This window comes from Papilio xuthus, unplaced genomic scaffold (genome assembly GCF_000836235.2).
Source record: "Papilio xuthus unplaced genomic scaffold, Pxut_1.1 DF825017.1, whole genome shotgun sequence".
Classification (NCBI taxonomy): Eukaryota; Metazoa; Arthropoda; class Insecta; order Lepidoptera; family Papilionidae; genus Papilio; species Papilio xuthus.
Genome location: NW_013533632.1, coordinates 5,460,318 through 5,599,594, shown reverse-complemented (window position 1 = coordinate 5,599,594; position 139,277 = coordinate 5,460,318). Strand labels below are relative to the sequence as shown.

Below are 139,277 nucleotides of genomic sequence, written 5' to 3'. Positions count from 1 at the left end.
ATTGTGTATGTAGTATTAACAACCTTTTTTGTATTACGGGAATTTCTTCTCACAGTATTACACAACACTCTTGAAGTGGAAAAAATATTTGTTCTTAATACATTGTAATTCCGCATTTGTTTTTTTTAAGTGCTTTTTTTAATAATATTAGTGCTTATATCATACTTGTTCCCTAGACTATGTTTATTATTATTAATATGAATTATTTGTCATGTAACTAATATATGTACAGGGTATAAATTTGAACCGGTATAGATTTAATTAAATGTTCTATTCAGTGTATGTTAAAGAAGTAATAAACTTGAACCTGATTGGATATTTGTAGTTGATAAAACTCTTAGTTTATTTAAGATATTTGTGGTAGGTTAATTTAAACAGAAAAGAATTGTGGTTTTATTATAAACATGAGATTACACTGCTGTAATATTTTTATTATAACAGTTGCCTGTTTTTATAAGACAGTTTTGAAAATATTTTTTTTAAATTAGTTTTTCGGCAGTAAACAAGATAGTCTGATAAATACTTTTTTGGAATAACGCAAAAAATTAGTTTGTCTAAAATTTATACCCTGTATATGTGCCTATACCAATTATATATTGGCAAAATTTCACATGATAATTTTTATTCATACTGTAATTTAGGTTTAAATCTAATGACCAGAATTTTTCTCTTTTGCATTTTTGTAATACAATATATTAATAATTGATAGAGGTAATTGTTTATTTTAAAACAAAGAATTGCGCATTGAAACATGCAGTTAATGTGTTAAGACAACTTTAAAGTTCTTGCATATTCCCAAATGAATGGGAGTAAAATGGATAGTTACTAAAATTCCATTATCTGTCAATTTTCTAATGATACAAAATTTTGATTTCCAAATATTTGTTGATATTAATTATTATGGAGTTTTCCGAAATTTTTCCATTACTATAATTTTATAAATAAGAACACGGTTTGAGTAGTTTCAATTAATTAAAATAGAAATAAAAACTTATAATTAATTTTCTACTAAAATGTACCTTAGAATTTTTATATTCCGTCTTAAGGATAATAAAGGATAATAGATGACGATGAAATTTATTTGCTTATTAATTGGAATATTTTTAATTTATGAATATGTATTGGATTTTTTTTTCATAATTTTGTTTTTAATTAGATTTAGGTGTATATTGATGTATTGGAATTTATAATAATGTATTGGATTTCTTCATCATTTGGTTTGTAATTAGATTATGTTTATATTGATGTAATAAATATAAGTCAAATATTTAAGTTTTTTTTTTCATTGTATGACCTATATCAAATCCTAAATGTATAGTGCAACAAGATATTTTAGCCTGTAAGAGGCGCTGCTATCGCGGTTAGTTCTCAAAGAACCTACCTTAGGATCTTGAATATGAACTATTGAAAGGGGGCGCTAGCGAGCTATCGTAATTTAGTTTGATGTACGACCCCCGTCATCTCCCCTAGACAAAGTGTATTCGCCCCAAAGCGATTCCACAACGAACAACAAAAATGTATGTATATAACTGAATAAATTAGTCTAGGGGGTGTGTGTGTGACGTAATGAGACATCTGCAACCCTGCAATGACCTTTATTCCTACGTCCTCGATTCCACCTTTTCCCTTTTTTTAGCCTCGAATTGGCCTACGGCACCCCATACATAAGCAATGGCTGCTGCTAACTCAACCACATTTAAACATCCCCCTTCATGTTTCTAGCAGATGTTCAGAAATGTAACATTATAGAGTAATGCAAATTACATTCAAACTCTTTGGATTGTCTTAAAATTGGGTAAAGTATCGTTTGACAATTTAATTTCGTTTTAATTGGCTTTAATGTACTTATAGATTTTCAGAAAAACGATCCTATCTTGTTCACGAGCCGGTAAGGTTATGACAATTTTGACGGAATGAATTTTTTAGTGTTTTTATCAGTTTTAAACCCTCTTTTTAATTATTAGTTAATAAATTATCAAACTTAAATTGTGAACGAAGTTTTTTAGGTGTGCAATAAAAAAAATTTCAAGTTATAATGAGTGACAGATTAAAGTTAACAAAAGGTCAATATTTAGTTGTATTTTATGTTGTATAAATTTATAATGTAAATTTCTATTATGAATTATCCTCTTATCTCTTATGAGTGAAGCGTATTCACAAAGAATAAAATGGTGTACTCTTGAAAATGCACGTATGACACCACACTGACGCATTCCTTCTTGATATGGCGGATGATCGTTAGGCCCATGTACATATCACAAATATCGATAGTCAAACTCCATGTGCTACGAAATCTTTCATTATCATTTCGAACGCGTATTCTTTCGCGTATATCTTCTGAACGATGTCACAAGGATCAATGTTTTCATTTGTTGATGCTCGTTCTTGAAATCATGGAAAATGGCAATATCATAGCTTTGTTTGTTAATTAAATATGTTTTTATTACTTTCTTTTAATTTTTAAATTCTTAATATTGAACAGATAAACACCACAAAAGTACCAGCAGCTTAGCTGGTGTATTATTGGATGGATCCCTTTCAGAAAGAAAGTTACTTGTTAAAGGTAAAACTTTTTAAATTTTATACTAGTATTTATTTCATGATATCTTTATTACATAAGCCACACAGAAATGTAATAACATAAAATTTATGCTAATATCATACTACGTTTACGGTTTATTGAACTATTTACATAGTTCGTTAAAATACTAAGTTCTGCGCGTAAATAAGAACAGAAATTATGTATTAAATCTATAACTTTCAGCAACAAATCATGAAGATAAATTTCAATTTGCGGAAACCCGATGCACAGAATTACAAGAAAAACTCTCAGATCTAATTAATAATTCCAAAAGACGTAAAAACTTGAAAAAAAGAAGGTGAGAATATGTTACATTTTGTTAAAATATTGTCACATTTATATTATATTAGCTGTCGTCCATGACTCCGTCAGCGCGGAGTTAAAAAAAAATTACAATTAGTAAATTGGAAAAAGAGGAAGATTGGTCTTTCAGAATCTCACTTCTTAGTTTATACTTCCACTCCAGGCTTGATTTATTATTACGTGCTCTACTACCAGTATTAAATATGTATTGGAATATTTCTTACTCATAAATATTGTATTACTTCTGTAGTGCAACTGGACTCAACACTATGGGAAAGATGTCAGAGTTCAACTCAGATTATGTAACAATAAGAAAAAAGAATCCCAAAAGTAAGTTTATTTGCTTAGTTTGACCTTGGGGCTACCATACACGGACTGATTAAATCAGTAACAAGCGGTCGAAGGGGTCTTCCGCCGTTATACATACCTAATAACATTGATCCATCTATGATTTAAACTTTCTCATTTATATTTAAAAGTATGTAAGATTACCACTAGAAGTAGTTTCGATTCATATTTCTTTAATTTCTTAATTATTGTAGGACAATGTAAGGAAGAAACGTTTTGTGAATGGGACAATGAATTTGCTCAAACAGGCAATAACGTGTAAGTATCATAGAGAAATCAAATGGTTTTTAATTAATAATTTGGTATTAATTTTTAGCTATAATTCTAATACTTTTAATAATGTTTTTGTTTTCTAGCTCAACTGGTATGAACCCTGTAGGAAAGACGTCCGAAGGCAATGCAGATTATGTAACTATAAAGAAAAAGAATCCAAAAAGTAAGTTTATTCTTTACTAACTGTCGCCCGCGACTCCGTCCGTGCGGTATTAAAAAAACGTATTTAGTAGTCTATATGTTCTTCCAGACTATGTTCTACATCTATGCCAAATTTCAGCGAGATCCATGCAGCCGTTCTGGAGATACCATCAAACAATCATCCATCTGTCCATCCATCCAAACATTCGCATTAATAATATTAGTAAGATTTATAACTAATACAAGAGATAATAAATATACGTGTTGACAAGTGTTGCGTATAATATATACGTATTTTACGTTACGATGCACTTTGTTATTATAGGACAATGTAAGGAAGAAACAACTTATTGCGAGTGGGATAACGACTTTGCACAAACAGGCAATAATATGTAAGTATATTTAGTTAACCTCAAAGCTGTCACGTGGTCGTTTTGTTTGGTAGTACTTTCATGCGGCATCAATCGATGACAGGACATGTATGAATTTCCCCCAGAAATAACATATAGAATTTTAATCTATTTCATAGGTCACCGGTACACGAAGCCAATGGCGTGAGAGGCGATGGAGAAAGTAAGATAATTTCCATGAAATATGAATAAAACGTGTTGCGCTTACTTATTAGTACGTAGTAAAGGTCTCATCGCTTAATTCTGGCACCAAAATCCCCGTATAAAACATATTGTTAACTGTGTTTCCTCAAAGATAATAATACGGTTGACGCTTGTTTTACTTATTTAGCAATCGTGGTCTCAGAAAGTTTGATAAAATATCTGAAAATTTACTATTGCAGACCATGCATCCAAATCATCGCGTCATAGCGTGACTTATAAGACAAGAAGACGCCCTAGTACGTATCATTGTTATAATTATATTTATTTGTCTCTTTACCCGACCAACACGAGGACTTTTAATATAAATTAAAAAAGGTACTCATCGGTCCAATGATATGTAAAGAGACGCAACCATTGAGCATATTTAAAGAGATAATAACTGGGTTCTGCTATTAAAGACACAGCCGAATACTGTCATTTATTTTCAAATACCATCACCTTATCGATAATATATGAATATTTTTACTAACTATTGGACATCGCAGTTTCTTAAAATTATATTATAATAATAGTAAGAAGGTACGAGTAGGAATGGTTTTGCCTTTGTTCTTTTTTATGCCTGTTTTGTTATGCAATATCAAGGTGATGTGACTGAAAATCCAAAACGGCCTGTAGTGGAACTGTTCAATATAAATCGCAGCGAGTCTTCCGGTGACACTTGGCAAGAAAATTATGCTGGTTCTCAAAGGAAACATAGTGGCGGTGGTAACCAAAAATATATATTACATACACCGATCTATGACTGGTATCAATACTGATATGTCAAAAGAGAACCTTTCTTATTGTTCTTAATACGACTGAGATATTTGTATAAATTCATTAAAATTTACGATTATTTTGTTTTATAGGTGTTGCTACTGCAGATCTATTGAAATCTAGTCGTAATTAAAAAGTAAAGTCAATCAGGTCGATAAATTGGTGTTACTTCTATACCTAAGATTTCGAAGAATCATTTTACATATAATATTTGTTTAAATATTTTTTGTCCACGTTTTATAGACTCAGAGAAACAGTTGTTTTCCGTTAGCTAATATTTAAGATGTTTATTCATTTATTTCAGGTTACGCTGTCGTGCGAGGAACCGCACCTGCTCCTGTTGCTGAAAGTTATACCGAAAGTGGAGACGAATCTAAAAGGGTGGGTGATTATTTCCTTATGGAAATTTACCTATGCGTTGATTTATTTACAATTTGGTAACCTATCTTAAGTAGTTGGTAAAGCAGTTGGTAGAGCTTAATCCAATATTTTTTTGCTATTCTATGAATATTGCTTAACCGAGCTTGAGTTGGATATGTACACCTATTTATTTTAAAATCATTGGTATAATGAAAAGACAGTCGAAACAGAATTATCTTATTCTAATGAACCAATGGACATTAGTCAAAAGCGTACATTGTACAACGTCGGTCTTTCTTAGCAGTTGCTAAGAATATAACTAATTTCATTTTATATAGAGCAAAAAAATAAGAAAAGTGATGAAGTTTATGGTGCGGCGGCGCTACGAGTTACCGACGGTGTCGTCTCGGTCTAAGCAAAGGAGCACTAAGGCATATGAACCCAGCACAAATAAAGCGCACATACCTTTCGTGACATCCAAGTCGGCAACGCCGTCGCATAATGTGGGCCTAAACATTCAACAGGTATAGTGCCATCCAAACTTTATAACGGCTCGCAACCTCATACATAACGCTGTGAAGAACAAAATTTCAAGGCAAAACTCTGCAGATGCTTACATCAACTAGCGATGGACACACGTGGCACCCAACATGCATGAACGTCCAACTAAAAATCCGTCATAAAGTTTGAATCTTACGCATGTAGATTCACACTGATGACGGTACTCGTATGTACCGACGAAATGCCACGACAGTGAAACTCTACGGTTATAAAGTCTACATGTCATTGTAATTCTGCTCTTCCATGGAAAGCTTATTTTTTTAGAATAATTTAAAACGGTCGTTACCAGGCAAACTAGTATTTATTTTACTAGATACTAATAATTTTCATACACTACTATTTTTTATAGGTTTTGCATGGCCTCAAAATTAATCAACCAATATCAGAAATTCCATCCACAATGGCTCATCATATGGGTAATTAACTTTATTTGTTTTAAAAAGGTCTTATGGTTAAATTTATCAGATATCACATTTTTTTAATGTTGTCCAGTGTGTAAACAAAATTTACATGTTTTATTGCATACTTAAATATTAATTTTGTTTACGGTGGTTTGCGACGGATACCAAAACCTATGTTACTATTACTGGTTAGTTAAATAGCAGAATAATATAAATTATTTTCCTGTTTCAGGCCTCCGTCATTGCACTAGCGATGCCGGTGTCAAGGATGAGGTAAATTGGTGGAATTAAAAAGATTGAATTAGGTCTATAAAACTATGAGTTATGGGGTTCATTATTTTTTCTATTATATGTAAATATGTAAACTTTATTTAGGTTCAGGTAAAAGAATTAAATATGCTGAAGCTCGGAAAAATAACCGTGACGCTGCCGAAATATAAATCAATGTCATTCGATCAGCTGTTGAGATTGTATGAATCTAATAATGTTATCGTTGGAAAATTTCTAAAAACTGCCAGTTGCCGGAAACGCAGACCTTCCCTGAAGAGGTATGTATTGATATATCCGGAGAAAAGAGTTACATCTTAAGTATCTGGAGAAATGTGACTATTTTCATCAGATGGATCGATTTAATATTTTCATACTTTCATTAAGATCATGACCTATTTCAAGCGTTACTTTATTTGAAATAGTATACATAAATAAAAAAACCAACAAAATTAAAAGTTTATGAACGAAGAATCTTATATTTTTTGCATCTTTATCTTTGTCATAATAGTCATGATTGAATAAATATTTTAATTATTATCCAGAATCAACCCCTCGAAAGCTCTTACTTTTAAATGTCACACGGAGGACAGCGACGATCTAATTGACCAGCAATCCTTCAGCAGCAGGCCGCCGCGCTGAAATTATTCTCTTTGATTCCTTTTGAAAATTAACAGTTTTATTTTGCATGTAATAAATGATGTATAAGAAGAAATGATGACAATGTATAATGCTGATTTTAATCATTAACAACTTCTTTTGTTTATTAAAAAAAAACGTAAATTTGCAAATAAATGACCGCATTACTGTTGAAAATGTCTTTTCTTAGATGTTAACATTCCTTTCCGTAAAACTTCATTTTTCTTTATTAGTAGAAAAATCGGTTAAGTCAAGGAAGGCGAAATGAAACTTCATTTATTAATTTTAATCCATCAAGACAACATGTAATTGATAATTTTATAGTAATAATGAATTAGTATACTAATAAATTTATTCTAATCGTAAGGGTCCATCGGTTCCGAAATGTAAGATGTAATATTTAATGAATTTATAAATATATAGGAGAATTAAAGACCTTAATTTGCCTTCATTTTACTTCGTATGATTACAATGTATGCAATATTTCCCTTGATATAGTTGTTTTATTCATACTATGAAATTCTTTAGTACACATTGATGTACGTACGGAATCTCGTATGCGTCCTCAACACTCATAGTTGTTCCAAAAGCGTAGTGCTAATATACCATGACCCTATGGACCCTTAAGTATTAACACTAAGCATCATGGTTAAAAGTTAAAATTCACTACACATTATTACAAATATCTAAAATTTTTAGCACGAATGAGTTAACCCCTTGGGTACATTTGACGTCTGAGACACGTCATTCACTTTTTTCCCTTAAGAGCGGATGACGTGTCTAAGACGTCAAACCAAAAATTAAACTTAAAATATTTTAGAAATAAATACATACATAAAATGCATTAAGATGCCTTTAAATACTACTCCGAGCGAACAAAAATTATCTCCGTTCCACATGCAAATATTTTCTCAAATAAATCCGTACCCAAGTGGTTAAAATAGAAATAGCATTTTTGTGTTTTACACATTTTAAAATCTAAAACAATAAGACACAATACGAAACATACCTAAAAATTGCAAATCAAATCAATTATAGGCTGCTCTTAGGATAATATGTACAATTCTAAAATTGTTAGGAAAGGTTTCCACTGGCAGATTGGCTATATATTTTTGTCCAGTTGTTTCAGCAGTGGAAACCCACGGATGTATTTAAACATGGGGTTCTATTGGGTACTCTATTATTATTAAAACAATGGCATTTAACTTGCCGTTTTTAGCTTTTAACAAGGTACCGAATATATCTTGCTAAAGTCTAGGAGATAAAACTGTGTAATTTTATCTACGCTTTTATTATGATTGTAGACTGAAAAAATTATCTTATCTTTCATCGTTTTTGTACAGTTCTTACGACATTTGAAACTCACAGTGAGACAGATAATATTCAAATATCAACATATGAAATACACATATTAAAAAGAATTAATTAATATTATACATTGATTCTAACTTGAGATAAGATATATGGGCATTCCCCTTTTCTATCTCTAACCTAAACTCCAGAAGCAGGATATGGCTTATATATTTTTTTTATTTGGAAACAAATAGGAAAAGCTTTTTACTATTATAAAAGACAATAGACTGCCATCTAATATAAATGACAAAGTATCAAGCTACAATCTTTCTATAATTTTAAATCTTAACGGTGAGTAATTAATTTATTTTTGATAATTAATTAATATTTTAAAATTATGTACATAGATAATTAATAATTATGATCTTTTTAATAAATTGATATTGAATTAAAATAATTAAACTATGAAAGATTTTAATTATTAAACTTTGGATACTAATAAGGTGTTGTTGAGTTAGTATCCATTTGTGGTTGAGTGGTTAATTGGCATTGAGTAATCTTTTGTTTCTGAGTTGTTATCCAATGTTGTATTTAGTTCCGGGTATCGGTGGAGGAGGGTAGATTCTCGCCATCGGGCTTGTGCCTGGCGTGGAGATAGGGGTCCTGCAAAGCGGGCCAGTCGGCCGGGGCCCACTCCGACGTCGACACCTCTGCCGGCCGCTCCGTCGGCTCCCCCTTGCTGCACTCCAACGGCAGCGGCTTTGGTGTTTCAATCCTATTCCAGATATGTACTCAAATAAATTTCTTCTTTTAGCTTGCATAAATATCTAAGTTATGCGTGAGTTATTAGATATTGGGTGTAAAAACTTTTTATATTATTTTATAACGAACCATTACAAAGTCTCTTTCCTATACCTACATATTTAATCGATCAGCTACGAAAAGAATACATATTCCGAGAAATCACTAAATTGTAGGTTTGTAGATAGAAAATACCTCACGCGTTCGGGCGATTGCATCGCGTCGTTGGTGCTCGATATCTCCAAGTCTTCAGTATAGCTCATGTGCAGCTTTTCTCCATCGTTTCGCTGATCTTTATCTAAAATAAAAAAAAAACAACACGTGGGCTACTTCAAAAGAAAGAAAGCAAGTAGAAGACAATATACAAAAGGTTACCTAGTCACAACCAATAATAGTTATATAAATTCAACGTCGTTTTTTCGGAAAAATATCTTCTAATAAACAAAAAAAAAAAGAAGTAGACTATCTGTGGAATTCGAAAGGTACATTTTACGATAACGTGATTTTAATTTACATGTTTTAGCATACCATCGACATTGATAGCGGCTTCGGGCCAACCGAGGGAGTCGCCCTCAACGTCGACAGGCTCATCCTCAGCATCATAACGCGGCTCCCGGGGCCGTTCTTCACGCCGCTCCTCCTCTAGCTCGTAGCCGAGCATGCTCTCCACCGTGTGGTGCCGCTTGCGTGTACGTAGCTTCAGACGACGCTGACGGTTTGCGCGGATACGCTGATATGTCTAAACATGGTATGCTATGATAAGAATTGGGAGCATTCAGGACATTTTATTTGTCCATTATAATGGACGAATTCATCTCAATGGAACTCGAAGCAGCTATACATTTTTTAATTTCTAAAGTATGTTGAACTCCTACCTCCCAGCGAGCATCTTCATCCTGATGATGTAATGAATGGGTAGAGGGCACAGCCGCATCCCTCGGGAGAGCACTTAAGCTGTACAGGTGCTGCAGCTCTTGCAAGAAGTGAGCCTGCGCGACCCCAGGTCCCAGCCGCGCGCCGCAAACACCGCAAGACGTCTTCCGCTCACCATCAGCTGTTCATACACAATGCTTCCTTAAGCTAAATCACTTAATCTTGACCTGGCAGTCCTGCTTTGAGTACATCATAGGTAGAATTGTTCAAGTAATAGAATATATAGTTGTAGCTATATAAAGCTAGCAAAACAGTGTCATATGTTTTGTAGAGATGACGGGGATGGTCAGCATTATTGACTTACGGGAAAAGAAGTCGTGTGAGTCAGTGCACGGTGTACTGGCGGGAGGCTCGTCGTCCTTGGAGGGGCGCGGAGAGGCAGAGGCGGCGGAGCCGGGCGAGCTCGTGTCATCGCGTGCCACATAGCTGTGCCGGTACAGCGGCGGAGTGCCAGTCTCGTCGCGAACATTCTGATATACGAACCCATATATAAATATCAAATTTATCAACTTCATTACCGATTCGGTCATCAGTTGAATCTTGAAATGTTATTATCAGTGCATTTAAGTTTAGTTAAAATGGATAAAAGAAATAATTTTTAGTAATCTACCAAAGCTAAAAGATTAAATCCTAAAAACTTATTTCGCACTGTCTGCTTTTATATTTTATGTTGAATATACCCTTAGAGCTTGTCCGACGGTATGTCCTAGGGCGTACTGTTCGCCCAGATGTCTTGCAAATGCCTTGCCCGGATATAAGGGATGAAAGGCAGCGCCGATGGGCCTGAAGGCGCCACAACCGAAGCTCTGCAGAGCTGGGTGCAGGAACTGAGGCGCCATGTGGTGCAGGAAACCCTCCATGACTGAATTCTATAAACATCTTTTACGATTATCGCTATTCGTTATAGATACTGAGTAAAATTACGCACAGCCACATAGATATAAGAAATTTCAATTTGATTTAAAAATCGAATAGTTTCTCATCAAGTATTTGTATAACAGTCTCATTCGGATGTATATTAATTACATTATTATAGAAAAATGTGTCGGATTTGCTAGAAAAAAAGAATTTGTTCTAATTTAAAGAAACAACTAAATAAATGACCGTCTGGAATCTAATAACAATTGTTGAGCTTGAAGCAAATTCTGTAGTCTACTTGAATATAGGTTTGTATGGGTTGTACATCGCAACATTAAAATACAATAGTCGTTGTATAAGCCCATTAAAAAGAAATATTAACGACCTCATAAACAACTTTTAAGCGGCTGCCGTATTGATAGTTTCGTGGAAAGTAATCATTCAGGTTTTACAAAAGAAACAAACAAATAGTCGGGAATTACGTCTGTTGAAAGCGATCAAACCGCACACACAAGAATGCTTATAAAATTGTTTATTTTGAAAACAATTGTATTACGCCTCCGCATTTAACTAAAAAGCGAGTGACCACACTTGGGTGGGTAGAGGCTACAAATTAATGGGACCATTTGTCCAACAAATAATTGCTATTGATTTGAGTATGAAAGTTGAGTGCTAATTGACATGATCTGGTAATCAACAATATTATATGCATGCATACATTGGTTATTTTTCTTTAAAAACGTCGATAATTTTTATTTCCTAAGCCAGATTTTGTCTATCAAGATAAGGAAGTACTTGTAACATATCAGATAAATAGGCCTTAAAATGTTGGGATGGGATAAAATATTTCAGAGGACTGAAAATATTTATTACTTTTATATGCCTCATTATTTTACCCCACGACCAAGTGACAACAATTGTGTAAATAGGATTCTGTATATGCGGTGTTGGTGTACAGTGTAATTGGTTTAAGGTGAAAATCTTCAATTAACACTATTGTAGACTTGAGCTAATGTTGACGGTGGGTTCACTGCAATCAGTGCAGTCCGGTACAGGCGCCTCCTGATCGGCGTCAGCTCGTTTGAATTTCCAATTAGTCTTGATGTCCAATGTATAATGGTTCGAATGGCGTTGTTGTCGTAATCAATCGGGGAAGTAAACAGAAGCCATCTCCTTTGTGCGGAGGCGCGTTAGAACGTTAGATCGTCGTCAATGCAAACACAACGACCACATTGCACTGCCAATACGCACAAGTTACTTTGTAGTCAAAAGGCCGTACTGTTCGTCTCACTGCCAGTATTTCTTTGATGCAGTACCAGCCTTGATTAGACGGGCTTGATTACTTAATCCAATGGTGCGTACTTCAATGTATTACTTAAACGAATATGTTTAGTAACGAAATGGTAAATGAAAGAGATATGTGTAAGTTGTAACAAGTGATAAACAGTGGGTTTAATGTTATGATAAGTGGATCAGTAGCAAGGAGTTCCGGGTGCGAGCAGTTGGCACTCGTTACTGGCGGCTATCCGGTCTATTGTTGTTGCGCCGAAACTAAACAATTGGGAAAAGAATAGTACGCCCGGGGCCGGCGATAAATACACGCTCTAAAGTAAACGTTATGAAGTGATACATATGGTGGCACTCGCACGGAGGCCTTTAACTATTTTCGAAGTCTTGTTTACAGTATACAGTTTCAGATTTTAATACGAGAGATATCTTCAATATAATGTTTAGTTCTTGTCATACTTATCATCAGTTTCTACCGCTTTATCATTTTTCCTTTTTTTTCTTTTAAATTATAAGAGAGAAAAAGAGAGAAGAAAAATAATAAGAGAATGTTTTAACATTTGTTTTATGCATGTTTTTCTACAGTGAAAATCTTGGACGGTGAGAGAGAGAGGTGTCACGATCGCGGTTTGTTTCATAGAATGATATAAAAGAAATAATTATATCACATCTATACTACAAAAAAAATTTTTTTGACGTTGACCGGGGGGCTCTAGTGAGCTGTCGTAATTTAGTTTTACTTATGCCGTACGGGTCAGATTACTTTGGGGGTCTACACATGTATTAAGTTCTATGTAGTTAGTAAAGAACTTTTTATTTCGTAATTAAAATGTGTTAATCATACAAAAGCTAATTCTCACTCTTATTGTCAATAAAGCGTATGTAATTTAGGTAACTAATAAGTATAAGTAGCTTGTAAAAGGCCAATAAGTGGGTAATAAAAAGGAAACCAGCCGCGGTTGAACGAAATACAACGAGGCCTGATTTATGCGCGATAGGAATTCGACCCTCTTTTCAATAAGTGCTCCGATAAGAATCATTGCCTATCGTTCTTTTATACATCTCTTTAATACCCGTAGATATTTTTATTTTAAATGAAAAAAAAAACCATCAAATAATTGATAAATATTACTTAATTATAAGGCATATCCGGAAAAGTCGTGTGAAAAAATTATGGATTTAAAACACACTCATTTCCATAGGTACTTCACACTTGTGTGTGCGCTAAATGGCTTCAAAGATTTTTTTTTATTATTAAAAAAATGTCTATTTGTATTTCTTTAACCTCCTGTATTATGATATTATCCAACCATTTTTCTTGATTATTTATTTTTAATTTTTTTGACCTTTGTAATTTGTAACTTTTAATTCATCAATCAGTTTTGTAATAACACAAAGCGATTGATATATTTCAACGTAAAGGTATTACTTATCCGTAGATTTGAAACAGACAAAGCAATGAAATTGTTGCGGTCATTTTGTCGCTTAACGAAGCGATCCGTACGTTAGTGCTTAGCCATGTTCCCTTTGTGGAAAATACCATTAATTTACAATAGCATAGGAAGCTATCAAAACAGCAAAGGCTAGGGTATTACAAGCAATCGCAATCTATTTGTCAGAGGCCAATGTAAATTGGTCGGTCGGTGGGTGAAATAATAGGATATATTGCTGTACAAACACAACCTACGGTCAATTCTATGATTTATCATTAAAATTCGAGATGTAAAAAATAGATATGGTAAAAGTCGGAAAAGGTATGTTTATTTCATGCTTTTAGCACAATTTAATTCATGAATCTCAATTTTAAAATACTTCAAATACACGGTATTTGTCAATATATGTACAGCCGATTACAGTTATGTTTTTGAGAAGATTATTTAATGTATACCTTTGTAAATTATCTTCTTAAAAACACTACTCGCTGCTACATTACTTTTTTTTAATTATGTAGTATAATTTATACTTTATATAACTTTCATCATCATCATAATCAGCCTAAATTCATCCACTGCTGAACGTAGGCCTCCCCCATCGATTGCCACAATGCCCGCTCCTGTGCCGCACGAAGCCTTGACCAGGTCATCGGTCCATCGTGCGGGAGGCCTACCTACGCTGCGTCGACCCGTCCTCTCTACTCTACTAGGACTTTTCGGCACCATTCGCCGTCCGTTCTGTGGCCAATGTGGCCAACTTTACAATTCAATAATTGTTCTTTCCACTTCATTACACTTCATCCCGCGTTTCACTTTGAGTCATGGAATTTGGCACCCCACGATTTCTTTTATATTTTCCCCACAGTATTTAAAAATAATCTCGTTCATTTTGAAAAAATATGCAATTTAATATAATCTCGCACATTTTGAAAAATTAAAAAAAAAATAAAAATAGTATAAATTTTTCAAATACTGGCATTTTTTATTAAGTGATTAATTATTTCAATATATGATTAAGCGAGCAATCGAGACAAGCTTATACCGACTTTAAATAAAGCAGTCTTCTACGTTTGTTTTTTTAATATATCATAAGGTGGCAAACGAGCGAGCGGCAACCTAAAATCGCAGAAATAGCGAAGTGACCGTTGCCCATAGACATATGCAATGCATGCAATGCAATGCAATGCAAATGCATTGCATTTCTGTGAGACTTGCCAATCCATACATTTACAATTCTTTTTTATAATATCCGCTGGTCCTGGTTTTCATAACTATTATAATTTAATAAATAACGGATTAAACGACGTAAAATATAATCGAAGCTTCAATTCGCAGAGCATATTTGTTTCAATAATATGTTCAAACGATTACCATTTATTGATAAATCAAATAAACGATCCCTGCCATGTTTAACTCGGTATCTAGCATCTTCCCGAACCTGAAAATAATTTTGTAAATAATTGTTAAAATAATATAGGTTTTCTTCGAATTAATTCCACTTGTGTCGGTCACTCTGTATTTTTATTGTATTTTATTTATGTTAAAACTTAATATTGAGTTATCTTCAAAGTAATAGAAAACTGTAATATTAAATGAAATCATAAAATAACGTGTTTATTTTAACACATGATAATTCGTGATATGATTATTTATGTCTTTATTTATGCACAATTTTTTAGTGGTTTCTATGTTTAATTTTTTGTTATGCAATAAATTTATTTATATTAATATTTAATGAATCTTATATAATTTCTAAGATTTTTTCCTATTGAAGAAAATTCCTTTGATTAAAATAATTACTTTTTATGTTTTTAAATCACGCTGTTCTCATTCCCACAAAATACAGAAAATGTCTCTAAAAATGTAAAAACTAATAGTACTCCAATAAAAAATGGTTTTCTTAAATTGGTACTAAATTTTTTAATTATAATTTTTTAAGACTTGCAATATTATTACGAAAAAAAAACGTTCCGCACTAAGAGATTATTTAAGAAATCCAAATGCGTGTTTTTTTCTCGTGAAGAAAAACTCATGATGTGAAAAAAAATTACGACAGATTTTGTAATTTAAGCAATCCTTATACAATACTATTTAAAATCCCTAAATTATACTATATTTTTGGCTGCATGGATTAACTGTTAATTATGGATAATCGTAGATAAATTAATAAGTGTAAATTAAATTACAGCTTTTATAACTTGTTTTTTACACGAAAAAAAAAGAAAATAGAAATAAGAATTATATATTAAATAAACTCGAGTGTCTCCTTGAAATAATTGTTCTTTTAATTCAATATTATTTTTTTTTAATTTATATTTTCATTTTAGTCATAATAAAAAATTGTTTAATTTTATAATTAAATTAAAAATAGGAAAATAGTATATTTTAGAACAAATTAATATTTGTTGCGGTCGTATCAGATAATATTTCATTATTTTAATTAATTAAAAAAATCTTTTTTTTTTCAAATATTAACTTTATAACTTAAAATAGAAAATTTTCCTCATACGATTTTTTTATGAATTTGATACTAAAATTGTACTTACATGATTGTTCGGGTGGCACGGAAAAACTACACGAGCGCGCACTTGGTCACTAAACAATAGTGCACTTTCCGCGACGTTCAGGGAGCGACTGAGGAGATTTTCTGACTTGCGCTTCGGCACTCTGGGCGGACACACTTCTGACACGCCCATCACGAAATAGCAATAAAAATCATACAATGTCCTAAACTCTTTTAACTTTTTTATTTTTATATCAAGTATAAAATTCTTTAAAAGTGAATAAGCATTTGATAAGCCAAGGCATTTTACTTATTGAACTGTACATTCATACTATTTTGTTTCAATTACTAATTTAGTATTTTTACAAATACGAATGTCGACACGATGGATGGACATTAGTTAGAAGATATCCCCAGAACGGCTTAACGAGTCTCCATAAATTAGACATGCATATAGAACCTAGTCTGGAAGGCATAGACCACTAAGTTTTTTTTTAAATACGCGCAGTCGAAGTCGCAGGCAAAAAAAGATAGTATATTATAAATGCGAATGTTTAGATGGATGAATGGATGGATGTTTGTTAGGTATCTCTCAGGACGGCTTAACAGATCTTAATTAAATTTGGCAAAGAAAAAAAAAATAAGAAAAAGTTTGAAATAAAATATAAGTCACGTACTAAGTTTTTCAACGAATTGGTCGGTCGGTCGCTTAAGCGTTTTTTATTGTGTTATTAAAAAAGTGCATACTGGTTTATTAATTTCTTGACAATAGCAAAAATGAATAAAAAAATTCTTCTTATAGCTGGATTTTTCCCTATAACACTTTTAATGATTAAAGATATTTACATGTCTAAAACACTTCAGTACCTGTAAAACTTTAATCAATTTTGATTTATAGGTCTTACCGGGTTGGTATTAAAATTAAAAAGCTTAAAAAAATACGTAACGTAAATGACCAAACGCTTACCTAATTTCAGCACCTTAAAGAGTTTATTCAAAAACTTGGGGACGTGATAATTAATAACAGAAATAATTCAAATTATAAAATGCATCAAAAATGATTATTATCATAGTTGAGAATATACCTTTTAAAATGTATATCAAGTATTTGTTACCAATGACCTCACACTCTTGTTAGTTCATTAATCATATTGACATGTCTTGAATACGTCTAACTAATCTGTGCTCCGTAGTCCTCCTTATAACGTAATCATTTATAGTCGGAGCACTAAGGGTGGGTAATAAAAATGAGAAATTATTTTTAATAATACTGTTGGGCGAAGGGTGCGCTTGGCTGACAGCGACAATATTTGGGAACGTTAATACCCGCTCTTATTACCGCGAATTCTTCACTGGAAACTATCCTCCAATAATAATAGTCCCCCGCAACTTTATGACCTACACTAAGTTTATGACGCTAACACAGAGACTCACAAAGATATACCTTCAATAAATATACCGTTACTGTTTGTTTTAGCCAAAATGTATTCTTTAATATGAAACAAATATTATACACATATTAATTAAAAGTAGAAAATTATAATTACAATCGTGTGATAAAAAATGAAATTTTCCTTAAAAAGATGTCGCCAGGAACATTACTAATCTGGTCTAAAAACTGTACTAATTTTCCAAAATGAACAACCAATTATTACAGACTACATATAACGAAATGTGTTTTACATCCGTAATATAATAACTGTCTTCCGCGAATCCATCTGCGTGGAATTAAAAAAAAACTGAATTAATAATCTATGTGTTCTTCCAGGCTATGTTCTACATTTATACCAAATTTAAGCAAGATCTATGCAGACATTCTGGAAATACCTTGTAACAAACATCCATCCATCCAAACTTACGCATTTATAATATTAGTAAGATTGCACTAGAATATTATAGGTACTTATGTAAAATTCTAAAATGTTGCAACAATAATAGTCAAATAAGGTACAGTATATTACTACGTACTTGAGAAGGTGTAAATGCAAATCAATTACTTGGTCAATACAATTACGGTCTAGGTTAGTAAGCTCCGGAAACTTAATAATGCATCACTTACGGCTAGTGAATATAACAAGGCGAGAGCGTAGGGCTAACGAGATAATGTAAACCGCAACAGAGCGATGCGGCCGCGTTAATTGAGAATCACTACGTCGTAAGTAGCCAATAATGAGGGCTTTAACAGTCTGTGAACTTAAGCCGCTAGGTGCGTGCTTACTTGAGTGTTTGCGGTTACACTCAGATTCGAGATTTGACTGTAATTGCAAGGGAATGCAAACTGAAACACAATGGGCGATGTCACCGCTACGTTATTTCTGTAGGACATATTTTCCGGGGGAGGACAAAAAGGTAAACTGGTGACGAGGCTCGGAATGCGTTGTGATTATGAAACGCCATTTGTCAAGTTTTTATTGGGCTCTGTGGAGGAGAGGCTTTTGTTGTCGCCCTCAGACTGAACTGCGCCCTACCCTCGTCTCACTGACGTTAATTCATAATTTTTATAACTTGTTAACATTTTGCGGATTATTTGCGGCGGACAAGGGATAGCCGTTTAATTAAATTCTATCTTGTCTTTTGTGTTTAATAACTTACTTTGATAAGTATTTTTTAAACTTTGTGCAATACTAATATTATATATTTCATAAATATTAGCGTCTATTTATTAAAAGGCTGAAGAAAGTTGATATTAAAAAACAGTACAATAATGATAAAAAAACTTAGAAGGCAACGCCATTTTAAAATAATTCTTATAACAATATCAATATCTTACAAACTTAATTCTCATATAACAAATGCATTTACATTAAAAACATTGTTTCTAATTTCAAGCAAGCATTTTAAAAAATTTAAATCAATTAACAAAGAAAAAACTCCTTGTCGCCGCTTTTAATATCAATTACGAAGAAATTATTGTTTTTTTGAAGGTGTTTTTAATGAAAGTGTTTTGTCTGTTGAAATGAAATGTTTAATAATTTTAATGATATTTGAAGCAAAACGCAACACAAGTTGTAAAAGCTAATAACTGGAATATGCACAGGCCTATTGATCGGGGGCTTCAATCAAGAGGAGCGTTTGTCGCAATGTAATATTAAATGGTTTGGGCGCACATGAAAGTGGGCCCGCGGCCGAGGCAGTCGGTTCGAGTTCCGCCGGTGCAGCCATATTTGCCGCTTCGTCGGTCAAAGCGATGCACTCGACGGGAAGCCGACACACTTTAATTTCCCTTTAGCCCCAATATTTGGGATCACGCATCAAGATACATAAGAAACAAAAGCAGTTGAGTATATTTTCATTTAGAATATTGAGAATCGTTTTGATGAATATGATAGATTATGGAATCTTCATAATCTGGAAGCATTTTTTCTCATTTCGATGACTGAATACTACACAAACTTTAAGCAGCAACTGTTTTCTGTAAGAGTAGACTTTGATGAAATCTAACTTTTCGCGTACCCTTTTTGATGTTGGTCGTTTCATTTATTAATTTGCAAGTAAAAATCTATTAACCTGAATCTAGTAAAAGATTTTTTGAACTAGAAAACCTCGCGGTTAGCAAACCGTCAGCAACAATCTGAACAATAGGGTAAGCTTAGAACAAAAATTTATAAAAAATATATTTACATATATAGTGATACTTAAATAAAAGTAGTAAGAAAATACCATTTTATCTATACTTTTTATTTAAAACTTTAAATACCATACTGGAAATGAAAATATTATCCGTTTGGTGTGTATGATGCAACTGCGACTTAAGTATTGCTCGCAAATGTTCACGTAGACACTGTTTAGTACAAACATATATGCAATAAAAGCATTGCGGTTGTAATGGTTCAGAGGAAAAGCGGGAAATTATGGGCGTGGCGTGAGAAAGGCGGCGATTTTTCTCTTTGACTCCGCCCAGTGGAAAATATTGATGGAACCGCCCCTGCGCCATTAATGCAGACATCTCGCTGAAAAAGTTGGATTTTTTTTTATTTGTTACAGACATACATTAGTTGGTATATGTGACGTTAAAACTGTAGCATCCACTTTCGCATTACAACTGTGATTTTTTTTGACAAGTTATGTATTGTTAATTAGTATTTATAATGTTTCTATGTTTATAATAAAATACTCGGTTACCTCAATCTCAATGTAGGCCAGGAGTTTAATCCGAGACTAAGGATTTTCATTCAACAAAGTGCACGACATTATCAACTACTTAAAAGTTAAATTCAGTTTTTGACTTCAAAAACTTATAGCATTTTTTTAATGAATCATGTGTTTTATTATTTTGGCCCTCTCCCTCTCTATCCTATTCCTTGTCCGTTGTTGAATTTCTTTACATTACCTAGCTTTGGATAACCATACTAGCGTTTAGACAGTATTAAAGCCTAAAAATTCTGCACAGACTATTCTACACACAGAGAGGAAATATACATTTTACAGACTTAAAAAATTGTAGTCTACCTCAGCATTGTGAGAGAAGTCAGATATTCACTGTAAGTAAAAAGAAAAACCATTTTGTGGACTGTATCTTGATATTTATTTTAAACAAAAAAAGAATTATAATTTATAACGTTAGTAGAGTGAATCGTATAGTAGAGTTTATGTATAGACGTAACCACATTTGACTTATCTTTGCTTGTCCCATCCGATATATGTTGATGGAAGTTGCTGACACATGTCACTTCAGATGTCTCAGACGCTGGAAACTGAGGAATGTATCCATCAATATCTGTTACATTTCATAGCAGTTGTAAAAAGTTAACATACCTATTTTTTAATATAGTATAGCATATATATAGCAGACATTTTTTATGACACTGTCCTTTTAAATTCATTTTTGCCGTTTTAAGGGTCTTTCTGAAACTTGATTGAATCTTTGTCTGTCTTATGGTGCAATGAAAATCCCGATAAATATGATTCAGAAAAAAAGAAAAATTGTTAGTGTATCGTTCACCTTATATTATCTGTATAACATGACATTATGGTACGGGAGCTAGCAACGTTTTAAAAGTAAGAATTTCAGGTTAGCTGATTTTGCTATATGTCCTTCATGCTCTTTAGGTTAGAGTCTAGGCTATCTGGCTGGCGGTAGCGATTGCGTTCATTAGTGCGTATCCTATCTGTCCAGGTAATAATCCTAAATTTTAAAACCATTTTAAGACACTATGTGCCATACGCGATTTTCTAAATGTTATACCCGAATACATTGAACATAATAGATACGTCATAAAAATATATGTACAAATATTAACAAACAAAGCGATAAAATTCTTGAGTTATCATCTAAACAAAGGGATATATTTCCACCCCGATACCACTATTAACTCGTGTTAGGGATTTTTTCTGTCAACCGTTGATATGTAAATTCCACTGGTATCAAAAGGTTCGGAAAATGTTTTATATGATCGTTGTTATTTATTTTCTCTGGTGAGCCGTAAAATATCGCTGCATGGAAATGCGGGGGCTTTGCTTCTTACTATACTTTGACAAGATGACAGTTATAAGATCGCCCTCGTGTGAGGGTTATGAACGAAATAAGCATTATTCCAAGGTGTCCTGTTACTTTTTATATTTTTCAATCGTGATATGTGAGAATGATATTTTAACATTGTCGTAAAAATTGAAATACTCAAATAATAAAACTGTTTTCTGTTTTCATTTAGGCATATACATGAACATGAACGTAAGTTTACACTTCAATGAAAACACTTTTGTAAAGACATTGTTCTATGTGTTTCTTTCAAAGAATGCCACAGCGGAAAGTCATGGTAACAATGATGTTAGATTTGAATATATATTTTTTTATTTTACTGTTTTATTCGATATGTAATAATTGTGCTTGATAGTTTCACCTGCGACTCTGTAGATTATAAGATAAAGAAATGTTTCTAATCCGACTAGTCACTTTTGAAATTTTTAAAGATTATTTTAAAAAAAAAACTAATTCTTATGTCTCTGCGTTTTTTCAGACTATGGTCTACATCAATGCCGAATTTCAACGAAATCAATGCAGCCGTTCTAGAGATACCTTCAAAATAAACATTCATCCATTCATCCAAATATTCGCATTTATAATATTAGTAGGAAGGAAGAAGTAAGATTGTGCCTCATGGTTTCTTCACCTGCTACATTGTAGATTGTAGAATAAAGGAATTTTTCCAATCATACCGGCTACTTTTCAATCTACTAAACATTATATTGTTATGTTACATAGCGTGTAAAATATATCGAGATACGGCATGTGGAAATTCATTTGTATAAATAAAAGTCTTTTGTATCTCGTGTTATGCCCGATGTAATAACTGTAGAGGAATGCACAAAACCCTCGGCTCGGGCTTATTTTCTTTGCCCGCTCGCGCGTGTAATCACATGCAGACTCAAATGAAAATCTTTTATCTTTGTACAACATTTCTTACTAAAGTACGTATATGAACCATGTTATGTATTCAACGTGCTTAATAAAATACATACAAAACAAAAAAGAAACACATGTTAAATTCATAAAGACGTCATTTGTTTATGTAACCGTAAGAAATGAAAATTATTTTTTACATTCAACCAGCAGTTGCCCGGGACTTTGTTCACGCAGAATTAAACATATCTCAGTTCTTCCAGACTATGTTCTACATCTATAGCAAGATGTTTGTAAGTTGTTTTTTAAATCATTCCTAAAAAAAATAGAATTCTTTTTATCCATAAAATTCCACAACATCACGTAAATTTGGACATAATCTGATAACACGACGCATCTTCAGTGACATATGCTAACTTCTCAATTTTCGATGCGAATATGCACCGTTCCAACAAACGTTAAAGTTCATTTTTGTACAGCACATTGTATGTTTACACACGTATGAATTGCACATTTAGTGGCGAGGGTGCGAAAACTTGTTGTTATCTCGAACGAGGCCAATTTCGGCAAATGGATACTAAGTCCTAACTCTCCTATCTCTTTTCGCGGCGTTCTTTTAAAATATCGACATGCGAAGTATCGGTCGGACGTGTGAGCCGACACGCAATTTGGGAAGGATTTGCTTTATTGCCGCTGGGTTAAGTCGATGTTACAGCGCGAGATCGTATGGGACCTTAAAACATGATATTCGTTCACTTTAACGGCTGTCGTAATCAAGTGTAATGTTCACCTTAAGTGGTAAAACTGTTATAAAGGCATATGAAGGGACAGTAATTTTGATTGAGAACCCTACTCTATGACAATATGTACCTATTTTGACTATGAGAGTGATTAATTATTGTACTAAGGAGAAGAACGAAAAGGACGGCAACATGAGATGTGCGTACTACAATTAAATTAAAAACACGTTTAAGTATTATATTATCAAATGTGTTGGAGATTTGTGCCTGTTTACTTCTTAATCGCATTACGTTTGGATTTATCCACACTTAACGTTAAAATCATGTTGGTTTATTTTTGTACAGTATCAATGGTATAATTAAATTCTTTTGGTATATTTTGACACGGTGTTAGTGATAAAGAGGGTGGGTAGATGGCGTCACCGGACCGCGCTTGCCGCCTCGCCGGCCTTCCCTTTGAGTGCAAGCCATGCGAGAAGTCATCCACTTATCAGCGCGATCTATTGCCGACATTTTTCCCGTTTTTCCCCGACTCCTCGCCTCGCCGAACTGTACCCGTAACGTGACATAATTGAATCAGCCAGCTTCGCGACACGCTTCCGCTCTGGGATTGTTTCAAATTAATCACGACGTAAGCAAACATTTATGCTTATTGAATTAGAATCTTATATGGCATGCAGTAGACCAGTCTGAACGCTCCTTATATCTTTTGCTACAATTAAGATAAAATCTACTTACTCAGATGAAGGCGTGTATACTTCGTCGTGTTGAAAATCTGTGTTTAGAAGAGTTCGAAATAAGGTCATCGACTGAATAATTCAATGGTAGAAATTAATCATTTATTTGAAAAAAAAAAGTTTAAACATCAAACATTATTTTGTCGACAATCTAGGGGAAAAAAGAGAAGAGATGGTTAAGACATAAGTATTAATTTGCCATTTACCATTTAACAAAGTGACAGTGGGCTGCATGTTTGTTATATAACTAACTGTGGCTTTAACTAGCTTGTGAAAGAGAGCGTAATTCCCTACATACACAGAAGAGACGGCAAAGCTTTGTAAAATAAAATAAACTTCACAAGCAAGCGCTCTGTCTGTAATTACCAACGTACAAGTGCTATCAAATAAAAACACAGTCTCATCGGTAAAGGTTTTGAGGCGCTCGTTTCACGCCAACTGTAATTCTATTTGAAGTGAGACTCAAAGAGATGTTGACTGCTTCCCCTCAGTCCGTATCCCATATAAAGAATAAGGTTTTTCACCCCTCCTCTGCCTATACGTATTTAGCTCGGTGAAATCGGTATTTGACTTTGTAGTATACAATTATTTCGAATGGTAATTGTTAAATATTTTGAGTTTTTATCATAATTTATGTGGTTTTTTTTAATCATTATGACCTATAAAAAATAGAATATACGATCTAAAGTGATAGTTACGCAGTCTAGGTGTTTGTTTTTTGTTAATTTATTTAAATTCTAGATTTGAATGAATAAAAAAATAAATATTTAACATTGAAATGAGAGGACAAGGTGTGTTGGATCAGTTTTACTAGTGTGGAATAAATTAAAGTAATTTGTAGAACAAGTGCGGTGGGTGCGTCGGATGCAGTTTGCGGTGTGCCGTGCAGCGCGGTGGCACGGTGCGGCGCGGGGCGACACAGTGCGACGCGTTTTGCTCGGCTTTTTGCAGCCGCGGCCGCCCTGTCACCGACGACAGCCGCTACTGACCGCGTCTATAGTGAGGTTATCATCTACAACAAAATTAAAATTAATTTTATAAAACTTTACAAAACTATTGCCATTATAACAACTTTTAATTTAAATAATCCAATTTGTAAGATTAAACGATTAATTGGTTTATTTAAGTTCTTAGTTGTAGTTTTACAAACAAATTTTTTTAAAACCTTAGTAACAAAGTTTATGACTTAAACTGTGGACTGATTCAGTACTGAGCTGATGGACACTGAACATGTCCATCAGCTCAGGTCGTTTCTTGAATTAGAAAACATCATGGGGTAGCAGGGGATCACATTGATATCTTAATAATAATGCTTCATGCAAATTATCGATATTTGATTTCGTCGTCGAGCCTAGCTCTGGGCGTGACGACGTGTTTTGTGCGGACGCCACGTGATGGCGTAATTAGTGCGTGACCGCCGGCCGGCGTCACGTCGGCACTCGACACGTCGCCCGCCTATTTACAACTCTGACATTGTAATTTTAACCGTATCTGTGTGCAAATTGCCTGTGCACATATACATAATACTGTAGTTGACGTAAATGATACTTATTTTACACCGACCCTCGAATAAATACGTGCGATAGTACATTTATATGTATGTATAAGATGAAAAAGTTTCAGTTTCGTTACGAGCAATCAATCCGCGGTAAATTATATAAAAAATACATTTCAAGCTTGAGCTGACTGCAAGATGGTTTCTTTATTAGTTTTCCCGAAGGCACCCGCGCCCGGATCGCTGGGGACGTGTGAAAAAATCTCGCTCCGGATTAAGCTCCCGTTTATCGAGCTCCGAAGCGGACTTATTGCTGTAATACAATCTCTGTTATGTCGCGCTTGGATTATCCGTATCACCGTGTTTTACTGGAAAATGTTACCGTTGAATCGCGTCGCACCAGACATGTTGCATGTTACTTTGTGACAATTTTTGTTTGAATAACATTTTATATATTCTGGATTAATAAGACAATCCCATTTTTTAGATATTATGAATATAAAATGATTAAAGTAATAAGAATATCCTTAGCCATTATTCACAAAAGATACTTATTAGAAAGAAATACAAAACCGAAGAAGAAGTTTGCTTGAATTAAATCACTTAGCGATTATTCATTATGTACTTTTTTATAATTCTATAACTACGATATTTTTATTTTTAAAGATGATATTACGTTATTTATTGAATAAAATTAATAACATAAAATGAAATAATGTAACAGGGTGACTAAACGTCTGGTCGTATCTATCGTTTGAAATCTACGCAAATTGAAAACGCCATTATCGAGTGTAAGCAATTTGAACGCAGCTGGTGCGGGCTACGGCGCTACGCCGCTACGAGCCGCGACCGCTACGGTTAAACTCAAAGCCCTATAATATGTACCCGCAGTACGATTGTTTTGTTTTTCTAACTTTTGAAATTAATTAATTTTCAAATTGTTATCTATCTGATACGAAATAAAAATACTATGGACGTTTTAAGTTGTCTGAATTTTGATAACAGAGCAGAGGCACAATGAAATAGGTATGATTTGCAAAATAAAATGTTTAATTAAAAACGTTTGCTCATATATTTATACTTTTCAAGAAGAGAATTAAAATATATCATAATTTTGCACATAAAAATACTAAAAACAGAATACATGAGGAACATTTAGAAGTCGTTAGGGTGCGAATCTCGTAAATAAGTGAGCTGTTGACGAGCGAAGCGTGTAAAGAATCGAAAACTATATTCGTGGTGGTTATTCCATAAAAATGTTGTGTTGAAAATAATATTTCTGGGAAATGTTTCAATAATTCACAAAATGGTTATCCGTATATTAATTATCTTTTTTTTACTATGCGTTATTTTTTTATGAATAGTTACTATTATTTATATACTATAAGTTCGCAGAATGTCTATTTAAAATGTTAAAACTATTTTGTAATTTATGATTCATATTTGACCCTATTTACCGCGTTTTAATACGAGCGAGGCTAAGAGTGATTAATGACCAAGGGTTGCACGATGCAATGCATACTTGTTTGGTTCAGTTTCATTGACTAAATTATTTAATTTTGAAATGGTAACTATATTTTGACTCCTTTAGCCTCGCATTTTATATTGCGTTGCATAATGAATTCTTAGAATGGAATGAAAATACTGGCATACAATTTTTTTCAAATTTTATAGTAAGAACTATAAATTTGTGAGCGAATAGTGAAGTTAACTCTATTTTAGTTCAATTACTGCTGAGGACAGTTACAGTAACTATTATATTCTTGTTAGGTTTCTATTATCAATCTTCACTATTAAATTTTTATTTAATTTGGTTTTACGTTTCTATTAAATCCTTATCTTCTTTTAATATACGTGTTATGTTAAAAGGTGACACAAGATCAGTGGCCGGAAGGCGCGCGTGCCGCTGCTAATATCCAGCTAACATCTGTAAAACGACCAGATTGACTTAATGGTGTTTCCAAAGTTTCGCGGAGAGAAAATTTTAGTTCGCCGCGGGAGCAACTAACGTCGGCGGGGTACGGACGGACAGATTAGTAACAGCTGTCAGTCGCGCGAATATGTTATTTATTGACGACGTGAACGTAAGAAATTTCGGTAGAATTTTGAAGGAAGGGTAAATAGAAAATTTTTAGCGTACCGAAAATATGTTGATCATATTGTCCCTTAATATTAGCAGTGAGGTATCATAGCTTTTGTTCTAGATTTCTCAAACTAAAACAAATTTCTATTTTCAAAAGTTATTTTCTTCTTCTTCTTTTGCCTCTCCGTTCCTGGAGGTTGGATGTGGTTTTACAGACAAACAAAAATAATTTTTATAATATGGTAATTAATAAATTATTATTGTTCCGATATCCATCATTGAAATAAGCCTTCTCCATGTAAAATTGAAAACGTTGCAATGCTAGTAACGGCATTAGCTGGTGGCACAACCGCACCTGTCAGAATATTAGATCGGCGACATTAATCAGTGGCCCCGCTTCCCCCCACCATGTGTCCTGCACCCCGCCAACCCCTGCCCCGTCGCCCGTCGGCGCGCTCTACGAACAATCAAAAAGCCCATTCTAGAGCAAAGTCGCGGTTTACCATCGTTTTCATCCCCGATCTCCGGCCGTAGACTACATCCGGAGTGAAGCCATTCGAACACAACGATTGTCCTATATCAAAATCATGTGTTGTGTGACCTATTGCCTTTTAAAAAAATCGATAATAGATTTTTATACACTAAAATAAATGGTCATATTTTAAGACTCGTTACGAATTTAACAACATTAAGCGATTTATGATCGAAGTAACATTTGAATATAAAATTTTCTTGGAGCTCAACATGAAAGAGGTTCGATCGTCTGTCCGTTTATTACGGCCGTTAAAGGTTGAAAGAATTTTGCAAACGGACTTATGGAAGGCGTAACGTAATATAAGGCGTATGTTATTTTGTGGGGTCGAAACTTATTCATCCCGCAAATCCGCTCATGTATGAACCAAATCCTGCCCGGTCACCGCTGATTGCATTGTCATGTGTAGCGGACCTTGTTTTGCCACGTCGAAGTGTGCCCTTTCGATTTGATTTTAAGTGCTACAATTGATTGGCATTTATGGGAGTTACGCGTAAAGCCCAGGTCGTATCGGTTTGTAAAACATGAGAGTCAACGTGATTGGAATGTTTTATTTGACCCTCAGAACATATGAGACCGATATGATGTATGTTTTTTCCTTTTGACATCAAATTTATCGACCTATCGCAGTTGTAATAAGTGAAATTAGTGACCATCGTCTATGATTGTTGGTAACAAGACCGAGATATATAATTTCTTATACTTAGGTTTGAAAGTGTTAGTCACTTTGGAATAAACAATTCTGCACTATAAATGTACCTAATGAACTAAATTATGTTCCTCTGCTGATTGAGATAAGGACTGTGAATATAAGATCATCACCATCGAATTTCAATACAAAGTTTTTTTTGCTTGCTCCATTAAAACAAAGTGCCAAAGTGCTCCAAAGTTATAGTGAAAAAATTCTCATTAATAGTAAAATTAGTGGAACGTAAATATTACATTAAGCTTTGTTATTTTCTATACGAGCTCGTTAGTTTCGAAGTTGTAATATTTTTCTCGATCACGTATGTATCTCACAGCGCGGTGACAAACTTTCATAATAACGCGACGGCTCGTCACGCGCCTCGGAAGATGTCGCTTTTGTCCCCGCGATGTAGACACATATGTTACCTGCCCATTATATTAATAACATTATGTTATTTATACATTTAATATGTCGTGGTATGAATGACATGTTTTGTAAAATGTAAAAATTGATTTAAAAACTCTACACCACAACTAGGTTTAAAAAAAATCCTTGACTAATTTATTTCGTTTTCAAATATATGAGTATAATATCAATTTACTATTTTACGTATACTATATCTAAAAGTATTTGGAAAAAGGTTTCTAATTTTCAATGACATTACGTAAAGCTTATGAATAAATACAGTTAAATATGGGTATTGTGCAAAAATAGTTTTTAACTAGCTAACAATATAAATTAATAGCTTAGATAAATGTATATAAAAAGGGTGATTCAAAATAATACAAGAGGAGAGTTTTAAGTGTTGTGGACATGTTAACCCCATTATCAGGCGGTTGGCTTAACCGGCAGTTAAGCTCCGTCGACAGAGGCCCGATTTATGCCGACACAAACGTAATTAGTCGATTCTCATCCGATCGCTTATTGAACATTGCTATGTTAACAATTCTAGTTTATAACTATTTATTCGACGTATTTTCGTTTCTTTACATATATTTTAACACTCAAGTATATTTGATACTATTTTTTGTTTCTATAATATCACTAACTTGCATGTAAATTGTTTAAAATTTTTCTTAAGTTAAGCTTAAAAAGTTTTTTTCTTACTTTCATCTTATTTGTGGTAAGTTGATTATCAGTTGGAACTTATTCCTAAATATTTGAGGAAGGTAAATACGCTGCTAATATATACGCGTAAGCATTTAAACCGCGACAAAATCCAAGCGACTACGTTTTAGCCGCGCTAATCCCCCGATCCGCGAAAGCCATGCATTACACGCCTCTTTATTACATTAATTTAAATGTTTGCCCGCCGGATTCCCGCTCATCCTCTCTCTCCCTTTAGCGCAATAAATAAATTCAAATATGCCTTTATATCGGTGCATATTACATCGAGACATGACACTATTAAATAGTAACTACTTTTAATACCAACAGTTAACAAATAGTTAAGTATTATTACCAACAGTGATACATATTGCTTTACTTTATATGTGCGAAATGGCGTTGAATACTAAAGTAAACATTACGGATAAATACTTGAACTTGGAAAAAAAACTTGTCGCCATGGTGTTACACAGTAAAGAAGGGTCCAGTTAAGTAAGTTTATACTTAATCTTCCATAGCGGTCAACGTTGCATTGAATTTTGCTCCTTGTGGAGCAAAATGTTGTGAATTTAATTAATAAAATCATACAAGCATGTTTATAAATAATATCGCTGTCCGTAACTACATACGTAGCACGCTACGCAGATCGTAGATATCTACGGATCCGAAGAAGTTGTAGTTACATTCACAGAACCAGCATTATTAATCTAATTTAATTGCTTTTCATTTTATTTAATGTTATTCTTCATTGAGCCGTATGGTACAATTTTACACATCGTAGTATTGAGTAATTATGTAACAAGGCATTATCATATCAGCGATAGTACCCGCAGGAGGCTGTAAACGCGACTCATTACCTGACCCGGCTTTAAGGGGATTAGTATGTCAACGCACCTGGATTCGAAACAACAAACGGGCGTAATTATTCACGTTGAGCCGTGCGAATGCAAACGAAAATATTTACTAGATTCAGGACGATAAGTTATTGCTCTATAATCCGATAAACGGATATCGCTAGCTTGAAAATTGTGTTATCGTCGCTGTAAAGCGTTCACAAGTCGTCGCTTTACGAGGGCAGGCGCCGGGGGCATGCAAACATAAAAATTCTCTATCGGGACTAATAGGAGCGAAACAAATAAAAGGATACGTAAATAGAAGCGCCGGATAAATTCCAGTGGGGCTGGAGTGCGCGTAAATCCGCGCGATTTGTATCTGTGACAGGGGTGTGCGGGCTGCCCAACCCCTCCCTCACCTACCTACCCCCTGCTGGCCCCCGTCGTCACCATCGCCGGCCGTCTGCCTGCACACACTTTTAACAATTAATTTAAAGGCCAATATTACGCTTTATAATAGTCTAATTACCGCTTTTAAAGAAGTAAACTACACTAAGGATCACTGAACAGCTCTGCTAGAAAATAATATAAGTGTAAAAGTGACGTCAAGTATTAAGATTATGTTATAATATTTACTACCTTTACTTAAGATCTTAATATCCAGTAATCTAAACCTAAATATTTGCGAAAAAAAAGTAAAAATTCGATAAACTTTTCATTTAACAATTGAAAAACTAAAAAAATACATATAGATTAAGAATTCTTATTTATAATGTTGGTACTCGACGTAGGTATTTCCAAATCGGCGAGGCTCAGGTCACGTTTATGCAAATGATATTAAATTAGAAACGCTTTATAACAACTGTGGCGGCGCGGCTCCTGTAAAGAGGTGCAATTACACCAATCAAATTGAAATTTTAGATCACTAATTGCACCCGACATGTTTTACGACCCCAGGCTTGTCGAGACTACAGTTATATTTAAGTAGAATTGGAGGGACGGTTGATGTTCAATATTAAATTTCTATCTGTTTGTACTGGTAATAAATGAAAGAATTTTCGTAACAAGTTACTTGAATTCTAACTTATAACTGTTAATGTTTCAAATGTGCCTGGTGGTTAATATGTAGAAACTTTTTTGAACTTGTTAGAGTTGTACTTCACAGATATTTGTACTTTCAGCATTATTACTTAATATGAAGTAATCAAACGAATTATCCTTATTAACACTTATTCAATAGAACTGTGCAATTCAATAAGTGTTATTAAGTCTATTGCGAAATTTTTAAATGAATCTCCACACATCTGTGCAAAAAAAGACATGCAATTGTAATGAAGAGTGAACTGATATATCACTAGACAGCAAAAGTAGTTGACATTAAATTAATTACTTACTACTTCTGCGATTCATGTCCAAACACAGTGTACCCTATTCAATTAAGCGTCCGTTTATAGTGTTTTTACTATTACTTATATAGTTAAATCAATACATTATGATAAATGACTCCGTGATGGGCGGTATCGATGCTGTGTAAATCATTGGTATACATTGTAGGGCAAGCGAGGGCATCAATAGTGCGGTTCGGGGCGCTAAGCCGGCCCGCAGAACGCACCTGTGACCGCACCGCGAGGGATTTGCTCCACAACTTAACACTCCTGTACCTCCCCGCCACCACACCCCGACTCACTCCCCGCAGTCACCTACAATCCTCCCCCGACAATAGCTTTCTTGATACTTAAATCTTATTGTCAGCGGATGATTGATATTTTTTATCATAATTTGTTTTCTGTGGTTGTAATTGTTTGCTTTATAATAATAAATTATGTTCATGAATACGACAATATTCTTAAACTTTCTTTACTAAAGAGCATTCCTTAATAATTAAAGTTGTCATGTCATGTTATCGCATATCACAAATCGCTTTAAGGAGATTTCAAAAGTGCTACATGTTTTAAGAAGTTACCATCTTAATTGTATTTCAGCAAGAATAGCATAACTAAAGACACAATTAAAAATGCGCTAAGACGCCAAGGGCAAAAAATAAGCGGTCAAAATGTTAAAACAATCAGAGTTCACCCTTGGCAGAAAGTTTGGGAAATTAAAAAGTATTGTGAGCATGGAAACAAAAGGGAACCAGCTCGAATCTCGGCGATTGTCTCGACGAGCAAGCAGCAATTTAAAAGCCAAATAAGCGTCGTAAAGTAGCATTTTTCTTAAAGGAGTCGCACCTCGAAACTACGTTAAAATGATTTAACTCCCCCCAGATAACGGTCCTGTGGTGTTATTGAGCCTGCCGGGCCGCCGGGTCGCGCCCGCCCGGCTAATAAACGCTTATCAACGCCCTTATTATCACACCCTTAACATCGCTTTAATGTCTTGCTCTTGAACAAAACATATTTAATCGCATTTTTTCCCCGGCTCGCCGGCGGCAGGAACTTTTTAAATTTCATAAAAATGTCTAGCGACGGCGGTAACGGCTTTGTCGCGCAAATTTTGGAGCTACTACCAAAAGTTAAGTGTAATATTTTATATTGTGTGTTACTTTAAATTAGAATAAATAATAAGATTACACAACATTTTAAAAAGTTACTTGTAATTGCAATTGATTGATAAAGTTTTTGATTGTTTGATAATTATTAATAAGGTTCGAACAATGGTGGTCCCAATCAGTATAAGAGTTTTTTCTTAATTAATATTGGAAATATCACAATAAAAAGTTTATTTTGATTATGTTATTAAATAATATTGTGTTAAATCAACGATGTCCCACGAAGGGCAAAGGCGTGTTACCGCCGGCACAGCTTTTCTATGGCCATGATCGGCAACCGCCCTGATCTTTTAAGCCCAACTTTACTGTTGCCGCGCGACACTAAATTATAATATAACACATCGTAAATTTCGCAAACTATCCGTTGTTGACAAGCCAGACTTAAGGACCATCGCATGAAACTTTATTAAGTGTACCCGAAGTGGAAAACCTAACAAGAAATACGTAACACTAAAACTTGTTAATGTTATTTTTATTTATTTATCTTTATCTATACAGTTAATGAAATTGGAGTGTTTGAGTGAAATATTATAGATAAAACATATTTTGTGTATGCGTGATGCTTTACTAATCACGAAAATTATTTTTTTAAATTTCCGTTTGTCTGTTAGTGTTCGCCTATCTGTCTGTCCGCAAATCAATGTTTGTCTCGCGTAATCTCCGTAACAGATGGAAGGTACCATAGTTCTGTGGAGATACTAAGACTACCTTTTTCAATTATTCTACGCTATGGCCATGGGCGACCGCTAGCATTAGTAATAAAAAATGGCGACCTTATATTAAAATTTAAAACTTACTAATCGAATAATAGAAAAAAATTTGGAACACTAAACTTGTGTAAACAGTCTAGTTTTAATTTTAAAATCGAATATGGAATCTTGTAACAAGTAAACATCCTAACTACCGAGTTAAGGCACCATATTGTTGTGTCTTGAAATTGTATGTTACGCACAAAATGGAAATGTTTCGTGACAAGTTACTTACATATCTATTTGATGAATGGATCACCGATGCAGCAATATATTTGAGAATTATAACCTCAGGTGCACACGTTGGATTTGTCAAGTGTTCTTTTGAACGAATCTCCCCCTATGTTTGAACTCAAAATTAAGTGTCTGAAGCCAAACAGTATCGTTACGGATAAAAAAATATAAAAAGGGTGTCGACGACGAAGTGTCTGCTCTCTCATAATATCCGAGGCAGCGGCGAAAGAACGAAATTGAATATTAAATGAAATAATTTATGCCATATTTATCATTTTGCAAATGAACAAGTCTCACCTTAATGAAAACGTTGAATTTATTTTTTTTAACATCTCTATACTCTAACGATACAGTTTGTTTGGAGCTTTGTAACAAAAAGTAGAATATTAAAAAAGGATGGCTTACGATATTAATTTCTTAAACAGCAAGCATTATAATAATGATTATAGTCGTTAGAATTATTTTAATGAATTTATAACCTTATTTTAGTAAACTTTAACCAACAATATAGATGTTATATTGGAAAATATCGATATAAATACCTTAAAATTTATATTTCCCTCTTGCTATATGAAAACATCTAGGATATACTTACCTCATTTTTTAATTTACGTACCTTTTGAACCGTATGAACATAGAGATTGTTTCTACTTTAGTAATATAGAGGTGCTATGTATACGGGTTTCGCATCTTGCGGTAAGGCTGTGTGCACATTAGCGGACCGGCAGGCCGTAAATCACGGGGGATCAGGCGCTGGCTATCAGTGACGCAGACCGGCGTCAAATGTAAGCAATTATACGTCGCTGCGACCATCTGAGTTACTACTCACGGATCACGTTACGAGGGTTAACGTTGAAAATCATTTGACCACAACCTAACACATGTTCAACGTTAATTCCTAATCATAAGTGCATAAATTTTACAATATTTTGTAATACAACATTTATATTACATTTTTACAAGCGGATTAGTAACATTTATTCACTACTACATTACTAATGTAATGTTCAAAACGCGTAGTAACTTTGTAATTGACATATTAAGTCTAAAACATGTAAAAGTAGTGTTTAATGTCATATAACTGGAAAGAAATCCTACATATTTCATAGATCATTCTATTAACGACTTAGAGCGCAATATAGTATTATTCATAATCAGCTCACTATACGTTCCCACCGAGGGCCTCGGAGCCTACCCTAAGTTAAGGGTGATTAGGCCATAGTCAATCACGCTGGCCAAGTGCGGGGTGGTTGACTCCACACATATCTTTCAATTTCTTTACAGATATGTGCAGGTTGCATCACGATGTTTTACTTCACCATAAGAACGTCGGATAAATGTACATATGTAAATCGGAAATGGAAAAACACATTGATACATGGCGGGATTCGAACCCAGGACCTGCAGATTGCAAGTCAAGTGCTTGACCTCTGAACCACCGACGCTCTTATTAGTATTATTAGAACGCGAATAATATGCATTACCTTACAAAAGTAATAATTAGAGTTGGAAGATGTTCAAGTTATTTTAATTACTAAATTAAACATATAAAAAGTCAAGGATGTATGCATGTCTTTGTTCTATCTTTAACAGTATTGTTTGTTTTTGTAACAATATGTTTCTTTCAAACGAGAATGCCGTGCCGTCGGTTGTAAAGAATGTCGTTAGCAATTTAGCTGTTTGCTTAATGTTTAGTGGAAATAGATTCAAAAATGAAACGGAACAGTGAACAGGTAAAGGTGGCGCGGTGTGGGGGGAGGAGGGATCTTCGTTAAGGTTTAATTAAATCGTCCTCGGCGGCCTCTCGTGCTTTAATTCCACCGTTATTAACGCTGTTAAAAAGTAAGTAGCCAGAACATAGAAATACATAGAGCTTTTGATAAATTTTATTACTATTTCATTTTAATAAAAAGCCACATTAGAACCGAAAGTAAAATGTTTGTGTTTTATTATTCTCATGTCGAATTAAGTAAAATAAATACTATAACCAGAAATTGGTTTCAGTTATTCAATCAATTTTGTGTTTGAATGTTATGATATATTATAATATTTGTCTATCTTGTGAGAATTATATATGAGTACCCGCTTTGATTTTTGATGTTGATGTTGCGTTTTACAGCTATTTTTGGAAATTAAAGTAAATTAATATAATGACTACTCTATGCAGCTTTTAGCGGAAGACGATTGCAAGTGGCCGCGGCGTTTCCGCAGAGAAACATTCGCGATAAGGCGCTTACTGAGCCTTCGTAGCCTCGTCTTATTCTCACAAAACAGTTTGGATTTTAATATTACACTCAAGTGTTGTTCCCAAAGACGTCCCTCGCTAAGTACTAATTTGTCTAAACTTAAAACGCTTTAAACGTTTCTACATTTCTGTAGGGGTTTTCATTAATTTCCTTGATATCTTTTCGACGTCGCTAAGCTTATTGATGTTATTGTAATTATGTATTATACTACAATTAGTTTTTTTAAGTACACTTTATGACTAAAAATCTTAGTTTTAATGACATACCACTAGTATTGTTTTTGTTATATTCCTTGAAAATAAACATTCGTTCAATAAATTATATTTCGTCATCATGATCTCTTTGGACGCTATCCTTTTTATTTAGATTTAATTTTAACTGAATTTACTACTAGACAGGAATTGAACATAGCTGCAATGGTTTATCTTGAAGCTAAATTGTTTGTAATTAATACATCGGAAATCTACACATGGAATATTCGATACTCCAATATATGTGTATCCGGTGTATTCGAAATTTCTAATAGCTTAAAATGGCTGGATTTTGTAATTAAAGCTGTCTATATTAATAGTTAATATGTACAGATATTGATATTTAATATATTTATCTACTATATCAGTCTTAACGCCTTGGACACGTTATAAAGTAATATGAATGGATATACACCAAGCTTTTTAATAGGCTACGTCTTTTAAGTTACAATGTCTCAAATATTATAGGTACCTACTAACCTAACAGACACTCTAAGAGTCAGACCCTGATTCTGGCAGTGTGTAACGCAATAACTTTATTATTTATACGTTGACTAACTGTCGCCCGTCTGCGCGTATTTAAAAAATAAAACTTGCTTAGTAGCCTATGTGTTCTTTCAAACTATGTTCTACCTCTATGTCAAATTTCAGCTAGGTCCATGAAGCCATTTTGGAGATAATATCCATTCATCCCAACATTCGCATGTATAATATTAGCAAGTTTGTTTTATAACGATACATATTAGTGTCTGTCCGGACGTGATGTAATATAACAGCGCAGAGAGCAGGCCCTCGCAGCTCACCCTATTTGTAAACATGTTACATATACATAACATTATGTTTGACCCTTCAATGATCAATGATTCATATGCAGACGTCATAAGAGTCAGTACCTTTGCGTATTTTAACCAACTAAAATAGAAACTAGCAAGAAGGATAGGCGTGGGTTACCGCTGTCGAAACATCTAGGCTAATCTTTTTTTAACGGTAATGAAAAGCACGAAAATAATGAACGACGAGGACGATGATAATGCTTATGTAATTTGTTGTTTTCACCGCTAAACGGCGCTATTAAATAATCCAACATAATTGACAGGCTCGATCAAGACATTCAACACACATCTCAAATATGGACATATACATACACTCTACAAGGCGTATGTATTATATGTTATAATATCACATTTGGCGAACATGTTTGACAAAAAGTTTGATCGCTTACAGTTGTGGTCTACAATAAACCACAACAATTTTAGTTGAAATATTGGTAGGTGTTCAGTTCAGTGGATGCTAGATTTCTCAAGAAAAAAAAACTAGACAGTAAATTTAAACAGTTCGCTGTTTAATCTGTGAGCAAATCATTTTTTTCGATGGCAATTATTTATGACATGAAGTGTCAAACGTCAATAGAACTGTAATTCTGTCAATATTGCGTGGTTGGTTTGATGACTGATGTAATAGTGAATACTAGACAGCGGCATGTTGATACATAATGTTTAATACCGGATTAATCGTAATTAATATTTCAAGACATGTAAGAGGTAGAATCATGTCTAATATCGGATAAAAATACTTTGTATAAGTTTTCCCTGTTGAATTTGTGCCGTGAACTTAAGTGCAATGGGTTCGTGAATTCCTTTAATTAAACACGCAGTTTAGAAAATATATAAACATTACGATAACTATGGCAGGAGCCACACTACCCGAAAGAGTAGCTCAAATATATTATACTTATGGTTTGTTCTGTTCATCTTATCCTGTTACTGCGATAACAATCGCCATCTCCGTTGTTTTATTGTGTTGGTAGGTATCTTTTATTGTAGTTTAATAAAGATATATTGTCCTTGACTAGTCAGTTGTATATGCTATTCTGTTTACAGCTATCCATTACTGAATGTGCCTTTACCGGGGAACATACCCACTGTGATCAATATACCTTTACATGACAATACTGAAAACCCAACTAACTGCCACACTAAAAATTGTCACTATGCAGGTGAGAAAATATGATAATTCTAAATTGTAAATGTGATAAAATAATAAAGTTCATAGGCCCCAGAATGAGCATTGAGGGATTGTTTACTCAGAGAAATCTTCACTTTGGTTGTCTGCCAATACTTTTGAATACACAGTAAACAATAAATTCATAGCAGTGTTTTCTATTTGTTTTTCAACTTTATCTTTATCATGTTATTTCTTTGCTTTAATCCATAAGATTATTGTGCTAATTTGAAGGCTTTTTTTTAGATATTTTGGAGATTGGCCATATTCATAATGAGACGCAAAAACTACCATATATATGGGCCAAAGAGAAACCATTATTCTATGTACAACAAATTATACTAAAAATAGGCAAGTTAACATTATAATTATTACATAATGACTATATACAGTGATTATTTTGGTATTATAGTGAAATCTGGTGAACTTTTTCTTTCTCACCTTAAAAAACCTGAGTAATATAAAATAATATTTAGATTATATAAATAGTAAAAGCTGCAGAATGCTGTATTTTACCTTATCCAATTTTAGTACTTAGTACTGACTCTTATAAAAGGCTTAAACAATAATCATTTATTTGGGATTATTATCAGTTTGAGCTGTAATATGCAAACTTTAAACCATAGACAAATAACAGTTGAAATATATATTTGTTATACAATTGTTATGCAAAATTTCTTGAATGAAATATAAGCATTATTGATTTTAGGTGTCTCACCTTGGAATAGTAATTTAAGAATGTGGGATGCATTCAGAGGTCCACTGCAAGAGGTGTTTCGTTTATTAGAAACAATTCGCAATCACGAGGATGTTGAAACGTAAGTATTCATAATATCAAAAAGTAATAGATTATGTAGCTAGAGTTATTAAAACATGTTGAAGTTTTTAGATAAAATTTAAGTAACTGAAAATTTATAGTGCATGTAATATAGATTGTTTCTTTTGAGGTTATTTATAATTTTAAACTTATTAAAAATGGCAACATTCTTTTATAGTTTTTAATTAGTTTATAATGTGTCACAAAAAATTTAAAGTATTTATAATTAATTAATTTTGCAATTTAATTGTAAGGGCTTGTTGCGTAATTTAATAGTTTTTTTTAAATCTAGCACAGTTTATATTACTATAGTTGAACTTAATTGTAGATATTATAAAAGATATGAAACTAATGTTGCAGCTTAAGCGAGATATTTATAATAGATTTTTTTAATTCTAGATTTAAAATAACTATAGCTCAGTATTTTTTATCTGATTGGTTATTCATTTATTCCCGTCTCTGATGTCTAATTTTCTCTACTATCACAACAATGAAAGCGACAATTTTTTTTACTTGATTGCAATATTAGCTTCGCAAAAGCAATTTTTTTTTTGTTTTTGTATTTTTTTTATGTATGTAATTACGCCTGAGTAATCCTTTGCTGTGCTGTATAAATATAGCGAATGTTATTTAAAGTGTCCCTAAAGATAATTCTCAGTGTTAGTTCATGTATGTTGTTTAGTTAATCTATTAGCTATGTTTATTATGTGTTACCTTATTCCATTTATTTAACTAAAGATTGGTAGTGCTTCCTGCATGCATTTAACAGTTTTTATTTAACTATTGCTATTGCATTTGCCTTATATACGTCAGATATTTTTATTATTTTCATTATTCAATGTCTATAATGCACGATATTTGCCATAATTTTCCATACCTAAACTATTTAATCATATCAAACATTCTATACCTAGATTTTGGATTAATTATTTAAACTGTTTTATTACCGATATTGTAATTTTCAGCTTTTTAATATAATATTGTATACATGTGTTAATTTCACAGCAAAGGTTCTCTGTTACAACATTGCTATCAAATTGAGGGGATAAAACGACGCGAGAGCAAAGCGAGCATTGAACGAGTAATGCCTGAGTACAGTTGTTTGTTACTATCACCTGCGAACTTGTGGCAACAAAATCTACAAACTTTTTCCCTTGATGCTAATATAATCAACACCATTTATAATTATCAGGTATGTTTACAATTTTTTTATTCTCTTTTTGTCTAGATTGTATCCTATATTGTATTGGGGTCAGCTTTCCTAATTAGTCTGTTTCGCTTCGCACCATCCTTAAAATCATCTTAGACATGGCATTCACCCATATCTTTGAGCACTACACTATACACTATTCACCTTGTTGGGTCTGCCATTAAATAAACCATACCAATTTAGATTATTCTCCTGCATCTTGTCGGAGTTGTTTATAGTGAGCAACATAGAAAACTCGACTCTTTGACTTCATAGTCGTAGGTAGGTTTAATAAGTGCTACAAAAATGTATTCTCATTTGTATCTTGAACAACAAAAAACATGGTAATAATATCTGTATTTCGTATTGCACAAGGTCTTGACGCATGTGTTTTTGCAGCATAAACTTCACACCATTAGCATTATTAGTATTATGACGGTTTGCAGATGAAAGAAAAAAATACGTGTTCATGGTCAAATATTGTTATTTATTTATGAAATTATTTAAATTTATACATTAAGGAATGGTAAATAAAAGTAATGTTCTTGTCGTTTTTATTTTATATATTGTGATTTTAAATATGGTATAAAAGATAAACACAAATACAACATACAGTTTTATGAGTAATTTTTTTTATTCAAGATAAAAAAAAATCAATTACTTTCAATTAAGTTTCATTGTGTTATTCTTGAGAAGCAAACAGATATATTTATTTTTAAATACATGGTGATTAATTGTTCTTATGTCCAATAATGATTTTATGTTTGAAGTTTATTCATTTTATTCAACAGAGTCTGCAAAAAGGTAAAGCATCGATTGCGGAAATGGCTTTTGGTATGCAACTCCGTGATACCGGTGTTAAACGATATCCTTTGAGAACACGGCCACGTGTATTGCAGTACGCTGTTACAATATTCTATCAAGAAGCTAATGAAAGGTCAGTCTAATGATTGAAATTTTCCATACATTAATAAAGTACTAGGACTTTATATGTAACTAACAAGAGTGATGCACCAACCCGAAGTGAACCTCTAAAAGTCTCCACATTTTTAGATCCCGTACCATCACGACCAAGTCCTCAATTTGGAGCTTCATTGGGACTTTTCCGTGGACTAGTATATGATAACTAATTTTGAAATAATCATAATAATTTGTGGGGTCTATTTTTAATTATTTTTTGCATATTTTTCTCAAGTATAAGATAAGGATATTTGTATAACAATAATATATTTGACAAATCTATCAAAAAATAACAAATGGTGCCATGAAAAGTTATCATTTCGATAGAAGTAAATAGAAAAAAATTTAACGATATATATTATTTATTAAAGCATTCAAAGGTGATTGCAGACACAAACTTATTATAATTTTAAATAAAAACGCTCCCGCGAGGTTCCTTCTCCATCTACTGTACGGCGGCGGAATAAATAAGTCATGTTTATATTATACTGTTTTTATTCCAGGTTTATCAATTCGCTGATTCATAAACTCAAAGAATTATATCCATTGTATCAAGATTCAGCGCCGATAAGTGGCAATGAAGTAACAATAATATATTATCCTGGACAATTCAATTACCGAGAACCTATACCATTATTGATAACATTTTTCGGATTATTTCTTTATGTGTATTTCTCAGTGAGGAAAATAGAATTTATCAGATCAAAGTTTGGCTTGGCCGCTTGCGCTGTTGTAACTGTAGCCGGTAGCCTATCCATGTCTATAGGTATTTGCTTCTATTTTGGATTTTCATTGAGTCTACAAGGCAAAGAAATCTTCCCATATTTAGTGATTATCGTTGGCCTAGAGAATATTCTTGTTCTAACAAAAAGTGTGACGTCAACCGACTCGCGGCTGGATGTTAAAATTCGACTCGCACAAGGTCTCAGTAAAGAAGGCTGGTCGATCACTAAAAATTTACTCACAGAAATAACAATACTCACAGTCAGCTTCTTCACTTTCGTACCATTTATACAAGAGTTTTCTATATTTATGATTGTTAGTTTAATATCTGATTATTTCGTACAAATGGTGTTCTTCGCGACGATACTAGGTATAGATGTTCGACGAATGGAATATTTCCCGGACAGAAATAACAAATTACATTTAAAGGAATACTTTAATACTAATAACGCACTCAATTGGCGATTCAATGATAGTTATAAAGAAGAGAATATTACGCCGCAGAAGATGAGAAAGTCCAAATCTCATCCGAGGTTAAATGGATTAGCGCATAATACTCCGACCGATGTTGTTGCGAAACGTAATTCAAACGCGAGCGCACACGACAACAGAGTGCCAAAAAGAATACGTCTTGTTAACATGTGGGCTCGGACAAGATTCTTCCAACGCGCTTTCATGGTTTGGATGTTAGTTTGGATATCAATGATTGTATATAATTCTGGTATAGTAGATTATTTTATAACAACAGAAAAAGACAATGACAGTGCAAGACATGATTATGAAAGAAATAAAGCGAAACAGGCCGTTTATATGACATACAATGACAGTGAACGACAACCTTTGGTATTCTCTACTATCATAGACAAAGAAGAAGTTGGTAAAACCATAGATACAAATGATACGATCTTTTTGAAGCATTCACCACATTCTCGACCCTGGTCTAGGTAAGTTTGAACACTATTTTCGTTCTAATTTTCCGTATCTTAATAATAAAATATTACTCCATCTTTAGTAACGAAAAACCTCATATGTTCAGTTTGAACTGAACATTCGCACAGTAAAACTTATCTGTTGAGACTAAACTGACAACTGTAGAGTTTAACTGGCGATATAATCTGAAAGTGCGTAGGCACAAGAAACATTAGTTTTCTGTACAGTTCGACTGTTCAGTAAAAACTGAAAATGTGTAATTGGTTTAAAAATACATATGAAGAATAATAAATATTGTAAGTCAATAAAATACGTAAATTTTAAGCATTTGAAATTGAAAATAAAAGATGTTATCCTCTTTTTTTGGTTAACATAACCGTTAGCAAATTATTGTAGCATTGAAAAAGTAACACAGGTCCTAACCTTGACACTTGTATACAGTGAGAGAAAAAAATTGCACACGTGTGTTTCACGACAGTGTTATCTTGTATATTATCTAAAATACTTTGGATCATAACATAACAATTCACTCACTGATATTGTTGGCCACTTAGCGTTTATCAATTCGATGATTCAGTGTCGTCTGTAGGAAGTCTTTACTGATGATACATACGTTTTCATTTCATTCACAATGATGTACAAATTTGTAAATTATCGTTTAACTTATTCATAATTCAGTAGTTTGGATTCCGATTCACTTCCGTAGTTTTTATTAAAGTATCATTGCTTTTTTTTTTGTTCCAAAAATTAAGTGTTTTTTTGGTACTTATAAGTAGCTTAATCACAATTTAACTGAATGGATTATTGTGTTGTTATTTTACGAGAACAACTTGTTACGTATAAATTAGAAATAACAGATTAACATAAACATAAATGGTAGTAATTTTACAACTTTGGTACATAGTTTTAATGTCTTTGTTAATTACTTTTTTGTTAGAGATAAGACGGCAAGATACTGTCATTATATGAAATATATTTCCGGTGTTTTATTATCAACATATTTTTTACTTTAGTAAATAGTAATATTGTCACATATTCGTGATGTTGAGTTAATTACCTGTAGAATATATTAAGGATTAATATTTAATTAATTTAAAAACTATTTCCCTTAGTCTGACTTAATATCGTTAGCAAACCATTCTAATCGTATTTTTTTTTCAGGCTATCTCCATCGCATTGGTCAGCCATACTTTCGAATTACAATGAGACAGTGGCGGGAAGGTACGCGGTTATCCTGCCTCCAACACTGCTGAGCCATCGAGTGAGCCCCGAATTGGCAGCGGGGCTTCGCCATCCAGATGAGAAGGAGCCCCCGCCACTCCGATGGCAAGCTTTAGCCGCCGCGTTAGATCCTATCGATATATTACCAGGTACCAGTTATATCATACTAGCTTGCACACCCGACTCCGTTCACGCGGAATTAAAAAAAAACAATAACTACCCTGTGTGTTCAACATTTGTGCCAAATGTAATTAAAATCCGTTCCGCGGTTCCGGAGATACCTTCAAAGAAACATCCATCCATCCAAACATTTGCGTTTATAATATTAGTTTAGATTACTGTAGGTTTGTATTAAAAGAAACTGTTGTCTTTGTTTTGTCAAATATTATTGTCTTAAATTATTCAATCGAATAATCGCTGTCTCTGAGTGAAGATTTCTCAGATTCATTTAGTTCCTAATCATAAATATAGAAGAACCTTAATTATTATTAATTTTTTAAGTATTATTTTCAATTTTTCAAAGATTTCGAGCTAGCGGAAACTAAAAGTCAATCGCACCAATGGGGAAAGGCGACAGATTTGCCCATATATCCTACAACGCCTATGGAAATCTTACTCCTAGCGATACTGTGTACAATCAGCGTCGCTGTGATAGCTTACATGATGGTGGTGTTATACAGGTATATATTTTAATACATAACAACATAACTCACACCTGTCACCCAATAGGGTAGGCAGAGACCACGGACTTTTTTTTGGCATAGTTCTGACACCTCTCTCGCTTCTTCTACGTTCATACATGCAAATAATAGTTAATTATTATTCATTTGTAATTCAAAATTTCTCAATTAAGCTTTTTTTTACGTATAATTCTGTTACTTTAACAATCACTTTGTCTTTATATTAAGTAATTGCAAATAAATTTCTAGATGTGTATGTTCCCGGCATTACGCTGAATGGAGAGCTTCTTGGAACGAGGATGAGGAGTACAGGAAGATTATTGCTAAACAACCGGCTGTTCAGGTATAAAATCATATATTATGTCCTTTCAAATATAACTTAAAGAGATGTCACACGGCGTAATGGCACCGTGGCTGTGCATTTTTGGTATAGACTGTTGTCTAACAGTATTGAATACTAGCTGCAGCCCGCGACTCAGTCCGCGCGGAACAAAAAAACTTAATAAGTAGACGTGTGCTAAATTTCGTTGCGGAGTTAACTTCAAACAAACATTCATCCATTCAAACATTCGCATTTATAATATTAACTAATAATTAAGAGAAAAAAAAATATAATATTAATAAGAATTAGGCCTACAGCGTTAATTTTACATATTTTATCAGTTAGATATAGTAATGTCTCCACCGAAACAATGGAAAATCTGTTGAAATATTTTTTTTTTAGTTAATTACTTGTAACGTTTTTTTTAGTTGGTAATGGAAGCGGTTCCTCTAGTGGTTGCTGGGCACAGTCAAGAAGTGGAATGCTTGGTGACAGATGGTGATACCATCGTCAGCTCTTGTCTGCAAAGCAACATCAAGGTGTGGGACTCACATAATGGCGAAATCATCACTAACATCGACCGCAATGCGTACGTACCTTGAAACATGTTGCACAACAATCCTAGCTTAGTATAACATGGGTAGTATTGTTAAAATTAAAATGACTTGATAATTAGTACTTAGTAACTAGATAGTTGACATTTTTTTTAAATGAATGTACGCATTTTTTTTGTACCAACTTAACGGATTGATATGTCATTTACAGATTTTTCAAATTACAAAAGGAACTACATGAAAAGACAAATCCAAAAAAAATCACAACGAGTGATGCTTCTTACGATATTTTAGAAGGTATTTTTAATATCATTTTTATTACATTTAGTGGAACAACCACGCTGAACTATTATGCGTTTATTGACATTACATAATTCTTTGAATTCTTCTAAGATATGTGCAGGTTGCATCACGATTTTTACGTAAAAAATTCAACAATGGGACAAAAACATCAGTATACAGCGAGGATCGAACCCAGGGCCTGAAGATTACAAATACAGTATCAAACCACAGCGCTACTCATGCTTAGTTAATTAATCTTTATTAACTAGCTGTCGCCTTCGACTTTCCGCTCGGAAAAAAAACTTTAATTGTAGGCTATGTGTTCTTCTAGTCTATGTCTACATCTATGCCAAATGTCAGCCTTTCTGGAGATATCTTCTAATAAAAATCCATCCATGAATCCATTCGTATTTATAATATTATAGATAAATTATAAATTATATTTGTATTAAATTGTAATGATTAATTCCAGTTTCTACGAAGCCTGATAACATAGCGCCGAAAAATATTGATGTAAGTTTGATGTTAATAATGGCGCTCGCAATACCTGCTTCTCTTCACTGTCATGTTTGCTGTTAGTACATCAATATCTTGTCCATCGCTTTTAACACTTATAAACAATCGCGGATTATCCATAAAGCAGGACACAACGCACAATACTAAAACCCTTTATCCATTATACAAAAAGCCGCATGCGACTTCAATTATATATAGCTATCGCTTGTTTTATTACTAATAGCTACCACGACTGTCGTATGAAATAGCTGTCACACGCGGCTAATCGCTAGATGGAAAAAGGGTTTAAAAGACGCATGAATTTAGATTTGAAGAAAGGGGTGTTCTTTTTTGTAATTGAAAAGTCTGCGTTGGGTAATCCGCTACTATTTATAAAAATCAACTACTATGCATGTCATTAGGAATATTATAAACCATCGCTAATTGTTAATTTAACAAACAATTTTAGTTAATAGAAACCTATCCCTGTATATCTGTTATTTTCCATCTAAATATTTTTTTCCTATCATTTTTCCATAAAGCATCAAGGAATGCACACTTATATTATTTTCCTATTCCTATGTTTTTTCATCATCAAGAAATTTATTCTATCTAGCATTTTTTGTTACTATTTTTTATGTTTTGCTAAAACCAATAAATCTATTATATTTTGAAGATGACTAAATATCTGTATAAATATGCTTTAATGTAGTAATTCTTTGGTTTTCAGAATTTTCCTCGTCTTAAAGGAGGTTTAAGTAATCATCTAAGTGGACTACGATTCCGGGCTACGAGTGGAGAGTCGCCTACGCATATTTCACCTGCAGAGACAACTAAATATAACTTCGCTAAATGCTACAAGTAATGCAATATTCTTATAATAAAAATAATTTTAACACGTTATATTAAAAAAAATTGATAGGAAAATTCCATACAAAAATACGAGTGTTCCAATAATAGGCAACTAATCGCACTTTATTCTCACTCACTCTACTCAATCAAACAAATATGTTATTAAAAACATAAATTCCTTCAAGGTTGGACAAGTTAAAACATTGTAATTTGCTTTTCTTAATAATATTATAAATACACCAACATCTCAAGAAGCTCTCGCTGCACATTTGGATTAAGGGCCCAATACAAAAGGCAGTTATCCTAGAAACCGCGCGCATCGTGAGAAGGTTCCTGTCTCTGCAGCCCTGACCACTGGTTGTTTGAGTCATGGGATTCCGCATCCGGTGGTGTTCTCTTTTTAATATAATATGTTTTGTATATATATTTTTTTGGGTATGAAATGTACTATATTAATGATAAATAAATGTATATCGTATCCTCATTATAATTACGAATGTTTAGATGAATCGATGGATGTATGGATACTTGTTGGAAGGTATCTCCAATATGGATGCATCGATATCTCTGAAATTTGGCATAGATGCAGTACATAGTCTGGAAGAACACACAGACTACTAATTATTATTTTTTTTCAGAGATCTCTACCACAATCGTCGGAGGGAATATTGCGAGACGAAAGAAAACGTCAATACGAACAATTTAAGTGTGAACAAAAGTGACTTGAGTGTTACAGATAGTGAAGTGAATGAAATAAACAATGAAAATATTTTTGTTTTCAATTCAAGTGCTGAAAGTGCAAATAATTTAAGGAACAGGCATGAAAATAAAATGAACAGACGAACTAGTAGTGATGGGGGTCCAATGCCCGAAGACGATTGTAAAAGCAAAGCGTTCAGTGAATCTCCGGTGTGGTGTATTGACTTTTGTAATGACCTCATTATATTAGGCTGTGCGGATGGACGGCTCGAGTTCTGGGAAGCCAGTTCTGGAAAATTAATGGTAAGAAGATTTTCATAATCCAGCTTGATACCTTTACGCGTTTTTGAGAAAAAGGGTCATGATAGACAGACAGATGGACAACAAAGTGATCCTTTAAGGGTTCTGTTTTTTCAACATCGGTATATTATTCCTTCATTTTCTTATAGAATTAGGTTTCTTATATATCAATTATATGTTAAAAAACAGAATACTTCTACATTAATCCAGTTATTTGTGCAATACAGTGAAAGAATTAAATTAGCTTCTCAATTTGGATTGAGTCATACAGTAAACTATCACCATAAAAGCTATATATTACAAGTTTATCAGATCGGTTAAGAGTGGCACAACTAGCATGGATATTTCTATCAGAAATTATGTAAAACCTATATATAGGCATAAAGAGATTTGACGGTTATTTGTTGAATTTAGTGTATATGGTGCGGGTCGGAGAGTAAGAGTGGATGGGGGGGCGTGACGCATGTGCGTGCGCTAAGTGGCGGTCGGCGGGTGTGCGCCGCCTCCCTTAGCGGTCATCTGACACTACTGCGACTTGATGCTTACAATGCAGCATCTGGTGCACACGTTGATTGGAGATTCAGTACCGCTTATAGAAGAAGTAAGTTTATATTTATGTGATAACTAGCTGTCACCCGCGACACCGTCCACGCGGAATTAAAAACTAAATGAGTAGGCTGTGTTCTTCCAGAGTATGTTCTACATCTGTGCCAAATTTCATCAAGTCCCGTTGAGCCAATTCGGAGATATCTTTAAACAAACATCCATCCACCCAAACATTCGCATTTCTATTATGTTATCATATGTATTCCAGCTCACAAACGCACCGGATCAGCAGATTCGATGCGCAGCACCCGTTGCACTGACTACGATGATGGCCGCCCACGCATGAGTTTCTCATACGAATCTGACTACAGTGATGGCGAAGGTATAGAGTTAATTAATACTTTTTAATTTGACAGTTATTATTGTTAAACATAGAGCCTAACGGATTACTTGACAATCAGGAGCAGCACAAATAGCAATACTTGTGCTGCCCCTGTTGTATTAATCGTTTAGGCTATGTGCTTACATGAATAGATAAATACGCGCGGAAAACATTACTCTTCAGAATTAGTCAGATAATAAGTTATTTCTTTTGAAAGTTATAACTAAGCATAAAGCTTATGATAGGTTATTTTTACTAGCGAAGATTGTTTTTTTGTTTAATAGAAGTGGTGTGTGTACGTATTGCACACTGCAGGCCGCATCAGCAGCCAGTTACCGAGATGCATTCTGAAGGCGGTCGCATACTGACCGGGGCACAAGATCATGTCGTAAAGGTGAGATAAAAACAAAAGTTTATAACTTCAACACTAAATGCATTAGCTTAGATGGATTGATGTTTGTTACTACTACTACGTATGTCTAGAACAGCTAAACGGATCTTGTTTTATGTAGAACAAGTCTAGAGGGCAGTTAGGGTACTAATTAAGTTTTTTTTGGATTCCAGGTGTTTGCTAGTTCTGAACTGAGTCTACTGTTCACGTTGCACGGCCACTGTGGACCTATAACAAGTTGTTTTATAGACCACGCCACGCCGACTATTGCCGGTAGTGGCTCACAAGACGGACTGTTATGCGTATGGGATTTACATACAGGTTAGTATTTATTATACCCAAAATAAGTTATCTTCAATTCAGTTTATATGGTCAACTTTATGGTGTATTTCACCAGTTTCCATTGTCGAAACATTCATTTGAAACTGGGTTGTTTTCCCACTAATGTCAAAAATAACTATTATTCGTAGTCAAATATTTATATTTATGTTATGTTATTAACTATTTACACATTTTACTGGCTGATTGATTTTTTATTGTCTATGGATTTATTTTGGAACATTTCAGTTTTATTATTTTAGTATTTTGGTGTTACGAACATGTCTGTTTTCAATAAGACTTTGATTACATCCTTATAAAGTTAAAATTGCTTTGATACGTTTGTGATAATTTCTAATTTCTATTATTCGACCATACATATGTGTGTTGATGTTAATCTTTATACTGTGTACATTGCGGGTTTTCTTAATTTACTAACTGTGTGTATTGTACGTAGGTGCGTGCTTGTACAGTATGCAGGCGCACGACGGCGCGGTGACGTCACTCGCGTACACCGCATCGTACGTGGTGTCAGCAGGCGCAGACGAACGTCTCTGTATATGGGATAGGTTTCAAGGTCACATGCTTAATTCCATACATATCGTAAGTTATGATTTTAATACTTTCTAGTTATATAAAATACGTGTTAATTGTGAAATGGAGAAAACTATTTTTAATATTACTTTATTCTATGGAGCGCATAGAAGAATTGCGCTTTTTATTTGATAAGTCTGTGTGTCAGAGCTCAAATTATACTGCCCTTCCCCTTTCCAATATTATCGTGAAGGAAGAGAATGATAATTAATTTCGCTGGGGAGGGGAATTATAGGAAAGAAAATGTCCTCTTTATGTATTTCCTCATTTTTAACTATCTGCTCATTCCTATGCGGTCACTTTAATATTGTAACAAAATTACCAGTCGCGGGCTTAGATACTTTCTGGTATAAAATTCTTGTTTTAAAATCAATGCACTATGTTGCCAGGGTCTGAATTACATGAGTCGCATGTTACCACTGACTCACACACTACTAGTGATGGGTGACCGCAGCGGACTCACTGTTTACGACCTAAGCAGCGGAGATGTTATCAGAAGGGTATTATTAGGTAAGATAAATTACTTTATATGGACAAATGAATTTTAAATTTGATTAAAAATATTTCAAATAAAAATGGTAATGCTGTAAAAATGTTTCGAAATCGAATATATGACTTACGGTTGATTTCTGAGCCCAATATCTCTGTATAAAATATACCGTTATTTGTTTGTAATGACAAAACAGAGATAACAATATGTTTTAATACGGCCTCAGAAACCCCTGGTTAGTGTACATATTTGATAATGGAGCACTTTATACAATATTTTTCTACACAACTTTATTTATTGTGAAATAGTTTACATTCCTATTAATATGTATATTTATTTTAAGGACAAAGCGATGGCTGCATATTTGTACGACAAATATTGCCGCTCAAGGACGCCATAGTGTGTGACTACGCGAACCAATTGCGAATAGTTCGCTTCCCTCTCGTCTCTAAGTTGTCTAACACGAAGAACGAATGATACAATTAAAGGTCAACGTTTATTAGAACTACCCGGCAACAAATCCACGCTTGCTTTATCTATAGTTTGCACAATCACCTATTGCGAGGTATTGACTTATTCAACACGAGATCGCCTTATTTATGTACCGGGAAATTGCTGTCAGTTGGGTCTAATGAGCGATAACCTTAAAAGGTAATTTTTAACTATTGATATTAAAATTTTAAATCTTTCTTAGCTAGAAGCTAAAAATTCCTGGTACTAAAAAGTGCTTTATTGAAATTTATGTACAAATAAACTTAAAGAATTCTATGAGTCTATAGATGTTCAAATTATCATATTTTATATATGAAACATGTAATATTATAACATCACAGTTATTTAATAACTAATTTCAAATTATCTAACGTGATGTCACAAGTTGTTTGTAAATTAAGAGAATATTTTTATAATGTATTCGCGTTTTGATATCTGTTCTCGATATCATTGGTATTTATTCTAGCAACGACTTGTTAGAAGTGTTTTTTATTGTTACCAATCTCATACATAAATCATTGAAAAAGTTGGTGAACGACAAACGCAGGTTTCAATACTATAGACAATTAAGATTATCTGGCCCAGTGAGAGGGCGCTGCTATCGCGGTTAGTGCTGTCAAAAAATATGTTAAACCTTCATGGCCATATGATGGCATTTAACAATAAAACATAACATGACATTTAGTACGAAACGAACCATGTGACAATTTTTGACATTTGATAGGGGCGCTAGTGTGCTATCGTAATTTATTTTTATGCCCACCGTGTCAGATTTCTTTGTTGGTCTATAAATACCTAAAATGTAGTGTAAATTAACTTTTCCAACATTTGGAATTTCCAAAGTCGTCCATTTTAATACTTGTGATCTTCCATAAAAGGCTTAAAAATCTTCCATTGATAATTTTTTATCCTGTAATGGAAATGATTAATTCCTGTAGGTCTATGTTAGCCCTGCAATCACCTAGCTTGTAGTAATCACTTAAACACACGGGTATACGGAAGCAGTTTTCTTTCAAACGCTTATAACGTTACCGAACGATCGTTAACGTCATCCAATTTGCTTAGACATTGTATGCAGTCGGTAAATTGCATATCAAATGACTTCTGTTAGATTTCAACACTTTGTATCGTTATAATAATTTTTAAAAACTGTCGAAAGTAAAACACGTCACTAAGGAAAGAATATATATGTAATTTATTGATTCTAAAATTGCCTAGGCAAATTACAAACAAACGGCATTCACGATCGGTCGGTGACATCATATTTTACATTACAATGTAATATCTACTTTTGCATCACAAGAGGAAAAGGTGTGCTTTACCAAATAGCAATTAAGTACGAAGAAGTTTGACAAATAACTCGCAAAAACTATTTATAACTAACTTATATATATTTCTCTTTTTTTTAAGTGTTTACATGAAATCAGGGATATAAAATCAAAATAAATGCTTATATTGAATTTTAAAAATGTACTTTTTAAGGCAGCTATGGCAAACATAAAACGCTCAACGCATTTATTATCAATTTCCGTATAAATTTTCATATTTAGAGATTAAAAAAGTTTAAAATATAAAAGCCTCAGTTTGAAAGGAATTATCGAAAATCAATCGACACCAGTTTAGGTTTTATATCCCTGAAAATTATGTGTCACCTAGGTTCGTGATAATATAAGATAAAGTGTTGTAATCTATCAAACTTATTTATTTTATTCGTAAAAAGTATTACGTGTGCTAACATACCTTGTTTTAAATATATATTCATAGATAAATACCCTATAGATACGTAATACGGAGCATAAAAATTAAGAAAAAAAAGTGTCCGGATTCCTTTTATGGGGGTTAATACCACAATGTTGCCATGTCACGTCAAACTTGTATGAAACACTCCATCTATAGTTTATTTATCTATGGTATCCCAGCTACATTTCTATAAATTTATACTCACTATGCCACTTATGTTTCATGTTCAATTAAAATTTATATAATTGTGAGTTTTCACTTTAGAATCAATTGTGTAAATGTATATTCATCTCTATCTTTTTATAGAGTGTGAGAAGAGTTATGTTTATACATGATTTTCGACAGTGTAAACCCACGTTTATATTTTGATTTGTAATTACATCAATGATTGTAATATTTTTGGTTCCTATACTGACTACAATTTATTTCGCTTAAAATGTAAAAACCCTGTATAAAATATGTTCAAATAAAAACGGCTAGTCTATGGCACGTACTTCATGAGGAGTCGGCACCTACTGGTTTCGAACTTCGGGAATCTTTATTTATGCCGTTTTTGTATTCAGCTAAAATTAATGTCTGCCGAAAAATAATTTATTTTAAATATTTATATCGTTAACATTTACTAAATGTACATTAAAAATTATATTTAAAGGGTTAAATTAATTTTCATAGTATGTTAACCTGTTGTTCTGAAAATATTTCATATTAAATATTTTATGTAAATTTTATATAACATATTAAAATTGGCAACCGGCGACCATTACATTACGACAAAGCGTTATTTTTTCGTTTAGTAATAAAAGTAGCTATTTATTTTAATAGTTATGTAACCAATTGTCCTTTTATGTATTTTTTCACACATCCATTCCTATAACCTTTCAGATTCCGATTTAACACCTTTGTAAATATTTACATACTTTTTAATAAATGTTTTGTTAAAAATTTGATTTTTATTGTTGTTCCAAATCGATGTCTTTATGATGTACAATTTATGGAATAATAAAAAAAACTTAATTCCCTATACTTATATTTATATCATTTATCCAAATTAAATTAAAACAAATAGAAATGTCAATTGTCATCTTAATGCAAAAAGTTATGGAGGGGGGGGGATAAATGAGACAATTAAATTTAATTCAAATATCAAAAAGAATATATTTCAAAACATCCGTAACACAATAAATGTAAACCGAATAGTCAACCCACATTTAACTTTAATAGACAATTATAAAAATTACATTTTCAATATAATATATATTTGAGGCTTATTGGACCCGAAAATAACTTATCACATACGATAGATAAAATATAGGAATGTACAGTGTGAATTTACGTATCTTTGACAAAGCGTTGAATTAACAAAAAATAAAGTCATAATTTTAAGGTCACGTCACTGTTTTCTTATAACATAATCTAATTAAAAAAGTAATTTTAACAGTAGTCGCTGGAAAAACGACTAAATAACATTTTCTTCGATAATTAATTGAAAGACGTCACAAACGAACAATTAAAGTTATTACAGTTTAAAAATTAAAATCCATTCCTACATGTCAAACATTGACTTATTATATTATGTTATGAAATGATTACATAGGAACAACCACAGACCATTAAATATAAATCTAAAGATATCGCAGCATATTAAAAAAATCATAAAAGCAATTAATTAAAACATTACTATGGCCTAATCACCCTTAACTTAGGGTAGGCTCCGAGCCCCTCGATGGGGACTTATAGTGAGCTGATGATGATGATGATTTTTTTTATATGTGAAATGATAAATAAATGAATTCATGTGTAAAATCAAAAGAAGTATAATAATTAAAAATAAATCCGTAAACTATGTTGCAATATTAAAAGTTTAGTTGTTGTATGTAGAAGCGGATACATTTCCTCCATGGCCGGTCCAGTTTGTATGTACGAAGTCGCCTGGTTTGGTGAGCAGTTCATATGTATGGGCGCCAAAATAGTCACGTTGTGCCTGTAATAACCATACAGAATAAATATTAAATAATAGCCTTTTCAGGAGAAAACAGTTGATTATTATAGCCAGGCTATTTAGACCAAGATGGATGGATGGATGGATGGATGCATGGAAAGTATCTCTAGAACGGCTAGATGGATCTCGTTGAAATTTAACATCAATGTAGATCATACTCTGGAAGAACACGTAGGCTACTATTTAAGATTTTTTTTATTTCCGCTCGGACGAAGCCGCGAGCAAATGTTATGCAATATTTTGATTATTTTATAAATCAAATTGTCTCATAATAATTTTCAATTCAGTAGGAATCGGGTTATAAATAAAATTACCTGCAAGAGATTAGCGGGCAATACATCAGAGCTGTATCCATCATAAAATGCCAGAGCCGCGGAGAAAGTAGGTGAGGGTACACCGGACAGCGCAGCTTGCGCTACCACACGCCGCAGTGACATTTGAGAGTTGGAGACTTGCTTAGAGAAATATGGATCCAACAATAAGTTTGTTAATGCTGGGTTCTTGGTGTATGCTTCCTGTGTACAAAATATGTTTGTTAATTAACTAAATCTATTTTACCTCGGGTTTTAGTCTATTTAAAAAAGATAGAGGTTATAAATTACTCTAAATTTTTTTATATGTACCACATAACATCGATCATGAGATTTTGATAATCTTTATTTTCTATAGTATTGTCTCTCGCAGTGTTATTAAACATAGAATTCCATTGCTGTACCATATGTGACTGATGACATATTATGTAACATACACTAAGACAATGGTTGTACTCCAATGTTGCCAACATTTCAAATCAAATGTATAATATTACTTGCCTTGATGTTGCCTAAGAAAGCACTTCTGATGATGCAACCACCACGCCACATAAGAGCAATGCTGCCGTAGTTCAAATGCCACTTGTTTACCTGAAATTAACATTGATTTAACGTTAGTACATAAAAATTGATTAATTACTAGACTCTCGGTATAATTGCAATTAGTTGTATTATAAAAATTTTACCTGAGCTGCTTCTCTAAGGAGCATGAATCCTTGGGCGTAAGAAATCACTTTACTGGCATAAAGTGCTTTGCGGAGATGTTCAATAAACTCGGCTTTGTTACCATCAAATTTCACAACAGACTTCGAAAGAGTTTTGCTTGACTTGATGCGCTCGTCTGTTCATAAAAAAACATATTGAAGTTTCTTCCTAATATTTGTTAAGTCCTTACGATCTAAGCACTGACATTTGAATGACAATGAATCAATTAAAATAAATAGCAATTCAATCCATGTAATATAATAAATTAAATAATTTAATTGATTTATCTATTATGGCAAAATATTTCAACACATGTTAACAATGTGTACAACGAATTATAAATAAATAAATTATTTATTTCCAAGAAATATTACAAACTATATATACCTTTAAGTGCAGAGAGACATCTAGCGAACACAGCTTCTCCGATTAGAGTAACAGGCACTCCGTACTCCAGAGCACTGATCACGGTCCATTTTCCAGTACCTTTCTGGCCAGCTGCGTCACGAATCTTAGGAAGCAAATAAGAACCTGAAACAAAATTAACTTTATTTATAACTATCTTTAAATATAACAAGAATACAAATGTAATTACACCTTATTCATCAATTTTAGCCAAAGCATTTAATTTCAATATTACAATTTTACCGACAAACATACACAGCAAAACTTTGTCACAAATGTCACATGATTAAGATTTAATATTTTTTTATATGAAAATGAATCCATACCATCAGTATCCTTAAATTTCAATATATCAGATGTGATATCAATCAAGAACGAATCCAATTCTCCTTTGCCCCAGTCAGAGAAAACTTGTGCTATCTCGCCCTGTTCTAAATCTGAAAAATCAACAACAAAATTGTATAACAATTTAAGTATACATTATTTTATCATTAAATCACAATGATGTTATACTATGATAAGACAATAAATTGCCTTATCATTAAATGGTATAATAAAATACTCACTAAGAACATCTTTCATTAGATGGTAAGCTTCGCAAATAAGTTGCATATCACCATATTCAATACCATTGTGGACCATCTTTACAAAATGACCGGCGCCGTCCTCACCAACCCAGTCGCAACACGGCTCATTGTTCACTTTAGCACAAATAGCCTAAAAAATAAGAAAAAAAATGTGTAGTTATCATACTTGTTGTATAATTTTTGACAAATTGAGGTCAATGATATATACATATTCAAAAAGTAAGTGGGAACAATACTTTCAATTATCTTTTAGGCTTCCTGCAAACTAGGCAGACTACACTTACTTGGAATATTGGTTTGACCGCAGGCCAAGCAGCAGGGTGACCTCCGGGCATTAGAGATGGCCCATAACGAGCACCATCTTCTCCGCCACTAACCTACAAAAAAAACCATATACCTAAGACCCACACTTAACATAAGAAATTATGCTAAAAATACATGTCCACAGGTGACACACAAGCAATTTCCAAAAAAATCATTACTTATATAGAAAATATAACAAGGTTGAGTATAACTTTGTCCACTTACCCCCATTCCAATATATAGAATTCCTGTTGATGCCAATTCCTTGCACCATCTCTGTGTGTCGGTGTACTGAGAATTACCACCATCAATTATAATGTCACCTTTCTCTAACAATGGCAAGAGATTCTTAACAAATGCATCCACAGCTGAGCCCGCTGTAATAGAAATTATCTATTTAAGAGTTTTTACTTTTACTAATTTATTTTCTAACTATTACCATCAGTTGCGCACTTCATCCTGGTTATAAATATTGTCTACGTTACCCAGGGATAGTACAGCTTTCCAACAGTAAAAGATTATTTCTAAATAGTTAAGTAGTTTCGGAGTTTATTCAATATAAAAAAACAATCAAATCTTTTCTCTTTATTATATTATTATAGATAAAACCAATTAAACATTCATTAGAGGGGTTTCAGAAAATATAGGAGAATATATGTATTGTGTATTTAAAAGCCAAATAGAATATTTGCTTATTGTTATAATTCATATTCTCCATGAAAAAAATAAGGAATTTCTATGGGTGTTTTGGTGGTACAAACTCACGGAATATATTAAGCAATTCTTCCTGTAAACAAAATAATCTAACTAGCCATGAATAGGTCTGTGTTTCCTTATATTGACATAAAATAAATGTTTGTTGGCTCTTACATTTTGTATTCATTCAACAATAAATTATAAGTAAGGTCATTACAATAGCTTTTCAATTTAAATCAGGGTCATTTGGAATGATACTTAATGCAACACTTTATTTTATTTAGTAAACATTTAAAGCTGGTTTGAGGTTATTTAAAAAATGTTATATTTATGACTTTTTACAAGTCAATGCGTTCAAATGAAAATGTAACATTGTAATGCAATACTTTGTTTCCAATAGTACTTCAAAGTACAAAGAAACTCATTATCATTAAATGATTGGAGATAAGAACTTGTTATTGTAATGAAAAGATTAACATTTGTGCGACTGACTGTCTTCAAGTTTACTTTTATACATAAAAATTGTATAGACTTACCTTTGACTAAAAGCATAACTTTTCTGGGTTTCTTCAATTTCTGTACCATATCTTCTAATGATTTGGCTCCAATGATTTTTGTCCCCTTTGCTTCATTTGCAAGGAAATGGTCGACCTGTTGAATTTAAAATATTGATTTTTTATGTGCAATTTGGATTTGTTGTTAATTTTATTTAGATCACATTGTTACAAAGTGTAATAATAAACTTGATTTTTATTTCTAAGGCATTTATTTGCTACTGGCCAATATACTTATCACATTTGATACTGGCCAATATTAAATTACTTAGATTGCAAATGGGTTATATTGAAAGAATAGTTTGTATAGCTAGTTTTGTTAAATAAGATTTTTTTTTGGTGTTGTGTTTCTTTTGTATGGAATCAACGGTGAGTTGTTTAATACTAGTGGTACTGTATAGGCCTTGCTTCTACACAAAAAGTTGACTTCTTTTGTACAATGAAAATCAACTAAAACAACAAATACCTTTTCAACAGTCCTGTTGTAAGCGCAAACAACAAAGCCTTTTGAATCCATGTTGAGGATAAGATTTTGGCCCATTACAGCCAGGCCGATGAGAGCAATATCAGCTTTGGGTCTAAAACACAATATTATATATTTAATTCTTGAACAATGATGTTATATCAAAATATGTTAGTTATATTATTTGCCTAAACATGTAATATGAATCCATAGATGTTAGTTCTCATGTTTTATTCAGTATTTGCTAAATTGCTTTTACAATAACTTATTATTGATAGCAAAAGTAGAACATGCATCTTTAATAAGTTTTAAGTGATATGACTAATTACATTTAATTAGTACACATAAATGGGGTGATTTTAGAATAAAAATGTCAAACATCATAATTGCTTCTTTAATAATATTATAGAAAGTTTTTAAATGTTCATTAACTTTATGTATTCATAACCAAATATTGTTGCTACTAAACTAGTTGCTGAAGGTACATGCACGGTTTACAATGACCTAAGTAAAGTTCACCTTCAAATAACCTTGCACATTGCATGTTCCAAAACTTTAGTTTTGTTTAGTTTATAACTTTTTTTTTATGGAAACTTCTAATCAAGAGTCTTATTATGTTTTATATTCATATGCCTGTTACCAAATATTCATTTTAAGTTACAAAAGAGTTTAAGAAGAAGCCTACATAACATCTTTAATTATTGTAATTAAAGCGTTATCGAATTAGTTGTAATATTTAATTTAGATGCTTCTCTATTGTTGAACTGTATATAAATTACTTTTTATGAAAGTATATCCATTTAAATGTTATTCTGTAAAGTAATAAAAACTAGCGGTAAAGCAAAATTATGACATTGGACATGACTAATCACTTAGGTAATGACTATTGGAATCGTAAAAGCAAAAGGTAATATCAATATGTAATTGAGGTTATTCCAATACTTACTCAGCCATTGTTTCTAAATCTATTCCGGAATGCTTATGGAATGAAAGTATCGAAGCGACTTCAACTTTACTTATATTCAAGGGGTATGTAGCACTGTGCAAAGACGGCAAGCAAATGTGCGGGTTTTTTGCTCCGCAAACTTAAATCGCTTATGTGTCAATGTCAAATTAATTCTAGTTCCAGAGACAAAGTAGAATTTGACAGATTAAAAATGAATCCAGTAAAAAGTGAAAAAAATTATCATTGATTTTATTCGAGCGCTATCTACCGGGATAAAAAGGAAACCGGAAATGAACGAGGAGACCGTTATTATAATATTGTTTGTAATGCAGGGTTGGTGACTGGCGCGGTATCTAACTTCTAACCCTCATAAGAGTATATTTTACACCTCATTAATATTTTGATGGGAATTTGGGTTTTTGACATTTTTAAGTAAGAAATATTATTTAAATGAAGTATACGATAGTAATACTAAAAGTTGCTTTTTTATTTTTGTGGGTAGGGATGGCATCCCCTACCCAGTTAAAAACTTAATAGCGTGTTTAAGATCAAGCTCTAAAACACGCTTTAAAGATTTTTTGACACAATTGGTGTATATAAAAGAAAATGTTGTCCCTAGTCGGGGAGTCAGTACTCACTACAGTGACCAGATTTAGATGTAGTCCTATGACAACCATCATCTGAGATGGGCTTATTACAGATTTTAAGTTGCCAATGTACCTGAACTTGTTAATTGACGTGTACATTGTCTTGAGTACTGAGTCTCTTTTTTCCTATGCAGTTTTTTGATAGCTTAAGAATATTCGATTATCTTTAGAACAGTTTCGGATTGAATATTGATTTGAATTTTGGCTGGCCAAGGGCGCTAGTAATCTGTCATAATTTAGTTTGACTTATGCCCATCCGTTCAGACAGCCTTGTCGATCTATTTTGTTTGGTCTATGTTATAGATTTTCACACTGATCTTTATACTGCGATCAGTGATTTTCATATATAACAAAGCAGTTACTCTGTGGTATTATATTTTGTTGTCATAATCAAATTTTAGGTCTGTTTACGTTGTTTGCTATCAAAATGTTGCTAAATTTATTTGCGTATTTTAGACTAAATTTTATGTTGAAGTAAAATGATAATTATATAAAAAAATACGAATAAATGCATAAAATTGTGCACGAAAATTTACTTGTGTAGTATATTGAAGAAAAACTGTGAACAGTCATGGTATATGGAATGGTTTTTGCGGCATTCTTGGTAGTATTTTGGCTTCCATGTGTGAAGAGGGGGCTATGGACTAAACCGGGACCTGTGTACGCGAAGGATCGTAAAAACCGTTTATTTCAAATTACACCAACCGGCCAGTGCTGCGATGAAAAATGATTAGAATTATGAGTCTTGGTTCGTGTTTCGTCAATGTATTTTAAGTGTAATGTTTAAATAGATTATTATTTTGGTAATTTATTACTTTACTATTATTTAATTAATCATACAATATATATTTTTTAAGTTGATTAAGGGGTATGTTCTCAAAAATTATGAGGATTTTAGTATTAATAGAAGGGAATATTTCATTAATCGCTTTTTAGTAAAATAAACCATAGACAATATTGAGAAGTAAATCCAGGAAAGTTTAGATACAGAGGATACCTACAAATTAAAGATGACGAAATCATCGTATTTTCAAGAAATAAGTACATATGTATTTAATTACGTATCGGATACTTAATTCTAACTTCTGCTTAGGCAGGTTTCTAAATGAATAGTTCTTTAGACGTATTCATAGACAGTCCAAGTAGTGTAAAACTACGGATCGAAAAGTACAGCTTCGCGCATTTTTAGAGGTAATACAGTTAAATTTGATGAAAATTAATAACAACTCCTTTGGGGGTTGGTTACTTTATTTAAGATCAGATTTACAGGTGAAGACATCGAGTTGAAGTAAAAGATTTCATCTACTTAACTACTATTTCTATTGGTTTGCACAGGAATACCTACGGGTGTAGAATTCTATTCGTTTTCAATAAATTTTACATCGATTTGATTGATTAATACATAGATTTCCACTGCCAACACATGTACAAAGCCATCTCATCAAAACAATGATGTGTGTTTCGAAAATGGTATGTATGTGGAAAGTCACATTTTCATGACCATGTTTAGGTCTTTGTGTGGCAATTTTACTTGACTTTAATATAACGATATACACTAACATCAAGATAAACATCAATTAAAACATCAATTATATGATCTAAAACATCCATTTAAATGACTACTAAGAATGATCGTAATTTAGTTTATAATATTTCAAGATAGTATTACGATTAATCTTTTTTACTATTTTGCTAATAACATTTATTTTCCTCCTACTTCTTAAGTGTACAACAAAGAACATCAATATATTTTTTAAGATTTTTTTTCTCTTTTTCTATAAACGAATATTTTCCTAAAACACTTAATATATTATAAGAGTATGTAAAGAGTAGATAACCACAGAGGGTAATTTTCAAATTAACAGTATAAAATAGTCGTTTGATTTTTGGTAAAGAGTAGTAAAGTATTGTGTCATAATATGACGAAGGCATATAATGTAAAATTTCAGTACGTCTTTGTAAATAAGAAATAATAAAAAAATAAATATAAAACATTAATTTCATTTTGGTCTAGGGTTTAGGAATTCATGTGGTTTCGTACGTAAAATTAAAACATTGGACATTAATATAAATTGAAATCAAAACAAATTATATAGGTATCAAGAATCTTAGAGCTTCAAAAATCCTAATCATCAGAATGCGTAGAATGTGGCTGAGAATCATGTAGTAAAGTCGGACATTGTACAGTAACAGTGAATCTTTAAATGCATCAATAAGCTTACAGAATTTAGCCGTCAGAGAAATACAATGTTTACACATACATGCAATATATATTTTATAATTGTAACAACACCGAAAACGTTCTTAAATTATGACTATTAGAATGTTAACACATATCGTATTTTCATAGACACCAAGTAACTACTATTTTATTTCAGATTTATTACGGATTAATTTCCACTACGAATAACACACATAATGATGCTAAGTCTGAAAGCTGTCCATACAAGGAGAACTACGTACGATGATATAGATAAATGCAAAAGTTATAAACAGGGAGCGATGGTCGATGAGCATTAATGTCAAAGCAAACGTAAGATATTGATCGATTGTCCAAGGTATGCTTAACTTACACCGCTCCGAGTCAAAATACTTCCACGATTTATCTATACCCACAATCCCGAACCAATAAATTCCGCACTAACAACTCCGGCTGGTAACTACACCTGTCATCCAAATAAAACGTCAATACTTAGGCCCTTCATAATATCTACCAGCACCATTTGTAAAGCCATCGGCAACAAATCCACCCTTCCTCTTCCTCTTCGTCCTCCTCCTCCTCCACGACTATATCGTCTTCTTCCTCCTCCTCCTCCTCCTCAGGGGGTTGGCCTCATTGAGGCAACCCATCGTCATCCTCGCGTCATTCCTCCTCGTCATCGTCATCATCCTGGGGCTCCTCATCCATGAATTCAAGATCGTCAAGAATCCCAGCCTCGCCCACTATCATTTGGTTAGAAATAACGAGATCTTTAAGTTCAACTTCGCCTGGTATGTGCTCCTCTCCACATTCATCTTGCTGGAAGTTATCGTTGGTGTCATCTTGCGGAATCTTCTGTTTGGTGACATTTTGCAAAACGATTTCTTTGGTATCTTCCACGTTATTCTCAGGCTGTAGATCATCCAAAGTTTGAATTGGGTCTCTCTCGATGTCGTCAAGGTGAAGAGCCTCGCTGTATTGAGCAACGATCTCTAGAATTTCTTTTCGAATATCATGCGGATCGGTCATAAATTCACAAGCGGCGGTAACGCCAAGGTCTTCGGAGTCCGGAAGAGTTCCTGTTTCTTGAGTATTTTCAGTTTCCTCAGAAACGCCAGTAGTATTGCTTGTTACATTGCCAGTCGTAGCGCCAGATCTACTGCGTCTGCTCCTAAATTGGAAACGAAAGTTCCAGTTAGTTATGTACATAAAATAATAGAGAATTTGTTAAATATATTTTAAAATATATATTTTTTAATTATTTAAAAAAAAAGTTACTTTTGCTTTTGTATAATACAAATAATATAATGCAATAGGGCAATGTGTAATAAATAAAACTTCTTGCCTTGGGAAAAGCATCCGCAGGAACCTCATCTGTCATCCTTCAAACTTCGCCTGCCACGTGCCGCTGCGGAAGACGGACCTAGCAACAAAACATAGAAGTCCATAAGTATTTTGGTGTTTTTCAATAGCATTTTAGGTGTATTCAGACAATACAAAAACAAAAATAAATTTTATATAAAGCATAGCTCAATAAAATGCAAATCTTAGAGTTTCTTCTAGTATACAAGTATAGTAAACGTATAGTTAATATAGTTAAAAAAATCGCAGTAGCATTTCACCTCACTGCATTTTACTTATACTTAAACATTTTGTTACACTTTTAAAAAAAATATTTTGAAAAAGTTAATACATAATTGACCGTGAGAGCTTTTTTGACATATGCGCAAACATTTCGTATACCCCGTACAGATTTCAATAAGTCTTATTGCAAATTATATTTGTTCTAAAACATTATATTTAATCGCATTAGCCTTATTTTCTAATCGCTGCGAAATCAAAATAGCGACGCAACTCTTCGTAGCGTATGACACCCAGCAGTGCCAGTACACGTTATTGATTGCAAATTGCGCAAGCCATAAAATATCAGAAATCATCCAAAAATATCTCCGCGATCAAATTTTTATTCAAATGAACAAGAACGATTTAGTTAAAAATAAAGGTATTGTATTCTTCTATCAGTATATTTCAGGTCAACTGTCACCCTAGCGCTAGGTACAACAAAGGATTTGCAACCAGTGATCTAAAATGGCTGCTCATATAGACATGCGCATGTGCGGTGACCTGGCAGCCATTTTGTTCATCTCAAATTGTTCTAGCAAAATCGATGGGAGTGCGCGCATGTGCAGTGACCTGGCAGCCATCTTGTTCATCTCAAATTGTTCTGGCAAAGTAGATGGAAGCGCGCGCATGTGCGGTGACCTGGCAGCCATTTTGTTCATCTCAAATTGTTCTCGCAAAATCGATGGATGCGCGCGCATGTGCGGTGATAAAGTAGCCATCTTGATTGAATCGAATACTTCTAGCAACATCGCTAACATTCATAACAAACTGAAATGTTTTCATGTAATAGTAAAATGAAACCGGAAGTTCTAATAAATGTATATTTCTTTAGATGCGTTTTGCAATCTAGCGCTAGGGCAAACAAAGGATCCTAAGTTCCAGCATCCAAGATGGCTGTCACTACATGGATGCGCATGTGCGGTGACCTGGCAGCCATCTTGTTCATCTCAAATTGTTCTCGCAAAATCGATGGATGCGCGCGCATGTGCCGTGATAAGGTAGCCATCTTGTTTGAATCGAATACTTCTAGCAAAATCGCTAACATTCATAACAAATTGGAATGTTTTCATGTAATAAAATGAAACCGGCAGTTCTAATAAATGTATATTTCTATAGATGCGTTTTGCAATCTAGCGCTAGGGCAAACAAAGGATCCTAAGTTCCAGCATCCAAGATGGCTGTCACTACATGGATGCGCATGTGCGGTGACCTGGCAGCCATCTTGTTCATCTCAAATGGTTCTCGCAAAATCGATGGATGCGCGCGCATGTGTCGTGATAAGGTAGCCATCTTGTTTGAATCGAATACTTCTAGCAAAATCGCTAACATTCATAACAAATTGGAATGGCAAAATCGATGGATGCGCGCGCATGTGTCGTGATAAGGTAGCCATCTTGTTTGAATCGAATACTTCTAGCAAAATCGCTAACATTCATAACAAATTGGAATGTTTTCATGTAATAAAATGAAACCGGTAGTTCTAATAAATGTATATTTCTATAGATGCGTTTTGCAATCTAGCGCTAGGGCAAACAAAGGATCCTAAGTTCCAGCATCCAAGATGGCTGTAACTACATGGATGCGCATGTGCGGTGACCTGGCAGCCATCTTGTCCATATCAAATTGTTCTCGCAAAATCGATGGATGCGCGCGCATGTGCGGTGATAAAGTAGCCATCTTGATTGAATCGAATACTTCTAGCAAAATCGCTAACATTTATGACAAATTGAAATGTTTTCATGTAATTAAATGAAACCGGCAGTTCTTATAAATGTATATTTTATAGATGCGTTTCGCAATTTAGCGCTAGGGCAAACAAAGGATCTTAGATTCCAGCATCCAAGATGGCTGTCACTACAAGGATGCGCATGTGCGGTGACCTGGCAGCCATCTTGTCCATCTCAAATTGTTCTCGCAAAATCAATAACATGGATGACGTAATAAAAATATTTTCAAATTGCATTAAGATTGAACAAAATTTCAATGTATATCTAAAACATTATTATGAAGGAACAATAAGCATTGCATCAAATGTTTGAGAACAAGATTAACGGCTTGTTATGTGTTTCTTTGTTCAATCATTCAATGAATGACGGAACAAAGAAATGTAACGAAATATTGATCGTGGTATAAAATAATGAAGAAAAGTATTTAAAGAAAAAAACAACATAAAAAAATTAAATAACTAAAAAATAAATAAGAATATGCATTGAAGGTGTCATATGTTAATTCTTACCCAGCAATCGTCTTCGCCCGCCTCTCTGGACTCATCTCAGGATCAGGGGTCGTACTCTCGCTCTGTGATCGACGCCATAACAAATATTTAAGCAGCTTCGCCAACAAAATCAGCTTCTTTAAATTCATCGTGCCAATCCTTCGCTCAGGGAATTTCTTTGGCTATCAGCTCCAAGAAAAGGAAGGGCACGCCCTTCTGAATTAAGGGAACACAATTCGAGACACGACTGCTTTGTAGGCACCGCACCGTCGAAATGAATATTGGATTTCAGCTCTAGGTGCCTGGACGGGTTCGGGCATGCGCAATTCAGCTCGAGGAAAATCAATGATTGTCGAACAAAGGAAACGTACTTACATAACACTTGGACTAGCTTCTACATGCGATTTTGCTTGCACTATTTCATATATTAGAGCCCGAGTTCGTTTTTTTTAATTAAGATTAGACTACTCATATTATAACTTACATCTATGAGGATGTGTGGACACAAATATTGACAATCCATTGCGAAACAAAGGCGTTGCCTATCATTATAGTCTGCAGATATCAAATCATTTTGTGAGATGAAATATAAGAAGGAGGACTGAACGAAATTCAGTTATAAATCTTAATAGATATTACTGTCTGACAAGAGGGTATTTTTTCGCGCATGTTTTTTCTGTTAGCCGTTGATATTAGAAACGCCCTATAAACCACTTAAATATTTCAAAAAGTTTTAAATCATTGGTTGTTTTTTGGTACTAATGAAAACTGATATTGCAGTATACAACTACAACTATAAAATTTATTGCATCGATTTATTGCTGTATAATATTATTTATATTATATTTAAATAAAATTGTTTATTTTGAAAAATAAACCCGGAGTCATATAAATACCAACTCAGTAGTTTTTTTATTCTTGCCTTACAGCATGTATTACATACATATCTTTACACTTAAAATTGTTTAAAGTATTAAAAATTATTTCATAACAAGAAGTATGTTAAATCGCAAAAGTACCTCATAATAAACATATATAGAAATAACGTTTTATATATTTTTTTAAATATGATAAGGAAAAATATTTAATTCAAATTTACATACCTTGCTCATGCGACTTGATGATGGTAGAATAATTTCTAAGAGATTAGCTTGACTGGTCACGTTTCTCATCTTTGTAAGTGGTGGATTCTTACTGGAGTATGAGAACGCCAACCCACGTCTCAAATTCGACCTGCAACATTAAAATAATATCACACTTATGCTTACGTCAGATAGATCGACTCGGTGCACCAAACCTGGTGTGATGACCCCTCATAGAGTAGGGTAGGAACAGAGAGATTTACAGATGTAAAAATTGTACTTGTATCATTATTATCATTAGTCTGTGTCAGTCCACAGATGGGCATAAACCTTCAAGTACTAATATGATTTATGATTTTTATGGAATATGGTGGCATGCGAATATGGTGGTTTGTGCAGGTCATCTGATGTTATCTGATGGTCGTAGGCATCATCGACATGAAAATGAGTGGCAGATGCGTTGCCTACAGTTATAGAACAGAACAGAGCTGTATATTCCCTTTTCCTATACCATCATCAAATCTTCTTCCACCTATGCCTTTACTAGAATTTTGTGGGGAAGAGAACGGGGCATCAGCACACTCATCAGACATTAATACTGCGTTATTGCACTGATCGAGCAGGCCATACTTACATACAAACAGCAGTAGCCCTAGCATTATTACTCTACCATTGTTGAAGTTAAAACTCTACCAATGTAAGCAATAGAACCAAGGTATCCGATACTTTCTGTAGAAATGGTAAACTACAGTGATAGTATGAAGGAATTGTTGGCCCTAGTTTATGTTAAGGTGACTAGAATAGCAGCTACATGTATGATTCAGGATTTGATGAAGGTTCTGGAATATGGGCGACAAACCCTTTTTGTAAGGATTTTGATTCTGACCTTTATTTTAAATATTTAGCAAGTTGGTAAACATGAAAGCCCAAACATGAAACTGACTACTGGATGTGATGTTAGTCATTACTTTGTACCTACCTGCGATGGCGTGTAAACGATCTTCTCAACCTTCTGACAGGATACAAATGAGCAGATTTACTTGAAATGATTTTGTAATTTTTGCAAAAAAAATGTCTAATTCATGAATGACAGCATGGACATGAGGGTATGTCTTTTTATTTGAAAGTAATATGTAATGGAAATGGACTCTGAAATGATATTGCATAATATATATAAATTAATAACTTTTAAAAATATTAACACAAATTATATAGAACATATAATAGACTGTATTAACCATAAAAAGATAACATAAACATATCCTAAGTTAAGAACAAAGTATTCAAAGGAAATACTAGAGAAGTTTTGTGTGATAAGCTTAAAGGCATTTAATAAATAGTTGCCCAATTTATGCTTAAAAAAGAAACTTACGAGACAAAAGTATATAATATTAGAACAATTGTAGGGTGATGTTAAAGAAACTTAGCATAGATTACTGAAAAAAACTTGAACTTAGACGTAAGTAACCGTGGATGACCACTGAATGAACATCCATATAAAATATATATTATCGTTCCTTTCATTCTGTTATTCTCTTTTGAAAAACAGCTATATGTTTTGGTACAAATGTTTAGACAGTGGAAACTTACGTTAACACAATCAAAATAATGTATAAATATGAAAGAATTAAGACTCGTGAGAAAGTGTACGGAAATATTTTATTTCTGCTCTGTCTCATAGTTCGTCAATGAGTTTGTCCTCTATCATTTTACTTGATATGAGACTTACCAAATTTTTCAATCATTTGTTTCATATGAAATTATCCTGTGGGCGTTATAAGGAGTTTAAATGTATATACAAACATGCTTAATAATTTTATTATATACTTTTTTTTCATAAATATATAAATATATACAAGCATAAATTTTTACATTATAGTTTACATATTCTAAAAAGTTTTGTATTATCTCAATTTTACTCATTCTAAAAACCTTTTATAAATACATTATTTTCCTAACACTTATTTAAAGTTAATATATATTTACTTTAATCACAACCATATAGAATATACATATGCATATAGTATATAACAAAATGAAAATGAGATAATAATAATATATAGATTAAATATATCGTTGATTTACTAACTTTTCAAAACTTCCTTTCAATACAAACTTATTTTGGATTCAACTACTATGATATACGAGACACTACAAAAAAGATGCTTTTTAAAATTTTTATTTTCATTTAATTAAATTAATTTATTTAATAAATATATACTGGCTACTAATTCTAGTTAATTAATTTTACTAAGTGTATAAAATACATTATATTTGCAAATAATGTATTTGAAAAAGAGGATAAATTTTAAAATCTACATATCTAAGTATATACACTAATTGTTTATAAATAGTTATAAATATACATATATGAAACAATAAAAACATTACTATTTACATAAATATACACATATTATATATTATAATATTAAAATAATAACAAACAAATAACGTTGAGGTGTTGATCGATGACGAATGTACAAATAAAAATTTCTTAACAAACTTAAAAGTAATAATAAATAAAAAACAAAACTAAAAACTCATAGCAATTTGTGTCGATTAAACATGTCTGTGAGATGTACGAATGATTCCTTAACAAATTAAAAGGGAAAAACAAATTAAACTGCTTTTAACTGAGGTACAATGAAAAAGCTTTAAAAAAACAAAAAACAAGATATTCATTTTAAAATATTAAATATATTAAATTTGTGTTTTGTTGATGAGTCACTTATAGCGTTATATGCAGTTGGCCGAAGTCGGCTAAAGTGTGTAAATATTTACAATTTATACAAATTATTCTAATTTTAATATTTATTTTTGCATAAATATTAATTTAAATTTATTATATCTGACTGACTGTTTTATTTGACTTTGTCCGAGTGGGGTTTCAAAGCCTATAACCACAGGTGGGCACAGTTAATCTATAAGTTAACTTCTATAATCGTTAATTCGTTAATTAAAATATTAAGTTCGTTAATCTTTAAAAGTTAACCATATAAAACTTGTATTGCTTTTGGACTGAGAAAAACAGGTAAACCAAGTAGAAAGAAGAAATATATGCACATTTATTTATTTCTATCTTTCGATGACATGGCATTCACGAATTTACACACTTATTACATATATAAATATTTCTGTCTAAGACATTTTTTAACTTTTTAGCTCATTTTGTTTAGTTCTATCTTTTATGCTTGGTAAGAATTAAAGGCGACTATGGAAGCTGATGATACACAATCTACGGCTGAATGAGCAGCAGCTTAAGTTAGTGTCTAAACAATATTAGTCCATTTGCGTTAAATTGGCAAGGTAAAAAAGCTTGACAAGTGCTTACCCCACGAACTTAATGATCGCCAGCCCGAAGTACGTGTCGAGACGTGCCTTGTACCACTCAACAGATACACAAATGAAGAAATTTTGAACCGCATTGTTACTAGCGATGAAAAATGAATTCTGTTTAAAAACAGCAAGCGCTCAGCAAGTTGGATTCTGGTTCAACACCTAAATAATGTCCTAAACGAAAACTTACCCCTAGAAACATGACAGTCACTGTTTGGAGGTATAGCGCTGTTGCGATTCATCACAACTTCTTACCAAATGGGTTGAGCATTACTGCAGATGTGTACTGTGAAGAACTGAACACAATGATGGAGAAGCTTGCACATCTCCAAAGAGCATTGGTCAATCGCTCGTCTCCGTTGCTCCTGCACGGCAACGCTAGACCTCATACTGCACAGCAGACGGTCTCGAAGTTGCAAGAACTGGGGTTTGAAGCTGTCAGTCATCAGTCCTACTCACCAGGACTTGCGCCTACAGACTACTGCTTTTTCCAGAATTTGGATAATTTCATGACGGGAAAAAATTCATTACCCGAGAGGCAGTACAAAATGCCTTTGAAGAAATTGCTGCCTCCCGTCTAGCTGATTTCTTTAAGAAGGATATCGATAAACTGCCACTGCGTTGGCAAAGATGATTGCATGGGTGATAACTTCGACTAATACAAGTAAAATATACATGAAAAAAAATCGTTTAATTTTTTTCGTACAAAACGACAATTTCATAGGTAAAGGCCTAATATGCATCAAGCTTGCGGGCGCACTTCGCATAAGTCAATTATCAACTCATTCGTTCATTATTCGACGCGCTGACAGTCGCCAAACATAGCCGTACTTATGAGCGTTGAGTGGCGCGTAATTTAAATAAAATGATAGTAAGTCAACAAGTGGGTAATGTTAACGATTAACGGACTAAATTAACGGAAGTTGGATTTAACGAAAGTTAACAAAATCGTTAACCCTTTTTGAAGTTAACTTAAAAGTCAATCCGTTAACTGAAATGTTAACTTCGTTAATTAGCGATTAACGGATTATAGAGTTAATGCCCACCTATGTCTATACCAATTTCACAATCCCGGGGGGCCGGTCAGATAAGTCTCTTTGAAGATATGGTTTCAATACATACATATACAAAACTTGAGATGGACAAAATTTTGTTTAACCTATATTTTACAATTCACTGACCACTATAGAGTTGTCCTAGGGCACTAGGATGTCCATCTTACGTTCAAAATGATTGAATTTCAGGTTACCTCAACTCTCTTTTTATTAAGAGATGTACTAGGTGTATCTTGTAAATTTGTAGCATGGTTTTCCTGCCTAATGTTTCAAGCGCCGTGCTGTAGCTTTTGGTATTAATAGTTCTCATTACTCAGTTACTAAATTGAAACTGAGGTGACATTGAAACACTAATTTGTAATTGCACATTCTCTAATTAAAGCTTTCTAAGCACTACAGCACTGTTATTTTTGAAGATGGTGTTGAGATGTGACTTGGCTTCAGTCAATTAATAGAAATAGTCATGCCTGCTGGGACTGGTGGGGGGATAGCTGGTGCCGCGATGGTCGGGGCTCAAGAAGTGTTGCTGCTGAGCTGCTGCCCTGTTCCGTAGCAACTGCTCTTGGTGCGTTTGATACATCTGCTCTGAAGCCGATTGCGGGCTGTAACACATATCAACAGTGACGTCGCTACAAATTAAACCATTCGTTTAACCCTGTAATGAACGTCAAAAAATTTTAATAGCAAAATTCTCTTATGATTCCTTCAAGTAAGAAAATACTCTTAATTTTTGAGCTATCTATTTTAACGTCACTTTTATTTGCTTAAGTTAGATCTACCCGACTGTAGTTGTAAAAAGAAAAGTTATATTTATATTTACCTAGGAGGATGTCGTGGAGTAGGAGGTTCTACTGTCAAATCAGGTAAGCTGAGCATCGATGCCATTCCGTCCCCTGGCGGAATCACCCGCAGCGTGCTTGGGCTAGCGCTTGCAGCCCTTTTGCCCCGTCGGCCACGGCCGTTCCTCCGATGGCCCGCACGCTCACTTTGGCTACTCTTCGCACTGTAATCACTCATAGCGCTCTGAGCTCGTTCTGCATGCTGCACGAACTGAGTACTATGTGCGCTTTGCACGCTCTTAGATCGTTGGACATGCTGAATATGGGCGCTACGGTTGCTTTGGACACTTTCAGCGCGTGGAACGTGAATTCTACGACCTTTCTTGCCCTTGGAGTCATCAGCGTCACGGCCGAGGACTGCGGCGTCACCGCGTAAACTGGGTAGTAGAGGGAATGGTACCGGAATCGGTATTGGAATACCAACAGCCACCTGTCCAATGAAATAACTTGAATAAAACAAATGAATAAGAAAGTACGACAAATGTAATTACATAATAAATGGTTCTGGCAATGTGCAGTATTCTGTCAGTATGCAGAACGTACTGTGTGACTGTACATCTTTACGGCATCCTTACGAGTCTCCTCTGAAACAGATTACTTACATCTAAGGGTGAGAGTAGGGACGGTATTTGTTTAAAAGCAATGAATGAATTAATAATATAATACATACACTATTATAATACATGATTGATGATACGCCACGCATGTTGGTACATGTATGTTTTATAGTTACCGATTGCTGGGTAATCGAATGCTGACTTTTTGGTTCCTGGGTTATCTGCGGCTCCGATGGTGGTCTCGGATTGCAGTACACCCGATTAGCCGTAGACTGCGCTACCGGGTTCGAAATTGCGACACTTCGCAAAGGTGGTCCCTCAACTATAGATACCCTGACCGGTTCCACTATAACTGGTGGCTGATTCAAAGGTTCTACCATTAGCGAAGGAATTTCATCCTCCATCATTGACTGAGGCATAATTGGTTCTTGGATGGTTGGTCCTCGGATTATCGCTTCGTGTATCATCGATGGCTGTAGCGCTAGTTGGTGAATCACCCCTGTCCTTATTACCGGTTGCTGCAGAGCTGGAGGTTGAAGCACGGGCGATCTGCTTATTTGAGGCGATACATATGGTGGTGGTATCAGCGATGACGGTAATGGTGACTCAGCATCCTCATCATCCGATATGTCATCATTGAATGTATCTGAAAGTTTGTCTCGTTAACATCATGAAAGAAACAAGATCAGTGCATGCTTTCAATTATTGGAATAAACATCGAAAATGTAATCCACGTTTTGAAATTGTCTCTTTGATTGTGGGTTTCCACTGATGGAAATTTGACAAAAAGTGTCGATAGATATTGTTATGTAACGTAATGTAATACCTTCCGATTCCAACTTTTCAAAGGGAATCTCAATGGAGTCGCTCGGGCAGTACAGTCCCCGGCTGGTACTTGGCTGTGGATCGTCGCGTGACGTGGCACTACCAAGAAAAATACAATTTTAAAAAATGTGTCGGAGCATTTAATAATTATCTTACGTATATCTTTTTGTCGTTATTACTAAGTAGATCTCTAATAAAGGAAATAGTTTTACTGTTTTTTCTCATATTAGACTGAAATAGACCACAAGATACTGAAAAGGCGGACACGAATAGGCGGGCCCACTAGTCTTATTGTATTTTAGTTTTACTTGATTGACATTATTTGACCTTCTTGATAATTGAAGAGTGAGGGTTTTCAGAACTCCATGTGTTAGAGTGTGGTGTTGTATTTACCTGGCAGACTTTTGGAGACTGGACATGCGGGATGTACGAGAACTCCCAGCAGTGGTAGAAGAGTATCTACGAAGGAATGGATTCCGCCAGCGTCGTGCTGCGTCTATGTTGCCAGCGAGTATGGCTTCAGTTACTATAAAATAATTTTGTTAATACATTAATTTTCCACATTTGAGAATACTGCGACTGTGCACTTTTTAGTTCTTTTGATGTAGCACTTTTATACCTTCGTTTCTTTATTTTTAATACGTGTAATCTATTTCTAACTTGGTTATATTAAAAAAAATAATCTGGTATTGCCAAGATCAGTAGTCTTGTGATCGCAATTTTGTTTTTACTAGCAGATAATTATTTCGTCTGTACAGTAATATTGTAATAATACAAAGGGTGTATGGATAAATTACTTTGGTATGGGTCCTCCGGAATGTTCATCATGTCGTACTCGTGGTCTCTGGTCATTCTGCCGTGCAGCATGATAGCTGCCCACTCTCGAGCCTCCTTCTCAATGGCTACTTCTTCTGGAGTCATTCTCCTCTGATAAAATAAAAAACTAATGTCAATTGATTTCTTCATTTTCTTAAAAAATACCAACAATGTTTATTTAACTATCGATTCCCACATTATGCTGTAGCAAGATTTTTACTTATTTTCATGATTTTCTCTAAAAAATCTTCAGGAACTTAGTCGATCAAGCAATTTTTACAAAAATTAAAAATATTTTTAGTAATTCTAAAAAGGCGCCCTCTATATTTGTCATAGTATTTTATTAAGGGGTCTAAAGTAACAAGGAGGGTTCGTAGTCGACATTGTGTCGCGTGCCGTTAGAGTTTCTAGCTTATGTCGATAGATGGCTGTAAAACTGCTAAATATATTACATTAGTTGGCATTTTTACTACATATTTTATATGAATTTAAATTCAATACTTCTTGTTATACTATAATACCCCAGCGGCGAAAATTGTGTAAAATTATGCATAAGAGTTAACAGTACAGAGAAGGATATACTAAGGTCTATTAAAAAACTTCATTCTCAGCATAGTAGCATTATTTGAAGTATTCCATATTTGTGCCTAGTTGTAGGGAAAATGTTATAGCTTTTAAAACAACGCTTTAATTTTATGCGGTTATGTAATAAATTTCCCAATTTAATTAGATTAAAAATAATTTTTATACCATTTTCAAGGAGTCTTCGGCGGATTCTGGTACGCCTTCTTTTCGCTGGCCATAAATAATAACAAGTTCGTAGCTTATTTTGGCTTCTTTTATTTTGTGATCCCAAGTTTGGAGCAAACTTGTCTGCAATGATTAAAAATTAGAAAAAAATACTCAGTTATAAAAAATATATTTTTATTTGGTAATAACCACTTACTTTCAGTGCCATTTGATTTTTTTCCTCTTTCGAGGATTCAGATAATGTAAAACTATGGTAAGATGAATGAAAATCATCGACGGCAACAAATATTAAAGATACCACATCTTTTGTGCCGCTTTTGTACTTCGGATAAAAGTGTAAACGGTCCAACATATATTTCGGTCTAAAAACAATAAATTAAGGGTTAATTATCGAACATAAACTATAAAACTACCAAGATTTTAAGAAGATATCGATAAGCAGTTGACAAACTTTACCTTATCATTTTGTACTTATAAGGGCTGCCTTTAGGCATCTTTTTGCAAATAAGCATCATATCCGTGAATAAAAAGACACACACGTCGATCTGTAAATAAAATTACTTATTTTTAATTTCCATATATAAAACCAAAGTTATAATGCTAAAAAAACATGCGCTAAAAGTGTACGAAATTCGCAAACGAGCAGCTAAGAAATACAAAAAATACATTATATAATATATACAAATATAGAAGTAAAGTTAATTTCAACTTAAATAGGCATTAGTTTCTATAACACTAGAATTATATATAAAAAAATGCTAATATAGTAATTAACGCAAGCCGCGTCCGGTGTAACCAGGGTTTTTCCTGATCCGAGAGAACACAAGATTCAGTTGTCTTTTTTCTTGCCTCTTTGTTGATGTTATCTTTGAATCGCAGGTCCCCGCTGAATATCATGCACCGATTTACATCCAACATGATATGGATCATCGGGGCCTGCAGATCTAATTGGCAATACAGTTTATAACATCGCTCCATTTCCTCATCTTTAAATTCCTGAAAGTTATACATTATATACTATACATTTAATTTTTATTCTCGATAATATATAATGAATATAAGTTGAAGGCTAAGTAACACAAAAGTTAAAAAAAAATGTAAAAATAAAATAATAATACGGTTTTATGTCACTTGAACATCAGTGTAGGTTTTTAATAAATGTGGGAAATAGTTTTGCTTTCGTTTCGTTTATTATTGAAAAAAAAACATTTCGTGGATTATTTTAGGTACGTAATGAGAAATTATTATAAATATTCTTACCAATTCGTATGCATCAATCGAGTTAGCCAGTGTCGTTATCTTGTCCTTTTCTTCGCGTTGTCGTATGCAGCGGTTGATATTCTGCACGAAGCTTTTGACAGTTGTTTCCTGTGCGACCATGGGAATGCTTTATTAAACTCTGTATACAATACATTGTTCCCCGAGGAATATTTTCTTCTTTTCATCATTTCTTTTTTAAACAAGACGGGGAAAAGGATTGTAATACACTTAGTAATCAGACGTCATGAATAATATTTCGTTCAGTCGTTGTTTGAGGATGTGGTATTTAACCGGACGAGTCGGCAACGGATGTTGTTAGTAAAGCAGTGGTTAGAGTAAATTTTTAATGCCTGGTCCTAATAAAAGCTATCTCTATTTTATATTTGAAATAGTTCAAGTTAAATGTGTTCTATGTTAAGTGGGAAATCTATATTTATAACCGAAAACTTACCATAGAAATAATAAGTTCGCGTGCCGTGTCTTTTTCAGTGTAATGGTGTATTCGGTTTATAATTAATGAATATTTAGTAATACGTTGCATTGGTTTTGCCAGCATGTCTGCCAGTTGGAGTCTGAAATAATCAACATTAATAAGCAAAAAGTCTTATTACTTATAAATTTTAAATTGACTATTATTTGTAAAAAAAAAAGAAACAAATTGTATAAAATAAACCTCTAAAATGTATATTTTTTCATTTTATTTATTTACCTGATTAAAAAAATCTTTACTTACCGGTTGATCTCCTTCTGTTTATGACACCATGATAGATATGACATGAATTCCGTATTACTAGAGAGAGATCGAAGATATTCAACGGCTCTTGATTGGTCCATCAAATATATCTCGTATGATTGTAAGTATTCATCGATGTTGTGAAAACCTTCATACATCAGCTCTGGATTTAATCTGGAATATCATTGGTATATGTGATTTGTAAACTATTTGATCCTTGCAAAGTAACATTTTTTTATATCATAAGGTGATAACGAGCGAGCGGCCACCTGAAATCGCTCCGCGACATACGCAAATACATATGCGTTGCCTACCTTTAATCGTCGGAGGAGAGGATGCACAGAAAGAAAATAATTTCCCTTCCCATGCATCCTCTCATTCGGAAAGTCCACTTCCACTTCCCATCCTTTCCTTATAAGGAAAAGGGTGGTAAGGGAAAGAGGATATCAAATGTCTCCATCCGTTGAACACAGTTTGTTTCTAATTAATGTTTCCCTTTAGATTATTAAGACGTTATTTTAGTATTCAGGGTTTTAAATATACATATTTATTTAAGGTACAACAAAACAATATCATCTGCTTTACTATTTACTTAACTTAAAAGATGTATTTTAAATAATAACTTACGGTCCACCAGTTTCTACACTCTCCAAGATCATAGGGTAGAAAGTGGCGTCCCAGAACTCAAGGCTGGCATTATACAAGTCCGGAATATTTGAAAAGAGTCGTTGTGTATCCACGTCTAGCATAAAATTAGATTCTTGAAGAGCGTGCGCTGCCGCCATAAACACCTGAAAAATTGCCCTTCAATGGTATTTTCTAAATTTCAAAATTATACTAATCACTAAGTATTTAAAGGAAAAATTGCATATTTAAGTAGCCTGCTTCCGCTTCTTTAGGACATCGACTTTTAATTTACGTTTGAGAGATACGCTATTTTACTTTAATTGAATGTGTAAAATATGATTTAATGCCTCTAGACTAAACAGAATGGGTGTTTAGCAACCAGTTAAGTATAATTTGAAAATTAAAGCTATTGATTTGTACAGTCGTTTAATTAAACGCTTTATTAATTACCGTAAAAAAAAAAATTTCGACGAATCGTACTAAATTATATCCAAATCTGTTCTGTCTATTTAGTGACTCAACATTCGACTTTTTAATATAAAGCGTAGCTGATGTTAAGTTGCTGTATTTCTTGCTATTGAGCACGGATAAGTAGAAAGTCAAGTAATTAAGTGGCGCAAAAAGCAGAGCATTGAATGTCGTACAGTTTTTTTCTCTCCAGTCTGTATTTTTACTCAAGCGATGTGTCTGTTATGTTGTATTGTAATGTGTTTTTAATAATTACGGTACTGCTTTAAAACAATGCAAAATGAAACGTGTACTTTAATTTATTATGGATATAAATTGGAAGTTATGATCGTGTATTTCTATTGTCGTAGCACATGGATATAAGAACTCTACTGTTATTTCTTTTTTTCCAAAGCTAATGAAGATCAACGGGAGTATTGTATCTACACAGACGCTACGACAGTGGAGACCCACCGTATTTGGATATTATATTGTGCTCACATTTAGATTACCTAAATTTTGCCTTTGTTTGCTGTACAATAGTTAATGGAGTTCGCAATAGGCTGAATAAAAAATGCTATAAAAGCAGTCGTAAACAAACAGGTCAGTTGGCCGCTGCAAAAAATATGTGTGTAAAGGCACGGAAGAGTCACGGTTAAGTGGTACCAAAACCCTAACCGTAACCAATTTTAATGCTTAATATGATTGAAAATGTTATTTGAATAGCATCACCTTTAGACTTACTGATAGACTTGTTTTGCTTGAATCGTTGTTTTTAATCTGATATTTAATTTTAACATTAAAAGGCATTTTAATAATAGTAGAACTTACCTCAACAAGAGATTTGAGGTGCCTAATGTAATCCGCCTCCGTGTTGACAAGCTCGCGTATAACGGCTTGTCGTGACTCCTCGGACGGTGGCAAATTACCTGTACAACGAGTATTCATGTAAGTGTGTGTTTCCATTGCCGAAAAATTGCATAAACGTATCGTTATCTACGACGATTTCAAATACAATGAGTGGGATGACAATTTGTTTGTGAATATGTTTTGTCGGTGAAAAACCGCAGTAATACTTTTGCTATAAACTAAGAATACTCATATATAAGACGGTACTATAGAAGGTAAGATTTTTTTAATATGTATTTCTAATTTGTTTGGTGAGGCGCATAATAAAGAATGATAAGGGCTGGTTGTTGTGGACGAAAGATGGATTATTTGTAAGGGAGCCTTTGGGTTGCTTTGTACAGGTACTTTGACTGGTCGAGTCCTACAAGGGTACTACGAATATCTACGATATTGTATATTTTTTTTAGAAGATGTTAATAAGATAAATAAAGTGTGTCACTTTTCTTTCATAAAGTATTATAACTTTAAATTGTCTTGATCTATTGTTTTAACACTATCGCTTATCTTAGATAAACGTAAAGATATGAGTTTTAACCAAATTTTTGCTAAATACTGCTTAGACTATGAGGTGTGTGTGGATTACTTAGACAAATGGAAGTTTTATGCACGATCATAATATCAGTAGTACTCTATTTATAAACAGGCACTGTTGTGCATTATATCCATCGTAAAAACCCGCGAATCTCATATTGGGTGATATTGATTGTACGAAAATATGTCTCAATTTGATCGATGTGAAGTTAAATTGAGCGTCAACGATGACAAAATAATATTATATTGAAGAAAAATTAGCTTAAATATAGCGTTACTTGTTGATGTTACTGCAATTATTCCGAAAATGATTTAGGGGTACAAAGGACATGCTGTGGTGTATCATGGTTGAAAAGAAATTAGCTGTTCAGAGGTTGAAAAACAAATGCAGCAGCACCGAAAGCAGTGAAAATTTAAGAAGGGTCTACGAAAAAAAAATGAGAATTTCTCGTCAAAGTTGGGACTACTCGAGGTCCAATGCGACAAACTTTATTACCCACACTGAATCTTACTAATTTTAGTAATATTTATTTCATATTAAATTTCTTTTCGATGTAAATATTACTAGAGTTTTGAGTTGAAAATTTTCAAAACTTCCAACTTGTACTCAATCAACTTAATTTTGCTAATCACCTTTAAAAAGGAAAAAAAATTGGACCACAGAAAAGGGCATACACAAAGAAAGGCACTTAAGCACCAAATTGCGGAATTCCTACAAATTAATCACTCAAAGCGTAAGAGAAATTTCATTTTAAACGATAGCGTATTTATTACGAGATGGGGGAAGAGCTTGGTATCAATGTCTCTTTGTGTAGTTAGCCTTGGTGACTGTGAAGCCTGTTCTTATGAAAGTAGTGCCTTCGGCATTAAAAGGTATTCAGGTATTATGATTTTTTCTTGACCGATCTCCGCTAATATATACATATAACATTTTCGCTTACACACATAAAAATTTTCGAGTCGGGGCACTTTATTCCCTACCCACCAAACTATTGTATGACGCTTTAAAAACTAGCAAATTAAGTATGATAAATGCTAATGCACTTATAATTTCTGTATCTTTCGTAAGTGGGTGGGGAATTTAATTCTTTTACCATTTATTTGATGGGATTGATCCGTCGAATAGACGGAAAGCCATTTTTCAAACCTATGAGTTCAAGTGCAGTCAACAAAAAATGTTATGCCACAGACTAATTTACAGAATTAACGCACGAATAAACTTCGTATCGAACTCAAAAGTTCACTGATTGCTCGCGCACACACATGTTACAAACCGACACGTACTATTTGTATGACTTTAAATAAAGTTTTGAAACATTACGTCAAACAAAAATACAGATTCGCATACAAATATCTTTAAAGTTATAAACATGTTTCATTCGTGTGTACACTTACATGAACACATAGTTAAACAAACACTTTTAAATCTGTTTCCTCTTGATGGTGTTTGCGTTTAATTTATTTCGGATGTGAAGCTTTCTCGTTCAAACTCTTAAAAAATTGTTATGAAAGTACGAAATAGTATTTCAAAGGCCAAAGTATAAATGTTACTACCATTATATAAAGATATATTAAGTACTAGCTGTGCCCGCGACTTCGTCCGCGTGAAATGCTGTCTTCGAGCAGCGTGCGGTACTGTACAGTACTTGGAAATTGCAACATTACTTAATTTGTAAAATTAAAGATTTTTTCTAAAACAAATGTAGCCTAAGTTACTCTTTATTAAATTTCATTTAAATCGGTGCAGAAGTTTTTTGCGCGGGAGACTGTTCTGTTACTGTTTAATTACATCCTTTTCCACACAATCCTTCCATATTTCCTTTGTTCGGCACCTAATTATAGCATAAATTCAAAAAAATATAATCCATTTTTAATACTTACATTTCGCGTAATACTGGTGCATTTCATCAGGCCGTTCGGCCCAATGCAGGTACTCCAGAGACTGGTCTGGGAGGGTGACAGCCGCGAAGCCATGAAGAGGCGGTACCCCGTGCAACGTGAAGTCATCGAGCTTGGCTTCTAGCTCGAAATTTGGCTAATAACATAAAATATGGATAAATAACATTTATTTATATTTCTAAGACCAGTCCAGTATGTTTATTCCATGGGGACTGACTCAAATACTCAAATAAATAAATAAATAAATATGAGTCACGTTACTAGTTAATTTGCTTGTGTATTTGTCTGTCTTGTCTGTCCACCGAAAAGTATTTCATATTCATACAACAATGATGGTAAATGACAGCAGCATTCTAGATCGTCATAATTCAGTTTAAAATAAGCACATCAAAACTAAACTACGTCAAATAGAACACGAGATACCTGAATTTATTCTTAAAAATACGTACCTGATCAGCGGGCACTTAATTCATGCATACTAATAAGCAGTTTTTCCGAACGATGTGAAAAGATAAATATGGAAATTAAACATAACCTTCTTTTTCCAAAATTGCTTAGTTTGTTGCGAACTATGATTATGATTAGAAAAACTTATAATGATGTGCTAATTGAACATAAAAATTAAGTGGTCCGAAAATTCAATTTTATTTTTATACCTTTGAAGAATATTTTATGGCCAAACGTTGATTGGCATAATGACATAGTTGATAAAAATTAATAATTTGCCGGCTATTTCATAAAGTCCCCTATTTTAAGATTTAGCTACGACATTCATATTACCTTCCCCTTAGATAGCCATCTAAATATAACTAAAGTTGATGTCAACAGAACCATAGGTTCTTTATTCGAATTAATATATCTGGTAAGAAAATAATCAATCGTGTTATAATTATGAATTATCTTTACTTAACGTAAGAAATTAAGTTTCTGAGGCAACCATGATTTGAAATAATGGAAATGTTGCGTGATTCTATTCTCAGATCCATTTTAGTATCTACAAGCAATTATAAAGTTTCCTGAAAGTAATTACGAAAAGTTTCACAAAGAGGTAACGTTCTCTTTGCGAACAACATACCCTTTTTTAGATTCACGTTAGGCTTCGGGTTACAAATGTTGACCTTACATCAGTGGCCTTTGTATTTGACATTTGTTGTATCGTAAGGTTGTGCTCGCGGTAAACATACGTTTTTATGCACCACAAATTTAATTGAAATCGCGCTATACCCTGACATCAGAGTCACGTCAATAATAAAACACTAAAAGCACTTTTAAAACGTTGCCGCATATTGAAATTGAGGCAGGGGAGAAATGAAGTTGAAATAAAATTTAATAGCTTTGTATACCTACTCTTAATATTCTTGACGATGAATTAACAAACATTTACAAAATAATAGAATAAAATTAATTTGTTAAGGTGAATTCACTGTTCCCATAAAGTGTGACCGTGATCCGAAAAATTAGAATAAAGTAAATTAAACATCAATTCACTATAGAAGCTTCCATGTTTTTGCGAAACGAAATTATTTAAATAACGTGCCGCCTATAAAAAGTAGCATTAATAAAAAAAATATTTTAAGTCAATACCTTATTGTATATTTTTTAATACTTAGTCTTCATTTATCTGACTTGAATTATGCCAACCTACATTTTTTTGTAGTGGCCATCTTAGATATTTTTATAGTGATACTGTACTAGTCAAGCCCTTTCATTTAATACCCATGTTGGTTGGTTTCTACAAAAGTATTTTTTTCGTACGCCATTTTGTGGCGACGACCATCTTGAACTTGCAATATAGAGAGTACGCAAGGTATTATATTACTGGGAAATGAAAAAGGGTCTATCCTGATTGAAAAATGTAATTATAAATTAATTCCGCTTACTGGGAGTACATACTTTATTATTAAGTATATGACCCCTCGGATATTTATAGCTTCTTTATATCTCAACCTATTGTTTATAAGTATCATTGAGATTTTGTCAACGTTCGTTGACCATGACTTTGCCTTTTAAGCTTTGCTTAACGCGTCTTTGTTATTGTATTTTCTTTTATGCTTTGTCCTTTATTAAAAGTTAATGTGAATATTTAAAAGTATATTTAACTATGTGTTACCTTTCTTTTTTGAATGTAGTCATGTATTATTTCTGTCATTTGCTTAGCGCAAAATCTTTAAATAACCTATATCTATAAATTCTTTTGTAAGATCTAAATCGTAAACTAAATCGTTCTGTGTAGGAAGCGGTTAGAACTTGATAAAAGTTTTATGTATTTTTTAAAATCACAAACCAGTTTTCGAAATTGTCGCGGAGGAGGATTCAAAATTGTAAAGCAATTAATTATTTTGGTTAGGATTGGTGTGTCCACTTTTATTAAGTTGTTTTTAAACTTTGTTAATTAACTAATTTTAAGTTCATTTAAAAAGATCCTATTACTTTAACTTATTTTGTTTGTAAGTCAGTCAAATAAAATTAAACAACCTAAAAATTTTTCTGCTGTGTAATATTTTTTACTTTTCTTTTTTATATTTGGAGCTTTATTGAATTACTGTAATCAGTTGTTAATTTAGAAAATTTCTTAACTTTCTTTTCATGCTTAGTTAAACTAATAATTCTGATCTGAATTTTATATTACGACAAAAGTGTTTATACATTGTAAATATATTTTTTGTTTCGTATTATGAAGCATTAAATCGATTAGCATTAGTCCTTAACGCTTGATTAAGTATTAGGATCAAATAACGTTGCTATTTAACAACACAAAATTTGCGAATCGTTGACGAGTTATTAGGGGAGAGTTTATTAAGTTGATGACAGATGACACGAAACAAGCAATATTCTAAACACGTTGATAATATAAAAATATTAACTTTAACTGCCTTATAAATTGTCATTTAAGTTAATTTTAAGTATAGTCTTATTATCTTTTAAATAATCCGATTAAGTAAGTTTCGGACCGGCGTTGACTGAAAACTTCAGTCCGAAGGGCGTTTTGTTACCAAAATAAACGTGTGCACTATTAAATTATTTCCATCAACTGGTGTTAGCAATCGCACAGCGCTCGAGTTATTACTGCCATTATAAATCCATACTATTTCATGTTTTGATATCTATATAGCATAATAATACAGACAAAATTTTTTTTAGTGAATTTTAGTCAGTTTACTAATATTTCTTGTACCATTTGATGTAAACTCTAGCCTTGTGCTAACATGGTCTACGAGAATAGTCTCTCGACTACGTGATTGAAAATCCGTACCTTAAGGATATTGGTGTTTTAAAAACAAGTAATACATTGTGCGTACATGTCTTCTCTTTATTCTTCTGTCTGTTATTAATACTATAGTGAGATTAAACAATAGAAGCAATACAAAGTTGATACAATCTACATTATGCCAGCATGCCATAGATTCAAATATAAGCCACATAAAATATGAATCTTTTTTGCTAAAGCTTAAATAAAAAAAAAAACATTTTATTAATGTTCTTCATTCAAATTAAATGATGAAAACTAAAAAAGAAAAAATCATCTCATGATTTTTCAGACCAATCAGCGGTTTGTGTACCCCTAATGTTTATTTGTTTTATAATATTGTTGTCTAGTATTATTCTCATATCTTTGAATGTAATTTAATGTTTGATAAATCACCAGGTTTGGTTTGATCCCCACTTACATTTCAGAATGCGACGCGTAACAACACATGTGTAAAACCTAAGTAAGTCTTAATGTACCAATGTTACGAAGTTTGATGAAATAAAAATGTTGTTCATTACGCGGCGGAAAAACTCAAGTGGTCGCCTGGCTTTTATACCTGACTGACTCAAGAGGGTACAGTTTTTGCCTATATACGTCTTATGTATGTGAGTTTGAATGTACAGTCAGCAAAATGTTACATTTACAAAAATTTTGTCACTTTTGTAGGTCATCTGTTTCTAAAATATGTTTACCTAATAATACAAACGTCAATTCCATTGTGACCTAATGTGGACTAAACGATAGAACAGATATAAGCGACTGATCTAGATTAGAATACTTCGACTGAGTGATATTCATAGAGGTGAGTATTTTTTTTAAATCAACAAATATAATTATTGAAATGCAAAATTGCCGGCTGAAGTTAAGCTTGGTGCAGCTCTACAGCATATTAAAGATATTATAAATACGCAAATGTAGAAAATATGACGTCTAATTACATCGATCTACTTGTTGAAGTAACATGCGTTCACTCACAGTTTCGGCGCGGCTGCTACACACCGGCGATTTTATGCCGGGTAGCTTGAGTTTTTTCTTACGAGTCGCCATGGTTGGTGACTATTAATATATTTGGTTTTTAAATCTCATTGCCGCAAAATTCACTGCAAAAGTTTGTACAATTTATATATCCAATTTAGTTTAAAAAAGTAAAAAATAATTGCTTTTCTAACAGACAAATAAAAAGTATAAAAGATAAAGAGGATTAGTAATTAAAAAACTAAAGAATGAAACTAATAACTGAAATAGTATTAACACAGTACATTTAACTTTCGAAAAAATTGTTATAAAGTAAATATAATTACAATTTTAATTAAGAAATAAGTATTTTTTTAATTAAAATTTGCGATTTTTTAATAATCGTATTATAAATATTTTCAGAAATTAATTTTGAGAAATGTAACTGATTTTGTAATTTTTTTTAAAGTTGACAAACGGGCAAGCGGCCGCCTGATTTCGCCGAAATAGCGAACCGATTACGGGTGAGTTGCCTATCTTTAATCGGTAGTTGAGTTATGTTCGTTAGTTACAGCATGAAAGAAGTTTATAACCATTATAATATTTTAGAAATCTAACGCTTTCATTTTACACACGTTCGTGTATACTCTTCTTCCTCGGACGTTTTTATTGAAGAATAAGGTTTGACAAAAAGAACTAAAGCATGTCTTGTTTTGTTCAAGATGTGTGAAAACTTAAAGTAAGATTCGCGCTTGGAATGTTTAAAAAGTGTTTTCAAAAGATTTTATAAAGGTGTTTAAAACATCTTTGAAATATAGTTAACAACACTTTTTGAAGAGATTTCGTATGGTATAAAAGTCTTTGATTCAAAAAGTCGGCATCTTTCACATATTTCAGAGAATTCACAATTTTTTGGGCTCGGTTTTATGAAACTATGGTAAAATATTAGATCAGCAGCTTAAAAGCTGTGTCTTTTTGATCAAACAACCAGTATTGAACAGAAAACTGATCAGAATAGCTACAGCTTTTTATCCGCCTACGTTGTATCCCTTATGGACACAGCATAGCGAAGGCAGCTTCTACACAAATAACTAATTCCTTTAAATAAATCGTTAATCTCTTACGTAGTGAAATCCAAGTTTTTCGATAGAATTTAAATTAACTGTAGTTTATGTATGCTCTCGAAAACCGACTATAACCGTGCTATCTGAGTTCCTATAATCGCAAGCATTTGTCCAAGACTTGGTTCGCGCCGAATTAAAAATTGTTGTAATAAAGCCAATTTCATCCGCTGCTAGTGTAGCTTCCCAACAGTGGAAGAATTTTTCAATTCGGTTAAATAGTTTCGGAGTCTCTTCAATGCAAGTAAAACAATTAAATCTTTATTCTATATAAAATGAGTGATATTTGAAACCCCATATAAAATACTAATTTGATAGATTGAAGTCTCTCAAGGGATAGTTTCCGCTTAAAAAGTCTAACAAAATTTCAATTATTAATCGAAGAGTCGGCTTCCGAACGAGAATTTAAAGCCCCCGGGATGACAACGAGTCTAAGTATTTTATATTGAACTGTGGTACGCGACACTAAATCTAGATGATTGAAAATTCTATTAATGATATTTCTACCATTTAGGCAAAAAATTGCCAAACGGTAGGGCAAATGGAAGCACCAGAAGGAGCAATGGTAATATCAAAAGAGAACATCCTAAATTTAAATCGACTTAATTGGTGCCATGTCCCTGGTCCACCATAAATAAAATATCACTATTCTAGTACTAAATGACTATTTGATCCCCGTCTACCTCACTAGGTATGTTAGTGATTATACATTTTTAATTAGAAAACTGGTCGGGAATCTGTCCGCTCCGTATTAAAAAAAAATTTAGTACGTAGCCTATGTAACATTCAATCTCTTTTCTTCATATGTGCCAATTTTCGTTGAGATCCATGAATCCGTTCTGGAGAAACATCTATCTATCCATCCATCCATCCATCCATCCATCCATCCATCCATCCATCCATCCATCCATCCATCTATGCATCTAAACATACGCATTTATAATATAAGTAAGATACACTAAAATTATTAAGACTATGATTATATGCAAAACGAAAGCGAAAAGCACCAAGTTTTGGAAATGGAATACGAAAATATTTCCCTTTATTTGGATTTGCTACGAATAATGTAAGCATAAATGCAGTTCTGAATATGCTCGGACTGAATTGCGTGCTAATCCTCCATTTACTGCTGTTAATGTTAACTTAAAATCCGAAAGCCGCACACTAAGAATTTAGCTTTAGAAACGTGTTATCCAAATGGAAAATACAACTCGAATTTGCGACTTCGCATTATCAGATTACTTGATAGAACTTAATGCGTTCACGTTAACATAGAAAACATCTGTTTTTCTTTTTAGCTGTAAAATGTTCACTGTAAAACTAACTAGAAATAACGATATAGTGGCCTTTTGAATTAATACTTATAACTTATTAAAAAATAATATATCTCGCCTTGTCTTTATAAAACAATTTTTGTCCATTTGTGTCGACAGTAAAAACTCATGTATAGTACAAGGTAGCAATCGAATAAGCGCAACCTAACATCGCTGTCTAGATTATTAAAAGAAACTATTGTTTTAACTACCCCTTGTAAACCATTCATTCTTCATAATCATCATCGTAATTATAAATACGCGTAGATGTATGGACGTAGAAGAAGGAAGAGTGGTGTGTGAGAACCGCTCCAATTGGAGTTCCGTGGTCTCTGCCTACCCCTCTGTGTTACAGGCGTTAGTTATGTTGTTGTAATTATAATTAATATCCCAGTCATCCACGGCTGAGCGTAGGAAAATCTCTTGCTCTTTGTTTGCGTTCTCTTTTCTGTGTAAAAGCTAACTAGCAAAGTGGACTTTCATTACAATTTCTTATTTGTTAATTAACTTTTTTGAGAAATAAAAGCTATGTATGATATTTTAACCAAAGAACGCGTACACTTAGACGTATAAATACAGAAGGGTCAATAAGGATATGCCAGGCCTGTGATAAAACGATGTTTATAATCTTTACTTTATCCCATTAATTACAATATTGTAATACAAAAGTATCTCTAACTATTTGTCTGTCTCGCTTTCACACCGAAACTACAGAACCGATTTCAATAAAATTTTGTATACACTTTCCTTTATAATATTAACCAACGTTACTAAGCTATTCAGTAATGTCTTAGTATTCTCAAAGAACATCTTATTAGAACTGACGCAACAATGGTAATACTTTTTTGATGTCAGTTGTAGACAACTGCAAGAAATGGATGAAAAAGAATCCACTGCAAACGTATTGATTAACTAAAGGTTGAATTGCAATGGCAATTACGAATACAAGAACAATGAAGCTATCGTAAAGAAAAGAAAGGCATGAAATCAAATGACGAACGCAAACCGAATTAAAAAATGAAATAAAGAACTTTTCATTTCTTCTTAATTACATTTGAAAAAATAAACATAGCTTGTAGTTTCTAATCTTCGTTATAATTGCTCAAAGAAATTATTGTTTTAACATTTTGTAATATAACGTTAAACATATTAAATTGTGATATGTTACATTGATGTAAGTAGTTTATTGTTTCTATTTAAATAACTAAAAGCCTATATCTTCCTAGTGGCTGGGAATGAAGCTCTTTCCGCACGCAGCTGTCTCTTTACGCCTATGTTACTCCTGCATATATTATCTACTTTCCATTACAAGTCCCGCTAAAATCGGTCCCGCACGGCGATTTCCCAAAACAAACACGGACTAGTGGATAGAAAGATAGGCAAAGTGTCTATCAGTCGCGGCCGCACCGTAAGAAATATTATACGACACTCGGAAAAACGGCTGAATACGGTCAGAGTCGTGTGGCCAGACGTAAAGGTTGAATTAAAAACGAAATTAATACAAATTTTCCGACGGAAGTCATTAACGTATTGACGAATAAAGTTTAAAAATCAAAATATAATGTAACTCCACACAAAGTAAAATTACTTCAAATTCAAAAGAATAGTCATTAGGCACTGCACTGCAAGATAAAATGTAAATGTAACATTACGGAGCTATGCGGCTTAACGCTACGCATCTAACTCAAATGATTGAATGATAAAAAAAAATATACTGAAATTATGAATTTTTTATCATAATAATCTTGAATAATTTCTAAGACTTGTTACTCTTTCTTACTTCCGATCTTTATTAGTAGCTAAATACGTGAGAGTACGCTACTTAAGAAACAGTACGATGCAACAAAATAAATTTCAATGAGGTCTATATATCAGTATTCTCCTGTTCGAATTTCATACTACGCATACATAAATGAGAAAAGAAATTTTAACTGTTAAATTAAAAAGTTAGAGAGCTACGATTGAATTTCGATATAGTACAATGAGAAAACCTATACAATGTCTTACTAATAACATGTTTCACAAAAAAGAATTGTTTGGATATATAAAATAAAATATTTTTATTGGATCCCTAAGGTGTAAAAGCGCAGATTCAATATTAAATTAAATAAACATAAATATAAATATTACTATACCAATAAATAATAAAATATTTTTTTTAAATATAATAATTTTTATTGTATTGAGTGATAGCTTTGTGAAAGTGATGTCTCTTTGTGTCCGTTGTAATTTCAAGTACATACAAAATTTGTAATTATAATAATTTATAATCCATCGGCAATAATTATCGCCTTAAGTTTACTACCGCAAACATTTTAAAAAAGCTTCGGTAAAATTATCGCCTAAAGCTTCTGAAAATATTTTCATAAGCCGTCGGCAATGATTATCACCTAAAGTTTACTCCGGGAAATATTTCCATCAGCCGTCGGCAATGATCATCGCCTAAACTTTACTCCTAAAAATATTGTCCTAAGCCGTCGGTAATAATTATCGCCTGAAGTTGACCAGTGCAAAAATTTTTATAAGCCGTCGGCAATGATTATCAGCTAAAGTTTACTCCGGGAAATTTTGTTCATCAGCCGTCGGCAATGATTATCGCCTAAAGTTTACTCCTAAGAATATTGTCCTAAGCCGTCGGTAATAATTATCGCTTAAAATTGACCTGTGCAAATATTTTCATAAGCCGTCGGCAAAAACTATCATCTAAAGTTTCCTCCTGAAAACATTTTCCTAAGCCTTCGAGCAATTATTATCGCCTAAACGTGACCTTTGCAAATATTTTCATAAGCCGTCGGCAATGATTATTGCCTCAAAATGACCTGTGCAAATAATTTCATAAGCCGTCGGCAAAAATTATCACCTCAAGTTTCGTCCTGAAAACATTTTTCTAAGCCGTCGAGTAATTATTATCGCCTTTAGGCGATAATCATTGCTTTAAGAGATAATCAACTTTAGTTTACACCTGAAAACATTTTTATAAGCCGTCGGCAAAAATTATCACCTACAGTTTTCTCTTGAAAATATTCTCCTAAGCCGTCGGGAATAATTATCGCCTAAAGTAGACCTGTGCAAATATTTTTATAATCCTTTGCCAATAGCAGTCGCCTAAAATTTTTAAAAGCCGTCGGCATAATTGCCGTGTAAAGTTTTCTTCTGTCATTATTTCATGTACGATGAAAATAATTGTCGCCTAAAGTTTATTCGCGTAGATGTTTTATATTCAACGGCAATAAATGTCGCCTAAAATTTATTTATGCTAATATTTTTATCACCTACTACTATATTTTTAAGTTAACTATTTACTTTTGTGAATATTTTGAAGTCCGACGGTAAAATATTTTTATTCCTATTGCGCAAAGTTACTGGACGTATTTACGTATAACTGTAGTATAAACTTTACTATTACCAATAAATATTTGTCCGTCGGCTATAATTGTAGTCTGGAGTTTTCTTAAGCCAGGGTTTTAAGTCCGACGGTAATAATTGTAGCCTAGTGTTTACTTTTGGCAAAATTTTTATGTCCGACGGCTAGATCTTTCAGTTAACTATGTGCTTTTGGAATATTTTGAAGTCCGTCGGCAATTTTTTTTAAATTTAAATCACGGAATAATACTGCTGGACTTTTTAACTTTTACGTGTTTATTTCTTATGTTTTAGCTAAACATTTTACAGTGTAGTTTATTTTAAATGTTGCTTGCGTTATTTTTCATTTTGGCGTGTAATGTATTGTCCGACGGCAAATAATTATCAACGATTCTCTGAATAATTTTTTTTGTAAAAATTACATTTAATACATTATAAATATTATATTTGAATTGGATATATAAAAAGAACAATTCTGTAATTATATCTCTCGAACATATCTGAAAATTTTAAAAAAAATCGCAAATTTCAATTTTTATCAAAGTTTTTGCGAACAACAATCGGATGTATTATAAAAGCGGATGTTTTGAGCTTACTTAACCCACAGAATTAATAAACCTTGGCCTGAATCAATATAGAACAGATTTTTATCACCATCAGTTGCTACGAAATTTGATTTCATGAGGCGCGCCAAAGTTGGCGGTAATAACGCGGCATTTGAACTCACCCCAACTAATACCTACAACAACAGTTCGCAAAAACTTTTTCTACCTACTTACCTTTCCACCAACATACTTACCAACAAAATACAGCAACTTTAACCGCGTCCGCCAAAACAAAAAAAACGCGCACTATAAAAATAAACTAAAAAAAAAACTAAAAATGTCCCATTGGTATAAATTACTTCTTAACAATGTTTGATGAAAAACGTCGCGGATTGATTTTGGGTACAAGACAAGAAAAATTTATTTTAATTAAAATCATTTCAACTTTTTCCAAATTCAAATGTAAAAAAAAATCTGGTAATGTTCGTGAAAGTCGCAGAGGGATGATTTGTAACGCGTCCGTAGTCTAGCTCTGCTCCACCGATAGTGGGGAGTTTCGAAGTCTCGTTCGGTGGCTTGATTGCGCCAACCACCTGCGCAAAGGACCACTCTTCTTCCAGCCCGCCTACATCTTTTTTTAATCCAATCGCAGGTTCTAGAAGCCCGCGAAAATTTAATTCAGCAGCAGACGAGAAAAAGATATTATATGCGCGTCATTTTTGTAGCGTGATTAAATAAATGTTTAATTTTTATTTATTCCTTCCAAGTAGGGCTGCCAAAGTCTCTTCTGTAAAACCTTATGCGCTGACCACACATGATTGAAATAAGGACATATTTGTAGAGTAATTTTTAATAAAAGGTGTATTTTTTGATACCCAATATAAATCTACAAGAATCTCTCAAAGAAATAATGTTTTAAAAATAATTGAAATCTTATTTAACAAACATTTGAACTGCATTTAAGCGTAGTCTTCCCGCTGTCAACATAATGGGAGACGGAAGTTTGGTGAATTTTGCCGCGAATGCAATAGATCGGGGTTGTGATCTTGGATTCGTGAGTTTGAAAGTTATCAAGTATATCTAGAACTGTGACTTACAGCCTTGTTAAATGTTTTGCGGTGATATTAAAATGTTCTATCCCTTTGTTATTTATAACAAAACTATGTTATAGTGTGAATCTGTTCTGCATAAATTTAAATTGTGACTTATCACTAAGTTAAACTAGTTAAGTATTTGTTTTAATGTACAATACTGCTTGCTCAAGAATATATTTGTTTAATTAATTATTTATGTACATATGTATTTAATTATAATAATTACAAAATTTTATAATTGCTGATAACAACATGTTATTTTAAATGACAAAAAAAATTCTAGACGTAAAAGAATATAAGAAACATTGAATGCGTTTGTCATATTTATTTACGTCTACGACTTACTTGTAGCATTGAATGACGCATTTACGTAGCTCGTAGCAGCACGAAGCTACCATTTAAAAAACGAATAACATGTTTTTTATGCACACAATGAAATTAGTTTTAATATATACATATTAATAAAATTGAACTGTTTGTAATATTGTGAAAAAAACATATTTCGTCTAAATAATGTATTTTGATGATTATACGCGGCTGATAACGAAAAACCAATTATTAAAATTTTTGTCCGTATGTCTGTCCGCAAGGTCGCGTTTGTTCCGGGTAATATCCGGAACGCTACACCGATTTTGACAGGCCATCGACGGGAAAGTAACCGAATGCACGCGTATATATTATAGGCTACTTTTTTAATTCTGCACTGATGAAGTTGCGGGTGACCGCTAGTGTATAAAAATAATTATTTGTCTTATCTAAGGTAAATGTGTGCAGGATAAACGACGCCAGCTCTTGTCTGGGTTGTCAGTTAAGGTGAAAGGGTTATGTCGTTAGCTATCGGCTTCTTATAAAGATATAGCCTTATTGTCTACATTCTGTAAGTCTATTGCGACAATATTATTCCTTTATTATATATTTTTTTAATAAGATGTTCATTTTTAAATTGTTTTTTTTATTATAAATTCACTTCTAAGGTTTTAAAAATACTCGTGCCTAGATACTATGTACATATGCGTAGATGTATAATAGTGGAAGCGGCAAGAGACGTGTGCCAAGACCGTGCTAAATGGTAATTTGTAGGTAACTCGACTATCTTATTTTGAGATATTTTATAGAATGTGTTATGTCGTTTTGCAATATTACGATGTACCTAATTTTTCTAATTTTCTATTGTTTCTGTATAACATAAAATTATTTATTTTGAAATACATCAAAATTTTGTGTAATTGTAAACGATACACTGGTACGCAATATAAATGCGTACCTTAATCATTGGTTATAATATTTTGAGAAGAAGGGAGTCTGTCTAGACAGGTAAATTAATGGCACTTAAAGTAATTATTAGATAAACAAAATTTGTTCAATACTCTTATTTGCTATGAAAGACGAACAAATCAGAAAATTGACTTGGTTTATTTAATAGATTCATTTCTATGTTGTCCAAATTCTGAAACGTTAACAATGTATTTCATTCATTCGCTGAAGTTTTAATACAAATTAAACTTTTGCTTTGTGAAAAAAAAAACTGATGAAAGCCGTAAAATGGTTTTTATGTTATTGCGATTTTAAAGTGTACTACTTACTTTAAATGAAAAGTTTTTTTTTTGGATGGAAATTAAAATGTTTTAATAAGTCACGTGGTACAAATGTTACGTTTCACAATGGAGTTTTCCATTACTCTTTATGTCACGTGCTCCCGTTTTCTACCTTCTTTCCGAATTTCTGTTGGAAGTTAATAATTGGAAACTTTCGCCACCACTATAAGTTATCAATTGTCATAAAGTTCCAAGACTGAAGTTCTCTTGTAACATTAAAAAAATCCAAGTCAATGTTACTTTATATTCAATATTTCATATTTAGTTTTAAATCTCTTTAACACTCAAACTAAGCTTTGGAATAACCGTATTTCGTTCAATTAACTTGTGATTATTATAGATTTGTCAAAAATATTGTGCTTTTGACATTTTTTTAAAGATTACTTTTTATAAGAGTAGCAAACGAGCAGTGGGAACACCGAGGTGTTCATCGACGCCAATGGACAATTATAGATTCATAATTACTTTGACTTTGGCGTGTAACTATGGCGTTTGTTTTCTTCTTATTAAAATCCCAAATTCGCGCAAGAAAAGTTGTTTATTTTTTAACCATGTGGAATCAATAAAGTCAATAAAAACGAACCTAACGTAGGCCCTGAAAGAGTAGGAGACAAGTCAGGTTGTGCGTGTGGCACGCGATAGCCGCATAAACATACGTGACGTCACAACATAAAAATACACCTAATGCGCTCGCGAATTTATCCCAAATGAATCCTATTTAGATTACATATAATTGCTTTGATCCAAAATTTAACTATAGCAATTTAATTAATCAGCTTTAACTAAGTCTAAATTAATTTATATAAAGGTAAGACTAATTTGTTTGTGCACTATTATAAACAGTTTTAGCCAAGTTTTAAGTTACTTTACTTAAAAGTAAGCTAAGTTAATGAAATACTTATTAATGATAACTTAGATAGATCAAGCTGTCTAGACATTCACCATTGTTAGTCCTTCATCTTAGGTCATTACGAAGGATGTATAGGCGTACATTATGCGTGGGAAAGATATGTGTGTTAGAATTGCTACCTGTTAGTAATGGACGTGAGTGCTTATTTAAATAAAATAGTACAATATACTGACCACTTGATGTTCCGGTATGAAATTCTTTCTCCTCTGTGATGAATCGTAATACCTCGTTGGTAGAACAGGATCTTCCCCTGAAACAGCGCGTTGGTACGACAGCCGGCGTCCCTTGCTGTCAGTTGCCGGACCATATGACGCATGCTCTGGTATTATTGAAAAGTCCTGGTACGAGTGGCATGATTGGACCTCCCGACTCTTTTCATCTTGCATCACCCGTTTGAAGTAGTTCGTAAGACCTTCGCTTGCTAACCACGTGACTCTGGAAAATCAATTGACTTATGTGAAAATCTATTTAAAGACATTTTATATCGTAGTTACAAAAATTGTACACAAGATTCTAAGCTTTATTGAAGGCTTATTTTGTATAGAATATATTACTCATTATGTGATATTTTCGATGTAAAAATAGAAATAATTTTCTTTTGAAGTTAATCTTACTTCTTACTATTATAAATATTATAAATGCGAATGTTTGGTTGGATGGATGGATGTTTGTTTGATGGTGTCTCCAGAACGACTGAACGGATTTGGATGAAATTTGGCATACATGTAAAACATAGTCTGCAAGAACACATAGGCTACTATGTTTTTTTTTCATTCCGCGCGGACGGAGTCGCAGGCGACAGCTAGTGCCTATATAAGATGTTACTGTAAGGGTTAAATGTTAAGAGTGTGCGTCACACACATGCTAATGACTGTATAATTTTATTGTAGACGAAGATGACGTCAACAATATTGAAGTTTGTCGCGACCTGTAATCAGTCTAGTCTGAATATTAAATGGTTTGCTTTTAATTTGAATAAATATTTATTTCAATAGAATATGTAATGCTCGGGTGATCTCAAATGATGCCCACGCGTTTACAATAACGCCATACCTACTTTCCTCGTTTTTTATATCAGTTTCCTTCTGCGTATCTAAAATTGATATAATAATAAGCTAGTATTATAAATAGCGGAGGCCGAATTTTAGTCTTATTTTTCTTCCCACCCTGTTCTTTTAAGGTAATGATAGGTAGGGGAAGAGGATTTCACGGAGAAAACAGAATGTTTCTTCTGTCTATGCGACTCCTCCTCCGTCAGTTAAAGGTAAACGGTAAAGGTGTCAGTGGGAAGCGGTCGCTTGGCTATTTGTTGAATCCAGGTGGCTGCTTGCTCGTTTGCCACATAATAGTATAAAAAGATAACTTAATTGTATATGAAGTTTGATATGCTGTAGCTTGTAGATTGAAGATTTCATAGGCGCGACGATTGAATACAAAGCTTTCATAGAACGAGTTGGGTAGTAAAAACGTTTTTATCGCTTCACAATTAGCGCCACGCGACAGCCTTTATCGTTAATCACCCGTTTGCACAATTTATTTGACAATAAATACGGGCTCATATTTGTTATGTGAGGCAATAAACTCATATCTACGGTATGTGATGGCGATCGAGCCACTGAAATGACAAATAGAAATATGATTGTTCAAGTAATGCAATACGAAGCCAACACTCAAAGGAGAAAGCCTGGTATTTCTGCGCTGGGGCGTGAAAACATATAGTTTTAATAAAGAAATATTTTTCTTTGTTCGAACCGAGAAAGTCTACCTACCTAAAGGATGAAATACAAAAGTACTACTAGTAGAAATACTTGATAAGTCATTAACTTGATATAAGAAAATTAACCTTTTTTAAGATTTTTTGATAAGCAAAATTTTTTAATGAAAGTATAAAATGCAATAACAAAGATTTTATTCCAAACTCCATTTTAGAAACATTGATACAGCAGACAATTTCTGTTACAACAATGAATGCGTTAGCTCAAAATAATGAAAATACTCATTCAATTTCTCGGTCACCCTTCTTTGGATAAATCTCGACGGAAGGGTCCGTTAGTAGGCTGCTTAGATAATCGCTTTCTTTAGACAGTTTTAACAATTACCATATAAATATTAGAAAATAACATCTTAAGTGTAATAGAATAAATCGTGTGTTATATTTAAAATTCTTTTGAAGTTATTAAAACCATTAAAGTGTTACTTAATACCATTATTTTTGGTTGGCAACAAGGAAGGAGACACTGATATATTTGTGTTTAAAGGCGATCCATCATTTACCTGTTAGATTTTGATGCTTTCCGTCGTAGTCTCCCCTGTGGCGCGTCTAAACCAGAGCTCATCGATATTGCTCGGGATTTCAAAAGCGAATCCTGTACATACGGCTCGTTCAAATCTAGAAATTATTTAAAAAAAAAACATTTGTCCAATCTCTATTTGGTTATAACGAAAAGAAATAGGTTCATATTTAATATTTTTACAAATCAGTTACAGAAAATGAAATCTGTTGCCATGTTACTGTCGTAGAAAAGTCCAATTTAAAACTAAATTTAAATAGAACAAAAGAAATTTTTACAAAGCTGACATTGATGAAAATCTTGTTTTTAATGCATTTGCATATGTAATGCAATATAACAATGCATCGTATTTTAATAAAGATATAAAGAGCAACATAATGTTCTATGTTTTATCAAAAATGTTAGACGAGACAATTTCTTCTTGATACTAACTATTAACACTATTTGAAGAGTAATCTCCAAGTGGCTGACTTGCGAACAGAACGGTTTGACTGCCGGACGGGCTATCTTGTTCAACTCCCTCAGGACTTATACTACTCGCCACCGACGAACTCCGCGCCATTGTCGACAGACTTGTTGCGCTGTTTCTAATATCCTTTAAATAGAAATAGTATTTATAAAATATTCAGTTTATGCAACGATTTAGTGCTTTTTATTTTTTTTACATTTTAAATCAATAGCTACATTTACATATTTAGACTTTTTACAGTGGTGACACCAAATACATGAAAGCGGATCATCAACAAACAAAATTTGTTTCTTGAAACAAAGAAATTTTGTTAGAGACATTTAACTACACAGGGGCGAAGTTGGCAGTAATAATATTATAGCAGTAAAGTGATTTCTATTATTTATAATAGTATCAGAGTCATAAAAACAAAAGAATATATATCTATCTATTATTTATATAAAAGAAAGTCGTGTTAGTTACACTATTTATAACTCAAGAACGGCTTTATCGATATGGCTGAAAATTGGTGAGGAGGTAGGTTAGAGCCAGGAGACGGACATAGGATAGTATTCATTCATTTTTTTTCGATTTATGCCTTTGAAGAGGTGCTTTTTATTTAACTTAGTAATATTATAAATGCAAATGTTTATGTGGATGTGATGTGAATGGATGGATGGGTGTTTGAATACATCTCTAAAACGGCTGAATAGATCTCGATTAGATTTGGCATACGTATAGAACATAGTCTGAAAGAACACATAGGCTACACTAATAAAGTTTTTTTACATATCCACGCGGACGGAGTCGCGGGCGACAGCTAGTATAATTATAAAACCGAACCGTTTATGTAACACAACTACTCCACGATTCGATATTATTCTGATACAGCTTACTATTCAATTATCAGTGATTATTAATTACATCGACAATGTTTGGACATACATAAGTGGTGCATAATTCAAATAGTCGGCAATGTTTCAATCTAATTGAAGGTAAACGCATTATGTGTGATTGTATTTATAACAAAGGTCACATATGGCAGTGTAATTAATTATGTTACGTGACCTGATTGGAAGACTTACCTGTGGAATCTGCAATGTGCCGTCGTTATTGTAACCATTGCTAGGATAAGATTTGTCGTTAAGAGATTGTAAAGAAATCGACTTTGACCCTCTTCGCTGTGTAGGTTGTGATTTAACACTTTGTGACTGCCTTTTAAATATTTCTGTGGTATTTTTAAGAAAATTGTCCATCTTCTTCCGAAAGAATGAGGACTTTCGCTCTAATGGAGATTTACCAATTAAATTTAAATCTAACTCTGACTGTGATAAGCCTGAACGTCTCGATAGAATTGTTTGATCTAACGAAAGTTTTCTATCTCTTGGTTTTAAAGTTGCAACATTATTAGTTGGTTTCGGTGAAGAGGTTACTTTGGTGTCGATATTATTCATTTCTGTTTTTTCATCATTAATATTCGATTCTTTAGAGTCACTACAATTTTGTGATATTGTGTTTGACTGTGAACTGTCATTGCTTTCAGTACAGTCTGATACTTCATAAATAGTGACCTTGATGCCCTCATTTTTTTGTAAATCGTTATCACTCGTTTCTGTATCTACATTTAATGTTGATGTGATGACATTATGATTTGTTGCACTTGGATTTGTGTCATCAACCATATGTTCTTGTAGTTCTTGCGAAGCACTTTCAAAACAATCATGGTTGTCATTGAGGTCTTTATTGTTCATCGTTTTACTGCTCTGTGGTGATTTCAAACGCATACTGCTATTCATTTTAACAGTTCTCAAAATTTCTTTAATTTTAAGATTTTCTTTTAAGTTTTTCACATCCGACACAAACAGGGGTGATTTTTCTTTACCATTATTCTTATCCATTTTCTTTCCGGTTTTGTGTTTTGATTTATCCATTATCGATTAATTTTAATTTCATAACATCACTTAAGTATTGAGGAAACAAATTTTATAACACGACACATAAAATAAGAAGTTCTCGTGGCACAAGTATTTGAGAACATTTGTTATCAGCAGCATTAACACTGGGCACCGCACTACACCGCACTACACCTCACCGCACCACACCGCACCACACCGCACCTGTACAAACCTTATAATCGTAGTAAAGGAAGTGTGACGATATAACATTATCAGTATACGCGCAACACTATTCTATTGGTTCATGTGAGCACAGATAATATAATACTATTACTATTATTTAATTCCATAAACTTAAATGATTTTTCATAAGTAATACGCTAACTGTATAAGTATGGAATTACATAAAAATAAAATGATTATAAACATAATAATTAACATTTATAAATATCAAATTCATTTCATTGGATTTTTTTAAAAATTCGCGCCATATTTTAAAATGTTCGCCCTTTTAATGTTATCTCTATACTTATATTGATAATCTGATAGTTTTATCTGTTATCTCTAACAGTGATGTCTTTATCTATTTTCAATTTTCACACGTTTAGTCACAAATGTTTCCACTGAATGTATACATTGGAATGTAATTATTATACTGGGCTAATTGTAAATGTTTGACTAACAATTATTTACGTGGTATGGATTTGATTAGATAATATTGCGTACTAATATTTTTTTAGCCACAAAACAGTAGGACTGTAGTATCATATATATAAGTGGTATAGTATCACATAATAGCATAATGTAAGCAACACATATTGTATTACCAAAAATACCAAGCTTTTCATTAAGTGCGGAGCTGGAGATCCAACTAGATCTCCTTTTTCCACGATTTTCGAAAAAGGAACGCATGGAAAAGGATGTGAATTTGGCGGGAAAGAGGACAAAATGAAAAGAGATATCCTTATTCTCTCCATCGTCTTTTTGAAGCGGTAACTTATGAAGTTACAGTAAAATAAAAAAAAACTGTAAAAATCATCATTAAAGATAAATAAGTTGCAGCATACGGTTTTCGAACAAGACAAATTATTACTTTAGTTTCCTCGAAAAAAAAAATATTTTTTCTTATTTTAAATCAGTAATAATAAGTTTATTGGTTCACTGATACGTTTAACTAACTCTGTCTACCCTAATTCGTTTATGAACATGCCAGAAAGTATCCTGTTTGGTTACAAGTTACAAGAGTTAAATCAATTCCCATCAATGCCTTGAACGTACATAACGGAATTTGCCTTCGATGAAGTTTCCCATCCTGTAGAAGCTACGCCTGTGCCTAGTCAAGTAAATAATTCAGTAACGCTCTTGACGAAGTTACGCTTAGAGCGGCGATACCGCTAGCACGAAAATTGATTTACATTCTGATAAAAACAGATGCAATTAACTACCGCTGACGTTAGGACATGCGGCGAGCGTAGCATATTTTATAGCGTGACAGACAGGAACATGATGATTTTCGTATTAATTGTTACGTGTGTGTATATCCTTTGTTAATAATAAAAAATAATTTCCTTTGTGGCTGTTTGTAATCCAAACGAATTGACGACTTGACTTTATTTTATGCATGTATTGTAAAATACAAAGAAAAATAAATTTAAATCATATTAATACATATTTACCTTACAACTATTTCAATGTGAAATTGTTAAAAACTTTACGATTTTAAAATAACTAATGCGTTAAAATTTACAAGTCCAACATGTGAACTTTGAAAGTAAACTCCAGGCGATCTAACTATTGAACATATATTTTTGATTTTCAAAAAGAAGTCATAACAACTTGAATATTTCAAGTTGTGTGCCGGTAACAGCATCTTCACGATTTCCGCAGTAATATTACACGGCGTCGCATCTTTAGAAAAGTTCACGTTTCAGTTGAGTTTAATTCGGAAATTTCTTTCACCTTCGGGTGAGTTTAATTTAATTAGTAGACATTTTCAACACTATTTAGTATTAAGTTTGTCCTCACCTTCTTAACGAGAACTAGCATTGAAAAACTTTATTTGCATTTCGTCAGATCAAGTACTTATTTTTCTTCGCGTGTTTTAATCGGGTGGCAAGTAAATTTAATTAAGAAAATATCACTACGTATTATGAAATAGAATGTAAGTCATTTCTAAGTGTTTTTAAAGATAGTATTAACGAAATTTTGTTTATATCATAAGATGGCTTTGGTAATAAAGGTAATAATGTTACGATTTACGCGGCTACATTGTGTTTGGTTGCAATGTTTTAGTGTCAACCCGAATTAAATGTTGCGAAAATCCCTTGGCGCAAAATTATCGTGAAATCCACTGTTGCGCTCTCATTACCAATTTTGCTATTTGTTTACTGCGAATTTCAAATAGACACGGCTTAATTAATGTTAACAAATATTTATATATAATTGTATATATGTATGTATATATATAAGTCGAATAACTGTTTAGACCAAATATTACATAAACCAACTATTTATAGAATAACTTGTACATCCTTATAACGTAAGGTTCCATCCCAAATTCAATTTGTTAACTTTCTATTGAGGGGATTACCAGACGAATAAATTCATGATTTATTCCTCAAAATATTTTGCTTCTTAACTTATCAATGAAATAAAAAGAAAATGATTTTTAATCATAGTATCCTAAAGAACAGTATTGTAATAAACTAATGTTGCGCTTAAGCTAAGTTCACATCACTAAGCGCTACCGCGAGGAAATCCCTTGAGCACGTTGTCAACTAGAAATGTACTTCCGCCCACTTTGCTGGTCATTACGCTGATCTCATCCCATGTGACGCATAAACAGACCGTATAATTCTTTTCTTAGCGGACGAGCAATTGACTATTTAGAAATCATTTATGAATATCAAGGACATCTTTCTTTCGTTAGAAAAATTTAGATAAAAGAATCGTCGGTAAACATAATTAACATTCTACAATACTCATATTATATAAGGTTATTTGGTTCCAAATAAACCTTTGATGACATATAGATATATTTTAAAGTTATTTTAATGCTAAGTTATTTAAATTAATGATAAAAAACCAACTGAAGTTGTATTTAACGTTCAATAACATTGACTTCCTTTTTAATATCCTGAACTTACGTTACAGAATAACTACATTCGGCGCGCTGCAATACACAGAGACGGAATATTAAATATTAAACAGTTTTGTTGAGTTAACTTGACTTAAATTTTTACGATATTTACCTTACAAATAGTGAAATTATAAGTAAGCAGGTAAAACTCTTTTCAACCACTGTATATATTTTATTGGTGTTGTCATGACTCAAGTAACTCATCAACCAACCATCATATTAATAAATCTAACCTTGGGTTTTCCTTAGCATGACTCATCCACAAAACCATATTGGCATTCTTCTGTCTTGTTAGATTCCCAATTATCGTCCAGATTTTGAATGGTAACGTTCGGTAATATTAATTAAACTCAGCAATATTAATTATGGTGTATAATATCACGCTTCGTTGCACCTTAATCCTGTAAGATGTCCATTATCTGTTTGTGGATAGGAGATAGCTTTCAGCATTAAATCCCTACAACGTTAATTGCACTAATATGTTTTCGATTAGTGTGCATTCACCATAATGCTGTAATGCGTTAAGTTAGAATAAGTAAATTACTATTAGTTACCATATACTTATCGCAAGTCTTCAGAATCAGTTTGTTTATTCTTATGAATATACCAGTTTAAACCTTTTTATCTTTGGGAAGAAGTACATTGGAAAGGTGATCGCAAACCTTTATTATTAAGAAAAAAGCGAGCGAGGTTGTGGTGTTTTTTATGACTTTCTAATATACAATTAATATCATTCAAGCCACGAGTATCATCATAAAGGTTAGCACACCGTGTTTCTCAAAAGACATGACTAGAGTTCTAACTATTGAATGTTTAGGAGTACAGTCGAACCAGGATAAACAAGAGTCTAAGGAATTCGGTAATTTTTTCGTTTACATAGATTTCTCTATTCCTAGTTACTAGCCTGTGGAGGTCGTCCGTCAGGACTAGACAATTACACGCTTCTGGAGGTTTCTCGCCTATCCAAGTTCGACTGTATCATGCTTGTGGTTATTTAATTAATTCGACAAATGTGACTAATAAGGCAGTTGCAAATTAGATTTTGATTAACGCCGTGTATCATAAATAACATAACACGTCTGTTAAAATGTAATTCTTGTATGCAGTACTATATTTAAGTAGTCACTTAGTATTTGAGGTACAGGAAATTTAAGAAAAAAATGCGGTGCCTAAAAGTCAAAGTAATTCTAATAAGTTGAATGATTTTAAACACATCCAACTAATTCTGTGTATGTCAACCTTTACAATTTTAGGACTTATTCTAAGTTCCTTCATTAGAATGAGAGTCTCAAGTGTTGGTACGCGGTTACATTGTGCCTCGTAATTTATTTTTTTCCTATTATTCCCCATTTGTTTTCCAGTTTTAGTTCGTCGTATTCGTATTATATAGATCTTTATAACTTTGTCTTTATTGCAATAAAATATTTTGATTAACATAAAATATTATTATAAAATTCGAAGGCGGCACTGAAGAAATTCAATTAATGCGAAAGTTTGCTTTGCGTCAGAATAAGTTTTATCTTTTTATAAATAAGTTTCCCGTGTGCAATCACCAAGTATATGCGCCGAAGTCGTGCTCAAACGAGCTTTTGACTTACGTCCTAATTTAACCTAATTTGTTAAACTTTGTTAAAAGAAGCTTATATCAAGTAATAAAAAAATGTAAGTCAATTTCTTTTTTTATAGGTAATATCATTAATTTGATACCCATATTGAGGTGGATGTCCAAAAATATGTTAACCGCCATTTTGTTGCGGCGGCCATCTTGGATTTAAAAAGTACCTCTTGCGGTATAAGAAATAAAAATAAGAATATAAAATAAGTAACCAAATTTCTAGTATGGCTTCAACGAGTTGTTAAATTTTGAAAGAACCTTTCTCACACGGGTATTGTTCGTATTATTAAAATCCACTAAAGAAAATGCAGACGAAGTATAATTGATGTATTCGGTATGTATTTCGCATAGCTCTCTATTTTATTTCTGTTGAAGTAAAAATCGTTGACAAAACCTAATTAATGGATGTGCCGTTAACAGTCTAATTTTGATCGATGATTTGTTGATATACCCTCGGATATATTGTTTTCTTCTGATGGATTTTGTTGCTTTTAATTTCTACATTCGGAAAATATGAATATAGCTAAGCATGTATTTTTAATTTTATTTTTAATTTACTTCTATGCTGTGACATAAGACATATAAGAGATATTAAATTACAATTGTAAAACTCTCGGGTCTCAATGTTAGTTACCATACTCCTCCGTAACGGATTGTGTATTCAGTAGGTCTGAGAATCGGACGGAGTCGCAGGCGACGGATAGTTACCTATAGCATGCCATCTCTTCTATATTGTTGTATGGAAAATTGGAGAAATAAGTGTAGAGAGAAGTGATGAAATCTGATACAAATTTATATATTATGTTATATGTAAAAAAGACTATTTAAAATAAAACGAATCAGAAAAACTTTCCTACAGAATTCTAAAGTCGAGTATAAAGTTTTAATAAGCCGTTTACACAAACAGTTTTCTTGTGTCGTGTCTTCGTTCTTTAAAAACACACTTAAAAGTTTAACATAGTATTACAATGTGTAAGCTTTACGTGTGTTTGTTTGATTAACTTCCTAAACTTATTGATACAATGTACATTGTTCGAATATAATTACGAATAAAATCTCCTCAAAGATGTCCATTTGGTGCTTTGGTTCAATGTTGAATCAATGTAGGGTAAGCATATGAAAAGATAGATTTCAAGAATGTTATAAAGAATAGTAGAAAACAGGGATACGGCTAGGGAAATGATGACTATAATTTTTTCAAGTGTTAACCGTTACAGTCTATTCGCAATAAAATGTACACCACTATTAGGTAAAGGCTGCGAAAAGGTTAAAAATTAACAAGGTGCTGATATGATTAAGAAGGTTGAATTACATATTTAATTATCACTCTATCTCTATGTCTATTATTCCCTTATGTCATATAATCCGCCTGTCAATTTATTAATAATGAAATACTGTCGTTTGATATCGATTTTGTTCTATAATTTAAAGCTAAGAAAGTAAATGTCCTGTGGTCGTTATGTTGACGGACTTATTGAATATTTAAATCAGCTACATGTACAATTTCCAACGTTAATAATATATTTATTCTTAGCTACGTCGAAGGTAGACAGAGATCTTCTAGACTTCTAGATTAGATTTACTGGAACATTCAAAATACAACATTTTTTTAATTTTGTTATTTTATTTTATACGCAGTTTTTAATTTATCATTAATTAATTACCAGTTGTATTTAAACAAAAGAATAGCAATAAGCACTTTTTTATTTATACGGACATTTTGTGACAAACAGGCGGCGCTGAGTGGTAAACGATGTACAGATATTGAATTATTCTCGAAACAACAGTTATTGTTGGACTTGATATTAAATTTTAGTACGTGTGCTCGCTTTTGTATCATTTTTCATACAATGAAATTTAAAAGCAATCACTAGTTGATAATTTATCAAGTATTTTAATATGAACACGATTAAAATTGCTTTTACTGTTTTTACTCGAAAGAGTATATTCTTTAACAAATCCAATATATTAGGAATCTACGTGTTGTGTAAAATAATATCATTTAATATAAATAGATAAAAAAATAAAGTTCAGTATTCGTAAAAGTATGGAAATATATTTCAGTAAAACAGATTATTGAAATTTTATTAGTATTCGAGAAATATTTTACCTATAAAATATATCAACATTTCGTCTGTCAATAAGTCTGCATCATCCATCTAATCTCCGGAAAAGCTGCATCGATTTTAACGGAACTTCAACAGACTTTAGAAGGCTTTTATAAATTCTGCGAACTTAAAAATTGCATTAAATTACGCTCCGACAGAGTTGCGGTATCACCATTATGCATGGAAGTTGATTAAAAAAATTACTATGACGTAATCATTTACACGGTACATAAAAAGAAATTAAACATAATGTAAAAAATTATTCTTGAAAAAGAACACGATCTACAGTTTATTTTTAAACATTGACATTCTATGCACAATATTCTGCACATCTTGTGATGGCTTATTTAGAAGAATGAATTATAGTTAAGAAAAAAGCTAAAGTATTTCTTTCAAAAATAATTGCTGCATAATATGCAGTACTCCAAATTCCATCAAAGGTAAATTGAAGCAAATTGAAAGGATCATTTAAGGTTCGGAATTCTAGGAATATGTGTCTGACAGGTGAAATTGCAGCATGTTACAGTGCTACGAGCAAGTAAAATCATTTTAACAAGTCGCTTCTGACGTTTCACCCGTGATGTAACTCATACACAAAATAATAGATTCACTACTCGTCACGTGCAGATATTCAGCGTAGCATCAATGTCACGTCAATGTGTAATTTATTTCCTTTGTGATGGCACAATGACTACAGATTATTTCCATTAACGGCTGAACGTTTTAATTAATCTAAAATAATGTTTGTATATCGTGAACATTTTTAGTAAACACTATTATATCAATTTAACTTCGAATTCCATCGATGTGGATCACAGTAGTAATCATAAAAAGTGTATTGTAAAAGGCAAAGAAAAAATGTTATCCATTGTATAAAAAAATAGATGGATGTCAAGAATCTTGATCTTGACTATTGATTTCAGATGAAAGGTGAATTGGTATAATAAAAAAATGTTTACACACAACATTGTAAATTTAATCAATAAAAATACAAAAATATATAAATGTTAAATTTATCTTAGCGATCTCAATTCGCAATATCACGATTCGCAATGGTAGAATTAATTTGCGGTGTAATGTTTGAATCGACTGAGGTCCGCATCATCCGTTGTGCTGCGGCTCTAATTTAACAGAAACTGATGGAACTGTTTAAATCTCAATTCTAATATCAGACAACAATGTTCAACTTTGCGCTAAGCACTGGAGAGTACCCCGATGTAATTACATTCACTCATACAACTTTGTATAAGCTTTCAGCCGTCCTGTTTCAACTCTATTCATTAGGTTAGTTCCTTACTTCCTATTCATTAATAAAGGATTTAACTTTATGATATATTAGTACTATTATTCAGTTACTACTAGCCAAACCTGGCATATGTCTACAATAGCAAAATTGCGAAATGTTAAGACAGTTAAAAAGTTTTATAAAAAAAATCAGAAATTTTCGTAACGCATTTTGAACTTAAACTTTATAAAAAAATGAGATACACTTGCAAGCAAAGGCTTTTGATAAAAAAAAATTGACATCGGAGCACCGGGGGCAGAGTTACGCGATAACACACATAAAAAAATACGGAGCATTTCATAACCTTCTTTTTAAAGTCTGCTAAAAACAAGAAAAAATTTTGAAGAGACAAAGTTGGGCTTTATTTTGAAACATCATGATCATCCTGTGTCTGCCCACTGCTGGACATAAGCCTTTATAATACCTTTAACAGTTCATTTCAAATTAAGCACTAAAAAAAAAATTAAATAACTCATCGGTTGTAAAGTTACATAGAGTGATAATTACAAAGAGCCCGCAGACTCCACGGGTCGATAGTAGCGTGGGCGGAACTCACCTGAGATCGGACATGTTCAGCATTGCCCGCGAAATTCGCACAAAATTAATTTTAAAATCCTGTCGCCGTCAGTTGTGGTCAAACATATTCATACATGTATGCTACTGACAGAAGTTTAAAATGTTATCTTAAAAAAAAACACTTTTTTACTTTAGTCGAGAATCATTAAGTGTAAGTGAAGCGAAAATGTTGTACCCCTTTTAAGGAAATTGCACAAAAGATTTAGCGTGACACTTCTTAATGTGGTAAAGAAATAAATGAATTTATTTAAAAATTAAAAATAAAATTGATTACTATTTATAATCGAATTTAACAGCGGAAGAACTGTTTCGCCTTGCACTTAACAGAACCAAATATTCCAAGTTAGCGGCCAACCTTCAAGACTTAAGAGGCACTAGAAGAAGAAAAATCGAACTTAGACCTAGCGTTCAATAGTAACAACTAAACATCTGATTGTAATTACGATAATTCATAGTCACTAAACTTGTAGTTAAATTAATTTTAAGTTGGGCAAAAGGTAAAGTTGATGCTAATCTTTAATATAAAATGTGAAAATGAATAACTGCGAATACAGATAAGAAAATAATTTAATATTCCAATACCATCTGTCTATCATTCAACTATGTGAATCTCAGACTACTGACGGTATTTTACCTTGTTTATTAAATTCCAGCTAACTTCAAAGGTCGTAAGTAATTAAAATAATGTCAAAAATATTACCTTTAAATGTCACTATTGTCTGTGTTTTGTTTAAGATGATGAGAAAAAAGACAACATGTATTATTACATTAGCAACTCTACATTTGGATGGGCTATAAAACTAAATATTTTGTGCCTATTTCAATTTCGCCATTCGGTGTTGAGTATTCGAACTAATATTAGAGATAGTATCAACAGTTAGGTACATCAATATGCACGGAGTCGGAACGAAGCAAAAGATGACATTCCTTAGCAATGACCTATCTATATAAAGAGTATAGAGTACAATATTCACGGCAATGAATCCCACTGTTATAATTATTACTTTACTAACGCAGTTATTATACAAGCATCAAGACATTGACTTAAATATAAATATAAGTACTTTTTTAAATGTAATTGATAACTTAAATCGATAAGTAAAATTATGAATTAAATGTTAGGAATATGTATAATTATATAGTACGCCATAATTTCCAGCAGAACGCGAGGGACAACTTTAATTTAACGAAATCGACCTCTATTTGTTAGCTATATGTTAGCTATTTGTTAGCTTTTTATTTATGTATCCCTGAATGTTATTGGTAGGAATTAGGTCTATGTCCAGCATTGGGGTGGCATAGTCTGATAATGATGACTATTAATCTCCTCATCTATTCAGATTGATTTGCACGCGAATTAAAATAACATTATCAAAATTTCGCGTTAGTGAGAAGACTACAATACTAGAAATTGTCTCCAGCTTTACATGCATTTTTTTATTCTAGTTAGTTTTTGATTTCATATCGGGTAATATAATAATTACAATAATATGCTTGAAAAAGATTTAATATTACCAACAAGTATAATAATATAATTAGAAAGCGTAATATGAAAATATGGCTTGGCTTATACGATGAGTCCTAAATATAAGATTTCGCTCGGGTATACCCAGAGTAATCTTCGACGGAGTGGATGTATCGATGTCGTCGTTAAAGCTATAGACTAAATGCAATTAGTCACAGTAAAACTGCTTCCAGCTTCGCTGTATCTGTTTTCAATTAAAAGTATCTTTTTCTTTGAATACTAAGTAAATTGAATCGTCATTAAAAACTGGGTATATTGATTTTATTTAATTACTAGCTGCTGCTTGTTTTCTTACCGGTGCTTTTAGATACTAAAACCGCCGTTTAAAACAAAATATCTCTTGGCAACGATAATGAAAGGGATGGCGATATGTTTTATACGAAGATTTTGACCAACAGTTAGTGCTTTATTAGCTGAAACCTATGTAAGTTGGAATAATATTAATATGAAGTAAAATATGTGATCAAATTTATGAGACAGGACAAAGGACTGATGTTTGTAGAGGTCCTAAATTTAATTATTAACCAATATTATTCGAAATGTGGATGATAAGAATGATTGAAATACTTAAATAACTTTAAAATAGAATTTAAACTTCGGATATTAAAGATATAATCGATTCAGTTAACAATTGAAGTGTTTCCTGAATCTGGCAAAGTTTCTTAGCTAAATTATAAATAGTCAGCTTCTTAGTAGTAGCATAAGGTCCACTTCCAACATCGCTACTTGTATAGATCGTTGATGAAATAAAATCTAAGGTACAAATATTTTTGAGTTTCTAAATAAATCGTATCTTAATTTCAGTTCTTCCTAAAGGAGTAACCTTTTCTATTCCCCATCCCTATTTAATAATGAACTTAATGAAAATATACGTATTTTTTAACAAACACATTTTATAAGAAGTCAATAATGTGTTCATACTTTTGCGGGTAAAACGGATAGAATGTTGTGGGGACTGTTGAGTATTGCCAATATCGTTTCTATGTACGAGTATATATTTTACTTTATGTATAACTTGTAAGAAGTGAAAGACTTCGTAAGTTTTCAAATTACTTTTCCTGCCCGCACTTTGTAGTCAAACAGATTTTGCAACCTTTGACGTATGTATGTACAAATAGTATGAAACTTTTATATTAAGTTCTAGTGCAATCGAATCAATTTTACAATAAGGGGATTATATTTGGAATTTTTCACTTAGTTTATTGAATATAATGGCTTTGTTGCATTGAAGCTGCCCGAGGGTACATTGCATACAATTTTATTATCCTTTGTATCTTTGTACGAATTTAATTAATTTAATAACACTGCAAACCTAACCTAACATGTGTACAAAAAAGCTCTCTGTATTCTGTTATTCTCCAGCATTCCTCGAAACATTTTATCTCCATATTAGAAACAAAACAAGATAAAACAAAGACAAGAAATATAATTTTTACGTCACAAAGTAAAAAAAAAATAATTAAAGTAATAAGACTCATTTGAAAAATCTGAAAAAACTAGTTAACTGTAATAATGTTTATTAAACAGATTTCCATAAATAATAAAAAATTATATAATAAAAACAAAATAAACTCATAATGAATATAAAACCATTTAATATAATAAAACTTTACATGAAAGAATATTTTTTTTCAGCTCAATCCGTTCCCAAATTCGTTTTGCTTTTAATTTCATCGCTGAATTGCTTTTCGTGATTTTCGATCGATTTGTTCTGACAACAAAGCAGCTCGCAATTTGATGATTACAGCGTAAAGAATTTAAAGGCTTTGTCAAATCAACATACAACTACAATCAACTACAATGAACGAGTCTACTGCATATTTTTTTATTACAGTTTCGTTGTAAAATGTTTTTAGTGCCTTCTATTCTTTAATTCTAAAGCACTTGACTGTGTCAGCGTTTAGTTTCAGCAACTATCATTTTTTTATAGGTTAAGTTTGAATCATTTTAATACAACTCCAGTCCCACTGTTAAGCAAGCTTAAGGTAAAAAAGGCAAATTGTACAAGTCGAGAAATATGGTAATTTATTTGCATGATGGTGATAGTCGTTTTTGGAACGATGTAAAGAAAAATCAGAGGTCACGACCAACTTACTTTTATAAATAATATAAATCCCTAGTTTGATAAATACCCTCTTCGATGTATTTTAAATACTCTTTTATCTAATAATTCTGCTCGTGCATATTTCTACTTGCATATTAATAAGTTGTTTACTAGTCTACCCCAATCCATAATGCATGTTTAATTCTAAGGCCTCGTACACATACAATAAGCGGACGCGGTCAAGAAATATCTCAGTCCATTATATGCCAATGCCACGTTCGTTGTGTAAAAACCTTACCCGCTGTCGCTAGCACACCCGCGCCCTCTAGTTATGTGTGATCGCGGCCTAATTCGTCGTTATTCCACTCTGACGTGGTAACGTGTAAGAATAACGACATACAACATATGAACACCCACACAAATATTGTCTTGCGAGAATAATTATTATGCATCGTTCGTTTCAGCACTAATAAATTTTACAGTCTGATGCACTGATAAGGCGCCAAGTATAAAATCAATAGTTCTTAATACCACATAGATTTAATATCGCATTATGTCGATTTATATGTCGAATAATCTTATAAGGTAGAAACTAATCTGAAATATTTGAAATAAATTGCAGTTTCTTATATATTAAATTCGCTTTTTAGCTTAACAAATTTATCATTCCACAAATCCAATTTGGTTGTGACTATTTCTATTTGAAAGGTCTGAATTTGAACTTTCATACGCTACATTCCGAATTACATTTTCTAAACGCTGAAAGTGACATTCAAAAATCTTTAGTGAGAAAATAATATAAATATTTTTAGTTTGAACAAATTTAATAATAAAAAAATGCAATAATGAATGTCTACGTGATCTCTCTATAAAAGAGACTGCAATCGACTGTCATATTCGCTTTTGCTTTATGAAATATTTTCCACTTAATTAATTGTTAAATGTTCGTCGATGCGTAGATAAAATTAAATGTAGCGAACGATGTAAAATGTACAATATTTAAAATGGAACACTTTTGTGAACGAAATGCTTTTATGATGAGGTGCAAATTGTTGTTTGTATTAAAACTAGGTATCACCCGCGACTCTGTCCGAACAGAATTAAAAATGTAGCTTATGTCGTCTTGCAGGCTTTGGTCTACATCCATGTCAAATTTTATCGAGATCTGTTGAGTCATACTGGAGGTACCTTCTATGAAACATCCATTTCAACATCCGCATTTATAATATTAGTAAGATTTTCTTTTTATTAATTTCACAGGAAAATATTTTACATCGCATCCGTTAATTAATGTTTGAATACCTGAGTTCCTAACATTGAAATTCCCAGTACAGTTTCACTGTATTCTCGTTATTTATCTTGTCTCATTTCAAAATGTTTTGATATTTTACTGATAAATCAGCTTACTCTAGTAGAAAATACAAAATGTGAATATTATTTGTTTTGTTTAAAATACCAGACACGGCGACGTCTCTTTGTGTAGTAATAGAATTAAGATAGATCGACAATAACAACATGGTATATCTAATTAGTAGTCGGAGTAAAAAAAAGCAAAATAAGAATTCAGAAGGAAAATCCCAGAGGAGTTAGTTTTAAAAAGAAAGTCGAATTTATTTATAAAAAAAAAATGAACTATGTCTAGGGTCATGACTTACCTGATTAAATTAAATACGATTGATAAAAATTTGAGGATTTTTTTTACCCCGATCACTTTTGAATCAGATCTGCTTTGGTTAGATTGATTGAAAATTCTGATGTCTACATTTTACGTAATTACTTTTTGCTTTTAGTGTAATCACAATGTATTGTCGACATTTTTTTTTAAACCTACGGCAGTAAATATGTCTACGAAAAATGCGTAGTAGTCCTGGCCTTACGAGAAACTAAGCTCTTACAACTAATCTTACTAATATTATAAAATCAAAAGTTTCATGGATGGATGTATATTTGTTATTACATATCTCCACAACGCTTTAAAGGACCTAAATGTTATTTGGCATCAATGTAAAATATAGTTTGTTTGAACAATTAGGCTACTTTGAAAGTTTTTTTTTTATTCCGTGCGAACTAGGCCTTAGGAAAAAACTATATTAGTAGTAGCAACTAAATAATTACTTATAAGATATGTGTCAAAACGATTGGAATCTATTTTTTATATCATTTGGTCAATACATGAATATCGAACTTTGAAATAAAACTCGTCACATTATCAATATAAGAATATATTGTTATCATCGTTGTTTCTTTCGAGAATTTATTTCAGTATTTGGAACTAATTTTCTTTCTTCTCTTGTCTACTGAATTTAATTATTTCGTTCCACTGCGTTTATTGCAGGAAGTCCGTCCCCTTTCAAAGGATATGTTGCGTTATAATTAAAGCACTCAAAACGTATGTTACTAACAAGGTATAATTACAAATTTAGTATATTACAAGAAAAAAACAAGATGGATCCATCTGACAATTTTTCTGGTAAAAATACTACAGATAAATCAAAATAAAAAAATCAAATAACATTTCTTTTGATGCAATGATATAATACATTCCAATATCTTTGCGTTCGTTTTTAATTAACATCGTACCAGATTTTTAAATCGAATAAACGGAATGAAACACAAATTAATTCCCTTATCCTCAATAACCGAGCATACGGTAGGTTTCCGCTCTATTGTGGGGAACGTGAAAGACACCCATCGCACAAAGCTACAGACGCCTTACAAGAGAGCTGAGGCTCTTATAAATAATATTTAACTGGGATGCTCAGTTTTCATTATAATGTTAAAGCCTTTTTGGTGTTGGAGGGAAATCCTAAAGATATCCTGCTCCTGGAGTGAAAGAGGTTTTAACCACTAAAACCTCGTTGGTGGCCATCCTCCAATGACCGGGATCTTTGGTAAAACGCAACAATGCCCTACTGCATAATGTCAAGGCGTAATAGAGAGTAGATGAAAAACACTTTAGAAAAACATATTTTCATCCCTCTCTTTGAAAATATTATGATAACAAGATAGACTGTAATAAAAAGTATTTAACAATTTAATTAAAACTCGTTTATCTCAGAGATATGTGGCATTAATTAAGCTAATTAATTAGAGTAGAAATGGTATTTGTAGTTACGATCTAGATGTCATGTATGAATGTAAGGGCGGGCAGGATGTATGCCGATTGTGTAGACGGCACTGCAACTCTAACAAAGGGCAGTCAGCTCGTTATTCAGTTCAGTCTGGTATACCGAAACACTAAGGCATTTACTTACATGACGCTTGTTATTCGCTAAGCTAAAATTAAAACATTTTATTTTATTATACATTCAAAAGCATTTATTACAAAAGTACTAACTTCGACTGTTCTGTTTTCAGATTCATGATGTTTCTTTTATTCCAAAGCTGGTGTTTGTCCTATTTTTATTGCTGACTATCGACCGCGACTTTGTACGCGTGGAATTAAAAAAATATGTATGCTACATACTACTCACAGTTTATGTTCTACATCCATGCCACGTTTGAGCAAGATCCATGTAGTCGTTCTGTAGAGACATTCTAACAAACATCCATCCGTCCATCCATCCATCCATCCTAACACTGTTTTCAGTTTTCTTCAATAAGTAAAGCGGTCCTGAACTTCGCTGGGTCTATATTTTCTTTAGTAAGCACTTTATTAGTCACCATTATCCGAGGCTATCAAAGTCGAAGTATTTTCCAAATTTAATAGGTGCGCTTTTGGTCTACTAATACCGTGATAAAAGCATCGTATAAAATAACAGTTTATTTGTTTAAAAATCGATATTAATCAATTTAGGGAAGTACCAAAAATAAACAACACGAGCATAATTACTGATGATTTAATGTACACAAAATTGATGTTTGGTTAATAGTTTGACTAAACACAATTACCTTTGTATATGTAACGAAAAGTCAATAATGTCCGACAGATCAAATGATGTTGCGCAGTTAAATTGCATGTAATTAGTAGAGGCAGGCATAATGCACTTTACAGACCTTGTTAAAAGGGAACGTCGCATCCTCTGTACTATAAGGTCAACCTATTTATGGACATAATAATTTTACATATTGATATGAATTTGTCTACGAGAGGAGTACTAACAATTTACAATTAAATAACATGTTTACAAAATTACCAACAACTTATTTATAGTTCTTTGTTAAAAATAAAGATACAGTATCGCTTTCAAATGTAATGTAAAACATCTTATTTCGTCTCCTTTATATTGTTACACGATATTCCATCTTTCTAGTTTTTTCCATTTCGTTCCAGTGCATCAAAATGTTTACTGGCTTTAAAGGTATGCGCGTTCAAGCACTTTAACAAAAGAATATCGAATGCAACAGCGTGTAAGCAATGTCTGAGGACAAAGAAATGTTTGTTGTATAACCTTGTTGTGAATATTTCTTCTTTCATAATGGAATAGCTTTTGAATATTTACTTTTATTTGGTAACAATATTTTTTGAATATTGAGGTTAAAAAGGTGTAATATGAGTGTTGATATATCCGTTTCCGCTCCTACGTTCCTGCTTTACCTGACACCAATCGATGACAATTCAGGCTTCACATAATAGGAAACATTCATGAAAATATCATTTTGTCAAATAACCTTATTTGTTATTTGATAAAATAAAATGAATTAATTTTCATTCCTTTTGAGTTATTTTCTCGCAAAACAAAGAAGTGCAACGCTATCTTCATTAGCCGAAGTTATTTAAGTTTGGCTTTAAATTTACACTAAAAATACCTATGAAATAGCCTGACTTCAGCGATTAATCACACACGCTCACCGTATCTGTGGGAGCGCATGTGACGGAAAAAAGTGGTCAGGAAGCAATAGCCAAAAAAGTAACATGTTTTAGGTACACGTAGAATTTTATCGTTGCAATATTTTGAATAAATTCACCTTCATCCACCTCTATCTATGTCGTGGTAACTTTTTAGTTTTGTTTGTAGTCGAATAAAACTAGTATTTGTTTATTTTTTATAAGCTTTAAGTATATTTATTTTAAATGCTTAATAGAAAAAAGAATATTTGCTAAAATATTACAATTGAATAAGAAGCCTCGTAGAATGTCGTTAACAAGCCGCTAAGTGACATTATTTCATTTCCGCACTGCCAAGATTCCCGGCCAATCGATTTTTTTTCTATTTATAGAAAAAGTACCTTGGCACAACCTTTAGTTATATTTCTGACAAACTCTTCCTTAATATTTGCTTCACGAATTTCTATACAGATTTTATTTAATATTAACTAAATACTTTTTAATATAATATAAATGTTACGTAATAAACATTATGGTTTCGACATTTTTATGCTTGAGCTGTTATCAGTGTCAGTTTCATACTTTTATAAAGAAGTTTATTAAAAATAATTTCCTAACAGAAAAATAAAAAAATTGTTTTGAAATAATATTTAAAAAATGTAATTAAACGTAAGCCCTTAATCAACAGTTATTCAGGCATAACTATAAACCTGACTCTTGGGGAATATAGAGAATGTTAAATTATTTAGACTTTCGCGAGAATATAATAAATATATATTCCACACATTTGTGTCAGCACAGTGTACATTTTTGCCATGACTCTTTATGGCCGTCACAACTAATTCACACTATGGTATTTGGAGAAATAATTAGTTAAAGTGATGTTTTTTTATTCATTTCACATAACTTTTATTGTTATTGGAAAACTCTCTTTACGTCTTAAAAAAATTAGATTTAAAAATATTTTATCTTTCTACGATCAATAAAAAGTGAAGAAATATATTATAAAAATAATACAAAGTGTATAAAATAAAATTAGTAATAAATAGACGCTTTAAAATTAATATCTTTTGTCGTTGAAATAAAGAGTACCTACATGAAATGTATTTGTTAGCTGCGACTCAATAAAAGTTCCCTTTTATTTACTCTCGTTCTCTATCGATGGCCACAATGCTTCTAACAATGCAGTGGTTCGCAATCGACAATTCCTTATGGATTGTACGAAAATGAAGTATGTTGTTGACATTTTGAAATTGTATTTACCTTAAGGCCCTCTGTACACAAAGCAACGTAAATCTACAAAACTTGGCAATTTTTGTCGTCAACTTATGAAGAACAATATTTCGTATAGAAGCATGCGTCGCTAACAATTTATTTTTTATTTACTAAAACCTATCACCCATAATCTGTTTGTCAAGATCATGAGAAAAGGCGTAGCGGTTTTTAAAATGGCAGAGCAAATCTAAACAGTTGGCATGTAGTTGCTATGTCTGTACCAACCGAGTAGACGACCAGCGTCCTCGATTCAAAGTTGCGTGTACGAAACACGCGATGCAAGGATATAATAATAGTTTCGAAGATTCACGTCTCCTTGTGTACGAAGGGCCTAATATAACTTTGGACTACGGCATTGTACTAATGAAATTTGTGATTGTATTTCTCGATGCCCATTGGGACAAGTAGAAAATTACAGGTTAGATGATTGGTACATGTATGTTCTCAAATAAGAAAACAATCACGATAAAAATTACCTACTAGCAACATATTTTTTTTTACTTGTAAAGTTGTATTTCTAAATTATTTTGGTGTATTATTTGTAATTAATATAATTCAATGTAACCATCCTTTCATTACCTTCGCCGAGTTCGTTATTGTTGGTACTTTATTAATATTGTGTGAAGGAAGGTGGAAGTAATTCAACGTTTCGTCTGAGGGTGTGTGAGTGTGTGCTGGAGCCCAAATTTTAATCCTCTTCGCCTTCCCACACTTTTCCAGTCGGGAAAGGATGTGAAGGGCGATGGATTTAGTTGGGAAGAACTAATGTTTTCGGTACATACTGTCTATTTAAAGAACGGAATCTGCATAAAATTCTACTTATTGGAATGCAGAGGTCGTAGCTGTCACTTCGCTATTTTAGATATATAAATTAATCGTTTGCTAACTTCTGTTATAAAAATATTGTTACTGATATACAGACGCTGTTGGTTAAGCATTTTATTAGAAAATATGATTTTAAAATATGTAACTCAAGTAAGTGTAACTTAAGTGGAGAGTCGTAAGCAAATTGAATAAAATGTGGTTCAACGAGGGGCTGTAACGAGGTCAATGTCATGAACCTCTTTCAAGTTGTTTTCTACAAACAAAGAGTTACAACACCTAGAAGTGTCATTATTAGAACAATAAGTAAATTACTTAACTGTGCAATTTAACTGTATTATACTATAACAACTATTTATGCGAGCCTGCTTAAGAAATATCTGAAGCCAATAACCCCAAATAGATTTAAAGTTTTGAGTATTACACAGATATACAACTAGCTGTTGACCGCGACACTGTGCGCGTAAAATTAAAAAAAAACTTCGTAGTCTTTGTGTTCTTCCAGACACTTCTATAGATGTACCTAATTCCATCCAGGACCATTGAGTTGCTCTGGAAACACATTCTAACAAACATCCATACATCCAAAATTTCGCACTTACAAATATTAGTAAAATTAATAAGCTGAGTAATTCTTGTATCTATATTATAGGTACAATGATTGGTATGTTTGTATATTGATACTACACTCACCTTATAAATTACTCGAAATTGATTTAACCTTGCGGAAGGATGTAAATTAGAAGTTCAGGGTAATAAGTTTAGTGATAAACGTGATGGCAATTTTGATACCAGATTATGTATATATTGATTTGAAAGTATAAAAAGGAGACAATCACTACAGACCCTACGAAGTATACCCTACTGGAGTTTTCTTAAATAATATCTTGCTTTTTTTGAGAAAAGGATTAAGTTGATAGGAATTTGTTAATTTTATTTTGAGAAACAGTTGATTTGAACGGAATCTAAAAATCTAGTATTCTAAATTTCCATCATAATATTAAAATAACATAATCAATATCAAAATTAAGTATTATAAGATCTCTTTTTTCAATAAAATATTAACTTCAATAAGATAAGCTCATTAGCTCTGACCTGTAAAGTAATTTTATTTTTAAATTACTCTGAATACTGATGTTTACTTCATTTCTTTACAAACTGAAACTTTTGCAATAAGTTAATTAAAACAGCGCTAATGAATTCTTTTAAGAGACTGTCTCGTCCTTTTCTATAATTTTTTTTTCTTTCGTAAATGTTAATAAAAAAGAAATAGTAAATTAATGATTGGATTAATGATTTATCTCATTGGTAATAAATTACAAAGTTTTTTTTAAAACAGATTTAATGGATACGTGAAATTTTACAATTAAGGAATATAGAAAATTTAAAGCTATAGACTATAACTAAAGATATATAAATAAGTTCTTTAAAAATTATGTTATAACTAAATCATAATTACTGGTGTTCTAGCTACTATATAGACTTACTTTGTACCAAAAACATAATGAGAGCAAGTCACTACCAAAAAAAAAATACATTTAAAATAAATGTATAATATAAAAAAATGTATAGTAAATAAAATGAAATGAAAAAGAGGTCTGAAGTTAGATTAAATTCGTCCTGTGATACTAAAGTAATTATTGAACGGAAACACAGCGAAACTTCGTAATTAAATCTTCTTCAGTACCTCAAGAATATTCGCCGTTGGAAAAACTAATGCAAAATATCAGTACGACGTCTTTGAAGGTAACTTGTTTACTTAAGTGTTTACGGTTTTTGCTTTTCATTGCGAACACTAATTTGCTTATTAAGTTCCAAGTTATAAAATTTAATTAGTTAATGCAAAACTGTGATATGCTATACATAAATTCAAATAAGAGTAATTCGTAAATAACATACATATTATTTCCATGATTTGAATTTTTCAAAAAAAATTGATAACGCTATAAAAAAATTACAGTTATAATGTCATAAAGATCAACAATTAGTCCAAATGGTGATCAAACCGAGGCCAGGGATTTGGGGACTTGCTGCCCACAAAGCTTGTTTTAAAATCATTTGCAATATTTCGGCATAATCGATTACATATGAGAGGTGTGTCCAATATAATATGCACGAGAATAATTGAGTACCCGACATCGAATTATGGTGAATAGTTTGTGTTTGTATTTAACGAGAAATTCTGATCAAAATTGTTTTCAATTAATTGTGACTGAAACAGCGAGTTATTAAATTGGTGAGGGGATTTCTAATGAATACACGCGGTAACTGCAAGCCCTACAGTGCTTTGTTGCGGTGCGTTGTGGTGGGGTGCGTTGCGGTGCCTTGCGGTGCGGTGCAGGCGGTGCGAATGCCGTACGGTATGTTGCGGTGTGCGTGCGGTGAGGTATGATACTATGGTGCGATGCGGTGCGGTTTTCCGGAAACCTCTTCTGTACTCAACATCTCCATGGCCTTATCCCACTCACTAGGGGTCAGCACACAAGGTTTTATAAACTTCAAAATTACTTCTAAAAATGCACAACAGGATGTAACATTAAAATTTCCCAATAATGTTTACCTTCCATGTTACTCTACGATACTGGTCAATGTTTAGAGCTCTGTCTTTATGACGTAGTTACAAGTGCATTGAATTTATAATGATATTCATTAGACTGTAACAAAATCACTTTCCAATTATTTCTGCCTATCAAATGAAACAATTTTCTAAGAAAAACTTCCAACCATTAACCTTACAATGCCTACGAAAAATATTTCCGGTCCAGTTACATTTTAATTTTGCTGCTTATGTTTGCAATGTTACAATGAAAATATCTCTTTTCATGTGCATATTGATCAGCTCCCAGGTTCTACGTCTAAGTCCCTAGGCTATCTAACTTCAATATTTTTTTACCTCTATTTCTGAATTTTTATTTTTAAGTTCTTCATTCGAAACAATTGTCACTAAAAATACATAGTTTAAAGAGCTTAAAAATGAATAAATATAGATTAATACTGTCGGAATGGTAGCGAATAATACTCGTATATTTTACAATTTTTTATTCCATTTATTTAATTCATGAAATGTTGAAATAAAAGGTTTTCGTTCGTCAGTCATTTCAATCAATTTGGTAGTGTTACAAGCCGCTTACGGGCTAATCCTGATTGAAAATACAAAAACAATATACATAGCACAGGCTGGTTTGTTTTAAATATATTAATGTGTCAGTTATATGCGATGTTTGTTTTTTGTTCGAAACAAATTATTGTATGTTGTTAATTTTACAAGTTTGTGTCTCTTGAATTAGTTTTTAAACAACCATATACGAAGTTATTATGTGCTCTCTTCTAGTATAGATTACATTTGAGAAATCTATCCAAGTAACGTGTCACCGTCAAGAAATTACGCTGCTGTGTGACAATTATTGACGTTAAAATTATATCACTGCAAGCTAGAGATTACAAAGAGCACATTGTTATGTGTTTCATTACTGTTCCCCACAGTTCACCGGAGGGCACAAATAAACGAAATTGTCTCCTTTACAGGTGCCAATACCGGGAATCGTGTTCTGGTTGCCAGTGTGTAATAAAGTCAAAAGCGAGCTTTCGACCCCCAGAGCAAAATTGAATGACGTCATAGAGACAAAGGACTACGTAGGTGTAGCAGAGGTAAAAGCGGATACTAGCAACATATTGTTTACACGGCCACGAATTGCGACAATGCAAGCGATCGATATGTCACAGGAAAATCCTAAGTATCGCCCGTATATAATTTGCCTAACACGTAAAAGAGTCGGAAAATTATATATCGAATGAATTCATGAAAAAAGTGACGTGTTATATATTTAGACATTTCGTAAAAATACGTAATAAGATATGAACACTGATCGAAACTTTGGCAATTACATTTTCTACAATTTACCTAGGCAGTTGATAAACGGACGGCATTCGCAATCGGCCATGTATTTCTGTCCAATTTAAAAGAAAGGTAAAGCTTTTATGTCGGTTTTGATTTAATATACGTAAGTAGTGCTCCCTGTGCGAAGTCGAAGCACGTCACTAGTATCACAAAACAGTTTTCATGTTTGTAAAGTAAAAACAACAGAAACACACAGTCAATTGTGTTGCAATGTAATTTGATTTCCCGAGTGATGTACACATTACGTATAAATTCTTCAACGATTTCTAATATTCCAAGAATCTGGACATGAGATATGTTACTACATGAACGCGTACCGGACATTTCTACTCCAACACCTAGGCACGTATTACATTATGCATAGTATACATATATATACTATTATACTAGTGGTACTGATATAAGAATTATATTAAACGTTATTGAACTAAATTAGAACCATTTCTATTGAGTTTCGAATATCCCTCCAACATTTCATTAAAATTTCTCCAGATAAATCGTATAGTAGTAGTCCACTTTAAAATAATCCGGACTCTGACATCCTTTTAGCGTCCGATAAAAAGCTTAAATCTACTTTAATATCTGAGAATCTTCAAGCCTTTGATGCTATAATTTAATTTTTTGCAAAAATTAGGTATTGATAGAACTTATTTTCGAAGAGAACTGCCAGCGACAGCATTATATCTACAGAACTAAAGTGTAGTCTTAATTCATCTATAAAGTATTAAGTAAATAAAATTATAATATTACAAACATTGAGAAAATTCAGCCATCACCAGAAGTTTAGTTAAAACTTAAGAAAGTTTCTAGACCTGGATACGAAATGTTTGTTAATTAAGAAACAATTTCACGTCTAAAGCATGTCCGGAACAAGCACTTCCACCAAGAGGAATAATTAAAAAAAAACGAAATAAATATTCAATCATTTGCGTTGAAAAGTATACGTGTCAATTTTTTAATAATTCTACTCAAAGAAAATTGTATCTCCATGCAAATTCTACTTCTGCCGTAAATCGGACAGATCCCTTGTAGACCAAATAAACAACTAATTTAGTGAATCTGGGTACAGACTTTTTCGCGATACGTACGAAAAAAAAAACATCCATCGTACAATTCTATCTCCGGCATCTTCCACCATCTTTAATAAAAGACATTCTTAAAATTAGTCGGCTCTTAAATATCATCTCTAGAATCCTAGGAAATATTCTAAGGCTCTTAGAATAGCAAAAGGAAATTCTTTATAAAATTTTCTATTGGTAAGCTGGAAGTGACTTACTATAAAATTTTACGAAGGCTAATACTAATTTGATTTAAAGTGAGTCATGGCTGAAGATAGCTACCAGAATTTATGTCTAATATAAATAATAATTAATAGAAATTTAATAATATAACAATCGTTACACTTTTATTGACACTTTAATGTCCCAACTTATGAATGTGAATGTTTTGTAAAACATAGTCTGGAAGAACACATAGGCTACTTATTAACTTTTTTTTAATTCTGCCTGTCTGTGTCTCCGTTGGCAGCTAGTACTAAATTAAAATTGATATTTCAAAGTATAAGAGAAGATTTTGCAGAGTATTTTATTTAATAATATTTAAATAATATTCGTGAAATGTAATATTTGAAAAATGCTTAATAGACGAGATGTCTGTCGGTTTTAATCTCGTGCAACGAAAGTGCTCTTTGATTCAATATATATTAAGTTAAAAGATAACTTTCTTCCACTCGTGCATCTATCGAGTATTACATTGAATTAGTGAAATGAAGCATGAAGACAAGTATATTTACCGTTCGAAGTATTTTATTTTCTCGATTTTAATATTTACTGATAACATAAAGGTTTAAACTAACTTATTATTTTTTAATGACTGCCTTAATGACTAATAGCTCTGAATGTGGCAGTATTTAAAACTTACGAGGTGACTGTCAGTAAGGGGTTGTTTACAATTTAATGACTTCATGTTAACAGTTTGGACATCTTATTAATATTATATTATAAATGCGAAAGGTTTGATGAAGGGATGTTTTTAGAAGGTATCTCCCAAACATCAACCCAATCGATGAAATCTTACACAGATGTAGAACATGCTGGAAGAACACGTGGGCTACTATTTTTTTTAATCCGCGCGGAAAGAGTTGCGGTCGACATCACTATAACCATATTAATATAATTAATATAATATATATATATATATATCATCACTATAATTGTGAGTTAACCCATAATGTACTGTTTAATTTAGAACAAGCTTATAGTAAGGTAATCTGATACGAAGATTCACAAGACAATGATACTTTGACAATAGACTTGTGACGTGACGGAAGATGTAATCAATCTATTCATACAAAGGTATGTTGCATGTAAAGTACATATATACCTATTGACTGATGTATATAGAGAAGTATGTGGAAGTTGTAAATGGTAAGATTAATATTGAAATTAATTTTGCTTAGTAGAGTTAATGATATTGATTAAAAGAAATCCTATGTAGAATTGTATCTGATCTGTGTAATTGTGAATCAAAATTACCTCGAACATGAGATTCAATCCGTGGAATTCGTAGAATTTTCATTAACGAGCTCACTGCTGTGGAGTGGATTTTCCCGATGCACTGTAAATCATTTTCGACAAACAGCAACATTAGTTAATTAAGCTTACATTTGAAATGTCGTTTTAATTAAATGTTACATCTAGTTAGTTTTAATATTATTCTAAACCTACATACTAGTGATCTCATCATCATCATCATCAGCAGCTCACTAAACGTCCCCACCGAGGGTCCACTCAATACGATAATAAACGTAACAAATAAGTATGCGTAGACCCGCCTTAGAGAATTTTTAATATAGCGATTGAAAACTTCTAGCAGGTTAAAATTTTTAAGATCTTGTATTTGCTTACTCAGGAACTGCGAGTCGATATTTTAATCCACACTAACGGAAGCTAGTTGGAATTTCCTTGTCAATCTCAGACTAATTATTCTGTGAAGCGTACCTAACTCGTCGGTGGCCCGAGGCGGTCAAATAAACTACTATATTGAATTGAGAGTACATTCCTTCAGATGACTAAGTCGTAATAAAACCTTGAAACTGTAAATATAATGCAATGATTTTTAAACTATCAAATCATCATGACAATGTCATAACAAGTTATTAGATTGGAAATATCTACACGTAAGTTATATGTCCCGATAGGAATCTTTTTTCGCAAGATGTTCCCTTTCAGAAAACAGTAGATTTAACTCGCTCGCATATGGCTTTGTTTGAGCAACATCGTTATCTCTAGTGCATTGTTAAAGTTCTTAAATTATAATAGAAACTTTTAACGAACCCAAATTATTTTTCCTTCGGAATAAGCTCGTGATTTTTTGCAATTATTTTTATTAGTAGAGATTGTTTAAATTAATTAAAAATTTGATTAATTTTGAATACATTGTTGTACTAGAATTATATTTATAGACAGGGAAGAAAATATATTTGTTCGACATTGGAAGCTCTTGGTAAGGTTACTCTAGGATACACAGAACGACACGAGGATGCAATCTTTTTTTTTTCTTTTACAATTCTAACTTTATTGCTCTGTTCATCCCGTTAAAAGACAAATATGAAAAATGTATTTAAAAAAAACAGTTTCCAGTCGTCATTTTAACTATAACCTAGATTATATTGTAATTAAAAAAATCGTTTTGTATAGTTTTAAAACGAAGCAGAAATAGGAAGCTTTTTGTGTGAAATTGGAGTCACAACTGTCATATTCCGAAACATCCATATTGTATCTATCTTTATTTTTTTCAAAGAGAATATTCGAGACGACAATATATCTATACAAAGTTCTAATGTGAGTAACTTAAGCTTTATATGCGATTTTTACTTGTCACTCTGTTTAACAACCAATACGTAAGACGACGAGTATTGATGACCTGTCGTTGTTGCTGCGATCTTTGTTCTAATTAGGAAAAAAAACATTTGCAAGTTACGTACACACTATTTTATTATCGCAATTATCATACTAACAAAGTCCTTACAAATTTTCAAGAAGGGTAGTATTGAGAGCGCCTGAAATCGATGTGCATGTATGCATGAGGTAGGGACATAGAAGAAGCCAGAGTGTGTGTGTCAGAACCGCGCCAAAAGGAGCTCCGTGGTTTCTGCTTGTCTTTCTTGGTAACAGGCGTTAGTTACGTTGTTGTTGTAATTCGTAACATTACTGTGGTCCCTGATCATTTTTAAATATGTCGTCAGCATACGTCACCTTAAAAATCGAGTCGAGCACATTTTATTTCACCCAAAAATGATTTAGAAATTAGCTAAAATATATTAAACAACAAAAAAACTAAGGCGACATTATTTAATACGAGTTTATTAGTAGTCAAAACTCATCGGTTATTTTTGTCATACACCAGACATTTTTACACAACTTGTAAAAACTTGTCAAAACGGCAATCGAGTCTACCGTTAAAAGTTGTGAGATCCGTGTAATACCAAGTTGGTTAATTTATTCAGTCCCTACTTAAGGAGCCTTCTATCTTAAGTAATTACGTAACTAGCTAACTTAGCAACATCTTATAATGACCAGATCAATATTAAAAGTATTTAATGTTTTAAATAAAATAAATTAACTTGGGAAATCGCAGTACACAATCTAATAATATTTAACTTGTATATCACATTGTGTTTTCATGATTTTCAGATACAATTGAAGACAATATTAAAAAAAAATCATAACATACTTCGGTGAGAAGTCGTTAGACAAGAAAATGATTTGACACTATTTTTCGTAAAAGATTTCATGACTCGATAACTAAGACGAGATAGCTTTTATAAGATAGAGCATGAATCGACTTCTCCTGACTCCTTGCCCTATTATATTTTTTCTGTGCTTAATTTAAGTTGGAAATATGCAGAAATAATATTCGAATCCGTTCGAATATAATTATTCATTACATATATTTATTTATTATGTAATAGTTTAATAAGAATTTAAGCTTAACTACGTCTAGTGTTGTCGTATACACAAAGGACACTGTGTATTGATCCAAGTCCTAGTTTATTTTGCTGCAGTTAGGAAAAAGGTAATAATAGCATATGGAATATCCGTATATGCGCAGGCATTCAACCTATTTACAATATATTTTAATAATAATAACGTAATATTATTGTAGAAAGTAACAACATTAGTATATAACCTGTACGGACAATATCGGTAGTCCTATTTTCGTAAAGAGAACAAGGTATATTTATTATTAATAGTTCTGTTTCGGTTGTTAAATTATTTGTAAAAAAATTACTCATTACGCAAATTATAATTCGAACCAAAAAAGTCATGTGAAAGCTGAAAGCATTTTCAATGTAACTGTTAAGTTGAGAGCTTTCCCGTCAACAGACGCTTTTGCTGAAACTAATTGAATTGCCTTGTAATTCTTTTTCACTCCCTATTTTGGGAATGCATTCAGGCGAATTTCGTGCAAATTAATTATTTCGGAAAGCCACTTTTGTCAACAAAAATATCTAACGTATCCATTCCTACGAACTTTTTACGTATATCATATTTCTTCAAAGTTAATTAGTCTACTGAATATAAAATTAAAAATAAAATTCATAATTGAAAATTGATCTCCAATCATTTATCTTATAATATATTATAAATCCGCGTATAACATTTAGGACAAAATGAACGCTACTGTGTGAACTTTTAAATTTTATGAAAAAACCCTAGGACCGACATACACGGATAAAGTATTCGATATCGATCAGCAGTGAGCGTTCACCATACACGGATCGCAGTTTGCCGCTGCCACTAAAATGCTGTCGGCTGAAAGTCGAACGCTTGCAGCTGTCAATACCGTCCGCCGCCGCCGGTCTTTGTTTGCTCTACAACGTATTTAGCTTGGGCTTTTCCAGTCAATGAATTAATAAAGGTATGTAAATAATTGAGAAATCCTATGAATAGAAGTTAAAATAGGGAAATATGCAAATTGATCAATATCACTCATTCGTTTTAAGTTTATTTTCATATTCAGTTTTGACGCTGCATACTGTTTAATTGAATCCCAATGTTTGATACCATGTTTTCAGATTGGCAAGCTGTGTCGTGTTTTAGAAATTTCTGCTATTCCCGGAATTCATTGAAAGAGTGTACGTGATACTCTGCGTATTCGAATCATGAATAGACACCAGTAATTTGCTACCTTTGTTCATGGATTTGTATGCGAAATTCAAAATGAATATGGAATACTCCTCCGGTTCGAAAGCAACAGAACATAAGCCCTACAAGTTTCTACGTACCCTTTAATTTTTAATTTTTGTTGAAACTCTTGTAAAAAACAAGAGAAAGAAGAATGTTTCATCTCACTCATTAGCTTTGAATAATCGGAAACAACAACATTTTTTAATATTTCAAACATTACATTTTTTTATATCACAAGGTGGCAAACGACCGAGCATCCACCTGAAATCGCTGAAATAGCGAAGTTACCGTTGCCCATAGACATATGCAACTGCATATGCGTTGCCTACCTTTAATCGACGCAGGAGAGGAATTGTAATTCCTATTACATGTTAATTTTCCGCCGAAACACATAATTTGTAGAATTCGCATCACAATAAACCTTTTAAAATTTTAAAAACGGAGAAAAATAAATATCTCTCACGAAAATAAAGGTGTAATACCTTAACAAAAAATAAGAAGCAAAAATTAGTTAAATAACACAAAACTACAAATACATTCAACAAGTTCTTACCGAAGAATAAAGAATTAGTGCTTTAATAATAAATACTTTAATTTATTTTCCAGCATGAAAATAAATGTGTTAAGTTAGGGCAATAAAATTTTACATTAATATATTTAATTGAGACAATAAAGTATCACATTCCAGTACTAGTTGTATGGAATACATAGTTAACCAAATATCATACATTCTCGACTATTTTCCTCAATGTTTAATAAAATTATTTCATGTTCTCATATGAACATTGAAAAAGTGGCTCTCACATTCATTACTAGCAAGTTGAGAGTCAATTAGGCACGACCGAATCGATCTACAGTATCTTTGTCCGTCATTATAACGAACGTATTCGCTACGAGTTCTTTTGTTTAGTATTATGTGTGCAATAATTACTATTTTTGAAATTACTAAATAAATGAATAAAATAATACATTTTTTAGATTTATTTAGGAGAGAAACACTCTTGGGCCACTTAAGATAACTCAAATTTAATTAAAATTCGTCTATTGGTTTAGGAATGCATAGTGAACAAACACATTTTTTTTTGTATAGAAAAAAAAAAGAATATGTGAACTATGTTACATATTACCACGAAACTACTGACGAAATTGTTCTAATTGCATTATTAAAATTATATCGTTTTCTTTGTTTTTAGACATCAATAGACTTTTCATTTGGAAATATTATCTGTATTTTTCGAGTTAACTTGCGCAGACTCAGTAACGATTAAACAGCATTTATACGACAGCGGCCGTAATTGCAACAAAATTAATTCTCTGAGTAGGCGTAAATGCTTGTTCATAAAATACAAAAGTAAAACTGTTCAACGATTTATCCATAGAAAGTGCAGATAGAGAACCGAGACAGTCTGGCTAAAGTAAGTTTATTGTGAAGGTAGAAATAAAATTTGAATGAAACTAGATTGCACTGCAATGTATCAGGTGTAAAACGAACTACGCAGTGCAGTCCAACTGTTTAAATGAATATTTGAAATGAAATTGCTTTTTGTTATTGCATTTCGTATTTTTCCAGCAATGACTTTGTTACACGCAAATGTAGACTACTACTTGGAACTAAAACTAGCTGCGTAAATAATTTAGCTAGAAAAGAAACTCATCTCTCAACTGTCTGTTCTTTATTGTATGTACATACATGTACAAGTTACTTTCAGAAATTTCATAAAATAAATACGGAATGAAAGGCGCCTAATCTAAGCTAATTACATTTTGAATAAAACTATACCTTTGAATTTTGTAAAAATTTGTTTCTTAGTTATAGAGTTAACTATATCCATATGAGTGGTCATCGATTAATCACATGATATTTATTTCAGCAACTTTTTGACTCCAACATCCCTTTTTACTTTCAAAATATTAACTTGCTATTGCCCGCGACTTTGTATAAATATAGCCTATTCCACCAGGGGATAGTGTAACAACTCGTTTCGGAGCATATGCAATGCAAACAATTTATTCATGAAATATCGGTCGTGAGTCAAAAAAGAAATATCTTACTTGAGCCTGGTGTTATTTTGTGTTTTTTATCGGGACCTCTCGCCCTCTAAAAAACATCACGATGAATAGACCTTTAGGTATATTCGTCTGGGGTTTATAAAAGTTTACCATAATGATATTCGTTCAATCAACACTAAAATTTTTGAAATTCATATTTCTTAAACTTATATTGGACGAGGAAGAAACTTGAGGCTCATACATACATCACAATGCAGGCATTGGAATATCAAGGAACTACCAGCGCCATCTATACTACATGGTATACCAACTTGAATTTTCTGGTCTCTTTTTTATTATATTTATTGCGCCATCTATACATAAAAAAAGAAATAACTAGACTTTTGCAAACAACTAAAGCTTTGAGGCCGCCTAAAGCTTTGTGGGGACAGTTCTAGTTTTTAGAACAAGTCGAAGATGTCGCTGTAAAATAATTTTGTGTGGTGCAATGGATACAAGGAGTGAAACAAGTATTTTTAATTTTGTTTTACTCATTTTTATTTAGAGTAACAAATACCACAAATGTCATATAAGACTGAAAGTTACTGGAGTATATTAAAAGATGTAAACGAAATTAAACCGATTCGCGAGAAGTCTTAAGGTTTGTATTTTTTTTCTTTCATTTTATAGCTGGTAACAGTGGCAGATGCCAGCAATAACATCTGTTGCATGAATGGTCCGGCTCAACCAGTGAAATACCACGACCACGGATAACATGTGAAGGGGAAGTAGTTCCGCGCTTTGCTGATCTGCAATTTTGGATATTTAAGTTGTTGCTTTGCCATTTTAAAGAATTCAGGTGGCTGCTCGTTTGCCATCTTATTATATCAGATTCCAAGTACATGTTTTTTATTTCATTTAAATTATCTTATAGGTATTTCTCTGAATTTCAAAAAGAACAACAACAAAAGAAACCTTTTTAATACTAGCAATTGTCGTCAAGCGTGTTTTATAAAAGGATAAAACCTGTACGGTCCATAAAACAGGATTTCCAGCATTGTTAACTGTGATATTCTCACATTCATTTAATATAAATGTTTGATTTACGCGCTATTTTATCCGCGCACCTTTGAGTATTTCTGCGCAGGTGTTTTTGTTTAGCTTGTTGCTCTGCCAAAAGATCCATAAATTTCTAAGGCCGTTGCCATGGAGATGACATGTATTCCATTGGTTTTTCCCTGGATTGGTAATATCCAGGTATAAGCAAGATGCATTTCATTGGATTCCTGAAAAGAGCATGCGCAATAAAATACATATGTCAAGGGAAAAATCCAATCGTCAAGGTGTCGCTGTCGTGATAAGACAAGGTGTTTTAGTGAAAATACTGTTTTTAAAGAATTCTTAAGCAAAATGTGAGTGAGTATGTTATTTATTATATATCTTTAAACATGCTGGAATAGTAGATGTGAAAATATCTTGTGAAAGTGTTATTTTTTTATATGTGCGCAGTAAATAATTTTAATATTAATGATTTTTTTATAATAAGCGATATTCTAAACGTATAAAAAATGTATATTTAATTATTGTATTAATAAATGAATTCGCTTGGACGCAAAAAGAAACATTTTTGTCGAACCGCGAAATCTCTTTGTCAGAAGAATTGATTTTCTCAGCCGCGGCGCAAATCAATGTAATTCGCGCGTGCATTCTACAGATGCGCGAATTTGTGTGTTGGACGACTTCACTTCATTGAGCAGATCAACCCGATACGCAATGTATTGTAAAAAGTCGAAATAATGTTATAGGTCGACTAAGTCATCTGACCCGGTGGGCATGTCAAAGTAAGTTATGAATTACCTTAGTGCGTCTGATTAATGTCAAAAAAGTGACAAGATCACTGTTGTACTGTAAACCGAAGCTATCCTGTCATGCCTATGTTATTTGACATATTTTTGACAGATCCCACCGCGATTACCCCATCTCTCTTTAGCTCTAGTTAAATATTATAAATGTTACAACGCAAGCCGCAAGCAAAATATATTCTTAAAAGATACACATAGTTTTTCATTATTAACAGCACAGCTTTAATAGTGGCCAGCGATATCTATTGCATGAAGCAATCTTCCCATAAATATAATGCCACTTCTTACAAATACTGAAATCAAGTGGTCACAACTTGATTTCAATATTGCACATTTGCTAAAGTATTTTATAAAAAAGAAATTCGTATCTTTATATCAATCTGTCCAGCGCAACGCATATAAGTCAAACATAATATATAGATAGAAAATCTGCTCTATACTGGTGTAGCCATTTTTTCACATAAGATTTTAAATTTTAAAAAGATAAATGGCATAAAGAAAATATAACACAATTGTCATATAAATACTTATTCTTTGGTATTTTCATAACTTCACCTCATCTTTTCGGTTCCTGTAAAAAAAGAACAAATTGTTATTTTGGCTTTTTTTTCAAAGAGAAGCAAAGACATTAGACTATTTTCTTTTACAGGTGTTTTAGTAGGAAATTATCATTTATGCTCATTAAAAGAAACATACAAGACCACATATAAGAAAAATTTATTAATATAAAATGCAATACGCTACATAACTCGACTCGCCGCAACGGGTCATACTTAAATTCATACAATTTCACCAAGTACACATCAGAAACTAAATACAAGAACATAAAAACATAGGTGTATGTTATTAATAGTAAATATATTAGTAAAATTAGACAAATGTAGGTATGTACAATAGCACGGCTAACCGTGGGCTTCTGAGACAAAAATCTACGTTTGAAACATATTGTTTTATACAGAGATTTTGGTCTCAGAAACCAACGGTAAGAAAAACCGGCGTCGTTTTAAATTACTATGAGATACATTTAAGTAAGTAAAGGGTATTGACCTCTGTTCTTATGTTTGTTTACAAGACATTAAACGTGTGTTATTAAAATATTGAATACATGAAGTTATTATATAATAATAGTTAAACATCAATTCCAAAGCTACTGGTTTAATTGTAATTAAAAATTTTAACGAATCTTAATATAAATATTTCACATTCAAAATAAATCTAAAATAAAATTTTACAATTACCAAACAGACAAATGTTCTTCGAACCATTATTTAAACGGTTTTGTTTTTTTTTTAATTTAAAAATCGAGAATCAATCTCACGTTTCATTAGTTTTAATATAATCCATAATTTTCAAAAAGAGATATATAATAAAAATGTAATATCGCAATATTTTAGACACATACATTTATATTTATTACACATACATTTAAACGACTAATAGTTACATAAATTTAATTATGCAATAGGGTAAATGACTGAAACCTTTCTGTTTGTGCATGACCACATTACAAATATCTTAATTTTATTGAATTTATAGAATAATCAAAAAGAGACTTCACATTTGTAATCTATTACATATTTACTTAATATACGACTTATTGTTATATTTTAATTTGTAAATTTATTAAAAAAATGATGGTGGTTTTTCAAAGAGAGATAAATACATTTAAAAATAACATTGCGGATATTTTACAAATAATGTTATTAATTAATCACAGATATTAGTGTTAATGAATGAGCGATATTTGATTGGGTTTTGTATATATTTAAATTACTAAGAATTCAGAAATTTTGCACCTTAAATGGCATAAAATTAAAAAAAAATGTCAAGTACCCTATTATATTTTACTAATCTATTGATACTACATACGTACGGATGGCTGATGTAATTATTTAAATAAAATATGTGTCCAATTCAAATATAAACAATATTAGTTCAACCATCCGTTTGTAGTACAGCAATAAAAATTGTTCATGCATCAACCTACCGAGATAGAAGCACAATGGAATGTATTAATATATCTAATCAAATTACTAAAAAATATATATATATTATTTAAGAAAACATTTCCAACATATATTAATGTGTATTGCACTGTCTAAATTGCAAATAAATGTACATTAAAATAAATAATACTTCAAAATTAAATTACAAGCAATTCTAAACAAACATATAAATATATTTAAAAAATATAATTATTTTACACATGCTAATTAATTGAAAAAATGCAACTTAAACTACTCTTGTGATAAATTGAGGTCTGAGACAATGAACATACCTATAAATATATTTATTGTGTAAGAGAAAAACATATATTTTTACTTTGTATTGTATGGCCATTTTAACACATTGATTTCAAATTTATTGATCTTAGCATCGTATAGAACAGTCGTTCCCAAATTGGGCGATAACGCCCCCTTGTGGGCGCTGTAGGTGTCAAGTTGCGGGTTATAGTAAAAGTTTCATTTAGAATTCTCCGTTAATTTACATATATAGGTCACAATGATTAATTTAATTTGAAGTTATAGTAGTTTTTAAATAGATGAAAATATGGGGGCGCTAAAAAAATATTTATTCTCAAATTGGGCAGTAGACAAAATAAGTTCGGGAACCACTGGTATAGAGTGAATAATTGGATTTTGTATGATACGATGAAGGTGCAAGAGGCCGCTTATTTTTCTTTAACTAATATAATTTGAGTGTTTTTGTGTATTTATATAATAAACTCTAAAAACAACAACACTGTCCTTAAAGGTATAGAAATAAAATGATACTATTATACAGATTTTACTAAAGTTAATTCGAACACACAGATCATTTGAATAACAAATATTAAGTAAATATGACAGTGCTTGTTATGATTTAAAAAAATAAAATAAAATAAGTTTTGTGTTTAAATAATATGTTAGAATATCAGTTTTAAAAAGCTCAACTAATTAGTACAAAGCCAGTTAATTTTACAAAGCATTATAATTACTAAAGTGTCACTAAAAAATCTGTATACAAATTTTTATAGAATCTTCAATATGCAATATCGGACAGAGAATCAACAGTATTTAAACTTAATAGAAATTGCTGTCAAAATATTAAATAGAATAATAAAATAAATATAATTTTTAAAATAATTAAATTGTAACATTTTTCATAATAAAAATAATAATCTTGAAATGTTTTTTCATAACAGAACTATATTAATGGTAGAAATTAAAGCATTTTTTAAAGAAACTTGGTAATAACTGCGTGCTTCTACAGTTCAGTAGGTTCATACGTATACTTACGAGTATATACAGGTTGATTCTTTATCACACAGCCGCAACTTTTATATCAAAATTTTGCTAGCACATTAAATAATTAATATAATTGTCCTTTTTATTATTTTATAAACGCCAATATTTTAATATAATATTCTTGCTACTCATCTACTAACATGCAATTGTTAGCCCAAGTGCAAAAGAATATATAATATATTTGATATCTAATCACATCTATATATTACCTTGAAGCACATGTATACACGAACATTTCAATTTTTTTCAATATACCATATTTTAACTATTATATTTAAAGTTACTACATACATATATTTTGAATAAACTTATGAATCACATTTTAAATATTTCTTAAAATTATTCACATACATTTTCCAATACATCCACAAGCAAGAATCTATTAGAAATACAATCCATGAATAAATGAAAATATTCAATTTATAAAATTGTCTAATTTTCCAATTTTTTTAAAAAAAAGTATTTATTTCAATGTTTTTAAAAAAAATATTTTGTTACAAAAACTTCATTTCTTCATTGATCTTTTCAATATATTAGTTTAACTGTTGCTAATTTATATTCAAAAGAAAAGGATGATTATCTTATTTCTCTTTGAATAGAGCGTTTTTTGTATATCATTAAATGTGTTCACAAACATTTTGAAGAATCATGTACGAATGATTATTTCTCAAAAACTTTTTCATCATCCTGTAAGTTGTAATTAATACTGTTAGAAAAAAATAAGTTTTTTTTTAAATAAACAGCTAATAAAAGCGATACGATAGAATAATATATATAAACATCGATTTTATTAAATTAACACAACTTAATTAAACTTGATTAAATGTTCTACAAATTTTGTGTACCTATCTGTACATAAAGTAAAAATTATTGACACGAGG

At 32.5% G+C, this 139,277-nt stretch overlaps 5 protein-coding genes across 9 annotated transcripts; 2 read left to right on the top strand and 3 right to left on the bottom strand.

Annotated features, from left to right (window-relative positions):
• Window positions 1–1,864: 1,864 nt before the first annotated feature.
• Window positions 1,865–7,415, top strand: LOC106126172 (uncharacterized). Of its 2 annotated transcripts, XM_013323659.1 has the most exons (16): window positions 1,866–2,063; window positions 2,483–2,563; window positions 2,765–2,879; window positions 3,135–3,214; window positions 3,427–3,490; window positions 3,589–3,668; window positions 3,972–4,038; window positions 4,176–4,219; window positions 4,440–4,496; window positions 4,843–4,965; window positions 5,321–5,397; window positions 5,715–5,900; window positions 6,287–6,353; window positions 6,571–6,611; window positions 6,714–6,886; window positions 7,151–7,415. In XM_013323659.1, exons 1-16 carry the CDS (start codon window positions 2,036–2,038, stop codon window positions 7,245–7,247), a joined length of 1,380 nt encoding a protein of 459 aa, XP_013179113.1. In that variant the 5' UTR covers window positions 1,866–2,035; the 3' UTR covers window positions 7,248–7,415. The 2 variants fall into 2 exon arrangements, with proteins under 2 accessions (XP_013179114.1, XP_013179113.1); XM_013323660.1 differs by lacking the exon at window positions 4,843–4,965 and having other exon boundaries at window positions 1,865–2,063.
• A 1,554-nt stretch (window positions 7,416–8,969) lies between these two features.
• Window positions 8,970–16,470, bottom strand: tey (teyrha-meyrha). Its single transcript, XM_013323678.1, has 7 exons — window positions 16,396–16,470; window positions 10,952–11,140; window positions 10,576–10,741; window positions 10,214–10,392; window positions 9,867–10,077; window positions 9,534–9,636; window positions 8,970–9,312 (listed from the first exon to the last, which is right to left on the bottom strand). Exons 2-7 carry the CDS (start codon window positions 11,129–11,131, stop codon window positions 9,129–9,131), a joined length of 1,023 nt encoding a protein of 340 aa, XP_013179132.1. The 5' UTR covers window positions 11,132–11,140; window positions 16,396–16,470; the 3' UTR covers window positions 8,970–9,128.
• Window positions 16,471–38,363: 21,893 nt separating this feature from the next.
• SCAP (SREBP cleavage activating protein) lies at window positions 38,364–54,558 on the top strand. Its single transcript, XM_013323944.1, has 22 exons — window positions 38,364–38,738; window positions 38,816–38,931; window positions 39,183–39,287; window positions 39,646–39,754; window positions 40,759–40,945; window positions 41,734–41,879; window positions 42,406–43,569; window positions 44,717–44,925; window positions 45,300–45,456; window positions 45,706–45,799; window positions 46,207–46,367; window positions 46,544–46,629; window positions 47,087–47,127; window positions 47,840–47,970; window positions 48,600–48,963; window positions 49,375–49,561; window positions 49,775–49,888; window positions 50,173–50,282; window positions 50,453–50,600; window positions 51,055–51,200; window positions 51,581–51,701; window positions 52,025–54,558. Exons 1-22 carry the CDS (start codon window positions 38,620–38,622, stop codon window positions 52,156–52,158), a joined length of 4,149 nt encoding a protein of 1,382 aa, XP_013179398.1. The 5' UTR covers window positions 38,364–38,619; the 3' UTR covers window positions 52,159–54,558.
• Window positions 54,559–55,711: 1,153 nt separating this feature from the next.
• Pgd (phosphogluconate dehydrogenase) lies at window positions 55,712–61,038 on the bottom strand. The gene is made up of 12 exons (XM_013323811.1): window positions 60,883–61,038; window positions 59,940–60,051; window positions 59,456–59,570; window positions 58,449–58,600; window positions 58,205–58,297; window positions 57,900–58,050; window positions 57,660–57,770; window positions 57,316–57,459; window positions 56,910–57,064; window positions 56,725–56,814; window positions 56,227–56,427; window positions 55,712–55,894 (listed from the first exon to the last, which is right to left on the bottom strand). Exons 1-12 carry the CDS (start codon window positions 60,888–60,890, stop codon window positions 55,775–55,777), a joined length of 1,452 nt encoding a protein of 483 aa, XP_013179265.1. The 5' UTR covers window positions 60,891–61,038; the 3' UTR covers window positions 55,712–55,774.
• Window positions 61,039–62,698: 1,660 nt separating this feature from the next.
• LOC106126348 (uncharacterized) lies at window positions 62,699–102,227 on the bottom strand. 4 transcript variants are annotated; one of them, XM_013323961.1, is made up of 24 exons: window positions 101,203–102,227; window positions 100,102–100,264; window positions 99,653–99,767; window positions 97,552–97,813; window positions 83,216–83,369; window positions 80,726–80,823; window positions 79,448–79,611; window positions 78,821–78,994; window positions 78,539–78,659; window positions 78,088–78,195; window positions 77,677–77,823; window positions 77,284–77,372; window positions 77,024–77,189; window positions 76,828–76,950; window positions 76,059–76,188; window positions 75,655–75,787; window positions 75,263–75,360; window positions 74,613–75,082; window positions 73,861–74,309; window positions 73,508–73,642; window positions 68,671–68,800; window positions 67,589–67,650; window positions 65,075–65,152; window positions 62,699–64,900 (listed from the first exon to the last, which is right to left on the bottom strand). In XM_013323961.1, exons 1-23 carry the CDS (start codon window positions 102,046–102,048, stop codon window positions 65,107–65,109), a joined length of 4,383 nt encoding a protein of 1,460 aa, XP_013179415.1. In that variant the 5' UTR covers window positions 102,049–102,227; the 3' UTR covers window positions 62,699–64,900; window positions 65,075–65,106. The 4 variants fall into 4 exon arrangements, 3 of the variants coding, with proteins under 3 accessions (XP_013179415.1, XP_013179416.1, XP_013179417.1); XM_013323963.1 differs by having other exon boundaries at window positions 62,700–64,900; window positions 74,949–75,082; XM_013323962.1 differs by lacking the exon at window positions 67,589–67,650.
• Between the last annotated feature and the right edge of the window lie 37,050 nt (window positions 102,228–139,277).

What these genes read in the sequence shown, in the direction of transcription:
- tey (XM_013323678.1), bottom strand. Translation starts at nt 11,131, where the DNA reads ATGGAGGGTTTCCTGCACCACATGGCGCCTCAGTTCCTGCACCCAGCT. An exon ending in ATGAAGATGCTCGCTGGGAG is followed by an intron (nt 10,078 to 10,213) that starts GTAGGAGTTCAA and finishes TACCATGTTTAG; the next exon opens with ACATATCAGCGTATCCGCGC. An exon ending in AGCCGCTATCAATGTCGATG is followed by an intron (nt 9,637 to 9,866) that starts GTATGCTAAAAC and finishes TTTTTATTTTAG; the next exon opens with ATAAAGATCAGCGAAACGAT.
- LOC106126172 (XM_013323659.1), top strand. Translation starts at nt 2,036, where the DNA reads ATGAGTGACAGATTAAAGTTAACAAAAG. An exon ending in AAGAAAAAAGAATCCCAAAA is followed by an intron (nt 3,215 to 3,426) that starts GTAAGTTTATTT and finishes TAATTATTGTAG; the next exon opens with GACAATGTAAGGAAGAAACG. An exon ending in AAAGAAAAAGAATCCAAAAA is followed by an intron (nt 3,669 to 3,971) that starts GTAAGTTTATTC and finishes TTGTTATTATAG; the next exon opens with GACAATGTAAGGAAGAAACA.
- LOC106126348 (XM_013323961.1), bottom strand. Translation starts at nt 102,048, where the DNA reads ATGGATAAATCAAAACACAAAACCGGAAAGAAAATGGATAAGAATAAT. An exon ending in CTCTTCAAATAGTGTTAATA is followed by an intron (nt 99,768 to 100,101) that starts GTTAGTATCAAG and finishes AATAATTTCTAG; the next exon opens with ATTTGAACGAGCCGTATGTA. An exon ending in TCATACCGGAACATCAAGTG is followed by an intron (nt 83,370 to 97,551) that starts GTCAGTATATTG and finishes TTATGTTATTAG; the next exon opens with CCAAATTTCGAGCTAGAAGC.
- SCAP (XM_013323944.1), top strand. Translation starts at nt 38,620, where the DNA reads ATGGCAGGAGCCACACTACCCGAAAGAGTAGCTCAAATATATTATACT. An exon ending in TAAAAATTGTCACTATGCAG is followed by an intron (nt 38,932 to 39,182) that starts GTGAGAAAATAT and finishes GCTTTTTTTTAG; the next exon opens with ATATTTTGGAGATTGGCCAT. An exon ending in TATCAGAAGGGTATTATTAG is followed by an intron (nt 51,702 to 52,024) that starts GTAAGATAAATT and finishes ATTTATTTTAAG; the next exon opens with GACAAAGCGATGGCTGCATA.
- Pgd (XM_013323811.1), bottom strand. An exon ending in AGTTATGCTTTTAGTCAAAG is followed by an intron (nt 58,601 to 59,455) that starts GTAAGTCTATAC and finishes TTTCTATTACAG; the next exon opens with CGGGCTCAGCTGTGGATGCA. An exon ending in TCCTTAGAGAAGCAGCTCAG is followed by an intron (nt 56,815 to 56,909) that starts GTAAAATTTTTA and finishes TGTTAATTTCAG; the next exon opens with GTAAACAAGTGGCATTTGAA.